The sequence below is a fragment of the Peromyscus maniculatus genome, chromosome 1, assembly GCF_049852395.1.
Source record: "Peromyscus maniculatus bairdii isolate BWxNUB_F1_BW_parent chromosome 1, HU_Pman_BW_mat_3.1, whole genome shotgun sequence".
NCBI classification, from domain to species: Eukaryota; Metazoa; Chordata; class Mammalia; order Rodentia; family Cricetidae; genus Peromyscus; species Peromyscus maniculatus.
The window spans coordinates 94127153-94271331 of NC_134852.1; the positions used below are offsets into that span (position 1 = coordinate 94127153).

Consider the following 144179-nt stretch of genomic DNA (forward strand, 5'->3'; position numbering starts at 1 on the left):
TTTCTGAAAGAAGAAAAAAAAAATGACCCAAAACGGTGTGCAGTGCTAAGAGTGGGCAGTGGCGGGGGAGGTTTCCCCTGGGGCATCAGTGATGGCTTGGTGAGGGAGGTGGTGTGACTGTGAAGGGAGAAGTCATATGTGAGGAAAGATACAGCCCTCCTGGGGACCAGATCACAGAGAAGCCAGGTGTGGGCTGACACTTGTCAAAGTCTGGTACCGAGAGCAATGGCCTCCATATCACCTAGAGGTGCAAACTCTGCCCCTCAGCCCAGGCCCCCCAGAGTGATCCTGATGCACATGCCCTTTGGGGAGTGGTTGGGGTGCCAAGAGCAGTTTTGAGAGAAGAGCGGGACTAAGCGGCAAAGCTGGAAAGGCATTCCTGGCAGGGTGCAGAGCTGGGGAATTCCGACAGTGTCATCTCAGGTGACAGATGTGAATGGGTGTGTGTGTATGAACACCGCCTGGGTGTGGCTTGGCCGGGCATTCTGTTAGGAGGAAGGCCGGAAGTGAGTTGAGTTTGATTGTCAAGGAGCCGAGGCCTGGTGACAGGGGTTTTCTGCGTCAGCACTGTGGACATCTGGGCTGAGCGATTCTGTTATGGAACTGTGGTAAATTATAAAATATGTATCAGGCGCCCTGGTCTCTACCCACCAGGTGTGCCAACAACACTGTTTCCAGACCTTGTCACATACCCTGTAGGCAGCAGCTACGCCAAGACTTCTGTTTTGGTCACAACCATGGGACTGAGCACCTGTAAGCATGCCTATAAAATCAGCCATGCTTGGCGACTGACTGGATCAAAGGCCTGTCGCAGTCACAGGTGAAGGCTCATACCACAGCCAAATCCAGGATTTAATGGAAAATTGCTTTTTAGGAATTAAATATTGATCTTCCCGGGAAAACTGCTTTGGAGAACTCCCCTGAGCGGTTATTTGTCTGGGTGACACTGTTACCGAGGACTGCAACCTCAGAAGCGGTGCAGATGGCGAATGAGCCTGGATAAGGTGGGACACGGCTCTCTTCCCTGTCGTCTTGCTATCTGGTGTCTCGCGTCTTACCGGGGTCATCCCAACATTCTTTACTGTCATTGAAATGATGACACTTTGGGGCAATAAGGCCCCTGTGCCAGCTCCCTCCCTTCTCTGGGCACTCCCCTCAGGTGCCCAGAGCCAAAGACCATCGTTGCTTGCTGTATTAGTTACTCATCTGTTGCTGTGATAAAATGTCATAATCAAAAGCAACTCAGAGAAGAACAGGTTCTTTTTGACTTATGGTTCCAGAAAGATAGACTCCTACGTGGTGGGATAGGGGTGACAACAGATTAGATGGTGGCCAGAGCAGAAAGCTGGCTGGCTACATTTTCATCTGCACGCAGGAAATTCACAGAGAGAACAGGAAGCCAGGCAAGTCTATAAGCCCTCAAAGTCCATCCCCAGCAATGGGCTTCTTCAGCAAGGCTCCACCTCCTAAAGATTCCAAAGTCTCCCCCTCATTGTTAACTTTAGCAGCCAACTTGACACCAACCAAGAGTTACCTGGGAAGAAAGAAACTGAACTGAAGACTTGCCTGGTTCAGTCTGGTCTGACAGAGACATTTTTTTTTTTTTAAATTTCTAATTAGTGTAGGCGGGCCAGTCCACTGAGGGCAGTGTCAACCCTAGGCAGGCTGTCCTGGGCTGTATAAGAAAACTAGCTGAACAAGTGAGGGGAGCAAGCCAGGAAGCAGCATTTCTACATGGTGTTTGTTTGTTTGTTTGTTTGTTGTTTAATGCTCCTGTCTTGAGTTTCTGCTTTGGCTTCCCTGGACAATGGATTATAACCTGGTATGTAAGCCAAATAAACCCTTTTGTCCCCAAGTTGCTTTTGCCATGTGTGAGCGTAACAACAGAAAGCAAACTAAGACATTCCCCAAGCAGAGCCAGCAACTGGGGACCAAGGGCTGAAACACATGAGCCTGTGAGTGACATTTCTCATTCACACCAGCCACTTGATGTGTCTTCTAGAGCTGCCTTGACCCAGTTAGGCTTCCATAAGAAGACACGATGAGCTGATAGTCTGGATTAAGGATTTATCAGAGTTGAGACCAGAGAAGAGCTAAATTAACAGAACATCAAGTGTCAGTAGTGCTAGGAGGTAAGCCAAGAATGAGGACTCTTCCTTCCTTCTCCCTGGATTTCTACTCTCTTTAACAGAGTCCCGCTGCCTGTACTCTGCTCCTGCTGTCCACCCTGGATGTCATGCAATGGGGTAAGTTAGCCCAGGTAAGCTGCAGCAGGTGCAGGTGTTTGCTTTCACACACAGTGATGAGCTGCCATGGTCTCTTTAAGTCTGTGAAACAAGAAGTCCTGGGGATTTGTCCTCTCTGGGCAGTGGAAAAGGCATTTCATCTTAAGCCTCTTAGCTCTATGGGTTATAAAGGAAAACTGAAGCTCAGCTGAACATTTCCAAAGCAGAAATACCATTCCCCAGAAACTATTATCTTTCACTCCAGAGTGCTTAAGATAACATAATTATCCTAAGTATCTTCAGAAGGAAGGGGGAGCCCAACAGCCTGGTCATACTAGACATCTATAATGATCTCAGGACTGTAGGTGACACTTGGAAGCCATAGAGTGAGTCTAAGCTTCAAGAAGCACAGCGTGGCCGGGCCGTGGTAGGGCACGCCTTTAATTCCAGCACTCGGGAGGCAGAGGCAGGAGATCTCTGGAAGTTTGAGGCCAGCCTGGTCTACAGAGCGAGATCCAGGACAGGCACCAAAACTACACAGAGAAACCCTGTCTCAAAAAACAAAAACAAACAAACAAACAAACACAGAGTGAAAAAGGAATGTGGGATCTTGTGAGAAGCCTCATGTGAACATACATGAGCTCTGCTTTGGGCTATCACCAAGTAGACATCCAGTGTCTGTTTTCTCCTCTCTGTAACAGATTTGCACTCAACAGGACACCAAAGGTGGCAAAGGCATTTTGCAGAAGGACTTGCCCAATACCAAAATCCCCGACCAATGGGCAGAAGATGAAAAGTAGCTTCTGCGGCTCTTCAGGGTCACTGAGGAGCATCCACAGGGGCAGAGGGACCATGGGCCAGCAGCGGGCCTAGCCCCGCAGTGGCTTCAGCAGGAGGTGTTGCCAGTAGCTCCTAGAACATTGCCTGGCCCTTCCTCTTCTCATCAAGATATGAAATGGTGGCAGGGTCATCAGGAGTTTTGTTGTGGCTATTAAACAGTTCCAAATGGTTTTTATTCTCAATGTTGGTGGTCCTGGGTCCTTTCCCAAGTTATACATGGTTACATATTGGTCCCCGAGGTAACCTCTCTGTGGTGATGAATATACTCTTCATCCTGAAGGTCGCACGTGATTTTCTATGAATGTACATCACACGGTTGGAAAGGACTCAGGGTTTCTCACCGCAGTAGGCATAGCCGGAAGCCAGTGAGTGGCAGAGCCTGGTAAGACTCTGGATTCTAGGCACTTGGTCACATTGGTGTTTCTATAGGGCAGTGGCCCAGGGAGGAAGGCTTTGGAGGTTCAGGGTAGAGGCCATGCTTTGGACTGTGGGTACCATCTTTCTCCAGATTGATTCCTCTATTTTTCCAAATATCTCAAATATGAGTGTACAAGGATGACCAATTATGCAAAAGTTTACTGGATAAAATCCTGAAATAGAGAGACATTTGTTCAACCATGTTTTGTTTTGTTTTGTTTTTCCAGTTTGTGTCTGTGTGCACACATGCAACTTCTTATGTTCGAACGCAGGTGCACGCATCCCATGGTCTGTTACTGTTTGCTACTGTGTATACCAGGCTAGCTTGCCCAGGGGCTTCTGGGAATTCTGCTGTGTCTGCCTCCCATCTCCATGGAGCACTGGAATTGCAGGTGCACTACGTGGGTACCAGGGATTCAAACTCATGTCCTCACACTCATGCAGCAAGTGCTTTACCACTAGGCTACCTCCCCGCTCAAATAATGTTGTATAGAGGAGAAAGTGAAATCCAGAGTATGTAACCCAGCCAGCATCAACAGAGCAGGAGGTACTGAGTACTGCCTAGAGCCGGGTTGGTCGTCTGTTGCGCCACTAAGCAGGGAAGGGGAGACCGGGAGGAGATGGGAGGCAGAAAAGCAAGAACCTTGCCCTGAATGAGTTCCTGTTGTGTGCCAAGCACAGGCCAAGTATTTTCAAGGCTACTCCTAACTTTGACACTTACAAGTCCTTATTGACTTTGTTTAAAACCCCAAGCCCACAGACAGCAAACACACACGCAGGGATCTCAGGAATCTGTGTAGTATCACCATTGGGCAGATGTCTTTGCAGCTTGCAAATATGAGCTCCTCAAGATGACGACCGCCTCTGCACTCAGCCAGCCTACCTTTTAGCCTGCAAGACTGCAGGACCACAGACTCAGGCAGGCCACTGGGAGGGGCTGCCTAGCCAGCCCCCTTCCGCTTCTTTCTAAAGCCCTGTCTCTTCCCCCACAGCTCACTTTCAGGTGCCATGTCTGTTCTTCCTGTCCTCTTTTGCACGAATCCTGCTGATTTAGAGTCCCACTGAATATGAGACTCAGAAGCCCAAATTAAAGCAGCAAGACACCCGTGAGGAACAGCATGGGCCACGTGACGCCTAGCAGGCACTGAACATGGTGTCTCACTTCATCCTCCCCACAGCCTGTTTCCACCTCCTATGGTATATTTGAGAAAAGTGAAACACAGTGAGATTGACCCTCCCAAAGTCACCCAGCGCTGGTAGGAGTCACACCTGTCCAATTGCAGAGCATAGGCTTCTAACCATGAGCCATCCTGCTTTGGAGTCCTGCCCTAGAACTGGAAGATACACATGAAAAAGTAATTCAGTCAAAGAAGGAAAATGATATTTGGAAATTCAAGTTGAAGAAGAACAAAACTCTTCCCTCAAGGAAGAACCCAGCACCAATGTGTCAGCCAAGCAAGGAGAAACTAGCACCGATGTGCAAGGTGAGCAAGGAGAACTGAGCACAGATGTACAAGCTCAGGAAGAAGAACCTAGCACCAGTGTGCAAGCCAAGAAAGAACTGAGCACAGATGTGCAAGCTCAGGAAGAAGAACTGAGCACAGATGTGCAAGCTGAACAACAAGAACCTAGCACCAGTGTGCAAGCTGAGCAAGAACCAAGCACAGATGTGCAAGCCGAGCAAGAAGAACTGAGCACTGGTGTGCAAACTGAGCAAGAAGAATGGAGCACCAGTGTGCAAGATGAGCAAGAACCAAGCACAGATGTGCAAGTCGAGCAAGAAGAACTGAGCACCGGTGTGCAAGCTGAGCAAGAAGAACTGAGAACTGGTGTGCAAGCTGAGCAAGGAGAACCTAGCACTGATGTGCAAACTGAGCAAGAAGAACGGAGCACCAGTGTGCAAGATGAGCAACAACCAAGCACAGATGTGCAAGCTGAGCAAGAAGATCCGAGCACCGGTGTGCAAGCTTCTCGTAGGGTAGCAGCAGCCAGAACTGTGTATTAGAACCGAAGATTGGAATGCAACAGGAAAAACAAGCAAAGGACAGGAAGAGAGAAATCTGGAAGTTGCACAAATGACCAAACTATGCGGAAAAAAAGTCTAATTTTCTAACAGAAACACAAACAAAAGCAACGAAATCAATTAATTGCAGTTGGGGGTTGGGGCCATGGGTAGACAGGAGGTGAACGATTACCAGCATGCACTGCAGTAAGGCAGGTGAGGCCCAAGGAGACTTTTGAAAATAGGCCCCTTTAACTTCATGTTTTGCCCTAAAAACATGCCCATTGTCTATTAATTACAGCTCTGGAGTTTACCCAGGAAAAGACCTAGAGGAAAACTTGTCTGTGGGGGATGCTGGGGAGATGGCTCAGTCAGGCAAGTAATTCCTGGACACGCATGAGGACTTGGGTTTCAGTCTCCAGCTCCCACATGAAGAATCTACACTGAGGAAGAGGAGACATGAGGATTTCAGGGGCTGCTGGTGCAGTCAGACTAACTAAAAGATGAGCTCCAGAGTCCCTGAGAAATCCTGTCTCAAAAACAAGGTGAAGAGCAGTTGAGGAAGACAGTTGACATCAGACACACACACACACACACACACACACACACACACACACACACACACACACACACACACACCACACATACGCACGCACGCACGCACGCACGCACGCACGCGCTAATATTTAAAACATGGCAGATTTTCATAATTGGAAAAGAAATATCCAGTGCCATCCAAATTGACTTCAAGGTCTTACCTTAACATGAGTGTCGCCAATATTGGAACAAGTCTACTTCATACATGTGCTGATATTAGCACATCACTTTTGGGGGATTAGCATCCCCAAACTGTATAATCTGGATCTAATGACCAAGAAGCGACAGAGAGCCCTACTGGGGGAGGGGATTCCTATAAAGTCAAGGCCTCTAGTCTTTAAAATGCCAAGGGCATAGAACAAAAACTGAAAAACTGTTAGATAAAGGGAGGTGAAAGAGACCTGGAACAACGTGCGAAGTGCTTGGATTGGATGACAGTGACCCAGGAGAAACCCTCATTAGGACAGCTGGTGTCATTTAGGTCTGGACTGTGGATTGTGTGAGATGAATGCTAAATCTCTTGATTTTGATGTTGCTTCTTCAATTATAGATGAGAACTACCTGATTTTTAGAAAATTTACGTAAGATGATTTTTAAAATTTCTTCTTTTTTCTTCTGCTCCTTCTTCTTCTTTGTTATTATTGTTGTTGTTGTGTTTGTGTATGATGGGAGTACATGTGTGCCATCATGTGTGTTTGGAGGTCAGAGGACACCTTCATATAATCTATCCTCTCCTTCTACCTCTATGTGGGTTCTGAGGGTTGAACTTAGGTTGTTGGGCTTGGCACCCTTTACCCACTCAGCCATCCTGGCAGCTTGGCACAAGATGCTTCTAACTCCATCAGATAGTTCAGGAAGTATCTGTCTGTGTTAGTCAAATTACTACTTGAACATTTATAGTAGCATAATGTAATGTAACTATAATTATCTTCATATGCTTGTGTTTTATATCTGAAGGGGGCTGCTCATAGCATTCCTTAGCCACAAACTGGTTCCTGGAACCCTCCTTGGCATGGGGGCTTTGTGGGTCACAGCTGTCCCATGGGTGCCTTCCCACCACATTGTCTCTGCCTGCACACTGACCAGCATGATCATGGTCCAGCCATTGCCATCTTCTTTATGGGACTCTGTCTCCATTTTCTAGATCAGTCTTCCTAAGTGAGAAACAGAATACAGCATTTCCTGCTTAAGGTGCCTGTCATCTGTGCCCACAGATGTCATAACTCCTGAAGAGGCTGAGAAAGTCCCTTGAAAATATTCCTGTGTCCCACCATCTATGGACTGTGTCCTCCCCGAATGGAGAGGTTGACATCCTAACTTCTAGTGTGAGGATATTGAGAGATGAGGTCCCAGGAGATTAATAATGTGATGAGCCCTCATCAGTGGGATAAGTGCCATGAATGGGATGGATAAGGCTTGTGGAACCTAGATGGACACAGATGTGAGCACACAGAAAACAATGCACTCTGGGAACCAGAGAGCAAGCTTCACTAGATGCTGGATCTGCTGGTACCTTTGTCTCAAGTTTCCTGTCTCCAAATTTTTTAAGCAACTGTGTTTCTCATTCCCTCTGTATGTGGCATTGTTGTTATCATGCCCTTGATACAACATAGGCATCCAACCTCAGTCTCAGTTTCTATTAAACCAAATTCATTCCAGAGTATACACACATTGTAATCTGCAATTTCAGGCCTGTTCTTTCCTTCCCCAGCCCTCTAGAACATATGAGTTGCTCATGAGAAGCCCCTTTCAAAGTCCATCATCATCAATATTCCCACCCCCAGCTTAGCATCCTCTAAATCCTCTCAGAGAGAGGACTCTCTGTGTTGGGCAAGCTAAGGCCATTTTGGCCACTCCCCGTTCTGAGATTCAGCTTCTTCTAAATGGTGATTAGTGAGCAGAGGTGGATGGGTTTTTGTGTATGTGGAAGCGAATGCTCACACTGTTGAGGGTGTGTCTTAAAGAAAAATAGTTAACAAGTAAAAGTCTGAGCTAAGTTTGGAAGAGGCCTGGGCAAGCCCAGCCCTGGGGCTAGGTCGATGAACTCCTGACCATAGGCTGTTCTGGGGGCATCTATGTGGCTCATTATGGTGACTTCAGTGTTGCTGCTGCAGGAGGCCAGAGTTTGGCAGGATGTCATCTGGATCTTTCCTGAAATAAGTGGGAATCGTTCCCATCATTGTAAAGTTTCCCTGTCTGAAACAGCCTTAGAAATGAGTCACGGGGCAATCCCTGAGTTTGGTCTCTAGCTCTGGGAAGAGGACTGGGGAGAAGGTGGGCAGGAGGGAGGGAGGAAGAGAGGGAGAGAGGTAGCTTTGAGGTTTAAGGATCCACTTCATAAAGTGTCGTTTGACTTTTCTCCCCACACTTGGGGGAGATGCACTTGGCGGGTGCAGGGCTGCCGGGTGAGGAGGAGGAGGGCCTGAGTCTACAGGGTTCTGGTGGGAAGAAGCTGAAGGGTCAGAAAGACTCGAGAGGGGAGGAGACAGATGAAAATTCAGTTACCAGGTTCTTTTCCCTTCTGCTCTCCTGTGGCCTCAAAAAGTGAAATTCTGATGTTACCCTTTTGTGACTCTGTGTGCCTCTTTCTCTTGAGGGTCCCTTCCTTTGCCCCCAAAGGCTTATCATGTATCCTACCCCTAGGTCTTTCCTTTGTAGGGTCACCCTGACCTTCCTCTGACCACACAGCTTACCCAGGCCATCTGTGTCTTCCTGTTTTCCATTACTGTGACAAAATACCTCAGACAAGCAACTTAGAAGGAAGAAAGATTTATTTGCCATCAGCTTCGATCTGCGGTAGGTTGGCTGTGTTGCCGGTGGGCCCGGGACAGCACAGAACATGGTCCTGGGAACCATGGCTCAGGAGACTGCTTACCTCTAGACATCCAGGAGGCAGAGAGAGAGAGAGAGAGAGAAAAGACAATGTCGAGGCCCTGATGTTCTATGGAGGGCATGTTCTTAATGACCTAGCTTCTTCATCGTCTCTCCAATAGCACCCCAGGCTGGGGACCAAGCCTTTGACTCCCAAGCATTGAGGGGAAGGAGACATTCAGGATCCAAACTACAGCACTGCCCCAGCCAGCCCCTAAGCACACATCACTGCTGTTCATGAGTCGATGGAAAGGAGTTTGTTCTCTGGCACCTTAACTCTTGGGGAAATACACTTAAATTAACCTTTGCTATCCATCACATTAATACTTTTTGATTTTTATTTTATGTGTATAGATTTTTGCCTGTATACGTGACCAGTTACTTGTGCATGCTTGGTTCCTAGAAGGCATCTGATCCCCTGGAACTGGAGTTGTAGGTGGTTGTGATCCCACGCCCTAGGTCTTTCTCTCTCTACAAAAAAATGTGGGTGCTAGAAATCAAACCCAGGTCCTCTGGTTAAGAGCAGAAAGTGCTCTTAACCAGTGAGCCATTGCTCCAAGCCCTCATGCTAATTCTTAACTGGTGGAACACGAGAGTTCAAAAACAACACCACATCTGGCTTTTGTGGATGAAGAGATCAAAACGGGAACCTAAACCTTGCCAGGTAGAGATCTGCCTCCACAGCATCCGCCCTCCCTACAGGTCCGGCACTTGGGCCCTACACTGGCAAGTCTAGCCCAGGAGGGGCAGCAGGCATGGTATCAGGCTACTTGGCTGGGTCTCTGGCAATATGGTTGGTATGGTGAGTGAGGCATCAGAACTGTGGGGCGGAGAGAGCCAGAGGCTGTTCAACAGGTGTGGTTTGTTTGCTCATCGGGTGGATGCTGGACTGTTTGGAGCTGGCCCCGCAGACGAGGATGGAAAAGGACCCAGGGAAAGAGAATGCAGATAAAGGATCCACATGGTTGCTTCTTTATCTCAACCTAGGAAAGCTCCCAAATAAACCCATGTCCCTACCCACCCAAACAGTTGGGAGCATCCTGGGCCATAGCTGCAGCAGAACATGAGTGATGATGGCCGGACTCCAGGGAAGGTCGCACGGTGTGGCAAACCAGCTAAGCCCACATCATTGGTGCTCCTGTAGTAAAAGTCTTTCCAGAAACCAACCGGGAGAGCACTCACCAACAGAGTCCTCAGTCTTCTTGTTTTCTCTTCTCTTTCCACCTCTCCCTGACATCGCCTTTTAAAACGAGTGCTAGGCACATGTGAGTCTACGATAGGAACGGCATAGGACGGGAGATGCTTTTTCTGAACCACTGCTGAGAGCAAAGGCCCATTTTCCTTCTTTTCTGGCTTGAATGTACTGGACCCCAAATGAATGCCCACCTTGTATTTGAGCCTGTGGGATCAGATGGCTGACATGGGCTCCTTTCCCTGGCTCTCTCGTGGATTTTTTTCCCGTCTCCCTACAACCTTGGGCATGTATCACTACCCTGAATTTTTCGCTCACCTGAACCCTTCTCACGAATGCATTGATCTGCTCTCCCTCAGGTTAATTCTTTGAGGCACATCTATCTTCCCCTCCACCTATTTGTAATGGATTTTCTTTCATATTTTACTTTTTGAGAATAGTCTTAGATTTAAGGAAAAAATTGTGTGGCCAGCACAAAGAGCTAATGCCTTCTCCTTCATCCCCACAAACCTTCCCCTCATGAACGCCTCCTCCATGTCAGTGCCTCCCTCCCCTTGGCTAGGACAGCACAGTACTGGTGCATTATTGCTAACTGCACGGGCAGTTTGTTCATATTCCTCTGGTTTATTTGTACCTGGTGTTCCCCTTTTCTGGACGAGGACCTGGTGTAGAACACTACTGTTTATCTCTCCGCCCTCCTCAGGCTCCCCTTGGCTGTGGCAGTTTCTCAGACTCCCTTTGTTTGTGAGTGTGAGGAGCACTGCCCAGGTGCTTTGGGGTGCCTCTCTACTTGGGTTCTTCTGATGTTTTATTCATAATCGGTGGAGTTTTAGGCTTTTGTCGATGATGACAGGGGTGAGGTGGTACCTGCATCGAGTCACGTTGATGGAATTTGTGAGATCGATGACTGGACGATGACTTATGGCCTGGCTGAAGAGGAACTTGGCTTGTGGCAGAACTCGTCCTTTGCCCCTGTTCTCCACACTGTGCTCTCCGGGGAAGCCACTCCACCAGCCCCACGCTCTCCTTTCTCCAGATGCAGCAACCCTCTGCGTTACCTGGCATGGGGCATTTGTCTCTGCTGTTTATTTATCATTCCTTTTTATCTGCATAGACTTGTGGATATTGACTTCATGCTTTGTGTTAAAATTCAAAGCAATGCCACTTATTGCTCAACTTGTCTGTGGGGACTTTTAAAATTTGTCCCATTAATCTTTACCACAACCCATGTATGTGTACGTTTGTGTGTGGTGTGTGTGTGTGTGTGTGTATGTGTGTGTGTGTGTGTGTATGTGTGTGTATGTGTGTGTGTGTGTGTGTGTGTGTGTGTGTGTGTGTGTAAAATGCTTGTGGTCTACATCCCTGGTGTACGTGCATATGATTGTGTGTGTGTGTGTGTGATGTATGATATATGTGTTTGACGTATATGTATGTGATGTGTTTGTATGATGTGTGCATGTGATGTCTGCATGGGATATGTGTGTGTTTAGCACATGTAATGTGTACACGTGATATATATATATGCTACACACATGTGATATGTGATGGTGAGTGGTGTGTGTGTATATGCTGTGGGTGCATGTGATGTATGTAAATGGTATGCATGATCTGCACACATGTGAAATGTGATGGTGTGTGATTTGATATGAGTGCATGTGATATGTATGTGCTGTGTCCATGTGACATGGGATATGTATGATATGTGTGCATGTGATCTGTGTGTATGTACATGATATGTTTGTAAGTCCCCCATCACTTTCTTCCTTGGTGGCAGCAGGTGTCTTCATTACATGGCTGCCCCCAGCTTTTCTTGGACCTGTTCTGAAACCTCTTTTCACAGAGGGAAAACAAGTTCCCCCACTACAGGAGGGCCCAGTGCCGAGTCTTCTCTGAGGGTCACCCAGCGACAGTCGATGTTCTCACCTGCACAGCATGTTTTCACATGGCCACTTTAGCCTGCCTCTCAAGGGCCACCGAGAGTCTCATTTCAGAGATTCAAGGCATTAATGAACCAGGTGGGAGCCATAGAGGAAGTAGATGTAGGACAAGAACCCAGTCTTTGCTCTGGGGGGTGGGTGGAGACACCTGACAGTGTGGCTTTGGAGGAAACTCCCCATGCCTCTCTCAAGGACTTGCTTCTATGTCTGTCCCTTACCTCACTTATATGAAAGTCTCCCCAGGGCCCTTGATGGAGGATGGATAACTGGATACTTCTGCAGCACCACTATGCCTGTGTGCCCAGCTCTGCTATCCTGTAGCAGGGTAAAGAAAACCTGTCCATCAACAGGAGTGGTGTGAATAGTGTGAGTTCACTCCGCTGGCCTTGCAGAGGTTCTGGTGGATTTAAATGACATTCAAGGAGTAAAGAGGAAACAAAATGACCACAAGCTTAAGCTGTCCTATTTTCAGGAGAGAAGAAGCTCATTGATACATCAGTCTCATGTTTAAATGTTTCAACCGAATGTCTTTTTTCTTAAGGAATTATTTTTTTCCTCTTTATGTGAATTGAATTGAGATTTTTTTTTCTTATAAGAACACAGTTGCATCTAGACCTCAGAACTGAGGACTGTCTGGCTCAGCAACTGAGAGTACAAGGTTTTAAAAATGCCTATGAGGCACCAGAAATAGCACCCAAGGTGATAACGGAGAAGGGGCAGAGTTCATGTATGTGTACTCTTGTTCCCCGACCGCTGATCCAGACTGCAGACATGTGACAAGTGACATTCTGCTAGCCTTGGCCATAGCTCTACAGAAGGCAGAGCTGGGAATCCCCTCCTCTCTCCCTTGCCATGGTGGGGACCCTTCTGGCCTGCTGAGGCCCACACCCTGCCTGAGTCAGGGCTCTGATCTTCTGCCAGAGTCTGCCCAGTCTTGGGCTTGACTCCAAGGAGTCTGACCCCCGAAGGCATACTTTGTGCCAAGGGGAAGAGCTAGGCTGAGAAGCGGGAGCCAAGGCTCTAAGAACCAGGAGGACAGCTTGTATCTGCCCTAACAATCTCTGGCAGCCGCAGGAGGAGGGGCTCCACATTCTCCCTAGCCCCAAGGGTTGGTCAGGCTCTGGCATACATTCAGCTCCTGAGGGAGGCAGGCCTGGGCTTTACTGATGCTTGGAGGAATGACAATGGTCCCTCTGTCATTCCCTTCCCACGGATGGTCTAACCTCAGGCCACCACGTACTTCTAAACAGCGAGTGTCCCCGCCCCACCCTCACATCTGTTAAATGACTGCAGCAGCAAGAAGTGGCCCTGCAATGTGGGCAGTGTGAAGCTCACCACAGGCTGGCGTTATCTCACCAGAGCCCCGCAGCATCCCGATTTGCACATGTCAGAACTAGAGCTCCAAGAGGCTTGTAAGCGAGCGGTGGACTCAACCAGTGGGTTTTGACCCCTTTGGAGGGGTTGCTTATCAGATATTTACATTACAATTCATAACAGTGGCAAAATTACAGTTACGGAGTAGCACTGAAATAATTTTATGGTTGGGGGGCCACCACAACATTAGGTGTTGTGTTAAAGAATCAAAGAATTAGGAAGGTTGAAAACCACTGGCATAGAGCTGGCATTCTAGCCTTGATTCACCTGACCCCCAAGTCTTCATACTAACTTTTGGGCTCAACTCTATTGGATCCAGGTCAAGGATCAGAAGACCTGGAACCTTGCCCATCCTTCTCATTAACTGGCTGGGTGGACATGTTTCTTTCTGGTCCTGATTCATTTTGAGTCAAACAAAGGTAACATTAATACTTACCAGGAGATGTATTAATGTATTAATAATACATTAATAATTACCAGGAGATGCTGAAAATATGCATATGAAAATGATCAGCTAAGCTGGGTGTAGCTACACAGACCTGTACTACTACCATTTGGGAGGGCTGAGGTAGGGGATTGCAAGTTCAAAATCAACACGGACTATATTACATAGGGAAGCCTTGTTTCAAAACAAAACATTCCAAGTCTTTGTCCTGATTCGAGTGTGAAGAACCACTTCCGGAATTAATGCCACCACCCTCCTTTCAGGGACTGTCATTCTTAGGACATCTCATGCTCGTGAGGGGAAACTTACACACATTCATCAGCGATTTCAGCCACATTGATCTTCAAGGCCCAGCAGGAGACCTGGAATGAGGGCTTTGCACCTCTCCGGAACCTCAAGCCCTTGTCCTCAGAGCTGGAGAGAAGCAGGGTCCACCAGCTGTCCTGTAAGACTGCCCACCCCATGACTGAGCTTGACGTCTTTCCCACGAACGAGGCGAAGGTGGAATACACTCTCTCTGCCCCACGACAAGGAGTCCTCCCCACTTGCCATTTACCCCCCTGTTGCATGCCCACTTCCTCCAAAATGAAACATGCCAAGGGAGGCTCCCCGAACTCCGACAGAAAACTAAAGCTTAGGAAGCTCACAGCAGTCCTAAGAGTCGGGCTCAGAAGTGGTGAGATTGGAAATAACCACCCCAAGGCTCTGCGAATAAAGTCACGGGGAGGGACGACTTCATCTTCATTGGATTTGCCTGCTCCCTGGGCAGGCAGGCATGGGTAGTGGTGGTGTGGTGGTGTGGTGGTGGTGGTGTGGTGGTGTGGTGGTGGTGATGGTGTGGTGGTGGTGTGGTGGTGTGGTGGTGGTATGATGGTGTGGTGGTGGTGTGGTGGTGGTGATGGTGTGGTGGTGGTGTGGTGGTGGTGTGGTGGTGGTGGTGGTGGTGGTGGTGTGGTGTGGTGGTGATGTGGTGGTGTGGTGGTGGTGTGGTGTGGTGGTGGTGTGGTGGTATGGTGGTGGTGATGTGGTGGTGTGGTGGTGATGTGGTGGTAGTGTGGTGGTGGTGTGGTGGTGTGGTGGTGGCATGGTGGTGGCATGGTGGTGGTGGTGTGGTGGTGTGGTGGTGGTGTGGTGGTGTGGTGGTGGTGTGGTGGTGATGTGGTGGTGGTGGTGTGGTGGTGGTGGTGGTGTGGTGGTGGTGTGGTGGTGGTGGTGTGGTGGTGTGGTGGTGGTGGTGGTGTGGTGGTGGTGGTAGTGGTGATGTGGTGGTGGTGGTGGTGGTGGTGGTGGGGTAGTGGTGGTGGTGTGATGGTGTGGTGGTGGTGGTGGTGTGGTGGTGGTGGTGATGTGGTGGTGGTGATGTGGTGGTGGTGGTGGTGGTGGTGGGGTAGTGGTGGTGGTGTGATGGTGTGGTGGTGGTGGGGGTAGTGGTGGTGGTGTGATGGTGTGGTGGTGGTGTGATGGTGTGGTGGTGGTGTGGTGGTGTGGTGGTGGTGTGGTGGTGTGGTGTGTGGTGGTGGTGTGGTGGTGATGTGGTGGTGGTGGTGGTGGTGTGGTGATGTGATGGTGTGGTGGTGGTGGTGGTGATGTGGTGATGTGATGGTGTGGTGGTGGTGGTGGTGTCTAGAGATACAGATTTGTGAGTCATCATCACTGGTGCTAAGGTGGACTGCCTTTGAGTTGCCCTTGCTCTCTGGTGTTCTGGCTGCTCTGCCGTCAGTGCGCTATCCGGGGTGAATACATTTGTTTTTCTCTCTGTAGGAAGAGTCGCACCTCCCTGTACACCACCACTCTGCCGCCAGGGGTGCAGTCTCTCCTCTGACGCCATGACAAGACTGGGTTGGCTTGGGCTCTCCTTCCTGCACACCTGTGCTAGTGACTCTTCATCTGCTGCCCTCTGCCTCTTCCTCTGCTTGTGGTTTCCCAGCCTCAAGAGTCCCACACAGTAGAGTTTGGCCTGATGACTTTGAACCCATGTGTGGTGATAATCTAATTGTACTGAATTATTATTTTGATTGTATGTTAATAAATAAAGTTGTCTGGGAGTCAGAGCTATTAGAGCCATAGCAAGAGTGTGGCGGTGGTGGCACACGCCTTTAATCCCATAGATATCTGTGTGTTCAGGGTCAGAGCTATTAGAGCCATAGCAAGAGTGTGGCGGTGGTGGCACACGCCTTTAATCCCATAAGATCTCTGTGTGTTCAGGGATACAGCCAGCATTGGAGACATATGCCTTTAAGACCTAGGGGGCTGTACATTCAGACAGTGACGAGGCAGTCATGTGTTTGGGTTTACAACCAATGAGAAGGCAGAACAACATACTTTAAAAATACGAACCGACAGGAAGTAGGTCTCTTTTCGCGAAGCTGGGACAGCAGGAGGAAGGGTGAGATTTTAGCTCTGAGCTCTGACTTCTCGGCTTTCTCTTTTACATTGTTTCTGTGTTTCTTATTTAATAAGACGGTTGGTTACATCTACACCCATGGTCGTTCCCAGCCTGACTTTGAACCTGTGGTCATTCCCAGCCTGCCGTCTTGCCCGGTTTTACCTTCCTATGCCATGCCTGTCCAGATAAGCTAAAGTTCACATGGAAGAGCCCTGTGACCTTTGCTTCCATCTCTGCTTCCTGACCTGGACTTCAGAACCCAGTTCCCAAGATCTCTTTCAGGAGGTCACTGGACCAGTCAGAGGGAGGAGTCACCTGAACTCCTATGCAGCTCTCCTTGGCCCTGCTACTCCTCCCCCAGCCCACAGGGCCTCGCCTCATCCCTGGGCCACAGGGAATCATTCAAGAAAGAGCCAAGTAAACAAAGACCCACCAGCCTGCCTGCAATGATGGGAGACTAGTCCTCAGAACAAGCTGGAGGTCTGGAGGGGTCCTGTCCATTATTCCTGTGAGCCCCAGGCTCTGCTTCTCGTCAGATCCCCAGGGTAGTCTGTGCACTGTACCTTCCTGTCACCACTTCCGTCCAGTTGTGCAGGTGCCCCTGAGCAGTCGGGAAGAAGATGCAGAGGTGAGTGGCAGTGTTAGGACAGGAGGCAGGGGTGCGTGCACAGGGAGTTCCTATCAGGGAGGTGTCAACGCTGGTTGCTTCTATTCTTAATGGGGCGGGGCGGGGGGGGGGGGGGATTCTCACTGGTTAAGACAGAAATAAATCAGCTTGAAATCTCTCCCTCACCCAGAGACAGAGAGCATCCGAGTGCCTTAGACTCACATTGGGCAAGTAAACATCAGCTGTAATCTAAATGACAGAGGAAATGCATCTTTCACACATCTGGAGTCACAGCCACAGGCTGCCAGGTCAGAGGGTTCACAGCATCCCAGGGGACTCGTCTCTTATCATAATGAAACTGCGTCAAGGAAGAATGCAGCCGGTATTGTCCACAACCTAAACATGGCTGGGGTAAGTAGGGGGAGGGAGGAGCAGACGGGAGCAGAGAGGCCTCCAGCTGGGAAATAGGGTATTCGCTGGTAGTAAAACTTTCTTTTGTATCTCACCCTGGAGTTATGAGGAGCACGAGTGGGTGATGAAAGGGAACAGGGCCTGGGCGGGCTGCGTGGACAGAAATGTGATTCTTACGGAATTAAAACAAACAAAACCAACTCAACAAAAATCTCAGCAGCCAAGAGCCTCCTGGGAAAGTCCTGCCCCCAATGACTGAGTCACTTCATTGTGATGAAAGTTCTGTCTCAAGACACAGCGATGATTTTAGCCACTGTGGAAGGGAAGAGTTCTCACTGGAGCTGGAGGCTGGGCGGGCAGTGCTGCAGCGTCCTGGGATCCGGCTGGCCTGGCTGCCAACGTTGCTCCTCCTCCCTTAACGCCCAGAACCTCTGCATGGTTGGGGTTTGCAGTAAAACCTACGTTTCCTGTTCTTTGTGCACCTAGAGGGGACCTGGGCAATGGAAGCAACATCAGCGAATTGTGTCATTCCGGCAGTTAGAGGCGTGATTCAGATGAAAACTATGTCTTTCAGTCTTTTCCTTTTTCTCTTCGCTGACCGGAATCTAGAGCCGATGGCTTGTGTCTGACTTTGAAGACAGAAGCCTGTCATGGTTTGAATCTTAAATTTCCTCCACAGGTTTGTGTATAAAACATGTGGTCCCTGGCTGGCGCCATTGTTTCGGGAAATTGTGGAAACATGGGGTATATGTTCTAGAGTCCGCGGTGGTGGGCCTTGACAGTGACTCCCATTTCTAGTTCCAACCCTTAAGCTTTCTGCTTCCTGGGACTGTCAGGTCCCAAAGAAACCCTCAACAGGACTCAGACTCACTCAGTACCTGTGGCTTCTCCCCACACTTCTCACCCCACCCCCTACCCTAGAAGTCTCCAGCCTCCGGCTTCAAGGCTTCAATTCCCTTCCCCCAGCTTTCAATTCCTATACAAACCTGCCATTTCAGTCATGTGCTCTCTTGGTCCTTGGCTCCTCTCTTGGCCCACCTACCCTCTCTCCTCCTCTCTCTGTCTCTGTCTGTCTTTCTGTCTCTCTGTCTCTATCTCTGTCTCTGTCTCTCTGTCTCTGTCTCTCTCTGTCTCTCTCTGTCTCTCTGTCTCTGTCTCTGTCTCTCTCTCTCTCTCTCTCTCTCTCTCTCTCTCTCTCTCTCTCTCTCATCTCAAGGCCAGGTTCCGTCTGGACGCTCTCAGACACACCTCTGGCTGTTCTCTCCCTCCTGTCTACAATAAAACCCTTCTCTTCAGCCACACCTTGGAGCAGTCCTGTCCTCATTTTCATTCACTGTCCTTGCTCCATGTGAGCAAGCCATGCGGCAAACTCCGAACGCTGCAGGTTGAACCGCTCGATCTGCCGTGGTGGATCTTACATAACACAGATGAGTCCAAACAAACCTGTCCTCCCCCAAGTTTTTTCTGCTTGGAACTTTGCCATAGAAACAAGGAGAGTCACTAGTGCAGAGAATCAGTACCATTGTTCATGATGGATCCAACCCTGTGGCTCGCTGACCTTTGGAACGGGTTTGCAAGAGGAGTGTGGAATGTGGCAGTTAGACCCTGGATGCTGTAAGCAGAGCTTAATGGACCATCCTGATGGAAGCTGATAAGACCAGAATGCCATTAGAAATGTGGACAGGACTGTGCTCATGAGGTTTCAAAGAGGAACAGAAGCGATCAGTAACGGGCAAGAAGCCATTCCTGTCACATTCTGGCAAATGGCCAGGCTGTGTTCTGCCTGTGTCCTGAACATTTGAATGAGGTTGAATGAAAAAGTAATGGGCTAATTAATTCAGTAGAGAACACTTTATGACAGTGTAACATTCAGGCTACAGTGTGGTTGCTGCGAGCTGCTTTTAGCTGGGTTTGTGGTAGGAATTTAAAGCAAGAAGTGGAGCAGAAGGTTATGAAAAGCATGATTAATGCTGCAGATGAAGCAGCTGTGATTGTTAAGGAGGCTAGTACCATTGACAGGAAATGTCTCAGTTTGCACTGAGGTGGCAGGACAATTGCCTTGAGGGAAAAAAATCTCACCTATAAAAGGCAGGACATTTTCAAAGGTCTGTCCTACCTTGTCTTGGCAAAGTTCAGCAGTCAACTTCTTTTGTGTTCTGTTTGTCCAATTTGGACAGCATACTGTCAGGAGTCGAGGCAAGGGTGGTTTCTTGCTCAGTGGCTAACTTGGCCACAATGAAAGCAAAGTTCATATGGAGGTTTTTTGATATTCATCATCCTCTTTTGAAGTAAATTGGTGCTTCCAGGAGCAGATGTGTCTCACTGTCATGAAAAGCCTTATGTTATTAAAACATTTTAAATGCCATATTCTGTATGCCTCTGGAAGTGATTGAAGACCATCTGTTTACTTAAACCAGATCTCTGTTTGACCTTGAAAACATTTTTAACATGACTATAAGTTTGATTATTATTTAATAGATGACTAACTACTAACTTGTATTTCTTTATTATCCTAAATAGCTTTCAAGGACTAGAACTTTACATTACATTTTCAAATGAGCTGCATTAGAGCAATACCTTAAATAAGAATAGAAACATATATACAGTATAATGAAAATAACCTTAAATTTGTATAAATATACAAAAATCCATACCAATGTAAAATATTTGAGACTAGTTGTTGCCTTATAAGTTTAAAAGTAGATTCAATAATCTTTTTGTCTTATCATTCATATATCCCTCTTTTTCCTTTTCAGAATGAGATCCTTGAATCTAATTTCCTTTGCTTAGTTTCCTCCCTGACCATATCCAAAAACAATTTGTAACCAGCCCTCCTAAATGATGACAAACATTCACCAAATGACCAAAAACCACTCAACTCCACCTCTTGGGCATATGGGTATCATATTCTTAAAATTACTTCCTGTTGTCTGGGGGTGACAACATCTTTAGGAGACCCTAAGAGAACTGGGATAATGGTCAAGTCCCAGGAGAGCTAGCTATATTATTGTTTGTTTAATCTCTGTGTGATGGGAAAGTGAAATGCCTATTTGAAGCCCTGGCTGAAGTCATCTATGACGCTGGACCAGTTTTGCTAACTGCCTTGAAATTGTTCTGAGCAGTTTGTAGTCTAAAGCTGATCTTTGGGTGGTGTTTGTCAGCTTAGTCTTGTCACCACAACCCAGGTGGAATAATTGTTATGGGGCCCCATAATCCTTTTGGAGACTTCGAAGGTCACTGTTAGGAATGGTCATAGTTCACTGCAGAAAACTTAAACATTTCAAATGTCACATGCAGCAGACCTCAGAGAGCTTAAAAGACCATACTTTATTAAATACACTTGGGGTACAGAAACTTAGTTCCTAGTTACCTGCTTTAGACTCAAGCCTGAAATCACATACCAGAAGCTAGATGAAGCCTTCTTCTAGAATTAGTTAGTACTTTATATGACCATTAATATCACAACAGAAAGTTCAAATATATATATATACATATGCTAATCTTATAGACTTTGAGATAATATTTGTACCTTAAGAAAAGTTTTTAAAGAGTCAAAATAAAACCAAAGGATTGTAGGTGGACTTTTCTGTCCTGCCAGCCGAAATAACCACACAGATGCTATGAGATGTCTTTCTGTATGCTGTGAATATATGTTGCTCTGATTGGTTGATAAATAAAGCTGTTTGGCCAATGATGAGGCAGAATAAAGTTAGGCAGTACATTCCAACTGGAAAGAGAAGAAGAAAAGAGAATGCAGAGATGCTAGCACCACCAGGAGAAGCAAGATGTGAAATACCAGTAAGTCACATTCATGTGGCAACTTATAGATTAATAGAAATGGGTCAAGTCATGAGAGCTAGCTAGCAAGAAGCCTGCTATAGGCCATGCAATTGGTAATTAATATTAAGCCTCTGAATGATAATTTTATAAGTGGCTGTGGGACCTGGGGGCCAGGCGAGACTAGAGAAACCATCTGACTACACACAGAGACTTATTATTAATTATAAATGCTTAGCTGATAGCTCAGGCTTGTTACTAGCTAACTCTTACATTTTAAATTAAACCCATGTTCCTTATCTATGCTTTACCACATAACAATACCTTTTTTTCAACACAGCAAGTTCATCTTTACATCTTCTCATGACCTTCAGACTCCTCCTCCTTCTTCCCAGCATTCTCTGAGTCTGATTCTCTTGCCTAACCTTATCCTGCCTAGCTATAGACCAGTCAGCTTCTTTATTAAACCAATCACAGTGACATATATTCACAAAATGTAAAGGAATATTCCACATTTCCCCATTTTGGTCTAAATAAAAAAGATTTTAACTTTAAAATAGTAAAATTACATACAACAAAAACAGTTATCAAGTAAGAATTATAGTTACAATATCCAATCCATTTGTATTTGGCAAATTTAGAGAAAATACTATCTTATCTTTCGAGTCTAAACTTTTATACTTAATTCCCTTTTTATCATAACTAAGGAAAACTTTAAGTCTAATTATATAGTCTTTAACTCCATCAAAGACCCCAGAAGGATGTAATTTTACCTAATGACAGGGACAATTGGCTGCCTGGACAGTCACCCAGAGTTGTTCTGTAATGTTAGGGGCATTCAACTTTGGCCTCCAGGCCTAGTATATCTGACAGATATTTTTGAGAAGCAGGGAATCTGGAAGGACTGTCCTACCTTGTCTTGGCAAAGTTTAGCAGTTGCTTTAGTTTGCATCCTGCTGGACAGCATACTGTCAGCAACTGAGGCCAGGGAAGTTTCTTTGTCCAAGTGGCTAGCTTTTGCCATAAAGAAAGCAAACTCTACACAGAGATTTTTCAATCCTCATCATTCTCTTCTGAAGCAAATTGGTGGTATTAGGAGCAGACATGTCTCACTGTCATGAAAAGCCTTTGGTTATTAAGCATATTAAATGCCAAATGAGATCTTTGAAGTATTTGAAGACCATCTATATATCTAAATATATCTGTGTATGACCTTGAAAACATACCTAACATGACTGTAAATTTAACTATTATAAAAAGTTTAACTATTAAAAATGACTATTAATCTGTATTTCTTAATTATGCATTATATTTTTAATGAGCTGCATAAATACAATACCTTAAATAAGAGTATAAACATACATACAGTATAAGAAAATTACCTTTAAATTTCTATCAACAAATGAAAATCCATATCAATGCAAAATGTTTTAAGAATAGTAATTGTTTGTGGACTAAAGTAGATTCAATAATCTACCCTTTATTACTATACCATATCCCCCTTTTTTCCTTTAGAAAGATATCTTTAAATTTAATGCTTTTGCTTAGCTTTCTTTCTGACTATGACCAATAACAACTTGCAATCAACTCTCCTAAACAACGACAAGCATTCATAACCTATTGGATAACCAAAACCCACCTATACCCCCATACCCCATCTCATAGGAATATGGGCATTTTTTAGACTACTTCCTGTTATCTGTGGGCACTGGTATCTTTGGGGGAAGCTTTAAAAAAAGATAATTGTGAGGTCTTGGTTGGAGTATTCTTTGAAGCTGAATCATCTCAGCCAGCAGCATGTTTTGAATGCTGGATTACCTCGCCCATCCATTTTTTTTTTTTTTTTTTTTTTTTTTGGTTTTTTCGAGACAGGGTTTCTCTTGTGTAGCTTTGCGCCTTTCCTGGAGCTCACTTGGTAGCCCAGGCTGGCCTCGAACTCACAGAGATCCGCCTGCCTCTGCCTCCCAAGTGCTGGGATTAAAGGCGTGCGCCACCACGCCCGGCTTCGCCCATCCATTTTTATTGGTATCTGGTCCCCTTGCTCTGAAAATACATAAACTTTTAAAGATAACATACATATCTGTATTAATACAAGTATATTTGTACACAAGCCAGCCAAAGATGATTTTTTGTTTTATGTTTGAGCAAGTAAAATATAAACCACATATCTTGTAGTTCTTCCAGGTTTATATCTTTATGTCTGTAGCCAGGACTTTCAGGAGTCCTTCCCTGATCAAATCTGATCCATATGAACCTGGAATGAATCCACAGCCTCTCATTCCCCAAAGTAATGTATCTTTTGACTTCCATTTTGAAGTCAAAAATTTTAAAATATATAGGTTGGCTTAATCAGCAGTTTTCATATTCCAATGTGTCTTAGCACCTGTTGTTTCTTCATTAGCAATCAGAAAATCTAAAGACAACACAATAACATACAGGATCCAGACTGTGTGTATTTCCCATTTTTACTTGGCTTATTATTTTTTAATTTTTTTTACTTTACTCCTTTTTAAAGGATTTTACTTTATTATTTTTAAACTATTTTTTAATCTATGACTGTAGTTACCTTTTCTCTTCTCTCCCCCAAGCCTATGTGTATTTTTAAACACACTGTAACCTGTTAAGAGGGTTTTTTCTGTCTGGATCTGTCTTCATTGAGCATCTGTTTTGTTCTTTCTTTGATTGCATGAGATAAATCTTAAACTGGTATGTCATTGTTAAGCTTTGTGAATAGCGCTAGCACATGGCAGTTGGCAGCTGGCTCCATCCCACAGGCAGCTGCCAGAAGATGCCTCTCTGCATTGCAGTCAGCATGAGAGACACGAGACTAAGAAGCCATGTTTGGCTCTGTGCTTGTGTGTTTAGAACATTTTTTTTAAAGCTTTCTCAGGTTTTATGTGATCAACATTGCCCCACATTGGGTGCCATATGTAGGTAGACTTTTCTGTCCCACCAGCCAATTCCCAAATAGCCACACAGAGACTTATTATTAATTATAAATGCTCAGCCAATAGCTCAGGCTTGTTACTAGCAAACTCTTACATATTGAATTAACCCATATTTCTTATCTAAACTCTGCCATGTGGTGGTACCTTTTTTTCAACATGGCAAGTTCATCTTGCTTCTCTCCGTACCTCCTTGTGACCCTCAGACTCCTCCTTTTTTCCCAGCATTCTCTTAGTCTGGTTCTTCCACCCAACCTTATCCTGCTTAGCTATAGGCCAGTCAGCTTCTTTATTAAACCAATCACAGTGACATATATTCATACAGCATAAAGAAATATTCCACAAAGGGTTATGAGATTAGTAGCAATAGAACAGTCCTTTTATTTTGTATTTTTTTCTGTCCCATACCAGGTAGTTCTTCTCACATGAGACTGAGATTAAGATTTTGCTTTAACAAGCATGCTTGAATTAGAGAAGGAGAGAGCTGCACTCCAACTCCAAAGTCAGCTTTAATTTTTAATTGAATTGGGACTACATAAAGACCATTTGCCTTATATGTCTGTATAGAAGAGCATAACAAACATCTGGGAAGATTTATGGGATTTTACCCTATTGGAGTGTACTATATTTTTAGGCCAATTTACTCCTTTTCTTGGGACATTTTCTCTGGATGATTTTCCCTTCTTCTTCAGATGTCTCATTTGTCCAGCAGTCTTCAGATTCATTAGTTGTTTGCTTTTATTCTCCTGGAAAGGCAAAAGCAAAACCCAGCTCCAACCCTAACTTTGGGGAGTTTCTCTTTTTGGCAGGTTATATCTGATCAAATGAAAAGCATTTGCTAGCTCTATAAGTTATTTTAGTTTGAATGGCTACACTGTTAGATGAACTACTGCCTTTCACAATCAAGAGACATCTCCTGTTTGAAACTCATCTCTATCAAGTTTTGTGGTATCCATAGCTTTTCTTCCCCTGTGGAAACAAAAGCAAAACCTCTTCCCCAATGGAAAACATATCTTGGTTTCCATTCTGAGGTCAACATAGCCTTAATGTATACAGTCTGATTCAATTCAGCAGTTTTTTCCCCTACTATCAAATGTCTCTCTACAGCTGTCATTCCTTTCTCATTAGCATTAAAAAATTTTAAAGTTAATAAAAATTATATAATCTATCTCTGTAGGTCTTTATTACCCCTTTCTGTTTATTAAGCATATCTTTAAAAGTGTGATTGGATCTTTTTATAACTGCTTGTCCTGTAGGATTCTGTGGTATAGCTGTAATATGCTTTATGTTATAATATGCAAAAATTGTTTTATTTTACTAGAGACATATGCTGGAGAACTACCAGTCTTAATTTGTATAGGCATTCCCATAATGACCATAACTTTTAATAAATGTGTAATTACAGAATCAGTCTTTTTAGAACTGAAAGCGGTTGCCCATTAAAATCTTGAATATGTACCTATGTTATGGTGCACATACTTTAATTTTCCAAACTCTGCAAAATGAAACATATCCATATGCCAAATTTCATTTCTTTGAGTACCTTTTGTGTTACTTCCTGTAGATAATAGAATTTGATTATAGAAAGAACAAGTAGGACAGTTCCTTATAATTTTCTGGGCTTATCAAGTGATAGAAAAGATCTTTCTTCTCCAAACTTTGGTTATTAACATGGTGTTTCTTTTGAAATTTTGAGGCTTTTAGCACATTTATTACCAATATATGATCAATTTCATCATTACTTTGTGCTAGAGGGACTGCTAGACCCATATGGGATCTGATATGTGATATATATATTATATATATATATATATATATATATACATATATGTATAAATTAATCACTATAATTTTTATATTTATATATATGGGATGATTTCTATTTCTAATTACTTTTTGTAATTGGATAAATAACAAAGCTAATTCTGAATCATCTGGAATAAGTTCAGCAGTTTTAATATATAAAACAACTCTTTCTGTATATTGAGAGTACCTATATTAAGAGATTCAGGAAAATCTAACAATACCATGAGAATAGCATATAATTCCAACTTTTGAACAGAATTATAAAGGTTTTGAGTTACTTTACTTAAATTTTCTGATTTATAACCTACCTTTCCTGATTTATTTGCATCAGTGTAGAATGTAGGGGCTTTCAGAAATTGGTGTTACCCATACAATGTGAGGAAGGATCCAATTAGTTAGCTTTATAAATTGAAATATCTTGCTTTGGGGATATTTGTTGCCAATCTCTTTCAAAAAATTACTGTAAGCTCTTTGTCAATGCCCATTTTCTGTCCATAATGAGGCAATTTCAGCATTAGTAAAAGGGCACCACAATTTTTGTTGGATCTATTCCTGCTAATTGATGAAGTCCTAATTTTCCTTTCATAATCAATTTAGAAACCTTTTCTTCATAGGTCTTTAACTTTTTACTCTGTTTGTATGGTAAAAATATCCATTCTAAAATATTATCTTCCCTCTGCCTAAGAATTCTGGTGGGAGACTGCATAGAAGGTAAATAACTATAATACAATCAAATTCTGGGTCTAACAATCCACATGTACATCATGTAATTTCTTTCCTACCAAAGCCAATTCTGTCAATCTCAGTTGATAATTTTCTTTGACTATTTAAGTCCTTATCACCCAGTAAGGTTTGAAATAAATTACTTAGTTCTTGAGTTGTCAATCCAATTGTGGATTGTACTTAGTACTTCTTAAAAATCATTTGGAGTTCATAATTGATCTCTCCTGATTTATACATTTTGTATGTGAGTTTTCTACACACTTATCTTATATCCTAGGTAATTAATAGAATCTCCTCTGTAATTTTTTCAGGAGCAATTTATAATCCCCAATATGGCAAATTTTTCTTTATCTCTTAAAATATTTTTGTAAGATATCTGAGTCTGAGTCAGCTAGTAAGATATCATCCATATAATAGCAAATTATAGATTGAGGAAAGTGTTTATGAATTATTTCCAATGGATGTTGTATAAAATATTGACACAAGATGGGGCTGTTTAACATCCCTTGTGGAAAATCTTTCCACTGATAAGTAAGCACTATGAAGGCAAAATTTTCTCTATTCTGTTCTTGTAAAGTTATAGTAAAAAAATTAATCACTATAATAGACCATCCTTTAGGTAATAAAGAAGGAAAGAAAATTCCAGGCTGTAAAGAGCCCATTGGCTGGATCACCTTGTTAGTAGCTCTTAGATCTGTTGCTATTCTCCATTTTCCAGGTTTCTTTCTAATGACAAATATAAGAGAATTCCAAGGACTGGTCAATTCTTCAATATGTTGAGTATCTAGCTGCTCCTGTACCAGCTGTTCTAGTGCCTATAACTTTTCTGATGTTAAAGGCCATTGTTATACCCAGACAGCTTTGTCAGTTAACCATTTTAAATGTAGGAATGTTGGTACCTTTGAAAGATTAGCAGCTGTTGTGCTCTATTTATGTACAACCCAAATGGTTGGTGACTGTGCTTGATAATACCTTTTAACATTTTTTTTCAGAAGCATACTTTAGTTTATGATTTGTTTTTAAGATTGGATGACTGTTAATCTGGGTTTCCTTTGCTGCAACAATTCATGTCCCCATAAATTCATTGTTATGTTAGCTGCATATGGCTTCAATTTCCCTACCTGTCCTTCTGGCCTTATATACTTGACCTACCTTGTACTTTGTTTTACCTGAGATAAAGTTTCAATCCCTAGAAGCTGAATATTTAACCTCCTGAAGAGGCCAATCTAGATGCCAAAAATTTGGTGAAATTGTTACATCCACACCTATGTCTAGTAAACCTTCAATCACAATGTCATTCATTTGTATTTTTAGCTTTGGTCTTTGATAATTTATAGAAGCTTGTCAGAATACTTGTTTTATGATATCTCCTGAAAATGTTGTTTTTCCTAATGAAGTTATGTCATCCAAAGTAGTATGGCTTTTAACAACAGGCATTAAGTCTTTTAATTGCTCTGTGGAGGGGTTTCCCCAATGTGACAGGGAATGATTGAACCAAATTTCACACTGGGGCTTGCAAGAGGCCCCCTAAGGTGTTTCCTGATGGCAAAGGGTTACCTTTTCTGTTCCTTGTTGATCTGTATTCATTAGTGCAATGCTGGCCTTTGCCATACCTTCTGCTTATTACAGAAGGTTGGGGCCTTCTGTTTGGATCATCCCTAGAAAAAAGATTGTTTCTAGGGATGCCTTGCCTACAATTTCTTTTCAGATGACCTTTTTACCACAATTAAAATATCTGACCTTTTGATTTCTTTAGAAATCACTTCTCCTATCCAATTATCATCATAAGTGTGAGATCCAATATCAGCCATATTTCAGATCCATTCATCTATGCATGCTGATCTTGCCTTTAAAGGCCTAATTACCCTTTTGTATTTTGAATTAACATTTTCAAGAGCTAAAGATTCAAATAATATTTGTCTAATTTCTGAATCTGATATCATTCTATTCACATCTGAAATCCATCTTCATAAAAAATCAGTAAAGCCTTCTTTTGGGACATGTATAATTTTTGTCAATGACTTAGTCCTCTTTCCTGATTCTTCAACCCTGTCCCAAGCATTCAAAGCTGGTGTATGGCATGTGTGATGGTCAACTCTAAACTGTCTTTGCAAATCAGCATACTGGCCTTCATTGAGAAGCTGGTCTTAGGAAGTTACACTATCTCTAGCCCCACTTTGATAATCTATGACCCTAGCTTCTTCTCTCCACCATTTATTCCATTGCAACTGAGGACCAGCTTCCAATATTGCTGAGCTAAGTCTTTCTAGTCTTGGGGAATTATTCTGTTCTGATTTGTCCATGAATTTAACATCTGTTTCACAAAGGGTTAATGCATACCATATGGAATGACTGTTTCCTTAAGTCTCTTTAAATCTAACATTTCTATAGTATCCCAGCTAACGTTTGCATAGCCTTGGGAGAGTCTATCATTGGTGGTCATTCTTGTATGGTAACTGGATAAATGAAGGTTGGTTTTCTAATAACCTTGGGCTGTTCCTCTTCATTTTTATAATGCAATGGTGCAGTAGGTTCTACTCTAAATTTCTCTCTGTGTGAATGTTTTTCTTAGTTTCACTAGTAGGCCTTTCTAAAGATTATATCTTATTAGTTAATTTTTCATACTTTGCACTGATATCAAACCACTTTTTTAAGGATAAAACATGAATTACTAAACAAATAATGATTATAATCATTATGTCAATCCCAGATGAGTTGATTATCCCTTCATTTAATTTTTCCATTTTTAAACCATCCATTGTAGAACCATACAGAGACCTAACTCCCTGTATCATAATATTCACCATTCTTACCATGGGAAAGCAGTAGGGCTAGCTCCAGTCAGCCCAGGCACTTGCACCAGGCCTCAGCGGAACGGAGAGCAATGGACATTCCAGGAAGCCAGCTCAGGCATTTGTGCCAGGCTGTGCCCAGAAGAGGATGGAGAGGCCTGAGAAGCAGATGCAAGGTGAAAACAGGCAGGAGAAGCCCATATGGTAGAGAAATGGCAGCTGTAAAAGCTGCCCCATGATCTCATCAGGTGTTGAATGTCAGATAAAGCATTTACCCTAATTATTCCCAACAAAAACTTGGGAGTCAAAAATTGAGATTAAAAACCTGACAAATCCAAAGAATAATGAAGGAATGATCAGCTGACCCCATTCTCCATGTCTTCCCCATCAAAAAGCCCAGCAAATCTTTTTTAAGCCCCTCTTTCCACCTACCTAGGTCTGTCTTTTTCTCCTCTATGGTTTGTTCTGGCCAGCTGAATGTGGACTCACCCTTGAAATTAAGGTTTAATTTTATTGGCAGTTTCAGAGTAGCAGTGTGAATAATTCTTCTGTGACAGCAAAGTTAGGAATGAGCTACACTTTTCTGATTTTCCCTTTGCTTCCATGTGCATTCTGGGTTCAGGCTTCCAGAACCTGAGGATGTATGAAACTTGTGGAGAAGGAATGGAGCAGATATTTTATTTTTAAAATTCATTTTTGAGATTGCAATTTGATTTCAACATACCTCCCTTCCCTTTCTGCCCCCACCCCCAGCCCTCTTATGCTCTAACCCCTCTTTGCTCTCTTTCAAACTCATGGCTTCTTTTTAAAAATCAATTGTTAATGCATGCATATATGTTTTTGGCTATGCATATATATTTCTAAGTATAACCTGTTGAGTGTATATAATGCTACTTATATGTATGTTCAGGGCTGACCATTTGGCCCTGGACCACTAATTGGTGTATTCTTCCCTGCGGAGGACACACCTCTCATTCCCAGCTTTACTCAGTTGCCTGAAGTCCTTTGTGGAGGGTTGAGGTTTGTGAGATTTTCCCCGGTCCGGTTTTGATTTTATTTTGAGACAGACAAGGGGACTCACATTTCTTTGGAACACTGGACATAGATATTAAGGGTTGTTTAACTCACTATTCGTGTCAATGAAACACTCTAAAGCTCTTGTTATGGGGCTGGAGAGATGGCAGAGTGGTTAGGAGTGCTTGCTGCTCTTCCAGGGGACCTGAGTTAGGTTCCCAGCATCTACTTTGGGCATCTCACAACTTCCTGTAACTCCTAGTCCCAAAGATCTGAGGACCTCTGCTGGCCTCCAAGGGCCACCACACACATATGCACACACATAAAATAAAAGATCTCGTAAGCACCCCTGCTGATGTCCATTTTCCTATGAATAAACAGACTTTTTTTAGGAGTAAGGTAATTTAACTCCCTAATTTGTAGGTGATGGACTCTCCTTTATTCCCCTGGCTGCTTTGAGTAGGGGTCAAACAGCAGGCTGGAACACACTTTTTAAACATTCCATGGAGTCTCAGCTACTTTTCCACTGCTATGATAAAACACCCATGACCAAGGCAACTTATAGAGTGAAGGGTTTATGTGGTTCCAGGGTATCTATAAGAGCACAGAAGGCATGGCAGCTGGCAGCTGGAGCAGGAAACTTGGAAAGCACATCTTCAATGACAAATGTGAAGCACTGGGGGTGAACCAGAAGTGGGGTGAAGCTATAAATTCCCCCAAACTCACCCCTACACCCTCTCAAACAGACCACCAACTGGGGACCAAGTGTTCAAATGCCCGAGCTATTGGAAATAGTTTTCATTCAAACCTACCATATATGCCCCTTGTACTGGCTGGTTTGTGTGTCAACTTGACACAAGCTAGAGTCATCAGAGAGAAAGGAGCCTCAGTAAAGGAAATGCCTTCATGAGACCCAGCTGTAAGACATTTTCTCAGTTAGTGATAATTGAGGATGGGCCCAGCTCATGGTGGGTGGTAGCATCCCTGGGCTGGTGGTCCTGGGTTCTAAAGAAATCAGGTTGAGCAAACCATGATGAACAAACCAGCAAGCAGCTCCCCTCCATGGCCTCTGCAACAGCCTCCTGCCTCCAGGTTCCAGCCCTGCGTATATTGGTGAAATTATTAAGGCCACTCCACGTAGTTAAAAGGGAGGTTTATTTAGTGCTATAACTTACAAATGAAGGAAGAGGTAGGTTGCAGGGTCTGGGAAAGATGTAGCGCAGTCCGGCGGTGTTCTCTGGAGAACTCGGCTTGGTCTACCTCCAGTGTCCAGGGTCCAGGAATCAAGAGAGGCGGTGCATCCGGATCTCGGGTCTTCAGGGTCCTCTCTTAGCCCCACCTTGTAGGCATGACAGTTACTGAAGCCTCAATGGGGGTTGGAATTTCCAGATCAAAGCTGGAATGGCTACCCACTACATGCTTGAGTTCCTGTTCTGACTTCCTTCAGTGATGGACTACGATGTGGAAGTGTAAGCCAAATAAACTGTTTCCTCCCTAACTTGCTTTTTTGGGTATGGTGTTTCATCACAGCAATAAAAACCCTAACTAAAGTACTCCCCCGCTTGAAAACTACACAGCAACTGCATCTGGCTGCTTTGGCTCCTGAAGGTGCAGCCTTGACCAGGGCTGTTTCAAGAGGTTTGTAGCATATCACAAGCTTTTTTGCTATCACAAGCCTTGGTGAACAGTGCCTGACCCTGCTGCTATTTCCCCCAGAGTGTTGCATTTATCTAATTATTCTTTATCAATAAAAAATCAGGAGTCAGATATCGGGGTAAGAACCTGAATGATCAGAGAAGAGGAGGAGAAACAACCAGTGACTTCCTATCTCTTCTATTCCTGCATCCAAAAGAGCTGAAGTCCTCTCTAAGCCCAGCCCTACTACTTCCTGCCTTTCTGTCTTCAGTCCTCCAAAACCTCTATGGTTAATTGTGGTCAGTGAGTAGCTGGCTCTGCCCTCTGATTCAAAGCAAACTTTATTGTCAGAATGTGATAAAAATATCACACACCACCAGTGGCTTACAGAAAGACTGCTGTTACTGACTGGTGCAAAGACAAATCTGCATTTGTAGGCTGGATGTGCTGTGATTGGTGCAAATGCAAACCTTCATTTACATGTGAGGTACATTGCGATTTTTTTTTGAACACCCTTTCTCTGGGTATATGGGCTGGCTTTTCGGGCTTCATTGTTCCTTTAGCTGGGAGACATGCTCCTGGACCACTTTTCCTGGTGTTATGTTAAACACAATAAAAGGTTTCTCTCTAGGGGTCATTTCTTGTTTAGATTTAGTAATGTGAGTTGAGTGATAACATGAAGAAGAAGAAGAAGAAGAAGAAGAAGAAGAAGAAGAAGAAGAAGAAGAAGAAGAAGAAGAAGAAGAAGAAGAAGAAGAAGAAGAAGAAGAAGAAGAAGAAGGGGGGCCAGTGAAGCAGCCGTGGCTGTGACAGCTGAGCAGCCACAGGGTAAGCTGCACAAGTGGTCAGGCAGCCGGCTCCTAGCAGCTGACAGAGAGGAGGAGCTGCTGAAGAAGAGGCAGCTGGACAGAAGGGCAGCTGGGGCCAGAGAGAGAGAGAGGAGTGACGACAGAAGAGGAGAGATGAAAGAGCTGAGGCTGGAGAAGGAGAGAACTTTGCAAAGAGCCAGAGAAGAGAAACTGCAGCCCTGGTCACTGGCAGCGTCCCAGAGAGCTCTGAAGCTCCCTGAAGCCTGGGGGGCCATAACACTGGTTACTACCAAGGGCTGGGAATTTCCGTACAGACGCCAGCCAGAAGCGGAGCTGCAGGGTCTGCCGCTGCCGCCGCCGGGATGAGGAATCCTGACCTAGGCCCGCTAAGGAGCTTCAGTACATCAGGGATGCCGGATGCTGGAGAGCGATAACAGTAGACGCTCTGCTTGCTGCTCCTGTCTGAGCTGTCAAACGCTGAGGGACACCAGAGCTGCCCAAACCAGCACATGGGAGCATCTGATGTCCCAAGATTTCTGTCCAAGTAGAGTCCAGGAATCTCAGCCAGCTGGTTGGTGACAGTTCTGCTTGATTTAATTTCAGATCAGTATCTCCCTTTTACTAGCTTTAAAGTTATCATTATTACTAAAGTTTGTTGTGGGGGATAGAGAGACGGCTCAGTGGGTAAGGGTCCTTGCTGCTTTGACAGAAAATGCAGGCTTGGTTCCCAGCACCTATGATGGACAGATCACAATTTCCTATAGCTCCAATTCCAGGACCTATATAACTTCTCCTGACCTCTGAGGCACGTGCGCGCACACACACACACACACACACACACACACACACACACACACACCACGAAAAGAATTATTTAAAAATTTATTGCCCAGGTAATGAAGCAGAAGAGCATATAACAAGCAGCAACCTCTATCCAACACTCAACTTTCTCCAGACACAGTCTTTCATTTTTGACAAGCTCTTTTGGAGATATGGTTCTGGGTAAACCCACACATAGTCAGCACGAGGCTTGTTCCATAGAGTATCAATCTACAACTTGCAAAAAAAAGAACATAAAATGCGCTGTCTGTTCACCCAGTGTATACATATTTAGCTCATTCCTTCTCTGTCACTCTACTACAGACCATTGTATGTATTTGAAAATTTGACAATTTTTCACAGGAAAGATTCACACTGTCTCTAGTGTTCTTGATTATGGGAAATCATGCTGAATGCATGTGAGCAGTCTCAGAAGTGATTACTCATATATAACTGTTCAACAGTGAATGCCAACCTCCATCCCAAAGTCTCAATGAGTTCATCATAATAAACATGCATGGTAAATAACAAACATGAGTGTCTTAGTTACTTTCCTGTTGCTGTGATAAGACATCATGACCAAGGCAACTTATAATAGAAAGCATTTGATTTGGGGCTCATGGTTCGAGTCCATGGTGAGGGGCATGGCAGTCGCAGTGGATAAGTAGACACAGCAATGGAGTAGTAGTAGTGGAGCATTTACATCTTGACCCACAAGCTGGAGGTAGAGAATGCAAACTGGGAATGACATGGGTTTTGAAACCTCAAAGTCCACCCCCAGTGACACCACCTCCCAATCCTTCCCAAACTGTTCCACCAGGTATGGACCAAACATTCAAGTATAAGAGCATATGGAGCATTCTCATTCAAACCACTACAATGAGTGACAGGATCATGGGTTGAATGCTCATCACTTCTTCCTCAGCTATGCTGGGTATTAGCTGACTTAGCTGACAGTTTGATCCTTGTGTTTGGTTTGTTTGGGATGAGGTCTAGCTATGTTGGCTATTCTCCCTTGAACTCCTAAGGCTCAAGAGATCTTCCTGTCTCACCCTCCTATGTTAATCTTCATGACTGACTCCAAGTGTCACCCCATGGGTGTTGGTGTCTCTGAGATGTATAGATGCTGGCAGTCCAAATGACCCTGCTTACAATGAGAAGTGCTTGGATGCCCTTTAAGATTGCCTTCCCTCTGACTCCTATAGAACACAGTCGTTGACATCTCCATAGACCCTGACTCCTCCTCTCTAGAGTTCCCATTGCAAGATACCTAAAATTATTTGGTGACATGTCTGTTTTTTCACTCCCAGTAGGCTGTGCATTCCTGAAAGGGCTGAATCACTTTTATAATCCAGTCACCATTACTTGGCATTTTTTTGTTTATTTTTCATGTTAATTTTTTTTCTTCTTCCCTTTCTCCTCCCATCTCCACCTCTCTCTCTCTCTCTCTCTCTCTCTCTCTCTCTCTCTCTCTTACACACACACACACACACACACACACACACACACACACACACACACACCTGTCTCTCTTTTCATAATACAAGACACACCTGTCTCTCTTTTCATAATACAGGATCTCACTATTCAGTACAGGCTAGCCTTGAACTTAAGACTTTTCTTCTTCAAACCCTCAAGAGCTGGGTTTGCAGTCCTGTGCCACCAGACCTGGTCAAACATTTTTAGTGTTTGGATTATTCTCTTGCCTTCTGATAGTCATGTAGGCATCTGAAAGCCTGAGGCATTTGGTTTTACTAACACCATTTCTGGAATGCAGGAGCTGCAATCCACCTGCTAGTTTCTGCTTGTTTGGACTTGCCTTGCACCTTGCACTCTGCCTGGAGCAAGCTCAGTTGAGACGCTGAAATGGCCGGAAGATGATGGCTCATGATGATGTCTTGTAATTCCCTCTGACACGTCCTCCCTCCAAGCCCCACCAGAGTGTTGCTCCCATCTCCACAAGGTGGGCTTTCTTTCCAGTGCTGAGCCCCTTCTAGTGTGGCTGTTTTCTTGCATTTGTTTGGCCTAGGACTGTGACCACGCTGGGTTCACGACATTTGTTCTTGAGTACAATTCAGAGATCTTTCTCCAGCAAAAATCTTCCATTCATAGAAGCCGCTGACTGAAAGATCATGGGCCAACTTGAATTTTTATTAAGAACCAGTTCTTGCCCGGGGGCATTCTGATCCTACACACTCCACAGAATAACCATGGCTTATTGTTTCCAAAAGGGGCCGGCAGGGTTTGTCAGGGACTGAGTGGACTTGCAGCTGGCTAAAAAGGCTGTCATCTCTGCGGTCATGTGTCTCCTCTGGAAAAGTGGAACTCTGGAGAGTGATAGATGAGTACAGCTTAAGATCAAGCCTTGGGGACAAAAAAACACAACACATTGGAAAATGTCTGGCAAACACTGTCCCACAAAGAATGTTCTGGAATGGGCAGGTCCGCATATGCTCTGCAAGGGCCCTCCTGGCAGCCATCTGTGGTTAACAAGCATGCTTCTCACTGACCGTCTGCTTTTGGCTCCTTTTCAGCCTTAAATAAATAAAGATGATTTATCATGTGAGACCAGGGAGTCTGCCTTTGTAAAATGTAAGTTTAGCACACTGGAAATCCAATGAGTGAGGGGGTGTCTGGAAAGCGAAGCGAGTCCTGCCTGCCATCATTGTCAGAGAGTCTCCTCTTGTACTTTGTTCTCCAACAGGTCTCTGGAAACAAAGGCCTCCCTTCCACTTCCTCTGAAACGCTGCTGAGAGCAGGGTTGTTCTGCATACATGGTGATGGTTAAGCCCGAGCTGTTGGAATGCAGTGACTCTTCTTGCAATGACCCCTGTCTTGTGTGTGTGTGTGTGTGTGTGTGTGTGTGTGTGTGTGTGTGTGTGTGTGTGTGTATTGTGTGTGTGTGCCTGTGTGATGAAGTCCCCTGTCTTTTGTGTGTGTGTGTGTGTGTGTGTAGTGTGTATGTGCCTGTGTGATGAAGACCCCTGTCTTGTGTGTGTGTGTATTGCATATTGTGTGTTTATTGTGTGTGTGTGTGCCTGTGTGATGAAGATAAGAGTTTCCTCTGAGCCAGCCCTATCCAAAAGCACCTGCCACCACTTCACTTCAGTGAAAGAAACAGTCTATAATATGTCCTATCCAATACTGTAGCCACCACCACCATGCTATTGGGCCCTTGATATGTGGCTCATGTGGTAGAGGGAGTGACTTTTATCTACATTGAAATTCTGTGAGTTGTAACAGAAGTAGCCACATGTGGCAGTGGCTGTTGTGTGGACAACGCCACTATAGACCATTCTGCTGTTTGTGGTTTCTCTGTCTTCATTGCCCACACATGCTCTCTTCTCTATTCAACCAAAGTTCCCCAGGCAGCCTCAATGTATGCTGAAAAGCTTACAGTTACCAAAATTACAGAGTCACATTGCCCAGAGCTTAACAGTCTTGTAGAGCAAATGAGGGTTCTGGTGCAGTGTGGAAGTTCAGTAATGAGCTCATGCAAAGGAATATTCTAGAAATTAGGTCAAGTCCTATGTCCCAAGGGCATCTGTAATGGCTTCCAAAAGAGGTGAGATTTAGTGATGTTTTCTGAAATTCTGGACCTTTATCTATTTTTCAGAAGAGACTAGACTTGGGCCTCAAGCTCGAGTGAGCCCCAGCTTTCCTCACTGATGTGACTTTTCACCAGGTCTTGGCAACAACCTAAGAAAGATCTGTCTCTGCTTTGGTATCATTAAACATCCATTAATCAGCCAATCACCAGGCAATAGATCAGTTAATCAAATCAAGCCAACAGAAAATATGTTTACAAGGATATATCAACATGCCCACACACCCACGACAGTCATCTAGTCCAATGACTTTTTAAGGGAACTAAGACATAGAGCAAAGCAGTGCAGGTGAGTTTGCAGCCCAGCCCCCCTCCCTCAGGAGGCTGTGAGCAAAAGAGTCAAAGATTGGAAACAAGCGCTGCCTGAAGACAGTTCTAACGAAATTTGAATTAGATTTATCCATGTTTTATTGTGTGTGCCGGTGTTTGTCTGCATGCATGTATGTGCTCCACTTGCACATCTGTCACCCTCAGATGTCAGAAAAGGGTTCCGGACACCCCGGAACTGGAATTACAGAAGGCTGTGAGCCACCAAATGGGTGCTGGCATTTGACCCAAGCCCTTTGGATGAGCAGTTGGTGCTCTTAACTGCTGAGGTATCTCTCCAGCCTCAAGACAAATTTTTTGTCTCTCCTTCTTGATTTGAACTGTATTTAAAAAGCACAGCTTAAAACAATAGGCATCTGGGCTGCCAAGGTTAGAGAGTGTTTGGTACAGACATTAAATGTGGGATTGTGTTTGTGTATTACCAGGGGTTCACATTTTCCAGGGAAGACAGACATTGTTGCCCAAACTGGTATCGACTTAACAGTTAAGGCTATCGAGCGCTTCAGTTGAAGCAGAAGAGAGGGTTCCTGTCACCCCTCAACCTTCATCCAGGAACACCTCCCTTCTGCACCATCATCAGCCAAGGATCCATGGAATCTCAGCTCCCTCTTTGCCTTCTACTAATCTTAGAGCATATGCTCATCAGAACCTCTACTTTCGCTCGCCTTATCTTAGATAACTCTAGTGATTCCAGCAGTGGATAATAAATAATGGAATAAACAAAATGGAATAAAGAATGCAAAAAGGACTAGAAGGCCATCATTCTTAGAGGACACAATAGCAGACCGTAACAGATACCAGATAAACACATGCAAAGAGAGTCATGAAATCCTATAAGGAAAAACTGGGAGGAAATAAAAAAAAAGAGTACCATATATTTTTGTTTTTTTTTGTGAAATATCTTAAATAGACACTTGACTATATATAATATATTAAGAAGATACAAAACAAAATAATGAGGAAACTCAGCTTAAGAAATACAGAATCTGCTTGGAAGGCAGAGGCAGATGGATCTCTGAGTTTGAGGGCAGCCTCATTTATAGAGGGAGTTCCAGAACAGCTGGGACTGCACAGTAAAACCCTGTCTTGAACCCCCACCCCAAAGGAGGAGGAGAAGAGAAGAGAAATACAGAATCTTTAGAAAGAAAACAATATAAATAAACATTTATATTTTCGTTTGGTTTCTGCTGCTGTGATAAACACCACCACCTAAAGCGATGGGGAGGAAAAGGTTTATTTACTTCATCATACACTTCCAGGTAACAGTTCATCACAGCTGGAAGTGAAGCAGAAACTGAAGCAGAGACCAGGAATGCAATGCTACTCACTGGCTTCTTCCTTCTGGCTTATTCAGATGCCTTGGTTATATAACCCAGGTCCATTTGCCTGTGTATAGAACCCTCTTACGTCAATTAACAGTTAAGAAAATGCCCTATGGGCATGCCCACAGGCCAGTCTGGTAGAGACAATTCCTCAGTTGAGATTCCTTCTTCCTAGATATGTATGTCTAGCTCAGTGCCAAGTTGACAGTCATATGACAAATATAAACATCTCATGCCTTATATTTGAAAGCTAAAAGTTATTGTAAGACAACTATTCTCTGCAAAGCATGGTATAGAATCACTATGGTCACAATAAAAAATGAGTTATCTTTTTTAAAATATTAAAAATAATTCAACATTTTATTTTAAAAAACAAAAAAGAAGCATTTACAATAAAGCTTTTAAAAATTTAATATCTATAATATGTTTAGGAATGTTCAAAAAAAAAGTATAGTTCTTTAAAATAGAAAGAAAAGCCCAGAAATAGACTCAGTTAAATATAGAGTGCAATATTTCACATGGTACCAAGAAAACAATATTAATGGTTTGGTAAGTGTTGCCAGGATACCTAGAGAGGAGAAGTGGACAAGCCCATTCATGCAATGCTCTGTCTGCTCCTGACACCACGACCACAGGGCTTTGACGTATGTGTATCTCTTCATGGCTCACCATTGTGGATAGGAGAGACAGGCCCAAGGACTACATTCACAGTGTGAAATCATGGGTGCTGTAGTGGGAGCTCTAAGGACACTTAGGAGAGGACTCATGCCAGGCTAGGGGGGTCAGGAGGAGAAAGGACTCAGATAAGGAGAGCCCTGGGCTGACACAGCAAAGTACTTCCTAGTTTCTAAATTTCTGATGAATGTCGAGGTTTCCTTCATACTTGATTATATCATTTTTAATTTTTTAACATTTATTTATTTTGTGTGTTGGGTGTTGTGGGATATTTGCACGCTGTGTGAAGATGTATTGCTCTGATTGTTGTAATAAAAAGCTGAGTGATCGATAGCTAGGCAGGAGGTATAGGCAGCACTTCTGGGCAGAGAGAGGAAGTAGGAGGAGATAATCAAGGTGTGCAGGAGATGCCAGGATACACAAAAAAGAACAGGAGGCACAAGATGGAAGAGAAGTAATGCCATGTGATAGAACATAGATTAATAAAATGGGTTAATTTAAGTTATAAGAGCTAGTTGCGACAAGCCTAAGCTAAAGACTGGCTTTAATAATTAATAAGAAGTCATTATTTGGGAGCTGGCTGGAGGGACAGAAAAGGATTCGTTACATATGGCATCCAATGTGGAGGCTTGAATATCCAGACATAGGGCCTGAGAAAGCTAAGGGAGTTTTGGACAGGAGCCAGATGTGGCTTCCTAGTCTTGCAGTCTCTCAGGTGGGCTGGTGCTCAGCATACAGTCTGCCTGTGGACTTGAGCCAGCTGCCAGTGCCATGCGCTTAGCTGAGGTGTGTGGCAGCTGACATGGCAGTTTAAACTTTGTTTCACACAGCCAAAGAATGCTACAGGTGCTTAGTGAAGCCAGGTCCTGACACAGAAAACCTCTAAAGAAGGATAGCATGTTTAAAAATGTGCAGTGGTGGTGCACACCTTTAATCCCAGCACTTGGGAGGCAGAAGCAGGTGGATCTCTGTGAGTTTGAGACAGCCTGGTCTACAAAGTGAGTTACAGGACAGCTAGGACTGTTACACAGAAAAACCCTGTCTTGAAAAAAAAAAAATGTACTTAGACGTTGAAGAAAGAAAAGGAAATGGGCATAGTCATAGGAAAAGATAGTTTAAAAATAATAAAGTGAAGTCTTTAAAGAAAGAGTAAAGTAACACACACACACACACACACACACACACACACACACACACACACACATATATGCCACATAATGATGGGAAATACACAGTATGTCTGGATCCTATATGGTATTTTGTTGACTTTGAAGTTTTTAAATGTTAATGTACAAAAAACTGCTGCTGAGAGACATTGGATTATGAAAACTACTAAACTAATTTAACCTACGTAGTTTAAGAATGTCTTAACTTAAAAAATGGAAGTCAGAAAATATGTTGTGTTAGTGCAGAGGTTATTTCTTTGTTTCCACAGGAAACAAAAAGTTATAGTTCTCTTCAAAATTAATAAAGATCAGATTTGATTGGGGGAGACTTCCTGAAAATCTTATCTGCAGACATAAAAAAAGAAATCAAGAAAGACTACAGGACAGGTGATGTATATGCTTATCCCTCTACAATGGGAATAACGCTGAGGCTGGATGAGTATTACATGTCATCCTTTCATATGGCAAAAGCAGAGGTTTGGTTATACAGTTCTAACAGACTATAAAGTTAACAAATTCATTTTACCTTTTCAAATATAAAACAAAAAATCATCTTTAGCTGACTTGTACACACTGCACATTCCATACTTCTGTTAATACAGATATATATGTTACCTTTAAAAGTTGGTGTGTTTTCAGAAAAAAAGGACCAGATATCAGTGAAGACAAGCAGCCCAGGTGATCCAGCCTCTCAGAATGCCTCGTTGAATTTTCCTCAAAATTTTGCATCCAAAACAACTTCAAGGCTGTTAGCTGAGATGGTCCAGCCTCACCGACTATCCAGTCAAGACTTCAGATAATGTCTACACTTTCCCATTATACAGAGACTAAAGAAAAAATAATACACTTAGCTCTCCCAGGACTTGACCATATCTCAATTTTGTCAGTGTCCCCTAAAGATGCTGTCAGCCACAGATAGCAAGAAGTATTTTTAGAATATGATGCCCATATTCCCAAGAGGTAGAGTGTGTGTTTTTGGTCATTCAATGGGTTGTGTATGCTTGTCATTGTTTAGGGGGGTTGGTTACATGTTGTTATTGGTAATAGTCAGGAAAAAACCTGAACAAAGGAGATTAGATTTAGGGATCTAGTTGTAAAAAGAACAAGGAGGCATATAGAAATGATAGGATAAAAGGACAGATTATTTTTGAATCTACTTTAAAACTAAAAAAGAAACAACTAGTAGTTTCAAATATTTTACATTGGTATGGATTTTTGTACACTGATACAAATTTATGGTTATTTTTGTTATATACTGAATATATGTTTCTATTCTTGTTTAAGGTATTGCACCTATGCAGCTCATTTAAAAATGTAATATAAAGTTCTAGTCCTTGAAAGCTATTTAGGATAATTAAGAAATATAGGTTAGCAGTTAGTTATCTATAATAATCAACCTTGTAGTCATGTTAGATATGTTTTCAGGGTCAAACAGGAATATATTTTAAATAGATAGATGGTCTTCAAACACTTCAAAGACCTACAGAATATGGCATTTAAAATGTTTTAATAACATAAGGCTTTTCATGATAGTGAGACATGTCTACTCCTGGCAGCATCAATTTACCTCAAAAAAGGCTGATGAGCATCAAAGAACCCCCATATGGAGTTTGCTTTCACTATGGCAAAGGTAGCCAACTGGGCAAGAAACTACCCTTGCCTTGACTGCTGACAGTATGCTGTCCAAATTGGATAAGCAGAACACAAAAGAAGGTGACAATTGAATTTTGCTAAGAAAAGGTATGACAGTCCTCCAAAATTTTTCTGCTTCACAAAAATGTCTGTCAGATATTCTAGGCCTTAGGACAAAGACAGATGCCCCAATGTTGCAGAGCAACCTTGGGGTGACTGTCCAGGTAACCTGATATCTCTGTCATTTCTATAGTTTTGGAAGTTGTTTATTCTGCACTTCCTGTTTACTCAGGTAATATTATATCCTTCTTAGGTCTTTGATGGGGTTGAAGACTAGATAGTTATAGTTACAGCTTTCCTTGTTACTAAATTTTTAGAAAACAAGGAGGTATAAAGTGGCGGGGCAATGGTGGTGCACATCTTTATTCCTAGCGCTTGGGAGGCAGAGCCAGGCGGATCTCTGTGAGTTTGAGACCAGCCTGGTCTACAGAGCGAGATCCAGGACAGGCACCAAAACTACACAGAGAAACCTTGTCTTGAAAAACAAAAAACAAAAAAAGAGGTATAAAGTGTACAGGCTTGGGAAACATAAACATTTAAATCATTTATCTAAAAAGTATTTTGAGTTCTAAAACAATAGTTTTAGGATGGTAATACAATTTATGATAGAAAATGGTTTAGATATAAGATAAGATAGATAATAGAGTATTTTCTCTGAATATTCCAAATACAAATGGACTGGACATTGTGAATGTAATTCTTACCTAATAATTGTTCTTTATTGTATATAGTTTTACTGTTAGAGTTAAAAACCTTTCCTTTTTATTTAGACACAAGAGGGAAACGTTGTGGGATATTGTACCCTCTGTGAAGATATATTGCTGTGATAATTTAAAAAAAGAGCTGAATGGCCAATAGCTAGGCAGGATCTATAGGTGGGACTTCTGGGCAGAGAGAGGAAGCTGGAGGAGATAACTGAGACATGCAGGAGATGCCAGGATACACAGAGAAGAAACAGGAGGGGCAAGATGGAAGAGAGGTAACACCCCTTGATAGAACATAGATTAATATAAATGGGTTAATTTAAGTTGCAAGAGCTAGTTAGGAACGAGCCTAAGCTATAGGCCAAGCTTTCATAATTAAGAAGGAGTCTTTGCATCATTATTTGGGAGCTGGCTGGTGGGGCAGAGAAAGACTCATAACAGAGTATTTTGCTTGCAAGTATGGATGTTCACCACTTGCATGCCTATAGTGCCTATAGAGGTCAGCAAAGGACATTGGATCTCCAGGAAGAAGAATTACAGATGGCTGTGAGCCATCATGTGGGTCCTGGGAACCAAAAGGGTTCTCTTCTGGAGCATCAAGTGCTCTTAACTGCTGAGCCATCTCTCCAACCCCACAGCAAGGATCTTTAAGGAGCTGTACTCTTGCTCTCCCTTGGGCACCAGAGACCAAAGAAGACAGCAAACACATCCTGATAAAGGGGAGCCACTGTCCAGGATTTGACTCCTGGGATGACTGACATTTGTGGGGACATAAAGAGCAGAAGGAGTAGAGTCAGAGGCTGGGACACACTGAACAGTAGATTTGGGGAGCATATCATGACTACAGGAGATCTACATTCTGTGTAATGAGCCAATAAAGTGTAGAGAAATCCAACTGTGAAGGCTAGTCTGAGGCACAACCTGATTGGACTGAGAAATACCTGGGAGATCAGCAAAACACAGCTCTGGATGCATCTGTGAGGGTGTTTCCAGCTAAGGAAGGAAAGTATGGGCCGGGGCCCTGGATAGAATAAATGAGGGAAGAGGGAGGCAGCAGAGCAAATGTTCATACTCTAGCGTGAAGTCAGCCCTTTTGCTCTGCCTTCTGAAATCTCTGGAAACGTGAGCTAAAATAAATTCTGTTTTGGTAAGTGATGTTACAGTGGTGAAAAATGAACTCACCAATTCTTAAGAGGAATATGTAAGTCTTTTTATATGTAGAAGAAAGAAGGTATATTACAGAGCAATATGAAACACATGTGGAATGAGAGTGGTGTCTGAGAGAACCTTGTTATAACAAGGAATATCATGTGACCCAACTATGTCCCTCCTGGGTATATGTCTGAAAGACTCTAAGTCAATGTGACACAAAGATACCCGCATGCTCACGCTTATTGCTATGTTATTCACAATGGGCGGGACTTGGGGTTAGCCCAGATGTCCATCAAGAGATAAATAGATAAGGAAAATGTACAATGTACCCATCACTGTGGCTGCGTCCCACTATAGCTCTTTTTCTGCTGACTGATTTCCTTTTATTTCCTTTGGACAGATTCTAAGAATGGACTTGAAGTAGCAGTGTGCTCAGGTCAGCCAATACATGTTTTACAGCTTTCCACTTAGAATATGGGATTCTTTTAAAAAATTTATTGAGAGAGGGCTTTATGTAGTTCAGGCTGGCCTCAAACTTACTACATAGCTGATGATGGCTATGAATTTCTGATCCTCTCTCCTCCCTTTCCCGAGTGATGGGATCACAGGTGTGCACCATGGCACCCCGTTTATGCAGTTCTGGGGATCAAACCCAGGGTTTCATGTATGTGGTGCAAACACTCTATCAACTGAACTACACCCTCAATCCCAGAATATTACATTCTTAATGGTAAAGAACGAAGATAGTAAAAAATCTCTTCATTAAAATCTAAGTGAGCTCTACTAGAGATTATATTATAAAGGTATTGACAAGTGGGCAGATGGTTCAGCAATAAAGGCAGCTGAGACCCAAATGGTGGAAAAAGAGAGGAAACTCATAAAAGTTGTTTTCTTCCCTCCACACGTGTGCTATGGTACACACACACACACACACACACACACACACACACAGAGAGAGAGAGAGAGAGAGAGAGAGAGACAGAGACAGAGAGACAGAGAGAGAGACAGAGAGACAGAGAGACAGAGAGAGACAGAGACAGAGAGAGATACACACATAGACATACGCACACATGCACACACACAGATATACACATACAGTGATATACACACATGCACACATACACAGATACAGACACATAGAGATACACACACATACACTTAGACACAGAGAGATACACACACATAGATACACACACACAGATACACATACATGCACACACACACACACACACACACATTCACACCCACACTATAATTTAAAAAATTTTTGCAAGCATTGAATAATTTTGTTGATAGTTTTTTTCAGGATGTTAACAATTGGCATCAAACAGGAGGTGCATTTAGGAAGTATATTCATGTGTATATTACCATTACAAATACAGTACCATTACAAATCTCAGAGTTTGGACAAACCTGGCTTCCAGCCCTTTGAGTGCCTATCGCTGATGGCCATGTGGAAAATCATTTTTCCTTCTTTTCCCAGGGTCTTCGTGGGTTTCAGGAAGTTCCTGGGAGAAGCAAAGAGTAAGTAGAGACAAAATGCTTCATCCCAGTGCTTGGCACACGGTAAAGGCTCAAGGAAGGTAACTTGCCCTGTCATTCTTGCAATCGATCAAGAAACCCAGATGGTGGTGGCGGCAGGGCACTTCACACCTACTAAGTCAGGCACAACCATGCCCCTCAGTGTCCCAGAGTCTGGGAACAGCAGTACAAGACCAACCCCAGTGTCTGGAAAAATATCAAAGAACCATAGATGCGGCAGGAGACTATAGAAGCACCACACCCTTTAACCTGGACCTCCCTTTAACATCCAGGGGTCCAGGCACAGGCTTAAGTGGAGTATCATTACCATATGGTGTCTAAATAGTTGAAAGTTACATGTTAGGTTACTGCCTGTTCAGTAAGAATATGCTCAACCCTCCTGTCTTGACCAGTGTACCCTCAGATCCACCTGGAAGGTTGAGTTCATATTTAACATTCCTATGTTGGAGCTGCTAGTTCCAAGACCATTCTCTTCAGAGGCCCTAGGTCTTCCTTGCCCTGGGAACACTTGTCCACATGTCCAAACACTGAAGGTCAAGGAACAGCTGTTCCAGTTCTCGGGTCAAGTGTGCCCACTCCTAGTGCAATTGGATCTCAGGAGAGGAGACCCTGAGAGCAAAGCTGTGCAAGCTTGGAGACTAGCATTGAGTCACTGGGCAAGGACTCCTAGAGGTATGAGGTATCTGGAGAGTAGTCTGAAGAGAGGTGGTGAGTATGGAGTGTACATGTTCCTCTGGCCTGGGGGCTCCTCTTCAGGAGGGTGTTATCCAGGCTGAAGATGGCCACGTGAGCTTTTCTTGACTGACCTGAGCACATTGCTGTCCCAAGTCTCTTCTTAGAAACTGTCCAAAGGAAATGAATGGAAGTCAGTCAGCAGAATAAAGGAGCTAGAGTGGGACCCAGCCCCGGTAATTGGTACATTGCACATTTTCCTTATCCATTTATCTCCTGGTGGACATCTGGGCTAATCCCATGTCTCACCTATTGTGAACAATGTAGCAATAAGCATGAGCATGTGGGTATCTCTGTGTCACGTTGACTTAGAGTCCTCCAGATACATAGCCAGGAGGGACATAGTTGGGTCACACAGTACTTCTAGTTTTAGTCTTTTGAGAAACCTCCACACTGATTTCCACAGTGACTAGACTAATTTACATACCAGCTCAGTGGAGGATTATTGGGCCAGAAGGGTGAATCAAATCTTGTCATTTTTCATGATAATAGATGGAACTGGAGATCATGTTAAAGGAAAGGAGCCAGACTCAGAGAACACACACTGTGCACATTTCCTCCCATAGGAAAATCAAGATTAAAAAAAAAAAAAAACATAAGAAGAAGAAAAGAAGGGAAATTAGAAGGGGGCTATTTGAGAAGAGACGGGGCCAACAAGTGGGGGGAAGGGAGAAGAGAAAATAATACAGATGGTGATTCTGATCAAAATACTTTATATACATATATAAATGTCATAATTAACCTATTTAAAACTTTAATTTAGATTTAATTATTTATTTAAGGGGGCACATTGCCATGGCAAAACTATGAGGCAGTCAGAGGACAACTTGCTGTCGCTAGTTCCCTCCTTCCACCATGGAGGCCCTGGGAACTGAACTCAGGCCGTTACTTGGGGGCATGCATCTTTACCTGCTGAACCATCTCTAAGGCCCAAACCCCATTATCTTGTATAATTACTAATGGGCAATGAAAACTAGAAAAATTAACCCCTACACATTAGAAAAAGACAGCTGTCCTTTGGAATGGAGTAAAAAACGATATGAGGAGCATCACAAACATTCGGCCATGTGTTTCACGGTAACAACTCTTCATAGCTGTATAGTCTAGCAAGACTCTGAAAAGCAGACGACAGTCAATGAATAACATGTAAATGATCTTAAGAATAAAGGAAGCCGTCCATGTATTTAGTTATACAACAACGGCTGCCTAGCTTTGGACGAGGCATCGAAGATAGTGATGGTGGCGTTCTATCTGGCACCGGAAAGACCAACCTAGTGTTGGACAATATGGGCAAGCTACTCATCACTCGGGTTGATGAGTCTAACAGGCACAAAGCAGCATGGGGCACGTGTATGTGCACTTAACTTTAAGTGAACATCGACAGCCACGTGAGCCGGCTACAGGTGAGACTTGGATGGCAGACTGCCAAAGGGAGGAAGAACGGCTGGAGCAAGAGAGTGAGGCTAGCCCAGACTGCCTTCCCAAACTGTCTCCTTCTCGGGACCGAGGAGAGAGGCCGGGACTGGAGCAGCCAGCAGTACGTGGTTAGACTAGGGGGGTTGCATTTGCTTTGGGTGCTCTGGACATCTCTGCTGCATTTATTGAACATCTATGATACACTGGGCATGGTGTGTACCTAAACACAATGTTTTAATGAGCCCTCACGATGGCCTGGGTAGGGAGATGCAGCTTTCCTGAGGAGACCCTCCGGAACCTGGCCACTCTATTGAGGAGCAAAGAAATAAACCTAAGCACCCTCACCAACAACCAAAGGCCAATACATCTCTCTTTTCCCCTCGACTGTTTCCAGCGTCCATACCTTCAGGAGACCCCAATTAAAACACTATTTCCGTAGATGTGAGAGAATGGTGGCGTTTGATAGAGGTCCTGGGTGTGGCAAAGCCCCTGACAACAGAGAAAGGGAGGAGGCAGACCACAGCCTGTGAGCCAAGTCCACCGGCCGCTCGTTTTCATACAGCCCACAGTCCAAGACGTGTGACAGTTTTAAATGGCCGGGGAGAAATGTGAAAACGAGCTGAGATGCCAACTGTCAGGCCTCTGATTCAACTCACTTGGCCCACACTGTTGTCACTCAAGTGTGAATTGTCTCTGGCCACTTGTACACCCCGTAACAGCAAAGGCAGGTGGCCGCAACAGACGCCACATGGCCGGCAAAGTAGAAAATGCTCGTGCTCTAGGTTTTTAACGAAAGATTCTATTGATCCTTGACACAGGAGAAGACCACATGTCTGGCTATTTACTGTTAATGGAACCCAGCACTCATTCTGTGAACATCTCTGCCTTAGCTCCTGTTGCTAGGCCTCGCTTACATAGATTACTGCAAAGCCTACAAAACACACATTATTGATTCCCTAAGAAAACTGGATGAAGCCTTAAGCTCAAATTCTTTTTTAAAAATTTTATTTCATCTTTCACAACTTCATATAATCTATTCTGAGCATAGTAACCCCATTATTCTGTCTTATCTCCTCCCCTCCCACTGAACCCTTTCTTTTTCCAAATAAGAAGCCCTCCTTCTTCCATGTCTGTAGCATGAATCTTAAAAGGTAATTATTAATAAAAGCAAACCCAGGGCCTGGCATTGGGGTGAATGCTGGAAGATCAGAGAGACAGAACAAGCCACAGCTTCCTCACCCCGCCAGTTCCTCAGCTGATCCTGTTTCCTCAGACTGGATGCCTCTCAGCTGAACTGTGCTGCTCAAAAGCCTAAAAGCTTAACCAGTACTAGTTCCTGGTCCTCATGCCTCATATACCTTTCTGCAGATTAAAGGTTCACTTCCTGGGATTAAAGGCATGAGTCACCAAGTCTGGCTATTTCCAGTGTGGCCTTGAACTCACAGAGATCCATGCCTCCAGAAGGCTAGGATTAAAGGTGTGAGTGCCACCATTTTCTAGCCTCTGTATCTAGTGGCTGTTCTGTTCTCTGACACCAGATAAGTTTATTAGGGTGCACAATATTTTGGGGAACACAATACCACCACACATGTCCTTTTTGCACCCCACTTAATTTAATTGTGGTGATTTACATGAGCTCAAATTCTTTTTTTTAATTAAACAAATGGGGAGGTGGTATTGGAGGGATGGCTCAGTGGTTATGAACACTTGCTGCATTTTCAGAAGATGGGTGGGGGTTCAGTTCCTAGCACCCACATGTTGGGGAGTCTGATGTCCAGGCCTGCATATGGTGCACACACATACATGCAGGCAAAAAAAATGAATACACATATAAATACATTTCTAAAGAACGTTGGTTGTGGGACAGGATCTCACTACATAGCCAGGGCTTTTCTTGAACTTACTATGTAACCCAGGGTGGCCTTCTGCCAATCCTGCCTCATCCTCCTGAGCACTAGGAATACAGGTATGAATCCTCACACCCTGCTAAAATCAAACTCTTCTCTCTATTTCCTAACATGGAAGCAGGCAAGCCCCTTCAGAAATATAAGCTCTAACTAAGGAAGAATAGATTTATGGGATCCAGGGAAAGTATGATATTCTGTCTTCAACCTCCCCACTCCCTGATCTACAATTCAAACAGCACCAGGCCCGCCAAAAGTGGAGTAAAAGCGAGCTCAGCACACTTCTGGTCTCTCCTGGAGGAAAGCACAGTGCTTTCCTAAACAGCGCTGCTCTAGGGGCTAAGGACCTCTGAGTGTCCCCGCTCCAGCCACTCACTCTGTTTCCTGTGTGGTTAACTTGAAATGCTGTCTGGAATCTAGTGACCTTGCCAAGTGTGGCAAGCAGGAGGACCGGGCAGCCCACATGGTCACAGTCACCTGGACTGCCAAGACGGCTCAGGGCTCTCTTCTGTTTACCAGGAACAAGAGGTCCTTTCCTACTCACGAAAGGTCAGTATATTTACCCGAAAAGCCCGAACTCTCTAGACTTCCCAGCCTCTGTGTCTCTCAAGGCCAGGTTCATGCTCAGAGACATTCCTTAGAGGAAGGGGAAAAAGAAGCCCACACGCCCGATCTTGTTCTAGATTCCAGGCCACCTTGTACACTAGAGAGCAGAACTGGTGTCCCTCTCAATTCCACTTTAAAAAAAAAACCATGCCATTTTGAGCAATTCATGGGGTGGCCCTGAGACTCAGTTTCCACATCTATGAACCTATGTAGAATCATGAATGACATCAGCCTGCTTGAGCCTTACAGTGTTTGAAAATGCTGCCTCTTCCTCTTCCCTTCCGGTTACCCCTCCTTCTTGAAGGTTGTTCAATATACACTCTGCTTCTCTCCGTTTCTGTGTTATGTAAGCATCCAGATGAACTCCAAGTGTCTAATCAGAAGAGAAGCGCAAGAGACAGAGACACCTGGCTCGGTCAGGAAGCCATATCTTGTGTCAGGCAAACAATTCAGAGCCTCGTCAGCTCCTTGCTCTGCTTGTCTGCAGAGCTAGAGAGGTAGAAAGGGCTGGGCTAGGAGACTGAGCTGAGAGGGTGCCTGTCACCTGGAGATTAGGCAATGTCAGACTCACCTGTCCCCAGGGAACTCCAGAAGGATGAAACCAGGAAAGGCAAGGCTGGTCCGCTCCCCCACGGTGACTCCCTGGGAGTTCCTGGCCTCCTCACATCCGCCTCTCACACCACTGGCTTCCCTCTGGTTGCTGCTCTGGCCCTCCCTTCTCCTTTGCCAGCCCTTTCCTGCCCCAGGCTCTGAAGGTGGGGATCCTCTGGTTCTTGGCCGCTTACCCTTTCTCTTTCAGGGTTTCATTCTTATGAGATCATCCAGGCTCTTGCTTTTCATGCCGCTCCCAGATTTCTCACTCCAGCTGTGACACTTTTCCTATATGGCACAGAGGAACTTGGGAGCAAATGTAGGGAGAAAGGGAGTCACAAACGGAAAGAGAGAAAGTGTGCACCTATGTGTGCACATGTGTAGCTTTCAAATATTAAAATAAAATAAAAACAAAAAAAGGACAATGTCTTGGAGAGAAAAACCTGCTGTAAATAAGAAAGACCAAGAGGTGACATCTTATATATATATACAGCCCTCATAAAAGTAGATCTGGAAAGCACACTAAGGCACTGAGAATTAATTAAGAGGCAAGAAATGATCAGAAAACTCACCACAGAGAAAACACAATTAGAATACCAGCACAGCCAAATGTTCAGCTCAGTGGGAACTAATGGCTTTTAGAACTGGGGGAGGCAAGTTCAACCAGAGGTAAAGTAAGGTTTCTGTTAAGGAGAGAGTGGCTGTGTGGAAGAGCCGGGGACCTGTCCTGGTGTCCCAGCATGGCCAGAGTCTGTAAGATCAGATTCCTGATGTAACAGCTGTGCCCTTGATCGAGCTAAGCTGCCTGCTCCCAGCCACCGCCCTGGACCGGGCCCTTTCTGCTGGACATTTTGAAAGGGATGTGAATTGATATGAGATAGACGATCAAGGCCTTCATGCCTGCTTTCTGGGAACTGACTGGATGACCATAGCCCTGGGGACCACTTATATGCCACGAAGAAGATGCACTCAGAGGCCTCTAAATGGTCTTGGCAACCCAGCATGTTCTACATTTATCAGACTTGGAGAAATCATTTGTCCAACGGTAAAAGCTGTATCTTCAAATGCAGATGTCTGAGAGCTTCCAAGTCCATTTATTTGATTCCACAGGTCCTTCAGACAATGTCCATCTTTCCCCAAAAAGATGTCATTTCTTCCAGTAACAACCCTAAGACACAAGTCCATGCTAAAAAGCTGTGAGTGCCAGCACTGACCCTACAGAGTCTGAGCGAGAGACTCACGAACACAATTTCCCCTTTCCAAATACTTGGAGAAATCAGGAAGTAAATGAGTTAGTTGCAGGACTGGGTGACAGTGGTGTCCAGGGCCAAACCAGGGTCACTCTTATTAAAGTGGCCTTCTAATGCAAGAGTGTCCTCTTCGCTGATGGGTCCACAAGGAACCTCATCTTTTAGTAAGAGACACAATCAACTGTGCTGCGACACTTTTCCCACAGTCCAGTAGCCCTTTATTTAATCAGACAGTAAAGCCACATCTGAAATGGTCTATGCAAGTTCAGAACATGGGAATTCAGGTCAATGAAAGCTATCCATAACAGGCCAGAAGCCAGTTCATGTATTGGAGCTGCAAATCAAACTCCTGTCTCCTACGTATGACATTAGCCTAGAACTTGCCTTTAGACCTGAGCAAGAGGGACCTGTGCTCATTAGTTTTTGTCAACTGGACACAAACCCAGACATACTGAGGAAGGGGAAACTCACCTGAGGAATGCTTCCCTCATATTGGCCTGTGAGCATGTCTGGGCGACATTTTCTTGATTGGTAGCTGGTGTTGGAGGGCCAAGACGCTACAGGCTGTGGCGCCATGGGCAGGTGGACCCGGGCTCTAGAAGAAGGGTAGCTGAGCAAGCCAAGGGAATAAGCCAGTAAGCTATGTTCCTCCATGGTCTCGGCTTCAGTTTCTGCCTGCAGGTTGCTGTCTTTGGTTCTTGCCTTGGCTCCCCTTGGTGAAGCCAGATAAACTCTTTCCTCCCCAGGTTGCTTTTGGTCAGGTTTCCTCAGAGCAACATAGAAGTGAGTAGACTAGAACCCTTCCCAGGCTTCTCTTTTCTGAGCGTGTATACATATACATATACATATACATATACATATACATATACATATACATATACATATACATATACATATACATATACATATATGCACGTGCATGTTTCACTTTTGTGTGGGTGTGGATGTACCTGTAGTTGTGTGTGCACATATAACTATGAACGTGAAGGCCAGAGGTCAACCTTAAATGTTGTCTCTCATGTACCATTGCTCCCCCTCCAATTTTTGAGACAGGGTCTCTCACTTGGCCTGAAACTTGCCCAGTAAGCTAGGCTGTCAGACAGCGAGTCCCGGATATCTGCCTGCCTCTGTCTCTCCATGTTGGAATTACAAGTGTATGCCACCATGCTGTTCTTTAAAAGTAGCTTCTGGGGATTGAACTCAGGCCTTAGTGCTGGCAAAGCAAGTACTTTCCCAGCTGAGCTATCTCCCCAGCCCTCCAGGCTTCTTCTGTAAGAAGGTGTTCTGGCTCTGCTGTGGCCCTGGCTCTCCTCTCTGGGAAAGTTAACTGTAAGGTCGAAGAAGGCATTGCTCAAGGCCTGTGCCTCCACATTTTTGGATCGCCCTCATTTTGGGTCCCTGGGATTCTAGAATTCTCTGAGCAGAGCTCCAGGCCTATTCCTGGGACCTCCTCAGGCTTCTTTGCAGTGATGGACTTCCAGAGGACAGACTAACCGGAAGGCTGAGGGGTGGGGCTAGAGCAGCTTTGTATGTGGGGAGAGGGCTAGCCGAGCTCAGCGGCTGAGTGGCTCAGCTGTGTACCTTTGTACCTGTGAGAATTCTGGAAGAAAACGGAGATGGTAAGGCGTTGTGGAATGTTAGTTGAAGATGTCCTACATTCTTTTATGCTGTGGAATATTTGTTTAATGATGCAAAGATGTGTTCTTTTATGTTGCGTTTGTTTAATTACTTTGCCTGTCTAAAACACCTGACTGGTCTAATAAAGAGATAAATGGCCAATAGCTAGGCAGGAAGGAGAAATAGGTGCAGCTGGTATGCAGAGAGGATAAATAGGAGGAGAAGAGGAGGGAGGAGTGAAAAAAGGAGAGGGGGATGCCGGGGCCAGCCACCATCTACTCAGCCACCCAGCCACCCAGCCACACAGCCACCAGCCACACAGCCACCAGTTACCCAGCCACCCAGCCACACAGCCACCAGCCACACAGCCACACAGCCACCAACCACCCAGCCACACAGCCAGCCATGGAGTAAGAAGGAAAGAAAGGTATATAGAATAGAGAAAAGTAAAAGCCAGAGGCAAAGGGTAGACAGGATAATTTAAGAAAAGCTAGTAAGAAATAAACCAAACTAAGGCCAGGCATTCATAAGTAAAAATAAGTCTCTGTGTATGTATTTGGAAACTGGGTGGTGAGCCCCCAAAGAGAAAAAAAAAGCTACAGTAAGGTGAGAAGGGAAAAGAGATGGGACCTTGTCTTTTCTCATTGCTCTAAGCGACGGTATAGAATTCTAAGAGGCCTAAGGAACTAGATTTGGATCTTGCCATCTAAGTAAGAAACAAATGTGTACCTATCAAGGGATGAGACATTTGGTTTGTAAAACTTGGTTAGTATCACTAGCAAAGCTTAAATACTTTGATGTGTAGCATCCGGCCTCCACTGGAATCTTTTTATTTTGTGGTTTTTGTTTTGTTTTGAAACAGGGTCTTACTCTATTTACATACTCACTGTGGAGCCCAAACTGGCCTCATAGTTGCAGCAATCCTCCTGCCTCTGCCTCCAGAGTGCTGAGATTACAGGGTGGACTTCCACACTAGCATTCACTTCAGTAATTGCCCAAAGCAGATCTCAGCCTTCAGATCCGAATCTCCTCCAGTTCTGAAGCCTGGACTCCCTGGTCACTGCAGTTTGGGGGAGCTCTTTCTTTCTCTGTGTGGTAATGGGGAGGTTGAAATGGTAAGAGTGTAACTTCTGAGCTGGAGAGAGGCCTCTGCCACCACGAGTGTGCTGTTCTAACAGAGGACCTGAGTTCAGGTCTCGGCACCTACATCAGAGGGCTCACAAGCACCCGTATCTCCAACTCCAAAAGATCCGACACCCCTGGTCTTTGGGGACACCTGCATTCACATACCCACACAGAGGCACATATGCATATACATTATTAAAAGAAAAGAAAAAATGTATAATTTCTTCCCACAGAAATTTTCAGTGGGATTCTTTTTGGGTACAAGGACAAAAACCAACTCACATTGCCTTCAGGGAAAAATTAAAACATAGAAATCAAACTTTTGAACACAGTAAAGGAACTGTTGTTAGGTAGACATCTGACAAACGATTAATATCCCAAATACAAAGTGTAAGAGATGGGTATTGCCTCAGGACCCCCAAGACCAAGTTCTCAGCACAAAGGAGATTGATTTGCCCCAGCAGGACAGAGGGCAGGGGACAAGAAACAAATACAGGAGATAGAGGAGCAGGGAGAAGGGGGAGGGAGCAGGGATATTTGTCCTGGAGGGACAAAGGACCGCCTTTGGATAGAGGGGGGACAGATGTGGCCCATGGGCAAATGGCACTTTATAAAGTAAAGGGGGAAACCCTGTGTTAGGATGGGGTGTTTAATTTTAATTACTGGAGGAAGCAGCTCACAGGAGGCAGGCCTCGAGGAGTCACAGACCAACCCCGCTGCCTGTCTGCTCTCTGCATTCTTATTACCACTGACACAATGTGCCCAATGCCTCACACTTCTGCTGCCACGCTTTCCCTAAGCCGTGAGCCAAAATAAGCTCTTCCTCCCTTAAGTTGCTTCTTGGTCACAGTAAGGAGAAGAGTGACTGACACAGATGCTCTGAAGGAAAGCGGGAGTAAGACAATGCAGTGGAGAGACGCACCTGTCCCCAACCACACTGAGCGGAAATGGGGGCTGGTCTACCCATCCCTTGGCTATCGCTAATGGGACCCAATCTTGTTATAACAATAAATGTAGTCATTGTGACTCTGGGGTTCTAGAAATCTCTGGCAGGTATTTGGATTGGTGAACTACACAGAGATAAACAAAGAACAGTGATTTGTGAAGGAATGAGGCAGAAACACAAAAGACACCGGGACTAGTCAGCCCCAGAATGGCAAAGATGGAGTGAGCCATTACCCTTCTTCCAGTCAGGGCCCCCAGCTCCGTAGGAAGCTCATATGTATTTCTTGTACTTGAGTGTGACTCCTGGGCCTCCTAACATGTTTTCTCAGTGTGTGTGTATGTTAAAGCTGGATTTGTATCTGATGAACCACAAATAGAACAACACTTAGAACACAAAGGCAGGGCTGGGGAGATGGATCAGTGGAACAGATGCTTGTGGTACAAGAATGAGGACCTGAGTTTGAGCCCCAGCCCCCATGACAGCCAGGCACAGCAGCTCATTCTCAGAATCCCAGCACTGCGGAGGCAAAGACGTGTCCCTGGGCCTCATTGGCCATCCCAGACTAGCACTGGCAAGTATCAGGTCCCATTGAGAGACCCTGTCCAAAAACCAAGATGGATGTCTCCTGAGGAACACTTCTCAGTTGTTGTCTTGTGTCTACACACTTGTGCACCTACACACAGACACACCCGCACTTACACACACACCTGCACTTATTTACACACACATGTGCACCTTCATACACATGTATGCACACACACACATACAAAAAAAAAAGCAAAAAAAAATGGGTTTTTCTTAAGGAGTTAGTGAATTACTTTTCAAACATGTCTTGACTTTTACCCTCATTTTCTATGAGCATCCAGAAAAAAGGCAATGAGTGTGTGTGTGTGTGTGTGTGTGTGTGTGTGTGTGTGTGTGTGTGAAATAGCAAGGCCCTGATGAGATTGAGGTGGGACTGGGGGCATGTGTGGATTGTTAGTGTCCCCATCCCAGCTTCGATGTTGGAAAAAGGTGGACTGATCCGTCTCAGTTCCAGTGTGGGGAAGTTTGGACATGGGCTTTGCTTCCAGCAGTGGGGCGTCTCCTGGTGTGTAAACTATACTTAAAACTATGATGTGGACCGATGCCTCTAACCAGAGCCTGATCATCAATGATTTGGGGGAACGTAGCCTTCTTGGGAGGAGAGAAGATGTATTAAAGAGAGACCCCCGCGCCTCTCCCTTTGGTTATCTGACTGTGGAAACAGTGGTCTGTAGCTAGAGTTTTCCTGCCTTGCCCACAGTTAGGATAAATCTCTGTCACCCGCCAGTCCCACAGCCGCTCAGACCCAACCAAGTAAACACAGACACTTATATTGCTTACAAACTGTATGGCTGTGGCAGGCTTCTTGCTAACTGTTCTTATAGCTTAAATTAATCCATTTCCATAAATCTATACCTTGCCATGTGGCTGGTGGCTTACCGGCGTCTTCACATGCTGCTGGTCATGGCGGTGGCTGGCAGTGTCTCCCTGCCTCAGCCTTCCTTCCGCTTCCCAGAATTCTCCTCTCTCCTTGTCCCACCTACTTCCTGCCTGGCCACTGACCAATCAATGTTTTATTTATTGACCAATCAGAGCAATTTGACATACAGACCATCCCACAGCAGTGGTCCACAAAGAGTTAAAACCTCACCAGGAATCCCATGCTAGGCAGAGATTTCACACAGTTCTGAGAACTTATCTGACCACCTTACAGAAGAGCTGGGCAGTGATGGCTGAAGGATGGACGGGACCACACTCTGACCAGAACTACTCGGCTGTCACCTCTAGCTCTCTCTATGCAAATCCAAATCTTATGTACCCTGAATATGGACTTGGGGTTACTGGACCCCTTTATTTGTCCTCTTTCCGATGTGGTCATATTGAATAAATCTCTCTGCTTCCACCATGTCTTGTCTCTTTTTAAAATTATTATTTCTTTATTGCAATGTACGTATGCATAGGCACGACACAGGTATGAGAGCCAGGGGACAACTTATGCGTCCTGGGGATCGAACTCAGGTCATCGAGTTTGGTGGCAAGTGCCTTTACCTGTTGAGTCATCTTGACAGCCCTCACTGAGTCTTTAATACATGTATTGGTGATGCGTGGCCAAGGCTAGTGTTTTGAGACAATCAGAACCTAACCTTAGTCCCTTAAATGTCCGATAACAGAAATGTCACTCTTACATTCCTCTTAAAATCTATTTGCAAAGTGATGCAAAACCCCTTACTTAACACTGGCATACAGCAATATTTTAAAAATCAGAAAAAGACACACACCCCCCAAAAAAGAAGAAGACTCTTTCCTGTGTGAGTAAACCGAAGGAGCCACATTTCTGCTCTGTGAAATCTTCCCTAATGGCCACCACAGCCAAATCGAAGCCCAATTGTGGAGTTCTGCTTCGGCTCCCTCAACCAATCTGTCACTGGAAGAAAAGGAGCCAGCACTTATGTCTGAGAGGAAGGCATTTCCAGAGCGCCAGGGGACCGTCTATTCAAAGAACAATGGGGTGAGTAGAGCGCTAATGAGGGGATTCCAGCTCTGGGGCTTCTGGCAGAACTGTTTCCCTCTGGGGCCCCTTCTGCTGGATGTCAAGCAAGCAAATACAGCCTGTGATGGAAAGGTTCGTCTCCACGGCTCATCGGTCTCACCTGGGGAACTGGAGCGCATGCACTGGACCCAGGCCTGACGTGACTGATGAGCAAAACGGTGGGCCTGTGAGCTAGCAAGTCCCCCAAGTGATGCTGTGATGAGCTTCGTGACGGGAACCAAACCTGAAGGGCCTTATTTAAAAGCTCTAGACTTTGTATTCTCTCTCTTTCTCCAGTCAAGTATGGACTCCTCTGTGGTGTCACCGTAGGTGCTAGAGTGCCGTGGCACACAAGAGGTCAGTGGACCTTGGGTGTCTGTCCTTGCCATCCATATTCCTTGAGATAGGGTCTTGAGCTTGCCACTATGTATACCAGCCTAGCTGACCCCCAAATTTCTCCCATCTGCATGCCATCCGATTTTAGGAGTACTGAGATTACAGATACACACGAACCCGCCTGACATGACATGCGTTCTGAGCATTCAAACCCGTGTCCTCACGGTTGTGCAATGAGTACTTCACCCACTGAACCAAAAGTCCCTGGTTTTTAACCATCAACTGTAGACAGATTTCTAAGCAGTCTTACTAAATAAAAAACACGGAGCCAAATATAGGGGTGAAAGCCTTAGAGATCAGGGAAATAGGCATAGCCACCAGCTAACCTTCCCTCACCATGCCGCAGCTTCCAAAAGTGCCACGACTTCCTGTCTACCCAGGCTTGTATTGCCTTGCTGTTCTGCCCTCGCATTGGCTCTTAGCCCAGCTACCTCACTTCCTTGTCACTGCCTATCTGTACAGACCTCCAGGTCTCTATGGTTGGTACTGGGATTAAAGGTGTGTGTCACCACGCTTGGCTCTGTTCCCTAGCGTGGCCTTGAACATACAGAGATTCTGCCTACTAAGTGATAGGATTAAGGGCATGTGCTACCACTGCCTGACTTTTGTGTTTACTTAAAATGGCTTGCTATTTCCTCTGATCTCCAGGCAAACTTTATTTATTAACATACAAATAAAACATCACCACATTTCAGCACAAATAAAATATCACCACAATCAACAAGATGCAACACTTTAAAACTGGGTCACCTTTAGGGAACCAGCAATGGCACATGCCGTGGTTCTTCTTCCTGGAAAGAAAAGGCAGCCAGGATCAGGCCTGAGACGAGGTGCAGGGACCATTTGCAGGGCGCTGATTGTTCCTCAATCATGGGATGCAGAGTCCGAGGGGGAAGGCCGCAGGGAGTTAAACGACTTAATGTTCTGCTAACCAACCCTTCAATTAACTTGACATGTGAGATAATGAGGCTATTAAGAAGTGAGCACTTCTTAATTGAGAGTGGGAAAATTTGTTTTATATTTTCAAAATCATCTGTAATGAGCATTATTAATTTTACAATCAGGAAAAAAAAATCTTGCAAAAGCGTTTGGCTGTTTTGAGCCATCCAGAGAGTCGGATCCGCCCACAGGAGTTTAGCCAGCGCTTTCTCACCTACCTGGAAGCTTGGAGTGTGACCGTGCATACCTGACAAAGGTAGCTGGTTTTGCTTGTACTGTTGGGGTCCTGCTAGTCTTCCTGCTTCATCTGCTACTGCCCTATACTTCAGCTCAGAGCCTAACTACGAGCAACTCGTTTGCAGTCTCTCGGTCATTCCTGCTTCCATATGCAATCCCGTGCAGCTTTCTTTGCATAGACTACGGAATACCCTCCTCTTTCTTTCCTTCAGCTTCTGGACTCTGCCCAGTGAGCTTGCGTCACCTTTCAAAAATCCCTTCAAATGCCTCCTCTGAAGACATCTCAGACTCCATCTCCTGGGGTCCGCTGGCCAGGCTCTCTGCACTGCCGTCAGAGCAGTAGGAAGACTGTACTGTGAGTATGTGTCCCTCAGGTGATGGTTGCCAGTCCTGCCTCAATCACCTTCTCACTTGGTCCCCAAAGTAGCTTCTCCATTGCAGGTAGCCCTTGATTTACGTTGCTTGCGCTTCTTAACTTTGATTTCCTGATGAGGTCAAAGTGACATGCACTCATTAGAAGCCCTCCTTTCAAAATCTTGCTCTTTCTCCAGCTCTTTCAATGCTGGGTAGCAGCGAACAGTGGCCAGGAGATCACGAGAGAAAGCAACCAGCATTCCAGAATGTTCTGCGTGGCTAAGTTACCTGGTTTTAGAGGTCAAGCGTCTCTAATCAGAAATCTGAAACTGAAGTGCTCTGAACTTGGAAAGTTTCTTGAGTGCTGAAATGACACTCAAGTGGAAGATCCCATACGTGGCCTCATGTGACAGGCTGCATTCAAAATGCAGGGGCACGAAAATAGTGCATAAAATTACCTTTAGGCTGTGCGTGTAAAGTGTATATGAAACACAAGCACATGTCATGTTTAAGATGTGTGACTCCTCTCCCCAGGATATCTCATTATACATATGCAAATACTTCCAGAGCTAGAGAAATCTGAAGCACCGCACGGGCCATTTCACAAAAGGGATACTCAACCTGCATATGCATTTTGAACTTAGAATATTTTCAACTTAGGGGATTTGGGGCGACGTAACCCCATCCTAAGTCAAGGAGCATCTGCAGGTGAGGAAACAGACTTAGGCATAGTAACTTGGCCAAATCTCCCAGCAATGTGTGTGGGGGGGGGGGGGGGGGGCTGTCAGGGGTTCAGCTGTGTGGTACAATCCGGGTTGGGCTCACTGCCAGATCTGTTCTCAGTTGCCACATTGGCAAGTGTGGATCAGAGACTTTCCTTTCGCGCTGGTCTTTGGTGTCCAGCCTAGTGAGATGCTTCCTGAATAACTGTTGAAGTTGTGGATTTACCTGCTCCGGGCTTGGCGGGTTCCACCCCAGTGAACCATGCCTGAGGCTGGCCTTACCCGGTGGGCTCCCTTGCTTAACACTTGGGACTCCAGCTGCCAGTCGCATGACAGACACTGGACTCTCATGTTGTGTTTGACAACAGGAATAGAATAATGAAAGGACACATCCATGTTTTAATTCAGTGATAAAGCTAAGGGTTTTTAAATCTCTATGATTTTATATAATATTGTAGTTAAACTTTTTTTTTTTTTTTTTTTTTGAGACAGAGCCTCAGGGCACAGCCCAGGCTGTTCTTGAATTCTCCATGTTCCTGCCTCAGCCTCCCAAGTGTTGAGATTACAGGTGTGAGCTACCAGTAGGCTCAATTCAATGTAGTTGAGATTGCCATACACATTCTTCTAATTTGAAAGAGAATTTACAAAGCTCTGACCTTATGGACAGTTTGGAACCGGGCAGATTTTATAAAATTCTGTCAGGGTTGAGTTTTCCAAAGTGGGTCCCTGGAGCATGGTTTTGTAAGAGAATACCTTAATTTTTGAAAAGGGGTACTGAAGAATTCCAGGTTCTCAGATGTTTCAGGAAGTAAGAGTGTGTGTGTGTGTGTGTGTGTAGGGGGTACGGGGGTGGGGGGAGGAAAGAAGAAGGAGGAAAGACACACCAGTGGAAAAGTCAATGGGAGAAATAGCTGATGCTAACAACCCCAGCAGCAACATACGAATCTGAATAGATGGGTGTTCTTTGTATTATTTTTATACTTTTACAAATTTTCTATAAGTTTGAATTGTGTCTCAGTAAAGTGTTAAAAAAAAAAAAAACAACAACAACAAAAAAAAAAAAAACCAAAAACAAAAACTAAAGCTTCAGTGTGAACAACGTCATCATTCCAAGAGGAGGTGTAACAGGTGGTTTGCTTTGCAGCACCTGCCGAACCCGAGCCCGGAGGCTGTGGAGCCTGGAGGCTGTGGAGCCCGGAGGCTGTGTGAGTCTGCGGTTGGACCAGCACGGCCACTGTTCTGGACCTATTCACGGGTCCTGAATGTGCTCACAGTTCAGCTGGCCCAGTTCTCCCAGAGGCAAAGGGTTTCCCTGCAGATGTGATGCCAGGAGCACAGTCACGTCTGTGCTCCCAGGAGCCCCCATCCCATTCCGTGCCAGAGACACAGATGGTGGCTGGATTCCAGCCACAGATGCAGCTCCCTCAGGAACAGTGAAGCCTCCGAGTGGAGTATGCCCCCTCTGGGTCACAGGCCCGAGGGGACAGTAGCATCTGTGTGACCGAAGACTCACCCTCTGTGAGTGGAACAGTTAAGGCTATCTGTGGCCTCGCATCTGCTGGTCCCATTCACTATGGCAAGGCTGTGCACATTCATCTTCAGACCTTCTCACCCAGCGCCTGAACTCAGCATGGAAATGTCAGCTGCTCAGGCCTGGACTGTCTTTCTGCATTAGAATCAGTCTACAAGCATCTTCAGAACATCTTATCTGTGAGATTACTTCCTCTAGCCTAGGGTCTTGTAGCTATTTCCTCTGGTGGCAACACTCCTTCCTGGAGATGCTAAACTCACAATCAAGTTATGAGAGTTCTAACATTACAAGACTCATAAGGCCCCAGCCCCCATGAGGTCCCTCCTTGAGGTTACATAAGCTTAAACAATTACTGGGGAGAGAAGAATCTCTCCCGTGGAGTTGCTTGCAAGTTATTCAGGGAGTTTCAGGGATGCACGTCTCATGAGACTGTCCCCGCTGGGGGCGGGGAGGTTCAGCAATGCAGCTGCCCGAGTCACCTGTGTTCCTGTAAGTGACCCTAATATAAACGCATTGGTTCACCAAGTTAAACTTGGGTGAAATGGTTTCCTTTGCCTGTTGTTTGTTGTAGAATATTATTTTAAGGTGTGTTACTTTTGTGTAGGTTACATTTGTTTTAGCTCTGTGAACCTGTCTTACTTTGCCTGTCCAAATCACCTGACTGGTCTAATAAAGAACTGAATGGCCAATAGCAAGGCAGGAAAGAGAAATAGGCAGGGCTGGCAGGCAGAGAGAATATGTAATATGTAGAAGGAGAAGTCTGGGAGGAGAAGGGGGAAAAGATGGAGGGGTGAAAGGAAGTGGTAGCCAGAGACATCAGGGGCCAGCCACCCAGCTACACAGCAAGCCATGGAATAAGAGTAAGATTTACAGAAGTAAGAGAATGGGAAAAGCCCAGCGGCAAAAGGTAGATGGGATAATTTAAGGTAAGGACAGCTGGCAAAAAATAAGCCAAACTAAGGCTGAGCATTGATAGTTAAGAATATTCTTAAAGCCTCCGTGTGTGATTTATTTGGGAGCTAGGTGGCCAGGCCCCCAAAAGAGAAAAAAAAAAAAAACAAAAAAACAAACAATTGTTGGTGTCCTATCTAGGGTCCACGGACATTTGTTCACATCTCTAGCAGGACCATACAGAGAATTTATATGTAAATTATTCTTTTGTTCTCGGGCTAACTCCATTGAATATGGTATAATGAATATCCTCACACTCCCCAAACTGGAAACTGAGACACAAAGGTTAGAGAGCTGCTTACGTAGCCCAGAGAAAGAGAAGTCGAGATTTCCCATTTGTCAGGGGAAGTGGGAAGATCTGCAGGGAGTCCATATCAGGTTAGGGAAAAGAGATTCCCAGCTCCTGGTGAGAGATGAAGGCAGTGTGTGCGAGGTGTGTGTGTGTGTGTGTGTGTGTGTGTGTGTGTGTGTGTGTGTGTGTAGATAGATATCAAGGCAAGTAGCATTTACATGAGTACTAACCCAGTAAAAACTATCAGATGAAAATAATTTAAAACAAGGACACTCCGGACGGAGTCCCGCATGTGAGCAGTGTGATGTCACTCAGGACGGAGTCCCACGTGTGAGCAGTGCAATGTGCTGGTGCAAAAACAAAATGCAAGTTGAAGTCCTCATAACTAGTGGTGGCCGAGTCCTTTCTGGGAGCTAAGTGCCTTGCCACATGTTGGAAGAATGAAAAAATTTGAAACAAGTGCTTTCAGAAGTGAGCGATAACCTTCCTGATTCTACAAATGAGTAAATGGAGGTACCCCTGAAGGACCTGTGCAGCTGGTGTAACAGAGTCCATAAAGCTTCAACTTCTTCATGATAGCTGGTAAATGAAGAGGAAGAAGAAAAGGGGGTGGGGAGGTGGAGGGGGGGAAGAGGAGGAGAGGGAGATGAAGGCTGGGGTCAGTTCTGGAACATTTCAGGGCAGTTTGATTTCTATCCCACTCAGCCTTAACTTTGTCCAAGATGACTACGTCATCAGTACTCACAGCTGGCCAGGAGACACTTGAGAGGTGTATTTTTTTTTTAAAACAAAAAATTACACACTTTTAAGATAAAAGATGCTGTGGAGATAGCCTTCCCGGTCACTTCCTCAGCCTTTTCTCAGCTCTAATTCTGATGTGTGGTGTTTCCCCAAATCCTGCAAAGACAGATGAAACCCTTATTCAGTGTGCAATGTGTAGGCAGATAGAGGAAAGGCACTCCAGGTAGCTAAGCAGAAAGGAGGGAAGTGAAGGTGGGTAGGGCTGTGGAGTAGACACCACGTTCATGAGTGAGGCCAGCTCTTCTCACTGCCCGTGGCACAGCCTTAGATCAGCAACCAACCTGCATCAGGTCACTCTAGTTCGGGGAGGTCACTCAGTCCAGGGCAGGCCGCTTCCTACATTGCCTCCTAGCCCAGGACTTGTGCAAGGAAGGTGTAGGAAAGCATATGTGAGCAAGAGTGTGTGTGTGTGTGTGTGTGTGTGTGTGTGTGAGAGAGAGAGAGAGAGAGAGAGAGAGAGAGAGAGAGAGAGAGAGAGAGAGAGAGAGAGAGAACTAGACAGAACTTTAAAATTAAGAGTTTCTTCTGCTAGAACATCGAGTGCCAGGAGAGACACTCTCCAGGGAATGTTTACCTAATTGTAGAGATGTAATCGTTCTTTTCTCAGGGCACATTTCCTGGGGATTTAATCCTTACTAGAAGCAATGAAAGCTATTAGTGAAAATACATGGTCAATTGGCAATCAAAAATCCAGGTTGCCAATGTTAACAGCATACGTGGATTTGCTTTCTAAGGTTCTGCCCCTCAATGCAAAGCTATTTTAACATAAAATGATATCTATTTCCTCTATGTAGATGCACATGGATTTAATGTTAGCAACTGTATGACATTTCATGCAACTGGTTATGGCTGCAAGGAGCTGGCACCAACCCAATTCTTCCTGGGTTTTGTTTTGTTTTGTTTGGTTTGGTTTGGTTTGGTTTGTTTGTTTTCAGACTCAGGCACCCCTCAAAATTTTAGTCTTGTTTTAAAGTGAGGACTCATTCACTAGGAATGGTCTGGTGTGATGCAATCTGGAAGCAAAAGCAGTGACATGGGAAGTGTCACCCATCACACCCGTCTACCCTGCCTCTCCTACTTTGTGGCTCAGGGCTGTCAGAAGGGACAAGGAGCAGCGTCTCTCTGCCATGAAGCACATTCTCCACTTTCTCCATTCCCATAGAACCCGGCACCATGGTCTTCAGGACAATCGGTTTTGTAACACTGCAGGAATTTGGGTCACGGAAGTTTTTGGTTAGCTTTTACTGCAGTAATAAAGTAGTAGCATCGATTTAATCACAGTGGCTCCTGTGCTTGTGGGAAGCACTCGCCAGTTCTGGCTAGCTGTCAGAAATGCACCCACAGGGAGGAGTGTGTGAAAATATGTAAGGCCCTTGGCTTCAAGAGAAAGGCAGATTTACACCCCTCCCCTTCACAGCAGGAAGCCTGAAATCAAAGGCAACTAACAGATCAACACATGCTTATCTGTCCCTGCCTTTATCCAGGGTGTAATTGGTGTAATTGTGCATTTATTTGTGTGTCATCAAGGCTGGCCTGCTCTCTCTGGTCCCTAAATTCTTCCCGGCTTTCTGTCTTGATTGCTCTGGACTCTGATGCACAAGAAGCATCTTCTAAATATCTGTGTGTGAGAGGGAAGAAGATGCAAAGGAAAGGGAGGATAAAAAGGGAGGGAAGGAGGGAGGGAGAAAGGAAGGAAGGAAGAAATCAGTGGGAGACTCTACATGTGGAAAGATTCTCAACATCTGTGGCATCCTAAGCTTCCCAAGTCAACTTGCACCTTTTTTTGTATGGAGAGAATATGAACACATATCTCAGTAGTTACTGTCTAGCTATTTGGTGGGTTAGGTTGTGCTAGTTAGGAGAGACCCCTATCCTGGACAGGCTTTCTGCTTTTAGAGGGTCTTGCTCTCCATGAAGCCCCAGCAGCCCATGGAGTTCTTTTTAGAGCTTTCTACTCAAGTGAAGAAGAGATGCCTAATTTTGTTGCAGGGGAGAATTTGAAGTTGAGCGAGCTTGAAGCAGAGTTGGAGTTTTTTAAGAAGAAAGTTTATCATAGGCGTTAGCACAGGGGTGAAGAGAAAGAACAAGACTCAAGTGTGGGTGTAGGCATCTCAGGGGAGAACCAGGCTCAACTGTTTTAGCAGGAGCTATACATACAATTTTGGTGCCTCTCGGGGTACAGCCCAAAGGGTGGCTAAGCCCCGACCCCTCTGTCTTTACAAATGAGATGGATGACAGGACAGTCCCGGAACTGCTTTGAATAAGACTGGGATAGAATAATATAAAACCTTGGGTCCCAGTGGTTACACAAAGGTGCTAAGGTCTGCCTTTACCTTTAATGGGGTTCCTCTTGAGAGTTCTAGAAAAATCACACATTCACATTTGAGAAAGGAGAAAGGCCTCATCCACTCAGGACCTTGTGTGTATCATTGCTGTTTAATCATTTTTATTTAAAGCATCTAATCTACAAAAGCAGTGTTGTGTCATTGTGGGCAATACTTCACAGGATATGTTAACTGTGTTGGCATTCTTGACCCTTGGCTGCTGAGAGACCTCAATGGAGTGAGTGACTGCTTTCTTCCCCATGTCCCCGTAACTTTCTGTCCTGCCACTTAAGCTGTCCAGAAGGCCCTGATGTGTGTCTACGTGGCTCTCTCTCTCTCTCTGACAGTTCATCCGGAGCCTTCACTGTAAGTGTGTATACCCAGGGCTCAGAGGTATCTAAGGGTTGATTGCTTTGGGGGAAAGCTCCAGTGTGTGCATGCAGCTGTGTGTGATGTGAACTTGGGACCCTTTAGTGGTATGGGTGGGTCTTGGGGTGAAGAGAAGCAAAAGAAGAGAGGTGAGAGTTGTGGCGAGTTCCCTGAGTGACCAGAGTCCAAAGCAGGAGATGAAGAGTTCTGTAGCTAGAGAGTTCTCCAGTCCTGCCTGGCCCATGGTCAGGACAAATCTCTCTCACCCCCCAGTCCCGCAGCCACTCAGACCCAACCAAGTAAACACACAGAGACTTATATTGCTTACAAACTGGCCGTGGCAGGCTTCTTGTTATCTAGTTCTTCTATCTTAAATTAACCCATTTCTATAAATCTATACCTTGCTATGTGGCTTTACATCCTGCTCCTCATATTGGCGGCTGACAGCATCTCATAGACTCCGCCTTCCTGTTCCCCCAATTCTCCTCTCTGCTAGTCCCGCCTATACTTCCTGCCTGGCTACTGGCCAATCAGCATTTTATTTATCAATCAATCATAGCAATGCATTCACAGCATAGAGAACATCCCACAGCAGAGTTCTAAATTCCAATCCAGAGTTTCAGTTCCTTGAGTTCTGTCAACCACCTATAAGAATCCTCTTTGGCAGTTACTAACTCCATCCATAACTTTTGACTATTTAAATGTATAATGTGTGGATTATTGGTGGGAATATGTATATGTATGTATGTACGTGTGTGTGTGTGTGTGTGTGTGTGTGTGTGTGTGTGTGTGTGTGTGTGTGTTCATGCATGAATGCTGTCCATCTTCTATACTGTAGGCAGAACCCAGGTCTCCCTTTGGATCACTTCTTATTCTAAGGTGCCAGTCCAGCGCCCCCAGGATAGACCCTCTAAGCATTTGTGGAAAGAATGAGCAGGTCCCCAGGCAACCCTTGCCTGATCCTTCTACTCCATGGCATTGCTACCACTTCTCATTTGTTCTGTGGCATAGGATAGGTTGAGAGGATTACATGAAATTCCAAGTATAAATGATTTTTTAAAGAATTAGCCTTATTAGAATGTCATCTTTTCTCCAGCTTCTGTGTCAAATCACTAGCTATTTGTACATTCTATCTATCTATCTATCTATCTATCTATCTATCTATCTATCTATCTATCTATCATCTATCTGTCCATCCATTCATCTACTCATCTATCCATCCATTCATCTATCTGCCTAATCTGAGAGCCAGCTGTAACATTATTTGTCTAATGTTTTAGTTCAAGTTCATATATTAAAAAAAAAAAAGAAAACCACATTACTACTTCTTATGTTCCCCCACTGGTACATCTGGGGTTATGTAGGTTACACATGGGGAATCCTTCTATATGGTACTATATACATACAGTTTTTAAGTTCGCTTTGGTAGGAATTCACCTAAATTGTTCACACCATTAGAATCACGCCAAAAAAAAAAAAAAAAAAAAAAAAAAAAGCCCTTCCCTTACTACAAAATTATGGAAGCAGCGGTGTTCATTTCTGTTAGTTCTTTTTACAACTGAATGATTTTAAACCGAACTCCCAAATCACCTGGAATTTATTTGAGTATATTCTGTGAGGACAGTGGTGGAGTACCTATCTGACACCTGAGCACTTAACTTCAGTTCCCACCACTGAAACACACATACACACACACACACATACACACACACACACACACACACACACACACACACACACACACACACACACACACACAACAACCCACAACTACTGTATTCTTAAAAGCCAATTTCTCTCTTTGTTATGTAGTAAATTTCTCTCTTTGTTATGTAGTAAATTCATTTCATTTCAGATTTGTTTCCAAAGCTTTACATCTGCTTTGATGTCAGAATGTTCTGTTTTAATTTTTGCAGCTATATAACATAGTTAAATACATCTTCTTTTTTTTTTTTTTTTTTTTTTTTTTTTTTTTTTTTTTTTTTTTTTTTTTTTTGAGACAGGGTTTCTCTGTGTAGCTTTGCGCCTTTCCTGGAACTCACTTTGTAGACTAGGCTGGCCTCGAACTCACAGAGATCCGCCTGGCTCTGCCTCCTGAGTGCTGGGATTAAAGGCGTGCGCCACCACTGCCCGGCTAAATACATCTTCTTTTGTAGAATTCTTATCAATGATACATGTCACCACTCTAATCAACAAGTGTCATTTCTGCGGTCAGCAAAGCCTGATGCTCTAAAGCCCTGCTTCACCCGTGAGAAAGCTGAGTGCTGGAAGAGAAGCCAGAGGGTCAAGGCCACAACTTCTAGGTCTTGGAGGAACTGTCAGATCTGTCCATCTCCTGAGACCCTGACCTTAGCTTTACAAAATGCATCAGATCCAACCTGACCAGTGTCTTCTTCAAGGGTGAGCGCATTCCCCTTCTGGCCAGAGTTATTGACTTGTTGCTATTCGATGCCCTTGTTTGCTTTTTTTTTTTTTTGTCCTCCAATATATTATGTACCCTAATAAAACTTATCTGGGGTCAGAGGACAGAACAGCCACTAGATTAGACACAGGGGCCAGACAGTGGCGGCACACATGCCTTTAATCCTAGCATTCTGGAGGCAGAGATCCATCTGGATCTCCGTGAGTTCAGGGACACACTAGGAACAGGGCCAGGTGTGGTGGCACACACCTTTAATCCCAGCACTTGAGATCTCAAGTCTTGCTTGGAAAAGACACATGCCTTTAATACCAGGAAGTGCCGATAGGAAGCAGAAAGGTATATAAGGCGTGAGGACCAGGAACTAAAGGCTTTTAAGCTTTTAGGCCTTTTAGCAGCAGTTTAGCTGAGATCCATTCAGGTGAGGACTCAGAGGCTTCTAGTCTGAGGAAACAGGATCGGCTGCAGAGTCAGCAAGGTAAGGTTGGCTGTGGCTTGTACTGTCTCTCTGATCTTTCAGAATTCACCCCAATACCTGGCGCTGGGTTTTTATTAATAAGACTTTTATGATCCGTGTTACAGGGTCTCTTTACATAGTCCTGGCTATTCTGGAACTCTGTAGACCAGGCTGGCCTCCAACTCAGAGACCTACCTGCCTCAGACTCTCGAGGCCTGGGATTAAAGGTGTGTGCCACCACTGTTTGATGACTTTGATGATGGTATTGAAATTGTTTGATGACTTTTATTTTGCTTTGTTTTATACTGTTAATTTATAAATCTTATTAAAATTTCCTGGCTAGAGACCATTTCCATTCCAAGAAACTGAACCTTGGTAGTGTATATGTTAATGGTTTGGTTGGGTATAGTAGCAATTGTGCTAACTTGAAAGCATTGGTTTTTTTGTTTGCTCTTTTTTTTGGAGACAGGCTCTCATGTAGTCCAGGTTAGCTCTGAACTAGCTCTGTAGCTGGTGATAATCTTGAACTCTTGATCTCCTACCTCTCAAGTGTTGGGATTAAACTCGTATGCCACTATACCCAGCTGAAGTTAAAATTTTAATAGCACTATTGCCATAATTTTTATTGTTTTTACTGATGTGATGAGAAAGAAATAATTTTACCTCAGGATGATTGATGTCAATATCATGGCTGTATTGCATTATTAACTAACATCTTGACTTTTGGTCAACATACATTTAATACAGACACAAAAGCTCTCTAGGCTGTAAGAGTATTTCTTATTTAAAAAAAAAGTTAAGAGAACAAAGCTGGATGTGGTGATGCATTCTCTAATGCCAGTACTGTGGGGCTAAAGCATGCTGGAGGATCAATGCCAGTCTGGGTACATAGTGAGACCCAATACCAACCAAACAGCCAGCCAGCCAGCCAGTCAGCCAACCAAAACTGTATGTTGCAAGAACAAAGAACCTATCATCATACAGTTAAAGCAGTAAAATGGAGATGAAAGGGTTTTCGCCTTCCTGTCAATGGGATGCAGAAAGCCCTCATCCCAGCAGACTGTATCCACATCCTGCTGACAGAAAGGCCTAAGTGAGCACCAGGACTCCTACTTCACAGATGAGAAATCCAAAGCCCAGGACCTGAACAACCAGCTGAAAGTCAACAAGTGAAAGAAAAACACCTTCAAAATTGACAAAATTCACCTGCGTACACAATCCACATCCAGACCTTTCCTAGGTGTATGTGCCCATGGGCATGCCTGTGCATCAGCCGTGAAGGAGGCCACCCACCTGCAGACGACTCTTGGCTTAAGGAAATTTTTTTATCCCAGTGTTACCTTCCAAGAATATCTACCCTTGTTCTGTCCTGTAGAGTTTCTAGATATTCTTCTCAAATAGTTCTTTTTCCTTTAATGAAGTTTAATTCAAATAGTTCTTTAGACATGGCGAAGCGCTCCGCGCCTCCCATTGTTTGCTGTCCCTTCCCAGTTTTCTTGTTTGAGGGCTGTTTACTAAGCATGATGAGACACACACTCTCTCATTCTGTTCATTTATTTTTATACCACTTGACATCTCACTGACATCCATATCGCTGAGGAATCTCCTCAGCTGCCTGTCTGAGGAGTGAGTGCTATTTCATTATTTCCACTATTACGGTTTTGAGTCTTCACAATTTTCACTGTATTTTCCTGGACATAGCTTATTTCAGAAAGCAGCTGGAGTCTAGATGCTGGAATTCTAGCCTTAACTATTCCTAGAAATGTGGACTTGGGAAAGTTTGTTTATAGAGTAAAAATAATAATAATAATAATAATATCTATCTTGTGGATTCCATGAGAGTCAATAATGAAGTGTTTTCTTGGAATCAAATGCTGATATAAATTGCTTATTTTATTTCTTCTGACCTTCATGGAAAGAACAGCTGGTGCCACCATGATGATGTTTGTTCCACCACAGAGTCTGCAAGCAGGGGATGTAGTCCCTGGGGACATTTTCTTCATCCAGAGGCAATCAGGAGCCACAGAGGGAAGGCAGGATGGGAGGAAGCCCCGGATGCTGCTTTTGCATGTCCTACAAGACCCTTCCTTTCTTATTTTCCACTCCCTAGATCCAGGAGCAATTCCTTCAGCAACCACCTCGGTTAGATTCCAGAAACATTGACCATGAAGCTATCTCCGTGTCAAGTAAGGGACAGGGGAGATGTTTACTAGACCATATTTCCTTGAACAATAAAGCAAGAGAACCTCACTGAGAGCCTCGGATTCTGGCTTTGTGCTCTGGCCCCACAATTAACAAGCCTTCGGCTTAAGACTGACAGTGTCCTACACTGGCTTTGAGTGTGCTTCCTGTCAAAAGAGAACTCTGGACATCCCAAGTCTGCCCTCCCACGGATTTCATCAGGTTTACAGGTAAGGCTCCAACAGGAGACTTTGGGAAAGGCAGTATTTAACTGTTGCAAATGCTGGAATTCTGTAGTTCTATCTGTCTTAGCTCTGCTTAGGAATAAGAACGCCATACCTCTTTGTTGAGGACTGTGAGCTTCCATTCCTGGAATCCTGGTCTCTCTGACAGATCTTTCCTTTCTGGCAACTGCAGAATGCTGATCGCTGACTATTAGCTGATACTAAATTTTAGAAGTCAAGCTGTGTTATTATAGGCTGATTTAATAAATGTTCTGAAAATTTTGCCCTGTCTACTCTCATAATTCCAACAGCTTTAAGAAATGGGCTTTAGATAGTTCCTTTTTTTAAAAAAAAAAAATTGAAAATAGATTCTTCTCTCATACAATACATCCTAACCTCAGTTTACCCTCTCTCCACTCTCCCAGCTCTCCCCCAACTCCCCCAGATCCACTCTCCTTCTGTCTCCCTTCAGAAAAGCGCAGGCCTCCAAGAGACAACAAACACAGCAAAACAAAATACAGTCAGACAAGGCAAAGCCCTCACTCTGAAGCTGGACAAGGCAGCCCAGTAGGAGGAAGAGTCCCCATAGGAAAAAGAGTATCAGAGACACACCTGCTCCCACTGTTAGGAGTCCCATAAAAACACCAAGACACAGAGGACGTGGTGTGGCCCTACGCGGGCCCCATGGTTGCTGCTTCAGTCTCTGTGAGCCTACGTGTGCCCTGAATAGTTGATTCAGTGGACCATGTTCTGGTGTCCTCCATTCCCCCCGACTCTTACAATCTTTCTGCTCCCTCGTCCCTGGGATTTCCCCAAGCTCCAGGTGTGTGGAGGGGTTGCTGATGGAGACCTCCAGTTTAGACTCTCTCTCTGCATAATGTCTGGCTGTTGGCCTCTACACCCACTCCCATCGACTGCTGGTGGAAGCCTCTCTGATGATGACTGGACAAGGCACAGCTCTCTGAGTACAGCAGAATATCAGGAAGACTAATTTCATTGATTTTGTTTATTTTTTCTGTCGTGTTTGGTTGTACCCTTAGTCTCTCGGGCATGGGCTCCTTCTCGTGGAGTGGGCCTCAAGATAAATCAGACACTGCCTGGCCACTCCTACAAGTTCTGTGCCATCACTGCCCCGGTACATCTAGTGGGGAGGACAGATTGTAGGTCAAAGGACTCGGGGTGGGGGTGGGGTCCAGGTTTCTCTTTTGGTAGTCTGCGGTGTACCTTCCCACACCAAAGAGACTAGAATTTAGGGGTGAAGGCTCCACAAAGGCACCAGCTTGATCTCTCTATGTTCAATGAGCTGGGTGGATGTTGTCCTTTGGAATGGAGTCCCACTGTGAGTTTGGGGAGAACAGTTGTGTAGGGCCCCAAAAATCATTCCCTGTGGCAAGGACAGGGAATTTTTTTTGGTTTGCTTCTTAGCACTATTTAAAAGTTAAAACTAAGTGAATGTTATAACTTGAGTGTGTGTATATGTGTGTGTGTGTGTGTGTGTGTGTGTGGTAAGCACTTGTCTGTGTGTGCCCGTGGAAGCCAGAGGTCAGCACTGGGTGTCCTTTATCAATCACACTCCACTTTATTTTTATCTTTTGAGAGAGGGTCTCTCACTGAACCTGGAGCTTGCCACTCATGCTGGTTCCTAAGTAGATGCTACACACCGCAAAGCTCTGGTCTCCATAAATTCTTGCATCTCCTTCACTGATCCCTTGGGTCTGCCTGTCTCTGCCCTCAATGTGCTTTTTGCAATGTACTACCAAGCCATGTTTGTGGTGTGGCCGCTATGGATCTGAACTCCTCCAGTCCTCATGGTTGAACCAACAGCACTTTATTCAACGAGCTTCTCTACAGATCCTAGATATTACCTGGAAAAGTGAATTGACTAAAGATGTATGTTCAGGTCTTAAGACACACAGAAAGTGAAAGAAAAATTGTTTCAGTAAAAAAGTTAAGATTTTGATGCATTTGTATTGTTTACTTTGTTCCTAAGACTTACTGCTCACACACATAGTTGAACACATGCACACATGCACACAGACACACATTCCTTGTTATTCATGCTCAGTCAGCATATGGAGAGGATTTTCTACATTATTAAAACATTTCAGCAAATAGATGCGGGTTGCAGGAACTCCTTGTCACTGACATGTTAACAATCCAGAGACAATGGAAAACCAGAAGAACAACAAAGAACTTTCAAATCCCTTCCCACGTGTGCTCTTTACAACCCTGTGTAGGATGTAGGGTGTAAATATTTCCAACTACTGAGGACCCAGGGCTCAGAGACAGGAAGGAACTTAGAAGCTTGGTCAAGATCACAGGATCTGATGCCACTTACCAGCCATGTGGCCTTGGGGGCAGTTTTTTTTAAGATTTGTTGATACTGAATCTTACTTCATCTTAGGAGTTCTCCTTAAAAAATTGAACGACAACAAAAAAAAAAAAAAACATCATTGTTGACAATGTTACTAAAACACATGACCCTGTAAAGAAGGTGCTAGGACTTCTCTCTGTATCTTGGGGAGGTACTGTTAGGTGAAAGTCCTTACAGTAAAGCTTCATGGACTCGAAGGAAATCTGGCTCTGTTGGGATAAGGTACTCAGCTAATTTTCATCTGTAAAATGGGTACATGGGCAGTCTTTGACTCAGGGAAATTTTAAGAATTAAATCTCACACTACATTGGAAAGCATTTATAAGCTGCCTGGCACATCATACGTGTGTAATAAATATTATCTGTGATTACTAAACATTGCCCAAAGTCATGTTGTTGTGGCTGGAGTCATTTGGACTGTTTCCTAGAGACTGAATTATTCATGTATGTACTTAAGGAAATTATGCCTTCAAGGCTCTTCTGCCTGGCTCACTCATTCATCTAATAAGCAGGCTTTGGGTTCCTAAGTAGATGCTACACACCGCAAAGCTCTGGTCTCTATAAATTCTTGCATCTCCTTCACGGAAGCACAACACACTTATCCCCTCCTCCATGAAGTCCTCTCAGGACCCAAGGTGGAGTCACTACTTCGCTCATCTGGATCCTCTCTGTGCCCAGTTTGCACAAGAAAAATGACCCAGGGAAGAGTCCTTTCCCCAGGATCTTGCTCATTTTTGTACCAACACTTTTCTCATGCCCAGTCACACTGACTGAAGTGAGCTTGCATCCGTTCATATGGAGACTTGAACTCCTCTGGCCATCTCCTCAGTTTGCAAGATGTGTGTAAAGCAGCCTTTGACACCTCTGGAAACGGAGGCAGCCTGTCTTACTGCTACTTTTGTTTGCTTGCAGGAGATGGCTTGAACCTTTCATATTTTATAGCAGCTGAAATGCTCAATGCCAGCTCATACCTGCAACACTTTTCTCTTGTGGTAATAAAAAACATAATATAGCCACATGAAGAAGTCCTTGGGGAATGTCCTGAACCAGGAAAAGTAGTTAAGCGCTGGGGTCCAACAGGAGCCTGGAAAATCTAACAGAAACTATGGGATTAGGGTGTGTGCTTAAAACCAGAAGTAGGCCCTGCATGATGTACTGATGTCTTGACTTATAAGACATCAGTTGAAAATGAAATTTTCTGAGTTATTTCTATAAAAATATCCAAGGGTCTGAAAACACTCCAGCGCCCAGTACATTGTATTGCATGCAAGCAGAGAGGGGTGGAGGAAAGGTACCAGCTAGTATCTTGTCACCCACAATGAGTTTCCTGCCTCCTGTTCTCTGTTTGCTTAAGACTGCAAGCTGGATACTGGTCTTTTCATAGTCCACACGGAAGTCCAGCTAGGGGTGGAGACTGGACTTTTCAGAGGTTATCATTGCTATCACATCAGTCACCCTGTAATGCTCTCAGGAACCTCTTCAATGCCGCTGTGTCTCCAGAACACTGATCTTCACAGGCCTCACCAAACAGGCCCCAGTCTGGACTACCTGGTCCTATCAAGAGGGGTCATGAATTCCTAAGGTCAGAGTTTCCACTTTGCTTTCATGTGGGGGAAAAAAAAGTGTGATTTCATCCACCTTTCACAGTTATAAGCAAGTGCGGCTCCCGCTTTCATCCAGCAGGGAAGAGTGACATTAAACATGTCACCTTGGTGAAGCATTGCATTCACCTTCCTGCTAATGAGCCAGAGTCCCTGGGGACTTCTGTGAAGAGCCAAATCCTCCAAATTTTCAGAAGTAACTCATCTGAAATCTTATTACGAGCAGGTTCCAGGGGAATAGAGTTATGGCAGACCAGCAAAAATCTATGGGCAAGCTCCCTACTGCAAGTATCCTGAGGGACCTTCCACCCCGCTCACAGGCACATCATCATAATCTGCTTTCTTCTCTCTCTGTCTCTCTCTCTCTGTCTCTCTCTCTCTGTCTCTCTCTCTGTCTCTGTCTCTCTCTCTCTCTGTCTCTCTCTCTCTCTCTCTTCTTTTTAAAGGAATCTCAGTAGGCCCCAAACAGATGCTAATGTGTTGTGCTGGCAAGGTGAAAATGGTCTTTCCCTAACGGACAAAAGCCCCTCTTTGTCGACTTTTACAAACCAGGGTCTCACACTGTAGCCCAGAATGGCCCAGAACCCACTAACATAGCCCAGGCTGGCCAGGAACTGGTCGAAATTCTCCTGCTTCAGCCTCTCTAGTGCTGGGATGACAGGCTCTTTTGCTTCTTGCTCTCCCCTCTCCCGTCACTCTTTCTAGGCAGGGCGATTTTGCTCCAGTACTCAGTCGAGGCAAGAGCTCTCAAGGGCACTCCTTCCTTATTCCCAAACCAATTTGACTCTGAGTTCATAAGCAAGAATTCCCTACTGAAGCCCCAGGTCCGCGGATTCTACACCACCATCTTCTTACACGCCCTCCCCCGCCGCCCCCACTCCCACCCCTACTCCCGCGCGCTCCCCTCGCAGAACGGCTTCTTTGAAGAAAAACACAGCCCGCTTGGGGGAAGCTGACATAAACATCCTGAGGAAATAGCCACAGTAAAGCGGCTCTTCAGCCTCATTTCCCTAAGGAAACAATCAGCACCTCAGCCCCGAGACAGCTCCAGGTGAGCCCGTAGTAAGCTCAGGTCACCTTCGCGCGCTGCAAAGTACCTACAGGCGCTTGCAGAACTGGCTGCTCCCAACTGCGCAGCCATCTATTGTCACGATTAGTGTTCAAAACCACCCAGGCATTGGGCAGGGGAGGTATCGTGGATAAAAGCCGGAGTCCGGGGGTCCCGCTTCCCTTGTCTGGGTCCCTCAGATCCGCCCTGGGTCCCCAGGGTCGCCCTCAACGGGAGGAGAGGGGACTCTCCAGTAAGCGGGTCTGTGGCGTAGACATGTGGCCTTGGGGTTCTCGCAGGCGTCCAGGAGAACCAGGCGAACCTTGGCAGGACTAGGGAAACCCCGGAGTACTGGCCAAACAGCCTGAGACAGGGCTCAGGGGCGCGGATAAACAGGCGGGCTCCCGGAACAAAGAAGGGAGAAGCGGACGCGCGCTGAGCTCGAAGGGGCGTCCCCCCCCGGCCCCCCCCCCCCGGAGGAAGGAGATGCGCCCAGGCCCGAACCCCGCCCCGGCCCGCCCCTCAAAACCGCCTTCCTCCTCTCTTGCGCCTGGAGGCTGTCGGTGGAGGAGCCGGGAGGGGGCGCAGTTCGCCGCGGCCTCCCGCTCGTCCCGTTTTACCCTTCCTCCGCCGCCGCCACCCCCAGCCCGAGAAGCGCACAAAGAGCGCCGGGCCCGAGCACACACCTCCCGGCGGGGCCCGGCCGGGCGGAGGGCGGGGCCCGCGCGCTCGAGGCTCCTCGCAAGGCACTGCGCATGCCCGGGTGAGGGGCGGGGCGGGACCGGGAGCGGCGGGCGCGCACGCCCGTACCATCCGCCCGGCTCTGTAAGGTTGGCGTCCGGGCAGTGGCCGCGCCGCGCTCGTGCGCGTGTGTGGGAGCCCGCGGGGTCTCAGTTCGCGCGCCAGGCGTGTGCGGAACCCCGGGGTCGGGGGGCAGAGCATTCTCGAGGTCACCGGTGGCGGTGCGGGTCAGGCCCGCCCGTGCCGCCGCCGGCTTCTGGTTTGGGCATCCCCCCCACCTCCTTCAGGGCCACTTGGGGGGGAAAGTGCTATCCAAGGGGACAGAAAATGTTGGGCGAGCGCGCGCGCGCGAGTGGCAGTGTGGGCGGGCGTGTCTTTTGTGTCGCGTGCGTTCCCGCGCAGGTGGGCAGCTCGCGCCCAGCAGTCACTGTACCGTGGGGCCCAGGACCTCGAGCTCTGCTTTCCGCGTCCCAGTGTCGGGCCGCCCTCTTGTACCGATAGCATACCGTCCACCTAGTGGTAGCATCGGCTCCAGGGATGCTTTATTGGGGGGCAGTAACGGGACTTTTCGAAGGACCGCTCTTTGGAGCCTGGCCGCTGGCATCACAGCTGGGCGCCTTTTCTTCTCAACCCGGAGAGGGAAAAGACTTAGGGACAGTGGTTGTCCTCGTCTGATAGGTACAGAGAAATGTCCCAAGCCAGCCAGTCCCGCATTAGACAACAAAGAGAGGCGTTCGCCGCGGCGGCGGCGGCGGCGGGGGAGGGGCGCGGCCGGGAGGAGGCCGGGGCGGGCTGCGGCGAGCTCGGTGGGGGTGGCGCTGGCTCTTCGCTCGCTCAGCCCCGGCCTCCGCCCGCCCCCGGCCTGGCGCGCGCCAATCGCCTCCCCCAGCGATAGTGTCAGTAGCATTGTAGTGTCAGCTCCCGCCGGTGACGTTGCGCCTCCCTCGTCCCCCTCCGGAGCCGTCTGGCTGCAGAGGCTCAGTCAAGAGGCGGGTAGGAGAGGAGGAAAAAGCGCTGAGTGAGGGCGGGAGGGAGGGAGGGAGGGAGGGAGTGGAGGAGCCGGGGAGGGGCTCCTTAAAGAAACGCTGCTGTCGCTCGCCTGCTCGCTTTGCGCTCGGCATTGTGGCCAGCCAGCCGGGCACTCGGGGGGCACGCGCGGCCGCCGCTCGAGCTCTGCCCCCACCCCAACCGCCAGCAGATCTGGGGTGGGGACCCAGGCGGGGGCTCTTGCAGCCACTGCCCGGTGCGGACTGCACGCAGAGACCCACTCCTCCCGGAACCGAGAAAGGAGCCACGGAGCCCTCCGCAGCCGACCGGCCTCCCCGCCCCTGACCACCGTCTTCCCGGCTGCCTTTGTGGCTGCAGCTTCTGGCTGCCGAGCGGAGAGCCGGCTGGGGCGCGGCGTGCACGGCGGAGCAATGCCCAGCTCGCTGTTTGCAGACCTGGAGCGCAACGGCAGCGGCGGCGGCGGGGGAGGCGGCGGCGGGGGAGGCAGCGGTGGCAGCGGCGGGGGAGAGACTCTGGATGACCAAAGAGCCCTGCAGCTTGCGCTCGATCAGCTCTCTCTGTTGGGGCTGGACAGTGACGAGGGTGCCTCTCTGTACGACAGCGAGCCGCGCAAGAAGAGCGTGAACATGACCGAGTGCGTGCCGGTACCCAGTTCCGAACACGTCGCTGAGATCGTAGGGCGGCAAGGTGGGTCCGGCAGGGATGGGAACCGGAGGGGTGTGTAGGATCTCGGGCCGCCGCCTCACTGTGAGGGCGGGTGCAAGATCGCGAGCTGTGGCGCGGGGGAGCCTTGAGGAGGGAGGAAGAGCCGCGCGATGGGGCCAGCGCACCAGACAAAGAAAGTGCAGGCAGGCTGTCCTCCACAGCGGCGCCAGTGCCGCGGCGGGATGCACTTTCTCCTGCTAAAATCACTGCCTTCTCCTCTAACGCTCCAGACTTAGTCCACCCTAGGAAAGATAATTTAAATCTAAGATACTGGGGGAGGGGGGTCTCTGGTGGTCCTTTGGGAAGGGGGAGGAGGGGGGAGCGTCCGATGGGTGGAGGATTCAGGATTTCTGCAAAGGGGAAGGGAATGGAGTCCAGGGAAGGAACAATGGGTCCCAGGACTACCATCCCCTCAACCCCACCCCAAGCGCTCCAGCGCTTAGGAATTGCGGCTTCCAGGGAACCCCTTGGTGTCTTCAAGGCAGTCAGCGCGCCCATTTGGATCCCAGAGGCATCTCCCCAGATGACTTTTCTGGGGTTCTGGGGCTTAGCTTGGGACGACTGCAGTCACCGGGGGAGGGCCAAGCATCCAATGGGCTGTTTCTCGAGCGTTGCGCGGGTAGAACCCGCGGTCCAGCTCCTGGCGCGGTTCGGGGTCAGTGAGGGAGACGCCCCCTTTCTCCTGTCGCATGTTCTGCTGTCCAGCTGCCTTGGGCGCGGGCTGTCCCAGGTCTCCGCGGTTACCCCGGGATAATGGGCGTGTCTCTCTCTCTCTCTCTCTCTCTCTCTCTCTCTCTCTCTCTCTCTCTCTCTCTCTCTCTCTCTCTCTCTCTCTCTCTCTCTCTCTCTCTTTTGTATCCTGGCTCCCAGGTTGTAAAATCAAAGCTTTGAGGGCGAAGACCAACACTTACATCAAGACCCCAGTTCGTGGGGAGGAGCCTGTCTTTGTTGTGACGGGCAGGAAGGAGGATGTGGCCATGGCTCGGAGGGAGATCATCTCCGCCGCGGAGCACTTCTCCATGATCCGAGCCTCTCGTAACAAGAACACAGCCCTCAACGGCGCTGTTCCTGGGCCGCCCAACCTGCCGGGACAGACCACTATCCAAGTGAGGGTGCCATATCGCGTGGTGGGGCTCGTGGTGGGACCGAAGGGCGCCACGATCAAGCGCATTCAACAGCAGACACACACATATATTGTGACACCCAGCCGGGACAAGGAGCCAGTGTTCGAGGTGACCGGGATGCCAGAAAACGTGGATCGCGCTCGAGAGGAGATCGAGGCTCACATTGCCCTGCGCACCGGTGGCATCATCGAGCTGACAGACGAGAACGACTTCCATGCCAATGGCACAGACGTGGGCTTTGATCTGCATCACGGGTCCGGCGGGTCCGGGCCCGGCAGCCTCTGGAGCAAACCCACCCCAAGCATCACTCCTACCCCTGGCCGCAAGCCCTTCTCCAGCTATCGCAATGACAGCTCCAGCTCGCTTGGCAGCGCGTCGACAGACTCTTACTTCGGCGGTGGGACCAGCGGCAGCACAGCTGCCACTTCACGCCTGGCGGACTACAGCCCTCCCAGCCCCGCGCTCAGCTTTGCCCACAATGGAAACAACAACAATAACGGCAATGGGTACACCTACACAGCGGGGGAAGCCTCGGTGCCTTCCCCGGATGGTGGTCCTGAGCTGCAGCCTACTTTCGACCCAGCTCCCGCCCCACCACCTGGGACACCCCTTCTCTGGGCCCAGTTCGAGCGATCGCCGGGAGGTGGGTCTGCAGCCCCAGCATCCTCTTCCTGCTCTTCCTCGGCATCCTCATCTGCCTCGTCGTCCTCGGTGGTCTTTCCCGGCGGCGGCGCCAACAGCACACCCTCCAATGCCAACCTGGGGCTGCTAGTGCACCGCCGGCTGCACCCGGGCACCAGCTGCCCGCGCCTGTCTCCGCCCTTACACATGGCCCCAGGGGCGGGCGAGCACCACCTGGCTCGGCGGGTTCGCAGCGACCCCGGCGGTGGAGGTCTGGCCTATGCGGCCTATGCTAATGGGCTGGGGGCCCAGCTCCCGGGTCTGCCTTCGTCGGACACTTCGGGCTCCTCCTCGTCCTCCAGCTCCTCCTCCAGCTCTTCCTCCTCTTCCTCTGGGCTGCGGCGCAAGGGCAGCCGCGACTGCTCTGTGTGCTTCGAGAGCGAAGTGATCGCCGCGCTGGTGCCCTGTGGCCACAACCTCTTCTGCATGGAGTGTGCCAACCGCATCTGTGAGAAGAGTGAGCCCGAGTGTCCCGTCTGCCACACCGCGGTCACTCAGGCCATCCGCATCTTTTCCTGAAGGCAGTGCGCGCGTTCGTGCACTGTGCAGGGAAGGAGGGTCCCCTCCCTAGACCCTCATTCCCTAGGGCCTACCTGCCCAGACGCCTCTGGTGCCCTCCTCTTTCCACCTCTCCCTCCTCACTCTCAGAGATCCCAGAGGAGCTTGGAAAGCTGTAGTATCCGCTCATTTTTAAAATGTCATTTTTAAACAAAGGAACTTGCCAGGATCTCTGCATCAGGAGTACTGTAGCCTGGGAAGCCTCTGACCACCTGAATTGCATGCTCTATAAATAATAGGAACGGCGACATTCTAGTATCGATAGTTTTTACACTGTACTTAATAGGAAGCTTCCAAAAGAAGAAAACCCCACAAGTTTTCCATTTTCTTGAAGTAGGAGAAAAATGAACAGTAATTATGAAGATGATTAATAATTGTGCTATGGGATGTGTGGACTGTTTCGTGTGTTTCCCTTTGTGGGTGGGTTCCTACAGCGCTCGTTCGTTCTAGACACAAGTGGATCCTTTTTGAATGTTCATGGAAGGGCCAGGAGTTCTGGACAACCAGGACCCTGCAGCTTTATTAAAGTTAAAACTGTAACATATCTCTTATATATTAAAAAAAAAAACCTTTAAAAGTTTTAAAGAGAAATTGCATTAATACAGATTGAAGTATTTTATTCTTTTTTTGACTTGAAAAATTATATTTCATATTGCAAAGATGTTTACAAGTATTTTAATTTAAGTTCAGTGAACTTTTTTGTAGCTGGGTTAAATCTTTTTATTTTTAGTATGGCCTTATGGCAAAGAACACTGTATTATTTTAATAATCACACAATTGTGACGGATTACAAACCATAAAATGTATAACGTTTTGAGCAGTATTCTGTTGGGATGGAGATTTTATAGGTTCAGACAAAATCTTCTAGATCTGCTTCACCCAGCATATTTTCTATTCAGTGATATAAAGCATATTTTATTCTATATTATTACAAAAACGGAAATGTATAAACATGTCAAAAGGAACCGTTGACGCTTTCTAACATTTGTATAAATAGAATTCAGTGCAAATTACAGAAATTCTGTTGCACCGCTATAGTTTTAGTGTTTCTATTTTAATACATTTGTTTACCACTTGTTTATGTATATGTAGGTGACGTTACTTGAGCTTAAATGTACTTTACTGAGCAAAGTTTAAAAAACAAAGTATATTTTATTTTATGATAAAGGGCCTTTAACCTCATGGTCAAATACTAATATTATATTTGCTGAGACAAGATTTGAAATTGTATCAAGAGTTTTATTTTTCTGACATTTAAAGTTCTACATAATAAAGGTAAACTTAAGTAATGGTGCTACTTCATTTTTTAAGTATTTCTATATAAATAAAACATTGAAGAAAAATCAGTGTTGTATGGTGACTTGATTTTTTTTTTTTTTTAAGCCTCTTGGGGTGTAACGTTGGAAAGAAGCATTTTTAAGTGATAGGTTGAAATGCAGAGCTTCCAAATATATCATATAGTTTGTCTATAGAGCAGACTCCTGAGAGGGGAAGGATTTGGTTGGACGGATGGTCACAGGTAACAAGGTTTTTTTGTTGTTTTGTTTTTTAATTGCAAACAATTTACTAAACCAAGATCAATTTCTCCATTAGACATGGCTGACATTGCTTAGGAACTATGGCATTTTGGGGGTCCCCAGAACAGGGTTAGTTTTCTTTTGTCTTGTTTTTTTAATTAGGAGACAAAAAGAAAAAGAAGTATTCAAAAGAAACATTTGTACTTTCAGCCCACACAAACCTGTTACATTTACCCAAGAGTATTAAAAACTTAAAAGACGAACGTGGCAATCAATTTGAATGTTGATATTACAGATAAAGGACCCGGGGCTTAGAGAAGTAATAGCTCAACTTTAGGTAGGGGCTGGCTGGCTGGTGGGTGGGGTGGGGTGGGGTGGTGGTGGTGGTGGAGGTGGTGGTGGTGGTGGAGGTGGTGGAGGTGGTAATGGTTGGTGGCTCAGGGACCCTGACCTGCTGGCTTACCTGAAGAAGTAAGTCCCACTGAGGGCCTTCTCTCTGAGAAGGAAGGGGTAGAAGCTCTGCGTGCTAAGGGCCTCCCTGGATTTGAGCTTGGGTCTTATCAGGCTTCCTTGGGGTCAGGCTAATTGGTGTTGACAAGCAGCAAGTGTTAACTGTTTGTTGTTGCCTGAGGGAAGTTCCTGTGTGCTTCTGGCAGCAGCTCCGCCTCACCCCTAGCCACGGGCCTCTGTCAGGGGAGGGGCAGCTACTTTTACTTGACCTGAACTTTCTTTAGTAAAGCATACTGAGGAATGACCGGGCCTTGCCATGGAATTTCCAGCCAACTTCCTGACTGGGCGGCCGACCTCTGGAAAACAGTCTGGGGCAGGAGTGGGTGGTGGGCGCTAAGCTTAGCCGGTGGCTCTGAAGAGAAAGCTGTGACGTATAGATTGTTCCTCTTGGCCCCTGGGCGTTCACATTTTGTTGTTAGGAAACGGAGCCCCTGCTTCCACAGTTCCTGGTCTATTAGTTCTAAAGGATGAGCTGGACATGCCTTCCGGGGAAAGGAGAGAAAGGAGTGGCCTGCTTAGAGAACTGCTGGCATTATCTTCAGCTCTGGGAACTTCCGGGCTCTGTTTACCTCCTTTGCTTCTCCCTCAGGACAGGACTTAACCTAGACCCGGCAGGGAGAGATATTGTCAGGTCTGAGTCTCCTCCCTTCATTTAGCTTTCTGGGAATGCCTAGAACAGAACCGAAATTCTTTATGCATCTGTGTTCTTTAGTATTGTAACTTTGGGTTTCTGCTTTAGCACAATGAGTTCAGATGATACAAGGGAGAAAAAGCAGCAGCAGAAGTCTCGAGTGCCACCCACCCCCAGCCGATGGACTATTTATTTACTTAGGCCTCTTTTATTGACATTATAAACTTTATTGTACAAGACTTAGAAATAAACAAAAATATCATGCACCCAAATTAACTGGCCCTCACGTCTATACATGTCAAGGGACTTCTATATAGTTGGAATACGCATTAGGGGCAGAAATAAAACAACGAGCTAAATCTGAGGCTCTCTACTTGGGTGGCATGCATGTCTTCTTTCTTTGCGTTTCTGGTGTGTGTGTGTATGGGTGCACGTGTGTGGTGTGTGTGTATGTGTGTGTATGGGTACATGTGTATACATATACATGCAGATCCTAGGTGTCTTTCTAAAACCCTCTCTACCTTAGTTTTTTTTTTTTTTTTTTTTTTCTGATTCAAGGTCTCACTGAATCTGGGGGCCAAAGAAAGATCCCACTATGTGGGCTGCCCCTCAAGCCCCAGAGATTTCAAGGTCTCTGCCTCTCCAGCACTGGGGTTATGTTACTGCCATGCCTGGCATTTAATGTGGATGCCGAGATCCGAACTCAGGTCCTCTCTTGTACAGCAAGCACGTTGCTGACTGAGCCCTCTTCCTGGCCCCGGCCTGCGCTTCTCTGCGGTGAGAGGAGGACCGCTTTGTTGACGGGAATTTGGGAGATATTTTAGTACAGTGTGGCTTCTCATGGCTCTCTAACATGGGTTTTTCCTGTCACCAGCAGGGAATACAGACACATTCTAGTGATCTTGCAGGACACTGGCTTGTGGTACACATGAAGCCTTTTACTCCATCCTCCAGGTGACTATTGTGGACCACTAACTACAGGGATGACAGTCTTCCAGCTGGAGACAGGGTGCCACATTTATATTCTCCAAGCCTCACCAGCTTCCCTTTCTACCTCCACACTCTGAAATCTATAGTTCCACAGCAACAAAAGACCGCGTCGCAAACACCGCTCCCTCTAATGACTATCTATGGAGAATACTGGCTCTCAACAAGGCTGGGTTTGCGTGCCTTTTCGATACACACACACACACACACACACACACACACCACACACACACACACACACACACACACACACACACACACACACACCAATTTGGCATTCACTCAGCACATTTTTGGTTATGATATAAAGTTGCAATTGTGTCTTAGTAAATAGAAGCTAGAAATACTGCTAACACCCACAGTGTTCAGGATAGCCCCGTAACAAAGAAAGCCTCAGCAGTGGGTCTTCCATAATGCCCCTTCCCTGCTCTGTGGCTTGGCCCCAAGACATAGGGGCCTCCAGGCTGAATTGTGGGTATTTTGGAATCACCTACTACCCCATGCAGCTGGAGTTATAACTGGATCCCCTGGTGGAGCAGATCAAAGCAAATAGCCTATCACAGGTCACAGTCAAGGGCTTCTTTTTACTCATCAAAGGAAGAGTTGTAGATGGAACCTAGTTAGAAGCAATGATTCAAATTGGTGGCTCAAAACTCTTAAAAAAATAGTATTTCTGTTTCATTTAAATATTTTGTGTTTTTGAGAATTTCATACATGAGTACTATATTTACGACATTTTCACCCCTGCCTCCCTCTCCCCCTCAGACTCTTCTGTACCTCTACTCAAATTCATAACCTCTTATTATTTTTATTATTGTACATATGTACACACACACAAACACACACACACAACACACACACATACACACACACACACACACATACACACACCCTACTAGGTCCCTTTGCTCGTATGCACATGTGTTTAGAGATGACTGGTTGGGATTAGATAGTCTATCAGGGTGTGTGTGTGTGTGTGTGTGTGTGTGTGTGTGTGTGTGTGTGTGCCGTTTATGAGTGCCTGAGGAGGCCAGAAGAGGGCATCAGATCCCCTGGAGCTAGAGTTGCAGGCAGTTGTGAGCTGCCCAGTGTGGAGGTGCTGGGAATTGAACTTGGGTTTTCTGGAAGCGCATCAAGCTCTCTAAATCACTGTGGCATCTTTCCAGCCTATAAATTACTTAGTTTTTTGATTAAATTTATTCTTGATCTGGGTGTGGTGGGCACATGCCTTTAATCCTAGATCTTGGGAGGCAGAGACAAGTGGATCTCTGTGAATTTGAGGCCAGCTTGGTCTACAGGAAGTTCCAGGACAGCTAGAGTAACATAGTAGAGGGACCCTGTCTCAAAACAACAACAACAACAACAACAACAAAAGGTGTGTGTGTGTGTGTGTGTGTGTGTGTGTGTGTGTGTGTGTGTGTGTATTGTGTATGTGTGGGCTCACTTGCCATGGTCTGTGTGGTAGTTAGATGGCAACTTTGTGAGGCGCTAAGGACCAGACTCAGGTCACTAGGCTGTTGTGGCAAGTACCTTTCCCACTGAGCCATGCCCCTGGCCCCCAACACACTTTGACTCACCTTTCTCCTGTGATCAGCCAGGGTGGGTGGCCTTGGGACTCCAGTGTGCTCTTCCTCAGTGAGATACAAGTCGTCCACTCACAGTGTCCCAAGCAGACCCAACCTGAGTTTTCAGCTGTAGGCGAACGCTCCTTGTTGTCACGTTCCCTGTGGCCAGTGACAAAATAAAGAGAAAAATGTCACACTGCTCCTGGTGTTCGCTGAAAACTTTTCCTTTTCTGTATTTCGTGAGTTCCCCTTATTTCACCAATATTTGTTCTTGGGGAAACTGCCAATATCTGTAGTGAACTTTAGTCATCAACTGATGTAGAAATTTTATCACAAAGTCTCATCTTCTCAAGAAATAGGGACAAATTTACCCTTCCTAAGGAGTTTCAAGTCTGCTAACCAGGCGGGCTAGAGTAGTCGCCTTGAAAACTCCATGGGTTTAAGGTAATTTGGGAAAAGATGGAAAGTATGCTGGGTACAGTCACCTACCCACCCCGCACCTACCCAGAGAGAGGCAGAGTCTCACTGCGTAGCTCGGGCTGGTCTCCAACTCACTGCACTGTCTTAGTCTCCCAAGTCCTGGGAATGCACGCCTAGGTTGGCATGCCTGGTATACACTCCTCCTCCTTAAGAGGTAAGGTGATGGCAGGCATGAGGACTTCAATTCATTCCCCAGAACTCACTTCAAAGTGCTGGGTGGACATGGTGGGACCCTTGGAATTCCATGACTGGAGACCTGGAGACAGATAGATCCTTGGGGTTCACCGGCCAGCCAGCCTGGCCTACTCTGTGAGTTCCAGGCCAGTGAGAGACTTGTCTCAGAGGAGGTGAGAGTATTCTTAAGGATGACACTTGAGATTGTCATCTGGCCTTACATATATGGGCATGCATGTGTCTGTGTGGACATGTATATGCACATACACATTAAAAAAAAGAGGGTCCTTCTGTTAGGAAATACAGGCCCTTCTAACGTTAACTCTGTCCCTGTTTTCATCCTCCTCTTTTTTTTTTCATGACCTTGCCTACTAGTTTTTAAAATGTTGGATACTTGTATTCCCCTGGGAGAGCCAAACATGCTTTTTAAAAATTGGATACTCTAGGAAGGTTAAGCATCCCTTCATTGGCCCAGTGGGTGTTGATGACTTCCACCATTTATTAAGCTCCTCCCTCTGATGCATGCTCTGTAGGGGGTTGAGGAGGCTGATGTAGATGTCAGCTGTCTGGCTTATCTAAGGCTACACGGACAACATCAGAACTAAGACACCATCCATGGGTCCCTCTAAATCCAAAGCTCCCATCTTTAGCAGCTTAAAAAACTAGCTTTAGCCAGGCGGCAGTGGCACACACCTTTAATCCCAGCACTCGGGAGGCAGAGCCAGGTGGATCTCTGTGAGTTCGAGACCAGCCTGGTCTATAGAGCAAGATCCAGGACAGGCACCAAAACTACGCAGAGAAACCTTGTCTCGAAAACAAACAAATAAACAAACAAACTAGCTTTAGTGAGTGGCATTTTCAGAAGAAGTGAGTGCTCATTTGTAACAGAACAGCCAAGTGGTGCTCCCATCTAACGGATAATGCCAACTGAAGCAGCAGGGACCCAGCTGCTATAATGCCTCCAGGTCACAAGAACTCTAAGAGCATCATGCTTCCAGGGGGCTTTCTGAGCCCTGACAGTTCTATCCACCTTTTGGTGATCAATTGAAAAATTAGTGTTAAGCTCATTCTGTAATATATTCTTTAAGGATTAAAAAAAAAGTCACTGGAAAAAAATAAAATGAATAGAGAATTCACTTAAAAAAAAAAAAAGAAAGCCATGGACTAATTTAGATAGAAAATAAAAGATGCCAAGCTAGTGACTGAAAAGAGAAACGTGGTTAGTTGTTTAGACTAGAATAGCGAACTCTTGGCTGGGTTGTTCCCCTCTCCCATGGAGTCCATTGTTTTGTGCATTTATAGAATTGTAGGATGTAGGCCTGTTCTAAAAATGGCAAGATGGGCTCAGTGTGTTCATCTGTGGAAACAGAGGTGGGGTCTCTGCTAGTTCCTTCTTCTCCTCACTGTGACGGAGGGATGAGGCTGTGTCGAGAAGAGAGCTAAGGAAGTGCTTGTCTGTCTCCTGGTTGAGACAGGTTGGTACGGAATCGAGAAAGAGCTATCAATCTGTCAATCCTGTGCGTGTCCGGCCGGCCGGAGGGCCTGGAGGGCCTGGAGGCAGGCGCTCACACCTGGGATGTCAGGAAGTAGAGAAAAGACTGGAGACTCTGAGGAGCTTAAGGCCCATCCCCCACCATGACCCACTTCCTCCGGCTAGGCCCCACCTCCAAAAGGTTCAGCTACCTCCTCAAACAGGGCTACCAGCAGAGATCAAGGTTTCAAACACAGGAAACTTTGGGGACATTTGGTATTCAAGCCGCCACAGTACCCTGAGTTCTGGATGTAGCACATTTGCCCAGGCCCTCTTTGGGGCTTACAGGGTACCTCGTGCCCTGTTGCCAAGGCCTGTTACAGTTGCAAATTTCCTGGCCTTTTCTCCCCACCAGGCTGAGAAGGCTTTGAGAGCAGAGGTCTTACCCTTCCATCTCCAGACAGCCTGGCTACAGTGATGATTGGCATTTAGTGAAAAGCATGTAAGCCTCCATGCCCATCAACAGGGGACAGACTCATGAAGCTATGGAATCTGCACAATACAACTTGCTTAGCTAGTACAGTAAATGAGGTGCCACTGAAGGCAAAACGCAAAGGAAATCATGTTTGTTGTTGTTTAAAAACACTTGGATAGATGCATAGAAAAATTCTAGAAGGTGATGACGGTAGTCTTTATGATGGCTCTCAGTGATCTCATCCCCTCTGGGAAGCCACTCCCCTTGAAAGTAGGTAGTACTTAGTGACTTGATTTTAATGAGCAGAATATGCCCTCAGTGATTAGATGCCACTTTTGAAATGAAGGTTGATATCTCCTCTCCCCTCTCCTCCTCTCTCCTCCCACATCTCCTCTCCTTCCCTCCCCTCCTCCCCTTCTCTCCTCTCTCCCCTCCCCTCCTCCCTCCTCTCCCCTTCCCTCCTCCTCTCCCCTCCCCTCCCCTCCTCTCCCCTTCTCTCCCCTCCCCTCCTCTCCCCTTCTCTCCCCTCCCCTCCTCCCTCCTCTTCCCTCCCCTCCCCTCCTCTCCTCCCATCTCCTCTCCTCCTCTCTCCCCATCTCCTTTCCTCCTCTCCCCTCCCCTCTTCTCCCCTCTCCTCCTCTCCCCTCCCTTCTCCTCTCCTCCCCCATCTCCTTCCCTCCCCTGCCCTCCCCTTCTCTCCTCCCTCCCCTCCCCTCCTCTCCCCCCATCTCCTTTCCTCCTCTCTCCCCCCATCTCCTCCCCTCCCCTCCCCTCCTTTCCCTTCCCCTCCTTTCCCCTCCCCTCCTCTTCCCTCCCCTCCTCTCCTCCACTCCCCTCCCCTCTCTTCTTCTGTTCCCTCTTTCTCGTGCTTTCAATAAGGCAACCTTGAAGAAGTCCATGCAGTGAGAGTGGGGGTGCCTTTACCTCAGGCCATCAGGATTTGAGGGTCTAGGAAGAGTTGAAACTAACAACTCTGCCGGTGACCTTGTAGCAGACCACTCCCATGCTGCACCTCCAGATACAGCTGCACTCCGGATCGTCATCATGGCTGCACCTCTCTGACAGTCCTTCAGTCAGAGCCTGGAAGTTAGGCTACACTCTGATTCTGAGAGCTAACACAAGCTTATTGTTCAAGCCTCTAAATTTTGGGCAATTTTTAAATGCAGAAATAGAAAACTCATGCACATGTGCAATTAACTGCCAAGCGAAGTCATCTTTGGATACTATAATCATACTAATATTTGGGGACAATGCTAGAATACTGGAGCTATCATTAGTAAGTATGTACTGTGAGAGTTAGTAAGGCTTAAGTTGATGCTTCCGTTTTCTCTGCTATGAAATGGGAGAGAGCACTGGTGAGGTTCCTTTTAAAGGGTGGTTCCGAAGAACATTTAGAATTATTCAAGGCATATGGTAAATGTTATGTATCTCTATAAATCCATGCATATACTATGATTTTACCACTTTATGTCTCTAAGACCTCTTGGGCTTTTTTTTATGGTGAGATTATAGGTCAAAAAGAATTTTGGAATTTGAAAAGGAAGATGTATGAACAGTATTGGCCAATTTGACCTGAGCCAAATCTTCAACATCAAAGCATTTTGATGGGCAACATGTGTTTTGTATGTGTGCTTAAATGAAACTCGAGGGGTCCGTGCCCCGAGGCAACAAAACTCCAGAAGTAACAAAGCAGTATTATTTGATTTTGAATAGGATCCATTATACTTTCTAGGATGCCTTTATATAAACAATCACACACAAATCCTGGAAGATGAAGAGCCCTATAGAGTCCTTTTCCTCAACTGGATGCCACAACACCCCGCTTTCATGTCATATCCTGTGCAGAGTCACCCTTAAAGGTATCTGGAGCCGAGACCTCTCTAGACCGTGCCCTGTGCACACAAGAACACTCCAGGCTCTTCAAAACAGCAAGAAGTGACTCCGCTGAGTTCCGAGAATATTTTGATATGCTGCTTTCTGAAAACATCCAAACTTACCACCCATGGATTTAGAGCCTAGTAAAACACACTGCTCATTAAAACATGCTGGTGTCCCCTTTTGTCCCTCTGATGACTCAGAAGGCACTTGAGTTCCTCCGGGCCAATACCACAGACAGTGCTGAAAAGAAAATGCTCGCTTGAAATCTCCGGGTAAATTGAATTACGATCTTTGGGGCTACTTATCACAGTCGCGTCTTTGATGGCACATACCATAACCGAGTAAATTCAAGCATAACTCCTGTTTAGGGACCCCCTATTGCCCTCTTCGCTCTGCCCCTGAGTTCTTCGCTGTGAGACTTTGGAAGAAATTGCTTTGTAGATTTCAGCCCCAGATTTTTCAGCTGGAAAATTAAAAGGATGGACTGGTTTTTTTTATTGCTTTGTAAAGGAGTCCATGACAGGTAACCCAGAGAAAATGGAAGAATATGTTCCTGGGTCTACTATCTCCCCCCACCCCTTGAAATTCTCATTGAGTGATTTCTAACAATGAGGCCTGGAAATCAGCAATTGAAAAAAAAAAAAGCTCCATGGCAGCTGGGGTTGATTAAAGATACCATTTCAGGCTCTTCAGGCTGCTGTGAAAACAGATGAAGCAGGGCTGGAGTGATGACCCAGCAGTTAAGAGCACTGGGTGCTCTTGCAGAGGTCCTGGGTTTGATTCCCAGCATCCACATGGCAGCTCACCACGGTCATGTAACCACAGTTCCAGCCTATCTAATGCCCTCTTTTGTCTGCCTCAGGACCAGTCATGTGTGTGGTGCACAGACATACATGTAGGTAAAACACCCATACACATAAAGAAGAATGAAGCAGCTTAATTTACACTGATAGTAACTTACATAGATGTTGAAGAATCTTCGATATCTACTATTTGGAGGAAAAACAAAGTTCACTGTGGTGTGTATTCTGTGCTATGTTTGTGTTAGAATTGTATATGGAGGGAATGCAAGGACGCACGTCAGCTTTTCATGACTGTGACCAAAGTACCCGACATAAACACCTTAGGGAGGGCAGTAGCCATCTGTTCACAGTTCTAGAGAGAGAGCAGTCTACTCCGGCAGGGAGGACCTGACAGAACAGTGCAGCTCATATCACGATGGCCAGAAGCATAGAGAAAGGGGAAACAAAAAGAAACCAAGGGGCTGGAGAATCAACTCAGTGCTCTTCCAGAGAACCTGGATCCTGTTCCCAGCACCGGCATGGAGGTGTGTGGTCATTTGTTAACTCCTGTCCTAGGGCTCTGACACCCTCTTCTGGCCTCTACAGGACATTGAACACACATGGTACACAAATACATACAGGCAAAATACTCGTATTTATGAAGTAAAACCAAAGGAAAAAGTGGTGTTTTTGTTTTGTTTTTTTTTTTTTACTTTTATTTTTATGTATACCAGTTTTTTGTCCACATGTATATCTGTGTGACAGTGTTGGAGTCCTTGGAACTGGAGTTACAATTTCGAGCTGCCACGTGGGTGCTGGGAATTGAACTCAAGACCTCTGGAAGAACAGTCAGTGCTCTTAACTGCTGAGCCATTTCTCCAGCCCGTTTTCATTGTGTGTGTGTGTGTGTGTGTGTGTGTGTGTGTGTGTGTTTTGCCTGTGTGTATATCTGTGTACCAAGAACATGTAATGCCCATGAAGACCAAAAGAGGGCGATAGATCCCCTTGAACTGCAGTTAGTAGACAGTTGTGAGATGCTATGTGGATGCTGTGAACTGAACCTGGGTCCTCTAAAAGAGCTACTGCTCTTAACCACTGAGCCATCTCTCCAACCCCAGAATTCTTTAAAAAATAATTCAAGACAAAATACAGTTACAGCCTCCAGTCACTTATTTCCCTCAAGCAGACCCCATACCATTTACCTTCCAATAACGCCACTGTTTTATATGGATCTATCAAAGGACAAATACAACAATTAGGCTGGAGCTATCACGCTCACTATTTCTGGAAACACCATCATAGATACTCCCATAGGGGTGCTTCACTGGTCTCCTAGGCACATCTCCCTCCAATCAAATTGACAAGATTATTCACTACAGTACCTTGAAACGTATTGGTTTCAACTGTGAAATTGCTTTCCGGTCCATTTTGACCTTTAGTGACCTCACAGAGTTAGCATTGTGAGGTGGCACAGGAAAACTCTTGGACAGAGAAATCTGGTCATTCAGAACCTTGCTGGTTTTGGAAACAGCACTGAGGACACCTGAGGTGATGATGACATGGGCCATCAGGAATTTTAGACCTAGATGGAAGTCACAGAGGACGTGCTTCTGATTTCTTAAATGCATCTGGTGCCTTTCCCTGAAACTTTCCTTCTCTGCCTAGGAAATGTGTTGATTGAAAAAAAAAAAGAAAGAAAGAAAGAAATAGTGATAATAAAGACTCAAGTGGTGGCCTGGTGGGTGGAGACATCTACACAAAGCAGAGTTTGTGAGCTTATTGGGGTGGGTGGGGTGCTGGGTGCTTGTTGAGGACTGGAGAGGCAGAGGGAAGCCTTTGATAAGGCTGCAAATGGGTGCTTGAACAGAGGAGTCTTGAGAAAGGTGCTATTGTAGGAAAACAAAACTGTTTTTGTTTTTTTGCAGGACCCCTTTCTTGCAAAAGGGGCCAGGGCCCTAAGGTTGAAGAGCTGAGGCCCTTAGACCAGAAGAGGGAGCAGCTGGCCTGGGAGGAAGCGGGATGAAATGAGATGCTTCTTCATGACTTCTCAGAATCTCAGGCCAGCAGTTCAAAGAGCCCCTCAGCTAATGCTAAACAGCTTCCTTGATTGACCACCTTCTTAGCGAATGTTGGGGATGTGCAAGCCATGGTTCTTGTACCTTTTGACAGATCTACAGCAGTTTGCCTGACTTCCTTGCCAGAGTCAGAGCTGAAACTTTATCCAGTCCCTTGACTCGGTGCATCAAGTCAAAGTTCCTTTTACTCTGATAACCCTTTAGACTCTGAAGTTTAGAGACTTGAAGACACCAACAAGGAGACTCGGAGTCTTCCTGCTTCCCTTCCACCCAGACTGAGGATTTTAACTTCTGTAAATAATGTACTTGGCGGCCAATTGCCTTTCTGAATGTGTTCACTTCTGTGGGTTCCCGTGGCCCACAGCTTCCCTGTTCTCAATTTCCTTCTCCTTTTTCCGTGACCCACTTGGTATTTTTTTGGTGATGTCCAGTACAAAATTGAGAGCATGCCCAATCTGCTTTCTATTACTGTAATAAAGACCACAATCAAAAGCAACTTGGAGAGGAAAGGGATTTTTAACATACACACCCCAATCACTGCTGATCATTAAGGGAAGTCAGGCCAGAAACTCAAGGCAGGAACGTGGAGACAGGAATGGAAGCAGAGGCCATGGAAGAATAGCTGCTCACTGGCTTGTTCTCCACAGCTTGCTTGCTTATAACACACAGAATAATCTGCTCAGAGATGGCACTGCCTATAGTGGGCTTGGACCTCACACATCAATAATTAATCAAGAAAATGCCCCACAGACTTGCCTACCGGCAATCTGATGGGGGCAATCCCTCAGTTAAGGTACTTTTTCCTAGATGGCTCCAGATTGTGTCAACTTGACAAAAGAAACCAAATCAACCAGCCAAACAAACAAAAAACTCTCACAGCTGCATCCCAAGGAAGGGACTAAGTGTCTCTAATGGTCATGTGACATCTTAGTCAGGGAGCCTGCATTCAATATATTGTAGGGGAATTATAGAGTCCAAGTTCTCTCTGAATCTACAGATCATTTTTCCAGTGTGGACAGCTCCTCATTGGATAATATCTAGATGTTAATTTAGTCAGCATGACCCCCTCTTTTTCAGGGTTTCACTTCCCAAAGAAAATAGTGATAAAATAGTAGAAGGTTCTCAAGAGAGACAGCCAGTAGTATACTTAGAGGAGTATATAGGATGTGTAGAGAGATCTAGAAAAGGGGAGAGAGGATTCTCTCTGTTACGAGAATTGGCTCATGTGCTTATGGCAGGTAAGACCTCCTGCAGTGTGCCACCTGTGGATTGGCAACTTGGGAAAGCAATTCAATCGGAAGCAGAAGATCCAATAGCAAAGAGAGTCAATGGTGTAGCTCTTAGTTCAAGGATAAAGGCCTGTGAATCAGGCAAGCTTATGGTTTAGGTCTCAGTTCAAGGTTGAAGGCTCAAGAAGCTCGAGTTCTCATGTTCAAGGGCAGGAGAGGATGGGTGTCATAGCCGCGGAAGAAGGAGAGTTTATTCTTCTTTGCCCTTCGCTTCTGTGGGGGCCTTCGGTGGGTTGGTGGCCCGCCTTGGTAAGGGTGAATCTTCTTCATTCAGTCTCCAGTTCAGGAAACACCACAGAGACATACAGGGATGTTTTACTTGTTATCTGAGTTTCCTTTGGCCCATTCAAATTGACACCTGAAATAACAGAGGTAGCACAAAACTGACCGTTTGAACCGTTTGGGGGTTCACAGTCCCATGGCATTAGTTACATTTCTATGGTTCGATAGCTGTCCCTCTGTCTGGCTGTGAACTTTCCCGTCATTTCAGACTGAAACCGCCTCAGCAGGATATCTGAGAGGAGTTTCGGTGAGGGTCCAGTGATGACCACTGTGCCAGAGGCCTTGAAACAGACCAGAGACTCACTGCAATGACCGTTTTGCAGGCGGGGCTCATCAGCTCCCGATGCCACTAGGATGAATGAAGAGGTGTTGGGAAGACGGAGGAGCGCTGTGAGTTTGTTTGTTTGTTTGTTTGTAATTAATTTTTGGGGAGGCATCCTGCAGGGGTGAGGAGCTGATACAGAGGGGCTGGAAGGTGAGTGGGATTGGGGTGAAATGAAATTCCCAAAGGATCAGTAAAGAATTACGTTTAAGAATTAAATTCTTTGAAGTCACATTCCTCTTTAACCTTCTTGTTTCTCTCCCAGCTGAGAAGCAGGAAGAAGCTGCTGGGGTAGATTCTGTGCACACACCTAGTCTAGAGTCTGTGCTCAATTGTCCCCCAAGCCCCTGGGTATGAAGGGTTTGGTCCTTGGGTTGGTGCTGCTGGAAGGTGATGTGGCCCTTAGAGGTCAGGTCTAGCCAGAGGTTGAAGGGGACTGGAGGATTCACTCTTTTCTCTTTGCCTCCTGGCTGTTGCCCTGTGATTTCCCACCTCACCACAGGTCCTAAAGCAGCAGGGCCACGTGTCTACAGACTGAAAGCCCTGCCACCATGGACACAGACACCCCTTACAATCTCATTGTGTAGGGCATTTGCTACACAGAGCGGGCACCAGCATACCTGCTGCTGTTCTAAGCATGCTAAGAGATCAAATCGTGCTTCCCACTCCCTGAAGGCACTCGCTGAGAGCGGTGTGGAGAACCTCTCTCCTCCCATATGCCTCAAGCGAGAGTCCTTGGATTAGTAAATATGCTGCGAATAACTTCAGGCCCAGGGAGAAGCTAGGCATGCACCAGCCAAGGAGAGAGGCCTGGGGCAGACATTTCCTGTCTTCTCAGCCCTCCCAGGGAACCGAGGATCATGATTCCTTGCTATATGTCTTCCAGAATGGAGGGACAATCTATTTCTTTGACTGGAGACCTCAGTCTCTGGCATCCCGGCAGTCCTTGCTGATGAATAGAGGAAGGTTTCCTGTTCCATATCCCCGTTACATACAGTATGATACAACTATGCTGTCACCAGCCTGGCTTCCTCCCTTCCACCCAGCCTAATGTGGTCTCAGTGACCATCGAATATAAGCCGAACTTTGGAAAACGTCTCAGTAATTTCAGACAACCATTCAGTGAGCTCATGGGGAGAGCCACTCAAATCCTATTTAAGCCTAATGAGCCTTTAAGAACACAGAACAGCCCAAAGGTTCTCCTGAATTTTACTTCAGAGTTCTTTGCAAGGAGCAAGGAAGGGTTTAGCTCCTCCCTCACGAACTGGGAGCCCATTTCTTCCTTTGTGGCTTGGATTTGCATATAGGATCGCTCATGGCCAGGGCTTTCTAGCCAGAACTCCAAAAGATGGCACCCCACAACGATGCTTCTCGGCATCCTTTGGGCGGCACTTACACCATCCTGCACTCTAAATGCTACGGACTTTGCTTTTGTGAGCAGCCTCTCTGCTTGATTGATTAGTTCTGGAGATTGGCTGGATGCAAGTGCTTCAGGATTCTAAGCATTAGAGGAATTAATTAGGCTATTCCAGAAGGGACTTCATTCTGGCTTCCAAAAGTGATATGTGGTCTCCTATGAAGAACTCAAGAACTCAAGGAAGCTGGCAGTGAGCTTGGCAATCTCAGCCTTAATGAAAAGAGGGAACCGTCTTCAGGCAGTAAATTCAAAGCCCATCCTGCCCACCATGTGCTCAGCTGTCCCAACTTCTCATACATTTTCAAGAGCTATTTGAGAAGCTATTCTTCCTACAAGGGTTGGGGGGGGGTTGCATAGAGTAGAGGTTTTCATTCATTTTCATCTCTTCTTTGGAGTGGCATCAGTGGAATATGACTGGCATTGAGCCCAAAATATTTATTAATGGACCCTGAGCTATTGAAGTGAAACTCTTCTGGCAATAACACATTGGTGTGTGACTTAAATAAAAGGGCACATATATTTAAAATACTATTGCTGATAAAATATTAATATCATGAGCTCATCTGAGCAACTGATTGTTTTCCATATGCACAAATACAGGCTGAGTCCAGGTTATGACAGGCTAATTAATATATTCTAGTAGTTGTTAATGAAATTACATACTTATGTTACCATTAGCAAATGTCTTGAGGGGCCTCTTGCAGGCCCCCATGTCAAATTCAGTTCAGTTATTTTTTTGTCATCATGGAGGAAATTCCTTCGAGAGCAATTAAAGAACGTAATGCCTATTGTAAGAAACCATACTGCTCTGGATGATAGAATAGCTATAGAAGAGAGAACAAAAAACTTCAGGAAAAACCATAGATCAAAATTGATAAAGATTAGATTTGAACAAGAGAGACTTCTTGATTAGAAGAGGTGGCAGGTCATCAAACAGCATGCCCATCCAATCTAAACTAACTTACAGGACTAACAAATGCTTTTCATTTGATCAGATATAACTTGCTGTAAGGGAACGCAAGAATATATTATAGAGATTCAGCTATGTATTAAAGCTATACTTTGACTGGCCAAGGGTCTGTCAAAAGGCAAGCCATTTATTATGAATATTTAGTGCTATCCAGCCTTTAATATTTCAGCTGTCTTCGGCTATGAAATTCTTGAGTGCCCAAATATTTCTGGACCTGCCGAAGGTCTAGGTTACTGACCCCCTCTGAGCCTAGGAGACAAGCTGGCTGGAGACACAGCTTTGCTTCTTGTGCTAATGAAGCTCAGACCTCCTCCTTGCCTTGAGGCCCCGTGACTCTTCCAGAGCAACTGACTGAAAACAAAAGAGGTTTTTACATATCAAGGTGGAAGGTAGGGTGGAGGAACATTCCCGAGGAAGCAGAGAAAGGCGAGCCTGGAGAGAGAAGACTGACAGTTTTCTGTAGAGAGACAGTATAGAGTGGCAAGAGAAAAAGAGAGGAAGACAAGGCTGAGGTTCTGTAGAGGGTAAGCAGATCTCATTTTCTGAGTGCCAGGAGTAGAGAGTAATGGCCATGGAGAATGAGGAAATGGAGGATGAAGATGAGGCTGGAAGCATAGGAGTTTAGTCATTAGTAAGACTATGGGCTAGGGAACTGGGCGGAACTGATGCTACATAGACAGGATTTCACCCCAGAGAAATGAAGTAGACAGATAAAGAGCTTAGTGTAACTATATTTATTCTCGTCCTGAATGCCTGACGGAACTATAGCTGTGTCAGATAGAATTTTGTCTTAGAGGAATAAAGTTAACAGACATAAGAGCATAGTGTACATAGATTTTTTTTCCCTCAGATATCCCATGCTGGACATAGCAAAATCCCCGGGACCCTGGGTATTCCATAAGGAACCTCCCCAAAATTAGGGTTGGGGGAGGGACACTTAGTCATCTCTGCCAAGTCATTTCCGGGTTATATGTCCTGCGTGGCCCATGCCCCATGGTTACACCATCCCGTAGTCATGAGGACATGACCATGTGATCTCTGCTAGTGAGCTTGGGTGTGCAGGTGTGTCCTGGCCTTTATAAGGTGGCGCCATGTTCCCCCGGTCCCCCTCTCTCTGTGCCTCTCTTTCTGTGTTTCCTCTCTGCCAGGCCTGGCGCTCTCTCTCTCTCTCTCTCTCTCTCTCTCTCTCTCTCTCTCTCTCTCTCTCTCTCTCTCCTTTTCCTCCTAATAAAGCTCTAAAAGGTACCACTGGGTTCTTTTGTGATCATGACCTTTCCATGCGGTAACCAGTGCCATTATCCTTTCATAAATATTATCTCAAAATTTGTAAGATTAATATATATTTTAAACTTTTTGTCATGATATTAATAGTCATACAGAGTACTAACTAATTCTAGAAAAAAGGCTTCACCTAGCTTCTTGTACAAGATTTCAGGTTTGAGTCTCTATCAGGTAACTAGGAATTAAGTTTTTGTATTCTGGATGTACATAACAAATATTGATCCTTTAGCCTCTTTGAGATTTGCTGCATATGACATTTAAAATGTTTAGTTTTCTGCAGTGAACCATGACCACGCCTAACAGCAAGCAGCCTTTGAAGTCTCCAAAAGGAGGATGGGGCCCCACAACGATGATTCCACATGCACTGTGATAACACCACTAAGCTGACAAACACCACCTAAAGATTAGCTTTGGATGACAACCTGCTTGGGACAATTTCAAGATGGCTAGCTGAGATGATCCAGCCTCACAGACTACTCTAGCCAGTATTGAGACAGGTCCTGTACTTTCCCATTATATAGAAGCTGGACAACAAATGATATGGCTACCTCTCTCAGGACTTGACAATTATCTCAAAATTTCCTCTTCAGGAGCCCCTAAAGATGCCATCACTCCCAGACAGCAGGAAGTAATTTTAAGAATACGATGCCCGCATTCCCAGGAGGTAGGGTGGGTGGTTTGTGGCCTTTCAATATGTTATGGATATCTGTCATTGTTTAGGGTAGTTGATTATAGTTGTTATTGGTAATGGTCATTGAAAAAGCTCAACAAAGGAGATTAGATTCAGGTTTTTTGTTTTGGAAAAAAAAAGAAAAAAGGGGGATATAGAAATGATAGAATAAAAGGGTAGATTATTGAATCTACTTTGAAAAGAAAAAAGGGGGATATAGATATGATAGGATAAAAGGGTAAATTATTGAATCTACTTTTATTTTGTTTTGTTTTGTTTTTTGAGACAGGGTTTCTCTATGTAGTTTTGGTGCCTGTCCTAGATCTCATGCTGTAGACCAGGCTGTCCTCGAACTCACAGAGATCCTCCTGGCTCTGCCTCCTGAGTGCTGGGATTAAAGGCGTATGCCACCACCGCCCGGCTTGAATCTACTTTTAAAAAGCAACTACTTGTTTTAAATATTTTGCATTGATATGGATTTTTTGTCTATTGACATAAATTTGAGGTTATTTTTGTTAGAACATCCTGCATATATATTTCTACCCTTGTTCAAGATATTGTACCAATACAACTCATTTAACAATGTAATGCAAGTGTTTAGTACTTAAAAGCTATTATTATCAACTATTTAGGATAATAAGAAAATACAAGTTAGTAGTTATTCACCTATTACAAGGGAACTTGTCATGTTAGGTATGTTTTCAAAGTCAAGCAGAGATATTTTAGATAGTCTTCAAACACTTCAGAGATCTGCAGAATATGGCATTTAAGATGTTTTAATAACATAGGTTCTTTTTTTTTTTTTTTTTTATGACAATGAGACATGTCTGCTCCTGGCAGCACCAATCTACTTCAGAGAAGATGATGGATATCAAAGAAACTCCACATGGAGTTTACTTTCTTTGTGGCAAAAATTAACCACTGTGCAAGAAAGTGCCCTTGCCTCAACAGCTGACAGTATGCTGTCCAAAGAAACTGGCAGGACACAAAAGAAAGTGACTGTTGAACTTTCCCAAGACAAGGTAGGACAGACCTTTAGAATATTCTGCTTCACAGAAAAGTCTGTCAGATATGCTAGGCCTATAGGCTGAAGATGGATGTCCCATCATTGCCGAGGGACCTTGGGTGATTGTCCAGGCAGCCAGCTGTTTCTATCATTTTTTACATTTTTTGGAAGTCTCTGACTTGCACTTTCTACTTACTCAGTAAATATTATTTCCTTCTTGGGTCTCTGATGGAGTTGAAGACTTTATAGTTATAGGTATAGTTTCCTTGTTACCAGATTCAGAAAAGAAATTCACTGAAGAAGTGTAAAGTGTATAGGGTTGAGAGACATTAAAAGATAGTTTTGGTAATGCAAATTAGAATAGAAAGTGAATTAGGTACAACATTTTGGACTCACCAAGATAGGATAGATAATGGAGTATTTTATCTGAATGTGTCAAATGTTTATGGACTAGACATTGTTGATATATTTATTGCCTGTATATATTGTATATAGTCATTGTATTTATTGTACATAGTTTTTCTTATATTAGTTATAATATTTTTTTATTTTAGACAAAGAGGGGGAAATGTGATATTTTGTTTGTGCACTAACAAATAAAGCTAGCCTGAAGATCAGAGGGTGGAGCTAGCCATTAGTTGACCATAGAGGTCTGTAGGTTTGTATAGACAGGAGACAGGAAGTGATATGGGTGGATGGAGAGAGGAATAATATAAGGCAGGCAGAGACATGAGCTGGGCCTCCCTTATGGTCTGAGGAGTTGTGGAGTTAAGAGGTGACTTTGGCTGCTCCTTTACTTCTCTGATCTTTTAGCATTTATCCCAACATCTGACTCTGGGTTTTTATTAGTAAGACCAATTAGAATTTGCACCACATGTACGAATGTTTTCCTGCATGGATGTATACACCCCATAAGTACCTGGTGCCCTCAGAGGCCAGAAGAGAGCATCAAATCCCTTGGAACTGGAGTGAGAGGTGTTTGTGAGGCACCACATGGGTGGTGGGATCTAAACTGGGGTCTTCTGCAAGAGCAGCAATTACTCTTACCTGCTGAGCCACCTCTCCAGCCCTACTGAATTGTTTTCTTCTTAAGATAAACAACCATTGAGTCTGGGAGGGCCAATTACATGTCCCAGTACATGTGTGTTACTGCTTACTGTGGTACTACATGTGTTCTCTTCAGGGTTGGGCTTCCTATCAATGTTTTTTGCTTGTGTTTCTTTTTACATATTACTTAAAAACATTTTTTCTTGATTTTTTTTTTTTTTAATTAAAATTTTTGAAACAAGGTCTCATGTAGCCCAAGCTGGCCTTGAATGTACTATGGAGCTGGGAATGACTACTCTATGTAACTATGACCTTGAACTCTGACCCTCCCACTCCATCTCCTGTGTGCTGGAATCACAGGCGTATGTCATCACACCCAGTTTTATGTGGACCTGGGCATATAACTGAGAGCCTCCTATGTATTAGGCCAGCATCCAAACAACTGAGCTACATCTCCAATCTGGAATTTTTTTTGTCGTTGTTGTATTTTCCACAGCATCTCAGGGAGCTGGGGCTAACCTTGCACTTCCTATGTAGTTGAAATTGACCATAGACTCCTGATCTTCCTTCCTACACCTTCCTAGTCCTGGGATTACAGGTGTGTGGCACCATGCCCAGCATAAGTGGATCTTACAATGCAGAAAGTGTCTCAAACACACTGTGTAAATGAAGGTTCTTCATAAGGCAACATTTTGAGCATTTATGTGATGTGTTTTAAGCTGTTCCCGGTGTCTGTATTTCAGTGTTCATTACTAGATATATTTTCTTTTTTTATGTACTTATTCGTAGTTGCTGCTTGTTGGTTATTTATATTATATACATCTATTTACAAACATTTATGGTTTTGGAATAGTGTCTCACGTATTCCTAGCTGGCTTGGAACTTTCTATGCAGCCAAGGATGACCTTGATCCTCCTACTTCTACCTTGGTGATATAGAGACTGTAAGTGTGCCCTGCCCTCCATGGTGTATGCAGAGCTGGGCATTGAACTCGGGGCTTCCTGGATGGTAGATCAGCACTCTGCTTACTGAGCTACACTATACTCCTACATTTATTTGTTTAGTCCATGTTCCTAGTGACAAACGCTTAAGCTTATTTCTAAACTTAATTTTGAAAAAGATTAACTAAGTGAACTTTCAGAAATGTATTCACTTTTAGAAAGAGAGATTATAAACCTATCTGATCTTAGTATTGATGTGTGTAAAACCAATAGTGGACAGTTTTAGTTAATCTTTCTAAATGTACATTGGTTGACTGAAATGACGATGAGGAAATCAGATGCAGAAGAAGGCTGGAAGACCTGTTTACAGTACACATGTGCACACCCACCCACACCATTTTGAAATAAACAAGTGTATTGAGGCCCTTTCATGATAATTCAATTCTTCTTCATAGACCTATGTTGAGTTTGCTCCTAAATGCGTAATTTACCTAAAGGCATGGAAACGGATCTCAATGCACACAATCAAGATAAACCAAACCCAAATACTTTCAAGTTGTATATAGTCCTACTGAAGACCAAGTCTTCAGCTTGGAGAATCCAGTTCACAATAGACAGTTGTGGATACACAGTCATTTATGAAGTTCATTGTACTCATGTATGTGTGTGTGTGTGTGTGTGTGTGTGTGTGTGTGTGTGTGTGTGTGTGTGTGTTTGTGTAATCACAGTGCTCCTATGGTGAGATGGGAGGTGGAAAGTGTGCAGATGAGGCAGCCTGGTGAACAACAAAAGTCCTTGTCACAAACAAAGGGACAGGTGAGAAGGGTCAGTCAAGGTTGTTCTCTGACCTCCACATGAGCATCATGGCACATGTGCACTTGAACTTACGTGTAAGAATATGTACAAACATCACAAACACAGAAGTTTAAAACACAAACAAACAAATAATCCAGTCCTTTGTAAGGTCTTTACCCACAACCACTCCCAACCTGCAGAAGACAGGCATCCCTGAATTGCTGGTGCCCTTCATTCCCTATGGCCCAAACACAATTCTCCGGGGAAAGTTCCAGCTTCTTTAATATATGCATCTTGTGTACCCACTTCCCTGAGCCTTTTCTCCTCTTCCTCTGCTGTTTGTCAAAGTGACTCAGATGTGTCCTTCCTGCTCTGCATGAGCCATCTCTTTCTATAAGTTTCTAAAAGCCCCGGAGCAGCAGGAGAGTGCTGAGGGGATGTCTCCCCACTGTGACAGTCTTCTCAGGAAAACACCTGTGAATATTTAGCAATCAGGCAGCTGCTGTGCACCAGTGAGTACACCCAGGGTGGAAATAATTTTTTTTCTGCCTTTCCAGTGGGTCATCTAGTCCAGGACCATGTTTTGGACTGCTCTGGTTTGGGTTTGTTTGGACTCTATAAGAAGCATAAGTCGAGACGGAATGAGACACACAAACTATTTCTTGGAGAAAAGCCCCATGGAGGATCAAGAGAAGAGGATGCAGAAGCAAGGGGCGAGCCAGCGGGTTGAGGCCCGCCTGACACCTGGGAAAGGAGGGAGGGGAAGAGAGGGAGGCTGATAAAGCTTCTGGAGCAAGGATTTCCCTCTAGAGGGCTCTGGTGGAGGCAGGGGCACCTGGGGTGTCCACCTCACCTGGGCTTGTGTACAGCCTGGGCATGGCCCGAGGAGAGAACGGACTTGGCGTAAGTGCTGCAGAAGACAGTCAAGTATGGTAGCTGGGTGCTGAAGGACAATGAGCACATGACTGCTCCTGGGCACGGTGGAGGAGAAGGCTTTATTATAGATACGAGGGAGAGTTCAGCCGGAGGCATCTGGAAGGGTCCAGACTGGATGTAGCCAGCAGAATAGATCAGGCCATGAAAGGAGAGAGTGATGGGGGGAGAGAGAGGGGAAGAAAAGAGACAGGAAAGAGGGCATGTGGATCAAGAGAGGAGCCAAGGACCAAGAAGAGAGAACCGAGAGACCAAGAGTGGAGGCCAAGAGGCCGAGAAGGAGAGAAGAACCAAGAAAGCACGTGGCCAAAATGGCTGGTTTATACAGGAACCAGAAGCTGGGGGGAAGGGAAGCGATGCCCAGCCCCTGGGCTGGAGAGGTTTAGGGTAGGGGATGGGGTGAGAAGTACCGGGAGGAGCCACCAGTACTGAAGGAGACTTGTCCTGGCTTTCTTTGGGACCTGACAGATGCCACCTGCATTAATACTTGTCATGTAGCTATGTACCAATGAGCATCTTAAAGTAAAATTGCTGGGATGGTCTAGAAGACCTTGGCAATGAAATGAACAGAACGTTACACCCTCTTGTAGAAGAGGAGAGGGACATGAGACCATCATCTGAGATTCCAGCTACCCTGCTCTTCTGCCACTGCCTCCCCGGCTGCATGTAGTTGTGTGTGTGTGTGTGTGTGTGTGTGTGTGTGTGTGTGTGTGTGTGTGTGTGTGTGCTGCTGATGTATAAGAGGTAGAAAGTTACTTGAGAGTTTTTGAAGGAGAGCCTTCATGACCCAGTCAGATCCCCAAGGCCCCACCCTTTAATGCCATCCTGTCTCCCTTCCCTCCGCCAAAGGATTTTGTTCAGATGTGAACAGAAAGTACAAACCTGGTACACTGCAAGGGAGGGGTAGACACAGAATCTCCTGTACAAACTCTGGAGGATAGAGCATTCAGACGTTAGCAGTCCCTAATCTGTACTAGGGAAGCCTACCTGCCTAAGTCTCCCCACTCAGCCAAACGCTGATCTCACCACGAGTCCTCCCTCACAAATACTCAGAAACAGCATTTAGTCTGTGTGTCATGTGTCCCGGGCAGGTTGACAGATATGGTTAACCACCTCAGGAGGGCCTGGGGAAGGGGCTGGACCCTCAAAAGAATGGGACAAAGGAAGCATGAAGGGATGGTGAGGAGGTTTGCTGTGCCCCATATATGTGTGGCCATACAAAAGCACATTGTATGGCACGTGAGAGGTAATTAACATGGCTGTGGAGACTTGAATTAGATGTCCCCCATAGGTCTGGGGCATACTTGAACCCTGGTTGCTGGCTGGCAGTTTGGGAAGGATTAGGGAGTCGGGTCTTGATGGAGGAGGTGTGTCACTGGGGATGGGCGGAGCCTCTGAGGTTTCAAGACTTATCATTTTGAAGTTTGAGGTATGAGCTTGTAGCTGTTCTGCCAGCTAACATGCCCGTTGACTGCGGCCATGTTGCCCTGTCAAGATGAGTTCTGAACTTCCTGGAACCCTGAGCCCAATTAGATGCTTCCTTTCATAAGTTGCCCTGTTCATGATGTTTTATCATGGCATTAGAAAGGTAACAAGCTGGGCAGTGGTGGAACACACCTTTAATCCCAGTACTTGGGAGGTGGAGGCAGGCAGATCTCTGTGCATTCAAGGCTGGCATGGTCTACATAGTGAGTTCCGGGAAAGTTAGGGTTATGTGGAGATGCTGTTTCAAAAAGAAACAGACAGACAGACAAAGGTAACTAATAGCACAATCCTATAATGCTGATGCACAGTGAAGAAATGATTCCTTCTGTGAGTGGAAGATGAGACTTTGAATTAGCAGGGACTGGGTCTTTCTGGGTCTCTTTAGTCAGTACACTTACAGTGGCCAAGTGTGTCTCACAAAACGTCAGGCGGGACCACTAACTACAGACCCAACCCTGATCTCTGCTGATTAGACTCTAAAACCTGTGTTCTCCTTCATAGTTCTCTCCTGCAGGTCAGAGAGGCAGAACGAGACTCTGTGACCAAATATTGAAATGAGGAAATATGATCCTAAACTCATAAAGACATTTCTGCCTTAATGTGTCAGAGAAGAGCGAAGGGTAGGAGCACCAGCCTCCTTGAGAGAGAGGCGGTTGGGGCTGATGGACCCCCCTCATTCTTCAGCCTCTCATCTCCCCCCTACCCCCTGCCCAGGCAGGGTCTCATCATGCAGCCCTGGAACTTGCTATGGAGACCAGACCAGCTTTGAACTCACAGAGATTTGCCTGCCATTTCCCGCTAAGCGCTGAGATTAAAGGTGTGTACCGCTATGCCTGGCAGGGAACCCTCTTTCCTGGGGAGGGGCAGTTTATTATACTATAAATTATTATATTTATTTATATAGCTTACAGTCAGTCATTGGGGGAAGCAAGGACAGGAGTTTAAAGCAGGAACCTGGAGGCAGGAACCGAAGCAGAGACCATGGGGGAACGCTGCCACTGGCTTGCTATCCATTGCTTGCTCAGCCTGCTTTCTTATTCAATGCAGGACCACCTGCCCAGGGATGGCATGGCCCGCAGTGGGTCGGACCTTCCTACATCAATCATTTATTAAGAAAATGCTCCTCAGACATGCCCATGGGCCAATCTAATGGAGACAATTGAGGTTAGGAATCTCTTCTTAAGGGTGCATTCTCATATGGATTCTGCAGCCCAACGGAAACCCCTCAAGGTGCCAAGAAAATCAGAAAATAATGATTCAGAGGCTTATGGGACCTATGCTCTACCTCTCTGTAAGAGAATGCTTGGGGAGGCAGAGATTGAGTGTTCCTGAGAAAAGTGTCTAGAATAAATAAGGAAAACCGCAGAAGCTGAAAGTTGGGGTCTGTGTTGGGGCTGGACAAACAGACTGTCCTGCAATCCCATATGAAGAAGAGCTTGAGGGGATAGATGGATCTGAGCTCAAGGTGAGTTTGAAAGGGGGTGGCCTGGGGCAAAAGTGCACAGCATCCCAAAGAAGATACACTCTCCAGGTTAGCGAGATGGCCCAGTGGATAAGGTGCTACAGTGCAAGCATGGGGGCCCGAGGATCAGTCTCCAGCATGCACGTGAAAAGCTGAGCATGGCGGTGTCCCTCATAATGCCAGCCCAGAAACAGATAGGAGGCCCCCAGGGACTCACTGGCCAGTCAGTCTAGCCAGTTGGTAAACTCAAGCTTCAGTGAGAGGCCCTGTCTCAAAAAATAAGGTGGAGAGCAATAGTCAGACAACGTCAGCAAGGTCAGACAACTGACATTGACCTCTGGCCTCTACATGTACACACAAGCACGCATGCACCTGCACATACATGTGCACACATGGGCATGCACACATACCTATAGAAGAAAATAATATGATGTTTTTGAGAAAATGGTCCTAGCACTGTTATATTAGTGATGGATTCGGGTCAAGTAACGTGTTTGGAAAGCCTACCAACCACCATGGTCCCTTGCCTTTCCATCTGTCTCTCATCTTCTGCTGTATGGAGAGAGAGTTCAACACAATTGGATGCCTGAGCAGTGCCAATCTAGTGCTGATGGCATGGAGACTTTCTGGAGGGCTACTGATCTTCAGTCCAAAGCTGGCTTCTGACATTAGAGACGGGATGAAACAGCAGCAGCAGCGGCAGTGATATAGTAGATGAAATCGCCAGCAAGACTTGGAAGACAATGGGGCAAAATGCAAGGTTTCCCCTCTTGCTGCTCTTTATTGGGCTGCCACGGGACAATGCAACCATACTTAGCATGTATCCTTCTACTTCCTACTTCCAATAATGCGATTAAGGTATGCCTGATGGCTTGATCCTAGTAGGTTCCAGATCTGGTTAAGTTGAAAATTAAAATTAGTCACCAGCCTGCTTGTGGTGATATTTTGTTTGTGTTCTAACAAATAAAGCTGGCCTGGAGTTCAGAGTGCAGAGTTAGCCACTAGGCCAGGCAATGTTAGCACACACCTTTAATCATGACACGGGAGGAGGAAGCCAGAAGATCAGGAGTTCAAGGCCACCCTGTTCTACACAAGATTGATCCAGTCTAAAAAAGAAACAGAGCCAGGCGGTGGAAGCTCACGCTTTTAATCCCAGCACTAGGGAGGTGGAGACAGTAATGTAAGGTAGAAGGAGACAGGAACTGGGTCCCCCTTCAGGCTAAGGTGTTGGCGAGGTCAGAGGTGGCTGTGACTTGCTCCTTTGTCTCTCTGATCTTTCAGCATCTATCCCGATATCTGGCTTCGGTTTTTTTATTATTAAGACCAATTAGGATTCTCGCTACACCTGTTCGCCATGCTTTCCTTCTGTACCTGACCCTCCATGTCCTGTCCCCTCTCCCACGCCTCATCTAGAGCTCTGCTTCCAGACTTGTCCTTTGTTCTTCTAGCTGTCTCCTTTTTTCCCTTCTTCTCCTCTTGATAGACACTTATCACCCCCTGCTGCTTCCCCTCCCCCCCCCCCACCTCAGCCTGTGCGGGAAGGCGCCACAGCCACGCGCACACACTTTCACAGTGCAGTTCTCTTGAGTTTCCTGGGCCCCGTGTTGGACCGACACACTGGCTGTTGACATCAAAGTCTTCAGATGAGATAGATGCCAGTGATTTGACTGCACTCGAGAGGTTAATCGGAACCACAGAACTTTGACTTGGGAGGAACATGCTCAGAGAGAGGCAATTTCAGCATCTTCAAGTCTACAGATAAGCCTGCTCTAACCCAGCCAGGGGAATGCCGCTACCCCGGGAGACCCAGGAAAAGATTCAACAGGAGGATAAGATTCACTCTTGTTCTTTAAATCAGTTTGTGGATGTAAGACGCCACTTAGAACGGGTTACTATTTCCTCTGCCTAAACTGCGTTGCTAAGGAGACCTGCGTAGTTCTCCATTAAGATAAGGCTGCCTGATGAAGGGTTAGTCAAATAGCATTGCTCTAAGTGCTGAAGGACAGTTTCATCCACATCCATCAAACATGAAAATTGAACAATTCGAGCTGACAACCACTCTACACACACAACATGCGGCAACATAAGCAAGGTGTGCACTTCTTAAGATGGGCAAAATGTTGCTGCTGGTTATTATTTCATTCATCCGTGTGAGACTGTAGACATTCCCTTCAATTCCTTGGGGTCTAGAACTTGAAATAGGAAAAGGGTAAGCGGGAGAGTGGGCAGAAGTTGATGGGATCTCATGGACTGCCAAGATGGAAATGACTTCATAGATCATTGGGACCAAAACCTTTTAATGAGCCAGGCATAGTGGAACATGCCTTTAATCCCAGCACTTGAGAGGCAGAGACAGGCAGATTTCTGTGAGTTCAAGGCCAGCCTGGTCTGCAGAGTGAGTTCCAGCCAGAGGAAGGGAAAAAAACAAAACAAAACAAAACAAAAAGCCAAATTGCTGTGGAATATTCCTTTACACTGTGTGAAGATGTGTCACTGTGATTGGTTTAATAAAAAGCTAAATGGCCAACAGCTGGGCAGGAGTTACAGCAGAGACTTCTGGACATAGAGAGTTCTGGGAAGAAGAAAGGCAGTCACCAGCTGGATACAAAGAGAGCAAGACAGGCAGGAGGAGAGTTAAGAACCACAAGTCACATGCAACATGTGGATAAGTAGAAATGGGTTAATTTAAGTTATAAAAGCCAGTAGGACAAGCCTAAGCTATAAGCTGAGCTTTCATAATTAATAGTAAGTCTCCATGTCATTTTTTTGTGAGCTGGTGGCCCAAAGAAAAATCCATCTACAACAAACAAACAAAAAAACCTTTAATGACAGATGTCCCAGCCTCTCCACTGTGGGTAATTCTTGGCTCAGGGGCTACTCTGTGCATCGTGGGATGCTTAGCAGCATGTGTGGCCTCTACCTACTAGCTGCCAGCAACATCCTGTCTGTCCTGCGTGACAAGCAAGAACATGTCCTCTGGATACTGGCAGACGTTCTCTGGATGGCAAATGACTCCTGGCTTGGAATCTCCCTTAGGTTGTCGACCAGGAAGGAGATACAGAGAGCTCTTGGGATTTCTGTTTAGTAGAAGAGGAAGAATATTCTTGTTTGGCTCCTCCAAACAAACTCCCCAGGCCCCAAGATGCTCAGTGAACAGCTGAGGAGGGACCTCCCTGTAGGTCAGCAAGCAGCACCTGTGGGAGATCAGGGAAGTGGGTGGAGAATCCTATGGTGAGGTGAAATGGAGGTAGAGCCATGCTTGCCCACGGAAGAAGCCGTTTCCCATTCCACACCACTGCTCTTTCAGGGGGCAGTGACATTTGCTCTCTAGCCAGCAAATCTCACAAGAGGCCCTGGCCAGTGGCAATGAGATTTTGAACATGAGACAGAATCTGAAAGAGACAAGTTCGCTGCTGATGGAGAGGACGAGCCCTGGGCAGTGACCCTGGCTGGAAGGGCACATTTCTGTTGGTAGCTTCTTTGGCTAGGCCTTCTGCCAAGGGAGACAAGCCTGCAAAGGAAATAAAAAACATGTTGAGTCCTGCAAAGAGCAGTTGGAGGAGCGGAGACAGCAGCTGCATGGGCTGGCAACAGCTGGACATCCTCCCAACAACCAGGCTTGAAGGAGGAAAAGCAGAGGAATTCTGGACTCTCCAGACGAGAGGAAATACGCCTTCCAACCCAGGGGAAGGCTCTTCAAGTGTGAAAGGGAAATCACTTGGGGGATATTAATCTTCTTTTCAAGGATCCCTCTCAGAAGCCATTGAATCCGTTAGGCACCCTCCCTCCTGACCGGCCAGTAAGACTGTTCTTAGGAGCTGGTGTTCTGGGAGGAGTCTCAGAACAAGTGGCCTCAGAGGGGGACCCTTGAGAGACCACTTATGTCCAGAAGAAGAGCCAGTGGAACCAGGGCCCTGCCTGGAAAGCAAAGCCATCAATCCCCAGAGCAAGAGCCTGAGTGTTACAGTGGGGAGGAGGGATTTGGGTGGAAAATGGGCATAAGAGAGAGACCTTGGGAACATCAGGAGTGCGTGTGTGTGTGTGTGTGTGTGTGTGTGTGTGTGTGCACGTGTGTGTTTGTGCATGTTTGCACATGTATGTGTGCTTATATGTATGCACATATATGTGTACAGGTGTGCATATGTGTCCTTCTGTGTACATATCTGTGCAGGTGTTTGTGTGTGTGTGCAGGTGAGTGCATACATGTATGCCTGCATGTGTGCACATGTATGTATAGGCAGCAATGTCCACTACTATGTTTTACAGTGTGAAGACCCAGAAAAGAAAACCTTACTGGGTAGGAGGAATGGGATTCTATCCCTTCACCCGGATGGTACTATGTTCTCCTTCTCCACAACCCACCATCAGGGAGCAGAGTTTGTCTCTACACAGATCTCCTGGTTTATGAAGAAATGTGAGGTCATAGAGTCCAAGGCTGTTTCTTTCCCTGAAAGGCATTTATTTCTTATTGAGCTCCCTTGACCATTCCTATAGGAGAAGAAATATCCATTAAGATTTTGATCTCTGACTGGTTGCCCAATGGCCTGTAACAAGGACCTGCTGACTGTGAGCAAGGGACTGCTCTGGAATAGAGCAGGAGACTCGGGTAGGAACATTCCCTGGGTTGAGGTCTGGAAGGAGGGGGTGTGTGAATCATCCTGTTCTCATTGCCCAGCACAGAGAATGGCAGAGAGAGCATCAGCATATGCTTGTAGATTGATCAGATGAATTAGTTAATTAATTAGAGGCTCGAACGCCTCTCCACACACTGGAACCCTGCTGGGTTCCGTCAGTGTTCTCTGCAGTGGCTTCCACAGCAGCTGGATGCATCTCACAGGCAAATGCTGGGCTGGAATGCTGGGCAGGGCTGAGTCCTTTGCTTACAGCTCTGACTCTGGTCAATCTTTGGTCACTGAGACCAAGTGTCCAGAGTAAAGAGTAGCTTAAAGGCCAAGGTCAGATGCAGAGGTGTGTGGATGGGCCTGGCCAGTCACTGAGGAGAGCCAGGAGGTGGTACTTGCCTTTAATTTCAGCACTCAAGAGGCAGAGGCAGAGGCAGGCAGATCTTTGAGTTTTGAGGCCAGCCTGGTCTACAGAGCGAGTTCCAGGACAGCTAGGACTGTTACACAGAGAAATTCTGTTTTGAAAAAAACCAAGCAACCAAGCAACCAACCAATGAACCAAGCAAGCCAAGGGAGGGTGTGTGTGGAACGGGAGCAAAGGGAGTACGTCCTTCTAAGGATACTGCCTTTAGAACACGGTCCATCAGTTCATGTGGGATCCACTTCAACAAAGGCACCCAAGGAGCTTCTGAGATTGGAAGGGTCCTGAAGGACTTAAAACATGTTGTCTGGTGGAGAGGGCGCTTGAACTAGCTTTCCCCTGCACTCAGATTGGTGTCTACCCTAATTGTCTTCATAGAACCTACATCCAGTGACTGATGGAAGCAGATGCAGAGACCCACAGCCAAGCACTTGGCCAAGATCCTGGAGTTCAGTTGAAGAGAGGGAGAAAGGGTTGTAAGAGCGAGGGGGATCAGAATTACGATGGGAAAAACCACAGAAATAGCAGACCCAAGCTCAAGGACTTGGGACTGACAGCTGGGGAGCCGGCATGGGACCGAGTTAGGCCCTTTCAATGTGGGTGAAAGTTATGTGGCTTGATGTGTTTGTGGGTCCCCTGGTAATGGGACCAGGGCTTTTCCTGGTACATGAACTGGCTTTAGACCCCATTCCCTATGGTGAAATGCCATACTCAGCCTTGATGCAGAGAGGAGGGGCTGGGTCTGTCCCCAACATGGTATGACAGCCTGTGTTGACGGCCCAAAGGAGGCCTTACCCTATATGAGGAGGGGATGGAGGTGGGATGGGGGTAGTTCAGGGTCGGGGCAGAGGGGGGGAACAGGAGAAGAGGAGGGAGGGGGAACAGGGGCTGGTGTGTAAAAGGAAAGAAGTTTTTTCAAATAAAAATTTATATATATATGTCAATTTGTCTGGCTTTGAACATAAAACTGGTCATATTTGAGGTTTCCTTTATTCATTTGGAATAGCTTAACTCCTTTTGAGATGTGCTGTGGAGGACAGTTCAAGCTGTGCCTGAACGAACAGGAGGTAAGGGAGGGTGTTTGGTTATTGGGGCGAGGCAGCCATTTGGCTCTTAGAGAAGGCAGTAATAGTGACATGTATTCCTTTCAGCTGGATCTGGTCTCACAGGCAGGCAGGGGATGCCCAGATAAGAGCTACCAAAAGCACTAAAATATCGAAAACCTTCAGCATCAGTGCCCGGGGAGTAGGTTGGGTCAGGGATGGCATTATGGGTGTCTGTTGGTTTCTAGAGAGGCCAGAGGTCGTGAGCACAGGGTAACTGTACACGTAGACATCTGCTGCTGTCAAACTTGAACTTGTTGACACGGGAGAGAGGAGGGTCAGTAAGGAATGTCTGGATGCCTCCTAGCACAGAGAGACATTTCTGGGATGAACAGATGTTCCCTTGAGACAGAGACTGTCTAAGGAGCGTGTAGTCAGAACACTCATCTTTCCCTCCACTGAAAGTTTCCAATCAAAACCAAGTGCTTCCGTCTCCTATCCTAAATAAAAGCCAGGGCCCAGCACACTGGGGAACAAGGCAGGAGAAGAAGGCAAAGTTGTTACAGAGACCCTAACACTGCCCCCTTTGTTCAGATTTCACACCTTGAGCAGCAGGCTCATTTACACACGGCAAATGCTTAATACACCCTTAAGGGGAAATGGTCTCAAATGGTCTTTAAGGATTTTGGCTGGTTGGGAACTGGAGGTGTTCTGCACTGCTTAGTGTGCGTATTTCCTCTTCTTTTGGGAATGCAGTTAGATCACGTTTCCCAGTCTCTTTTATAAAGAATGTGATCACATGGTTGATTTGCAACCCATGACATGGGAGTGAAAGTGTTTTGTTTTGGTCTTGCCTCCTGTATATTCTTTGTGAATGTGTGCTCCAGGTTTGAAGCTGGTGGAGCTCTTCTGTTGTGGAGGGATTCTGAGCCCCTCAGCTGTCTCTGGGGGAAGAGCAGTTTGCTCAAGAAATACTTGTTTTAGATTCACATGATAGAGAAAGGCACCACAGTGGAGTGTCCTTTACTCCAGATGCTTGGGAGTAGAAAATCTCAGAGAAAGTCTCAGTGGTGGAGACACTTGTGTGTACTACATGAGATGGCTTGAAGCGGGCTGGGTCCTGAGTCTCAATATAAAATTTACTCATTTTTCTTGTACTTCTGACACACATAGCCTGAAGGAATTTTACACAGCAGCTTTATCACACCTGTGTTTTGACTGCAACCCATCACATGAGGCCACGTGTGGATTTTTACCCTCTTGGCATCTTGTTGGCACTCAGGTTTGAATTCTGGAGTAGTTTGGATTTTAGATATTTAGGTAAGGGAATGTCCAACTGTATTTTGCTATACTGCCAAGATCTCATGGTTTATCTGTTATGTCACAGCTAGTACCTAACTAATTCAGAGACTGGTACCTGGTAACTTCCAGCAAGATGTGTCTAAAAGAAGATCCTTAAATACTGTGTACCACATTCCATTACCTCCTTAAAGAAGTCACGAGAAAATAATGGCTGCTGGATGCTGGAAAGAGGAAGAAGACCTGTGTTAAACAGTGGCAAGGCACTTAATGAACTGTGAGCTTTGATCATTTCAAAGGAGCCACCCATCTGATGAACTGTGGGCCTGCTAAAGATGCTCTGGCTTTTTGTTTTTCTTCATGTCTTATGAGAAATAGAAATACTCATAAAATGATGGTAGACCAGCTTCCAAGCATAAATGAAAGAGAATACTATAGAGAAAAGTTGAGGCTTTAGACCAGTGGTTCTCAATCTGTGGGTCAAGTCCCCTTTGGGGGGAGGGGTTGAACAACCTTTTCACAGGGGTCGAATATCAGACATCCTGAGTATCAGATATTTACCTATTCATAACAGTAGCAAAATCACAGTAATGAAGTAGCAATTAAATAATTTTACAGTTGAGGCTCACCATAACATGAGGAACTAGATCTAAAGCATCAGAAAGGTTAGAACCAGTGCTCTAGACAAAGGGCTGGGAAGGGTTAGCTGTAAAGCACCATGTAATCCTGGGGTCAGGAGCAGAGTACCCATGGGACCCCACTACCTCAAGTAGAGAGATGGAGCGGAGCTGAGGAGCTGGGGAAAAAAGAGACTTGAGAATTAGACCCAGGAAAGACTTTTAGACCATGGTACCAACTGGGAGAAAGTATTTCAGGAAGCTGTTATGTTTTGAAAGAATCTAATTGCCAAGGAAATCAGTAGCAGATGTTTTAAGTTTCTGACTGAGGCCTAAAACAATGTCTGCCCCTCAAGCACTGCACAAGTGAGAGGAAGCCTTCAAAGAAAGGCGTCTTCACCCGTGTCCATTCAACGGTGACATGGAGGGTGATGGTCATGTTGGTGACCATGAGTACAATGATCACACGATTCCCCTAAATGACAGGGTTCTAGGGAGGGGGCTTTCTCTTGGGGTCATGAGGGGATGAATTTCATCATCGCTTTGGATCCGTGATGCTGGGGCGGGGTTTGGAGGGGACGCAACACAGAGCTACCCACACCAGAAAGGAAATCATGACAGCTTGAAGCAATGTGTCTACTTAATGTCCAATGTGGTGAACCAATAGAGTTTTTGTTGGGGATACCGACAGGAGTATGGGGGAAGGGTTATATATAAGGAGCAGGGATGACTCAAGAGCAGCTGCATCCCAGAGAAGCCCTCCCCCGCAGGGGTGACAACTCAGGAGAGCTGAGGCCGATGGACTGTCTCGACTCTCTTCTCTGCAGCTGGACTGGTCAGTCCCCCCAATCCCCAGCAGTTATTTAACCCCTTGTATTCTGCTGGGGAGGGGTGGTGGAGAATCTTTAAAGTTCCTGTTCTCCCAGACATGTGACCTTTTGTTTATCCCCTGGTCTCATTAGCTTCCCCCTCCTTCTTGGAGAAAATATTTCTCATTGGAGGGAACGGCCATATAACATAGGGGCCTCCAGTTCTTCTCCTTTATGAATGAGATCCTTATTGGTGGTTTCATCCCTGCCTCATTAGTGTGCACAGAGTGGATAATCTTCCCTTCTCAGTTCACTGGTCTCCAAATCCCTTCACCGGCCCCCACGCCCCTGCATCCAGATGCTGTGGCTAGCATGGGGTTTTATGCAACACAATAGGAGGATGATTTGATGTCCAGCGGGCCTTGGTACACACTTCGTACCTCCCTTTTCTCTGGACATCATGTTGCCCAGCATGCCCTGCACACAAATGTATCTGAGGTTAGGAGACTTGAAGGTCAGTCACAGGTACCAGAGCAAACTCCTCTGCCCCAAGTCCTCTCTTCCCCTTTTCATGTTTTTCTTAGAAAGCACATGATGAAGAAGGCAGAGTTCCAGGGTGGAAGGTCCTCGAAAGGCACCCGGAAGAATGCTATCCAATGTCCTGAGCATTCTTGGAGACTTCATATGAGAAATAATTATCTATTTGTTTCTGCACTGGGATGAAGGGTTCATCTGACTCAGCTCCTTGTCATTTCAGCTAATGGAGCTTGAGGGGGTCCATGTATGTTGTTGCTTGTTCCTGGGTGAGTGTGTTCCACCAGAGGCAGCGTCATTATATTTACAAAATCTGTCTTAATTGTATTTATTTGAGTATGCACATGTGTGTGTGTGTGTGAGCGTGCGTGCATGTGCGTGTGCGTGTGTGTGTGTGTGTGTGTGTGTGTGTGTGTGTGTGTTGTGTGCATGTGCATGTGCTCAACATGATGTGCATGTATATAGCAGCCAGAGGTCCACTTTCAGGAGTCTGTTCTCTTTCTGCATCATTTGGTTCCCAGGATCAAACTCAGGTCATTAGGCTTGGTGGCAGCAAGTGCCTTTACCTGCTCAGCCATCCTGTCAGCCCAGAAGCACTGTCCCTTTCATTCACAAGCAGATCCTGCCCCTTTCTATTAACTTGAAGAAAACTCAAACTCACTTGTCAGAGCATCGAGAGAATTGGCTGGAGCAACTGCTGTGGAATTTTTTTCTTGGCTGTGACTTGTAGCTCAGTTTATTCATTTGTCACATTAGAGTGTTAATAAGTGACCTGACTGTTTTACTAGGTAAGTGTTTAAAGCAGATAAAGGAACACCTGCCAAGCTGTGTTCAGACTTTAAAAGCACTGTATAATTCTTCAGGCTTCTTTTCGTTAGTAATGAGGGTGTATGTGTGTGTGTGTGTGTGTGTGTGTGTGTGTGTGTGTGTGTGTGTGTACCTGTAGAGGTGCACATGTACGTGTGGTGACTGTGGAGGTCAGAAGTCAATCTTGGATGTCTTCCTTAATCACCGTGCACAGAGTCTCTCACTGAACATGGAGTTTACAAATTTAGCCAGGCTGGCTGGCAAGTGAGTCTTGGGGATCCTCCTGCTTCTACCTCCCCAGTTCTGGGATTGCAGGAGCATGCTGCTTAACTTAAAAAGCTTTTCATTAGATTTTGTTTTCATACAACATATTTTGATTATCTTCTTCTCCCTTTCCCAAGTCCTCCAGGGTCTCCCCAACTTCCCTACTTACCCGACTTAGTGCTCTCTCACCCCTGCGCTTGAAAGTCCCACAAAACAAAACAAAAACTAAGGCCAATATAAACAAAGAAACAACAACAAAAACAGTCAGACAGCTCTCTCTCAGACACATGTACACAAAGCACTCACACAGCACACACACACACACACACACACACACACACACACACACACACACACACACACACACGCAGGGCACATACACCCCGAAGGTTCCTGGGATTGAACACATGTCCTCCTTCTTTCACGGCCAGTACTTTACCGATTGATCCATCTGCTCAGCTCCAGGAATGAGGACTTTTAGGGACATACAAATGTCACTTTATGTTTGAGTATGAACAAAAATAATCTCCTTTAGACTTAACTTTCCTCATCCATGACTGAGAGATGAGTTCATTCCTTCTCCCCACCCCCACCCCATCTCTCTGTTGCTCCCTCTCTTCCTCTCTCTCAGGAGGCAGATTACATTACGCGGGTTCAATGCGGCAACACAGACAATGTGTCTAGCAGCAGCCTGACCAATAATAGCTGCAATAGTTTGGGGACACTCCATATTTCCCTGTCCTGCTCTCCATTGATGCTTCTGGCGCCTGCTTATGTGTGACGAGAAGACCAGACCTCTTTCTTCATCAAAGCCAGGTGGATCTGGAAGGGAGCACTGGGGTCCCCTTCTTCCCTGTTGCCTTTACCTCCTCCTGCTCCAGCAGCCCCTGGTCCTCACATACCTCTTTCCTTTTGCTGTTGTTCCATTCCCCACCCCTCCCCGCCCCCTCCTACTCCTGTTTTCCTTTCTCTGACCGGTGCAGCCTCTCCCTACCTCATCCACTCTCCCCTTCTCACCCAGCTCCCACCTCCCCGCCTTTCCTGCTCCCACATTTCTCCTTCCTCACTCTTACCTTGTGCTTCTGGAGCACAAGCCCATCTCTTTGAAATACTCCTCTCCTTGGTGAGCTCAGCATGCTGTTGGTTACCATGTAGATTCACTTCTGGATTTTCCAAAAAACACCCATGTGCTTCAATGGAAGACTCAGCCTGATTGACGTGGGGGCCAGCAAAAGTGCTTAGAGATGCAGTTTTTTTTAATTTTTAAAAATTATTATTAAGAGATTTTCTATTCATTCTACATACCAACCACAGATTCCCTTCTCCTCCCTCCTCCCACCTCCAGCCCCCCCCGCAACCCACCCCCCATTCCCACCTCTTCCAAGGCAAGATCTTCCATCGGGAGTCAGTAGAGTTGGGGCAGGTCCAAATCCCTCCTCCCTGCACCAAGGCTGTGCAAGGTGTCCCACCATAGGCACTATGCTCCAAAAAGCCTGTTCATGCATCAGGGACAGATCCCGATCCCACTGCCTGGGGGTCCCCTAAACAGTTCAAGCTAAACAACTGTCTCACCAATCCAGAGGTCCTAGTCCAGTACCATGGGAGCTCCTCAGCTACTGGCCCCCAGTTCATGCATTTCCATTAGTTTGGCTGGCTGATAGAGATGCAGTTTTATCTGTGGTGGGTTAACAGGGGACTAGGAACAAAGGGACTTGACAGAGGGAGAGAGACAATGCCCTTAATGATCAATTTTTCTAAGAACCTTAAGAAAAGCATCACTTGGGTTTAAATACAGACCTGGTAGGATGAAGCTGTCCCTTGAGGAGAGCTTCACGTTGGGACAGAAGGGAAAAAGAAAAAAAAAAAACCCAAAGTAAAACAGAACGCTTACACTAATTAATAAAAGGAAAAGTCCATTTTTTCATTCTCAGAGATAATTCTTTCTGTGTCCTGTTATGGATAATTAGACACCACCACCAATGGCCCAGTCGCTTGAAGACAAGGGTGGATGGGGTAAAGCCTTTGTCCTCAGCAACTCACCATCTGTTTTATGAATTTGATTGCAATTAAATTGAATTACCAGAGTGCCTTGGTGTCACACTTTATTCTGCACAGAGAAATTAAGAAGTTTTCTCCCATTTGTTTTGCGTTTCAGGGAAGTCTGGTCATCAGGAAAGGAAGCCATGCCCCGTTTCTCATTCTGCTCTCAAGGAGCGGTTAACTTCCTATCTTTTCTTTCTCTGAGTGCATGGAGATTCCTAGTGAAACAGCAGCTTTATCACACACACTGGGTGACTCTGTCCACTCCACTCCACTCCTGGTCCATTTTCAAGGAAAATCCCAAACTCGGAAAATGGTGGGAGTCTACCTCTGGGAAGAGGTCACCCGAGAGCGGTGGTCACGGACGGAGTTTCGGCCAAGTACAGCACAGGGTGGATTAGGTGAGGGCGGCCGAGGACCAGGTTGGGAAAGATACGGATGAAGAAACCCTGGTCCAGAAGGCAGGAGGGGGAAGAGCAGGGCAGAAGTGGAAAGCCACCCTTGGCACTCCTTTCCCAATTGGAGTGTCAGCAGCTGAGTGCTGCCGAGTCACATGTTGCCTCACCGGAGCTGCGGCCCTGGGATGGAGCCCCAGCTCAGCTCTGCTGAGTGTTTGGAAGGGAGACAGGGCTTTTAACAGAGCTAGTTTCCTGTGGCTAGACCGTGGGCTACGTGCAGGAGTGGTTGGAACCTATCACCACCATGTTGTCTGTGTCTTGCCTGCGACATAATATAGACACACAATGGGCACTTATGGACTTGGCATGAGATCACTGCATTTACAATGTATGTTTATATAACAATGTGTGTTATAGCAACAATTCCCACTGTCCTTTCTCTCAGCCTGTCACGTGACTGTCACAAATGGTCACTTGCTTCTTGCTCTACTGGGTTGGAGCTGCTGTTTTCTGGGCTTTAGCTCACCACCAGTCAGTTCTCTGCACTTCTAAGGATGCTGTGCCATCAAGTAAACACACATCCCTTGTCGTACACCACCCAGCATCACTGACGGAAACCTTGCCTCCAGTGTCTGACTCCCATCCAGGTGATCTAGTGTGGCTGTTGGAATGAGAATGTCCCCCAGAGGCCCACAATTGGGAATACTTGGTCTCCATCTGGTGGTGCTGTTTTGGGAAGGCGAGAAGCCGTGGCCTTGTGGAGGAAGTGTGCCGCTGGAGGCAGGATTGAGAGTTTATAGACTCTCACGAATCCCAGTTGTTCTCTCTGCTTCCTGTTTGAGATTCAAGATGTGAGTTCTCATCTTCCTGTGACTCTCACCATGCCTGTCACTTGTCACCATGCCTCACCTCCACCATCATGTGTTGTGGGTATTTGTTCCACCAATAGCTTTGGAGTATCAGTCTTAGGGTGTGGCCTCTTGGCGGGTTATGTGACTGCTTAAAACCGAGGAGAGAGGCATGCATGCTCTCTCTTGTGGTGCTCAGAGATCTAACTGCTGGTTCCACTCACTCCCAGTCAGAATGGAGAACCACAGTGGCTGTTTACTTTGGTCTGTATCCATGAGGGCATTTTCTCCACATTTTAATAGATCTTTGATACCCTTTTAACAGATTCTCATTGATTCACTAACAATAATGGACTCTTGTTCCCCCAGAAATGTGAGCCAAAATCAACTCTCTATTCCTTAAGTTGTTTCTGGTCTTCGTGTTTCATCAGGCCAGCAGAAAAGCTACTGGTTATTTTGCTTTCTGAACTGTCATGGTGATGTGTTGGGGTGAGGGTCACTTCTCAGTCATCTTACCTCAGCACTTTGTGGGGACTTTAGGTCTGAAGGGTGATGTTTCCCTCTGGTCGGGGAGGGGGAACTTTCTTCTACCTTTGAAAGGGTGTCTCCTTTGTTCTAAAATAACTTTCTGGAATCTACACTGTGAGTGTTTGATTTTTCCAGGCTTGGACCATAAAGCAGTGAGAGTATCTCACTTACTTTTCCTATCCTTTTGTTGGAAATTCAAAATGAGTTTTGGCAGTCATGTGTTTGATATGCTGAAGTTTGCTGTTTGTTGATTGGTTGCTGTTTTGTGTCAACTCAACCAGAGTAGAGAAGAATGGCAGGAATTTATGGTGCTTGCCCTTATTAAGGAAGGGGATAAAAGGACCTTGGGAACTTGCTTGTCAGCACAGAATGTAGCTTCTGCTGCATGCTCAGCTGCTACTCAACTTTCCCACCCTGGAGACTATTCTGGAACATATTGGTGTGGGGTTAAGGACAGGTTCAGCTGCTGAGTTTTATGCAAGGAGGAGTGGAAGTTAAGGCTCTATATCTCAGAACCTTGTAACCAAAGCAAAAGAAAAAATTTTGGAGATGTGGTAGCATCAAGTGTCAGCCAAGCTGAGGAAACTGGATGCCAAAAAAGATATAATAAGAAAGTAGGCCAATATGGTTGCTGAGGCCAGTGCAAGATCATCCTTATTGGAGACAATGTTTAAAGGAAATATAGCCATACTCTTCTACCCAATACAGCAAGCATTTAAAGAAAAATTACTTACTTGGTGGGGGACAGTGTGACAGGTCACCTGGAACTTGAATTACAGGCAGTTGTGAGCTGCCTGTTTTGAGTGCTGAGAATTGATCTCAGGTCCTTGGCAAGAACAATATGTGCTCTTAGTATTGAGCCATCTCTCCAACCTGTGCCCCCAGGTCTCTGCCTTCTTACTTTCTTTGTTTTTGAGACAGGGTCTTGAAGCAAGCTTTCTAGTGTGACCTCCAGCCTGTATGACACTAGAGGCTGGCTCCAGCCCACAGGCAGTGGCTAGTAGCCATGCTTGTGTACACCACACACCAGCCTGCTTGAGAGACCATAGTACTAGGGAGCCTTGTCCAGAACTTTTGCTAGCTTTGCCAGGCCCTATGCTTGAATATTCAAGCCCCATGTTGGGTGCCATAGGAAGCAAGCTTTCTCCTTGGGACTGCCAGTCTGCAAATAAAACAAAGACACTTTTTTTTTTATTAATTATGAAAGTTTGGCCTTTATCTTAGGCTTGTCTCAACTAGCTCTTATAACTTAAATTAATCCATTTATATTAATCTACATTCTGCCATATAGCATTACCTCTCTTCCATCTTACACCATCTGTTTCCTCTCTGTGTCTGGCTGGCGACTCTGCCTTTCTTCTCCCCAGAGTTCTTTCTTTGCAGAAGTCACACCTTTACCTCCTGCCTAGCTATTGGCCATTCAGTTTTTTATTACACCAATCACAGCAATACATATTCACACAGTGTACAAATATCCTACAACAGGGTCTCTCTACATAGCCCTGGCTGTACTAGAATTCACTCTGTAGACCAGGCTGGCCTCACAGAGATCCTTCTGTCTGTGTCTCCTGAGTGCTGTGATTGAAGGTATGTGTCACAAGACACTGCACAATCAAGGCATTTTATTGCATCAGATGGCACGAATAGAGTAAGGCTTGGGAGGAGGTGTTTTGGGAAAGACATAGTAGTTGACCTCAGAGTCCAGGATGAGCCCAGAGAGATATTGCATCCCTCAAGAAAGGAGAAGAGCCAACCCTCACCCATGTGCTGAAATCATTGGGAACTCTAGGTTGAACTACTTTGTGAACTGGGAGATAGAGGATAATCCTTATTCATAAAAGGATCTGGAAGAGGCTCAGGAAATAAGCCAAGCTTGTCTGGGTCAGGTTTGGTAAAGTATGGGACCCAGCTTTAGTGCAGGGTGAGGAGTCAGAGAGGACAGAGGGCATAGGGAAATTTGAAGGAGCAGCAACAAGTCATTTCTCTCTTTCCAGGTACTTTCATGACCTCTTTCTTCTTCCATTAAGAAAAGATTTCTAATCATAAAAAAGGAAAGGCCCACAGGATGATCTTCAATTTGTAAAGGGACAAGACACTGCTCTTTCAACAATGAAAATTTTTGTGGATTATGTTAATGAATCATAGTTAATGCTTTGAGGAGACAAAGATCATAAAGTGTAGAAATGGCAATGTTCTAGAGAGATGGATGGTAGGAAAATATGCTTGTGCAGTTTTGTAAGCGATTACAGTCATTAGGAAGTTAAAACCAGGAGCGGGAGAGGTGACTCAGCAGTTGAGCGCTGGCTGCTCTTTCAGAGGATCTGGACTCCTTTCCCAGCACCCTCACAGTACTTCACAACTACCTGTAACTCCAGTTTCAGGGATCGGATGACCTCTTCTGGCCTCAGTGGGCACTAGGCATTCATGTAGTACACAGACATCCTTGCAGGCAAAAGGCCCATACTTATAAGACAAAAATAAATCCTTTTAAAAGGAAAGGTTAATGATAAAAAAAAGATGGTAAAGAAATTGATATGGGTAACAACAGAAGACTAGAGGAATAATGTGTATTAGTTCACAATGATGCTGTAGGAAATGTCACAAAGTACCCTAAGAGAACAGAAACTTACTATCTTGTAAGTGGGGAGGTCAGAAACTTTGAAATGGTTGTTTGTTGTTGTTGTTGTTGTTTTGAGACAGGTGTAGCCTTGGATGGCCTGGAATTCACCAGGTAGACCAGGCTGACCTCAAATTCATAGAGATCCACCTGGTTCTGCTGAGATAAAAATCATTCACCACCATGCCCATCTCTGAAAATCAATTCTGATGGGGCAAAAATTATGGCAATGGCAGGTCTGTGTTCCTGCTGAGGCTCTGGGGGAGAGCTCCCTCTTCCTTCTGTAGTCCACAGCTCATGGCTTTCTTCTGGTTCTTAGTCACTCTGACCCGTCCTTCCGTTGGCCCAATTCTTTCTCTTATCCTGACTCTCTTGCTCTGTCTTACAGAACCCTTATGATTGCATTCACCTCTTCCAGACCATTCAGTTTTCTCTCCCCTCTGCCTGGTCCCCGATGTATTCACTTTGGCAAAGTCCCCTTTGGCACACTGAATACCAGATTCACAGATCGCAAAGTGGACTCACCTAGAGGCCACTGTTCTGTTTACCACAGCCCCAAGAGTAGGAGCCATAAAAGAATAGAAGAACAAGAATTGTGTTATTGAAGGGCAAGTATCAGGGGAGAGGGGGGGATTTCGGATCTAGGGCAGGCAAAGCCGGCAAAGATCAGTGTAGGAAGAGATGGTTTAGATGTTGTACATTTGTTCTCTGACCTTCACGGGATGGAAGTTGGTCCCCAGTGGGGAAGTGTAGGAAGATGGTGTGGCACCTGCTGGAGTGCCTCAGACTAAGGAGAGCATGTCACCAGAGGGGTTAAGGGGTCCTCATGGGACTCCTGGGTAGTTCTTCTGACCTCCACCTGCTTTCCTGGCTTTCTAGCTTGCAGTTTGCTTCTTCCTCTCCATGCAAGGTACCTTCTATTGTAAAGGCTCTGATGCTGAGTGCAATGTGGTTGGAAGGGGGAAAAAGTGGGGAGCAAAAAAATCTGGTCAGAGCTTCTCATCGGGGCCAGAAGGTGACATGATTGGTTTGAGCTCTCATCTCCTGCTCACCAGCATTCCTTCCTCAACTTGTCTCCTCTTCTCCAGCTCCATGAAGAATATTAGCTACCCACCTAGCTACAGATGACATTATTATTAGCCCCCTCCATCTTCCCTTCTTTCTCTTCCCCTCCTCCTCTTTTTCCTCCTCTTCCCTTCTTCTTCTTTCTCTTCTTCTTCCTCCTCCTTCAAAACAAGATCTTACGTAACTCAGGTTGGCCTGGAATTCACCATGTAGCTGAGAATGACATCGAAATCCTTATCTTTTTGCTTCTGCCTCCCAAGTTCTCCACATCCTGCTTAGAAAATCATGAATTATCCGAATCTCAGGAGTGGGTCAGGGATCTGTGGCCTTTGGGTATGGTTCTGGCTTGAAGGGCATGGGTGTGTTGGGGGGAGGTTAAGACACTGCTGTGGGGATAGAGCTAACACTCTGGGAGGTTCTGGGATCACTGAGCTAGTAGCCACTTTGCGCTGGATGAGACAGGTGTCCTAGGAAAGCTGTAGGGGGCCATGGTTGGACTGCGTGTGATGATGGGAGTCAGGACTTCTGAAACAGGACTTATTACTTTGACAACTGGATTTAAAGATGCTAATTTTGGCAGGAGAAGGAAGGAAGGAAGAATAGAGGCTTTGGAGAAGAGGCCATGTTGGTTGAAGTTATACTCCAGAGCCCAGGGTTTTGTAGTGTTGGCTTGGGGCTCCCAGCAGGGACTGTGGCCATTTCATTTCATACATTGTTTTCCCTACAAGGCTAGTTAATTCATTAATATGGTCTGCTTTTTACCTTGAAATCGGGAGGAAGAATCAAGAATTTTAATTAATTAAAAATTTAAGCAAAGGCTGTTCTGGACAGAACTCGCTAAAGACATTTGTTGTTATTATTCCTACCATGTGACATCTTATATTCTGCCTCACTGCCCCCTGCCTCCAGGTATTGATGGCATTGCTGGAGGCTTAGTAAGACCATACAATTAGTTTTGGTAATTGAGAGTTGTTGAAGGTACAGAACTTTTTATATTCCAGGGGCCAAAAGCTATACTCATCATGTAGTGCCTATCTCCCAGGACACGCAGAAGTCTGGAGAGTAGGGGGAGGGGCATTTGGAACCAGGCTTCAGGAGCCCAGCAGGGTTTCGAACAAAGCCAGCCTCCTTTCCGTTTGTCTTCATGTATGGTCCCTCACCTCTCACCTCTGCATGTCCTGGTAGAGAGGCCCCTTCACTGTCACCCTCAAAGGATAGCATTAGCCCAAGGGCTCTGAGCTCCAGGGGCTTTTGATCTCCCACTCTCTGGCCACACAACTTTCAATAACCACTGCTTTGATCTTCAGCGTCTTCATTTCTGAAGTGTGAATAGTCTCAGTGCCTCCTTTGCCTCTCTGTCTGGTCACCCTGGGAAACGAGGTAGCATGACCCTACTGCAATGGCCGTCCACACAGTGGGCAGGCTGAGGGGAGGGGGCCATGGTGGAGCAGAGTGGCAGTCCTGGACAGGGAAACGCACTTCAAGGATGCCATGCCAGCAAGTGCAGGCTTTGGAGCTGGGGCTGGCGTGGCTCAGTGGAGAAAGTGCTTGCCGAGCCCACATGAGGAACTACATCCGGGATGCAGGTAACATAAAACCCAGGGGTGGCAGTTCACACTTGTAATCCCAGCACTGAGGAGACAAAAAAAAAAAAAAAAAAAAAAGGAGCCTAAGTCAGCCCCGCTAGGCTACTTGATAAGTTTCAGAGCACTTGAAGAACCTGTCACACCACGTGAAGAATCCGTCTCACGAAATGAGGTGGACAGTGCCTGAGGTACCATATCTGAGGTCGACCTTGGCACGTGCACTTTCTCCTGCACAAGTTAAACAAAGGATTGTGGACTTCGGCACACACGCTGAGAGGAAGAGACCGCAGCCCAGGCGAGCATAGGGAGTAGAACCCAAGGAGAACGGTATCATGTCTGTCCTGGGATTCAAGGGCAAACCATTGGTAAAGCCACACTCTCCTGGCGACCCGCTGCTTTTAACAACCTCCAGTAGTGAGAGCTGCTGAGGTGAGGAGATCTGCGTTGAGGTTGCAGGTCTGTGAGGGCTGGTCTTGCTTGTCAACTTGACTGGATTGAAAAATGCAAAGGAAACTAGTAAAGCATGTTTCTGGGTGTCTCTCTAAGTCCTTCCAGAGAAAACTAGAGTGGGCCAGTGAACTCAGTAGGGAAGGACCCTCTATGTGGGCAACATAATCCAGATGTTGGGGAACAGAAAGGAATGGCAAGTAGACCAGGGAAGCTGGCATCACTCATGCCTCAGCAGACGCAAATCTTGAGGCTGTCTGTGGGTGTCTGACCCCAGAATCTCTACCTCTTGAATGTGTACTTGCACCAGATGCTCTCTGGGGCCTTTTAGGCCCACAGCCCTGGTCTTGGATGACATCATTGCCCTTTCTTGCTCTCAGGCTTCTATCTTTATGGATTGAGAAGCTAATGTGTGCCCAGATCTCCATCTGGCAGATAGCCATTGTGAGAATAGTCAGCCTCTGATAGTGTAAGCTAACCCAATAAATCCCCAAATATAGATGTGTATATCCACATACATATTCCATGTGTTTCGTAATTCTTTGGAAAATGTCAATTAATGTCAGTTCTTTTTCCTATGTTTTGGGAACTTAGTTGTCTACACCACTAGACATGTATGTAGTTTCCTCACCTGTGAACCATGGGTCATAATTATACTTTGCTCAGGAAGTAGCACATGTGGCATTTTAAAATAAATTGCGGGGGGTGGGGCAGATGTTAAGAAGACGTTGTCCAGGAGTTTTCCTGAGATTTCTTGAACCTATGCACTTACGCAGCTGATGTAAACATTCTCTGAGATTGACTTGAATTTTACAAGCAATGAGGAAGGCTCCCCATGGCCTCTTAGGCTGTAGTAAAAAACATCTGCATCGAGTAACTGTGTTAGCCCACATATAAGGGGTGTATCCACAATCTACTTGCATACAAGCCATTAGAGACTGCCCATAAATTCATTGTTAACATAACCAATTGTCAATCATCGATTTCTATAGAGAGAAGGTTCTAGAAAAGATGGGAAGACGAAGAGAGGGACCTCAGTGGAGTAGGTGAGTGGGTGCTCAACTCAGAAAGAATGTGTCTGGAGATGAGATTTGATGTAATTATTACCTGATTTATTTATAATTCCAGTCAATAGTTTAAATCTAAAGAAGGTAGATTTTGTTCCTTAGAGGATCTTCCAGGAGGCAGTGTCTTTGAAGTCCAGCATTACGGGTAGGGTTCATCTATAGCTGTACTGAGGTATAGGCATACTGACCTTCATTTAGGATGCCTGTGGTGGGTGCTGATTTCCATACTAGAACAATCAATGTTCCAGATGTAAGATTTTAACTTCTAATTAGACACTGGGCTTTGGAAGCCTCATCATCAACTACGGATTCAAGGTGTTTAGAAACTTGGGCTTTTACTCACTAATTTCCTACCAGAAAAATGATAGTCACAGTTTCTCTGTGGTAGTTAGCTTCCCAAGTCCTTAGACTAAAATGTTTCCCCTCTTTCTTTCTACATGATCATTAATGCCTAACACACGAGAGACAGTAGGCGAGAGAAAAGCATTCCAACCACGCAGGGGAGACGACTGCCGCTCTCAGTGGTTAGATCTCCTAGATGTACCCATAAAAGACACATGTCTCTTCCAAAGAGACACATGCTATATTCTACATTAAAATGAGGGCCCAGGGGCTGGAGTAGTGGCTCAGTGGTTAGGAATATTTGCTGCTCTTGCAGTGGACCTGGGTTCTGTTCCCCAAACCCACATGGCAGCTCCCAACCATCTGTAACTCCAGTTTCAGGGGCTCCCATGTCCTCTTCTGACCTTTGTGGGCTCCAGGCACACACTTGTTTTGTATACATACATGTAGATAAAACTCTCATGTACAGGAAATAAATAAATATATATATTTTTAAAACGAGGACCCAAGTTCAATCCCCAGCACCCACATAAAATAATGTGGGTATGGTGACACTCACTTGTCATCCCAGAGTTTGAGAGACACCAAGAGCAGCATCCCTAGGACATGATGGCCACCCAGCCTAGCCAAACCTGTGAGCTCCAGGTTCTTTGAGAGATTCTGTCTCAACAATACAAAGTGGATCACACACGAGGAGAGAACACTTAAAAGTTAACCTCTGTATTACACACAAACACAAGTGTATATTCACACACATGCACACATATAGCTACTCACTGCAGAAGTCACTGCTTTAAGACTTTCTCATCAGGTCCAGTTAGGTCACAAAGGAAAAACAACACTGAATCAGCAGCTTATGAAAGCGCTAACAGCTCCCTATCAAATGGTCTGTCTCAGGAAATGTCAAACTAGCTTAGTTTTGTGGGTTCACCCTGTAGCCCACATGCTGCATATGTCCCAAGAGAGCTATGAATGCAGCCCCAAAACAACACTGAAAACTTCTTCAATAATTATAAGGCGTGTGTGTGTGTGTGTGTGTGTGTGTGTGTGTGTTGTAATTCGACTGCCTAGTATGGCATGCATATTTTCCTTGTAGATGACAATGCCATGTTGCAAAGTCAAGAGGTTAGATGTGTCTGTGAGAAACAGAAAACCACAGGATCACTTCAATAGCTGCAGGAAAAACCTTGCGAAAACTTAGACGTGGGCTCCTGGTAAGCATTTAAGTAACTGGGAATAGAAGGAGACTTTCTTAATGTGTTAAAGATTATGAATAAAACACTAACTGCAAGGATGAATAAGATATGATTCTTATTCTCACAAAGCTCAATCTGGAGACAGAGACAGAAGCAGGAATAGCTATGAGCCATAACATTATTTTAAAAGTCCTCTTAGCAGAGAAGAAAATATGGCAAACATTGGTGAAGTCAGTCACCACATGCTAATTTCCCTTTATATAATAATATAGCTCAAATATTCTTTTCCCTAATCCAACAAAGCCACCTTCTGCTCTTGCTGTCCCATTTTATCTGTAATTCTATCTTGCAGGAGAGTTTCTAATTGCCCTGTTAAAATCAAAGTTTTGCTCTGAGTATGCCACTTCCTACTCTTTGTGGCATTTAGACTCAGATTTTAAAACAATCTGAGGACATTTTGACAAGACATTAAACTTTATAAATTCTTTTTTATTAATAAGTATAATGCATGTAGGTATACCAGACCATTGTTTTAAACATTGCAAAACTTCAAGGAAGATAGAAGTTCGTGAATAAGGAGAGAAGTGAAGTTAAAGTCATAAATGGAGGGAGAGGAAATTCAAGATGAAGGCAGGAGGAAGAGGACATCTAACATACATTCATCAGTGAAAATCAAGGTAGGTGGTCACTCTTCACTGTAGCTTGACTGGATTTGGAAATCACCTAGGAGACACACCTCTGGGAATAACTGTGACGCTGTCCTCAGAGAGGATTAATTAAGAGGGAAGACTTATTCCATGTACTGGTGTCCAGGACTGAATTAAAGAGATGGAAAAGATGAGTTGGGTGCCAGCATCCATCTTTCTCTTCCCAACTGAAGATGCAACAGGACCAGCTGCTTCACATTCCAACCACAGCTGACTTACTCCCCTCCCACAACGGACTGTGTCCTCAATCCATGAGTCAAACTAAATTTCTTAAGTTGCTTCTGTCAGATACTCACTCCCAGCAACAATAAATTAATTAGTATAGCAGCTTGATTTTATTTTAATTAAGTTGATAAAGACAGATGCCAGAATTTCCATCATGTTTCCCAGACTTGGTTTCATTCTCTGGTGTACTATCCTCAGGGGTGTGCGTGAGGTTTACAGACAGGTCTCTCTAGTCCATTTCTTGAAAACAACACATGAAAGTTATCTGAACATCTTAAAGTTTTACAGTTTGAGTTAAATAATCTCATTATATTTTCAAAAGTATCAACACAAGTTAAGGGAGCTGAGAAAATTCAGAAAATTGTCTTCACAAAACATTCTTTTCCAAAAGAAGGCTCCCAAAAGCATTAGAATGGACAGGGAGAATAAGATGTTTGTAACACGGGTGACTGACAATGTCCCAGTATCTAAAATACATTACAAAAAAATACCTTATTCAAATCAACTAGAGATATGAAAGAAATACTAATACCTTGTATACAGCTTAAAAAGTCTTCCACCTCGTTAGTCATGGGGAAATAAAAATGACAACCACAATGAAAACCACACACAGTCACCAGAGTGGCAGAAGCGGAAAAACTTCACAGTCTTAATGATGGTATGGAAACTCAAACGTTTGCTGCTCATGGGGGTGAGAACGTGTTGAACTACTGGGGAGAACATGTTGCCAGTATTTAGCAAAGCTGTACATGTGCGGACTGTGTAACTCCCAAGGACCCAACAGAAATGCGGCACATATGTGAACCAAATGACATGTGTGGGGTGTTCATGGAGTCATTCTTTATAGGATCCCTGGATGAAAAGTGCAGATGCCCATCAGCAGTGGAATAAATAAATAAACAGTGCCTGTTGTCACACAACGCGACATCCTAGAAGTATTTTCAAAATGTGGACCCGGAACTGGAAGCACCATGCCACCTATGCTCTTGTCAGAGATGCAAATGTCTGAGTCTTTTCAGATCCATGAATCAGAAACTGTGTAGATGGGGCTTAGCAACATTTTAAAGTATGTCAAAGATTGAGAACAGAATTTCTCAATGAATTAGAGCTTCCGCCAACAACACGAATGAACTTCCCAAATGTCAGTGGACTGACACTAATATGAATTTTGAAGTGCCCCGTGGTGGGATGGTTCACAGTCAGCTCTACCTTGGGGCCAAAGTGTCATGGTGGGAGCACTCTAGGTAGACACAGATGTCACTAAAGGAGTCTGGGAATGAGTGGTGCTCTTCGGCCTATCCTAACAGACTTGACATGAATTTCATGGTCAAGGATGACCTGAGGTTTCCAATCAATCCATCATCAGTGTGCTCCTAAGCTCTGCTACAGTTGAAGAGAGTACATTTTGGCTTTTGAAAGTTTCCAAGGGTCTGCAGGTCTATGGAGACCAGATAGCGCTATTAAGAGACAGAGATGGCATTTCTAGGGCCTGTGCTTGGCTTATCCTTGGCTCCACATCTCTTTGTACTCTTTGTACCCAGCCATAGTAGTAGTTGCTATTTCAAGACCATTTGGCCTAAGTCACACTGGAATTTGCATAACTCTGGCCTTCTGTGATAGACTGTGTGTCCTGATGTCCCTACAAAGGCCATGTGAATTCCTGGGGTTCTTGTTCCCTTATCTCTAGCTAATTTTGGCTTCTTTGCAATTTTTTTTTAATAATAAAGTTTAAAATAAAAGACTATATATAAAACTTAAAATGTTCTGATGTGTAAAAGCAATCTGATTAAGGCACTATGGACACCTGTGAATCTCAACCAACGAGACGATCATGACTTATAACACAGCTTTCGCCAAACCCGTCCATGCCCGTGTATCTCTGAACACCATTGACCCCTGGCTCTCTCTTAGTCCCAGATGCATTGTCCACCTGATTCTTCAACCTTATTATGGATCTGTTCTCAATCTGTTGGCTTTCTCAGCTCATCCACTGGACAAAAATGCCGTTCTTGAGTTCCCTGTCTCAGGTACGGGCCCCACCATTCACCTCAGACCTGAGGTGAAAGAACTCCCTGGTCCCTCTGTTTTAAATATATTCTGTCTCCCAACTCCTCCTAGGTTCTCCCCATTCACTCCCACTCAACTCCACACATTTCCTCTCTCTTAAGAAAACAAAATAGGCCCCCTCCTCCCCAAAAGCAAACAAACCCTTAAAAACACAAAACCAGAAATCATAGTATATAAGCAAACAACCAGTAAGAAAAAAAAAATAAGGCCGAACCAGTGGTATGAAACAAAATGTACAAAAACATAAAATATCATTGAGTTCACTCTGTATTGGCTGGACATGGGGCCTGGCCTTAAGTGTGGTTAATGTACACAGTGAGACTCCGTTGGAGAAAATTGTTTCCTCTGCAAGTGGGTGACAATTGCAAATAGTTTCTTGGTTAGGGGTGAGGGCTGTGTCCATTTCCCCCTCTTAGCACTGGGGCACCATCAGCCTTGAACCTGCTGCAGGCACCGGGCACGCTGCCACTGTCTTTGTGAGTTCATATGTGTGCTAGGTCTGTCGTGTCTGGAGGACACTGCTTCCTTGGAGTCCTCCATCCCCTCTGGCTCTTACATCTTTCTGCCTCCTCTTCTGCGTAGCTCCCTGAGCTCTGGGGGAAGGGGTCCGTGTGTTCCAAAGTCTCTCACTTTGCATTTTGTCCAGTTGTGAGTCTCTGTGTTAGTTCCCATCTACTCTAGAGGAAGCTTCTCTGAGGGTGGCCGAACAAGCACTGAGCTATGGGCAAAGCCGAATGTCATTACTCATATTTCTGTCTTCCCTTTTTCTACTGCTTTTTTAAAATCTTTCATTTGATCTTTATTTTTAATCCACCTACTTCTTAGTGCCCCTATTCTTTTTTCCTAAGAACAATCTGAAACATCTTTATCTTAAATTAGTCTTTCATTTATCTGAAGCTCATCAATTACAACAGGTTGGCCGGCCAGCAAGCGCCAGGATCCCTTGTTCTAGAGATCAAACTCAGGTCCTTGTATTCGCAAGGCAAGAGAGTTCTGTTGACCAAACCATTCCCGCAGCCCTCTCTCCTAAGTGAACTCTCCATCAGATTTTGGTCTACTCTTATAGAATCCAACAATTTCTGAAGACTGATTTTGAAGCATGTAATTCAGATGGCTTCAATCTGTTCTCTAGAACCATGTTATTGCACTTGGATAGGATCATCCTTTTTTTTTCTTTCTTCCAGACAAGGCTTTCTGTAGCCTAGACTGATCTGAACTATGTAGCCAAGGATGACCTAGAATTCCTTACCCCAAAGTGCTTGAATTTCAGAGGATCCATACATCTTGATACATATACAAGGGTACAGTCTTGGTGCTATTTTCTTCTGAAATGTAGTCTGCTGGGTTTCTTCCCCTGATTCAAGGCCCAAGCTCAGCTGGCTTCTTGCTTCCTCTAGCAGGACACACCTGTTCCTATCTTGGCTTATTTCCCCAGATGACTACACATTTCTCTCCTTATTATTTGTGCTTCTTCTCATATGTCACCCCCTTGACGATGTTATTGGCTAATTTATCTTAACTAGTACCTCCTCTCAACATTTGCCTCAGTTTCCTTTTTAGATGTTACTTTCTTCCTAGCAGGCACCGTATGAATTTTCATCATCACATTTCTGAGTGTCTAGATGACAGATGATGAAGACATTTGGCAGGAATATGAAGCAAGGGAAGAAACACACGCAATAGAAAAGTTGGCTGAATCCTACCCCTCCAACAAAACATTCCCAAGTCAACTCTGAGTCAGGAACTGCACCAGAGGCCAGGGTTGGAAAAATGGCCTTGATCTCATGAATCAGGGTCTAGTGAGATGATAGATACTTTCAGTAACTCATGAAAACATAGGAAATGGGAGACACAGAGGACAACAGAAAGGATTTCAAAGTTGGAGGGGTTACATTTGGGAAAGAGACGTGGATATTCTGGAGCTGACATCTAGGTTCTGAGCTGGGAGAACTGAAGAGTTTAAGGTGGAGGATCAGAGGGAGAAAGAGAGAGTGTCTGTTACCTTCTCATGCCTTCAGAAGCTTCCAGGTCTGAATCACTGATGGTCAAAAGCCAACATCATTTATGACCAGGACATGGAAAGTGATCAGGAAATATGAGTAGGGTATGGATGTTTGCAGCAGAACATGTGATCACAATGGGCTTGGATGAGGGAAGGAACCCGAAACAGTCTCCCAGGAAGGACTGCCTGCTGGTCAGAGCTTCCTGGATCTCAGCTCAATGTTTTCCAGGTCACTTGTGTCCCTTGTCTATCTGTATCAGCAGTGACACAAGAACCCATTCTACTCCCCATAAAGTCTAAGAGTTGCTGCTAGGCAACTGCGGAAACATCCTGCAACCTATGCCATAGAGCAGTGGTTCTCGACCTTCCTCATGCTGTGACCCTTTAATACAGTTCCTCATGTTGTGGTGACCCCCAGCCATAAAATTATTTCATTGCTACTTCATGGCTCAATTTTGCTGCTGTTATGAATCATAATATAAATAAATGATATGCAGAATATTGATATGTGACCCCTATGGGGGCTCTCAACCACAGGTTGAGAACTGCTGTCAGATCTTCACTTATCCTTCTCAAGTTGGGCTTGTCTTCTTTTGTTTAATTGTTATACTTTCTATCATTTAGCTTCAGGAAACCAATGGACCTTGTATACATAGGATTCTACTCAAGGAAGAAAAAACGGACCATTTCTCCACTACACACATGGTACTGGGTATGCACACAGAGTTGGAATCCACCATGACCCTGGGTTTCTAATGTTTCTATCCATGGCAACCTGTGATGGCTAATTTTGGTTGTCAAGTTGACTACATCTGGAATCAACTAAAACCTGAGCAGCTGGGCACATCTGTGTGGGATTTTTCTTGATTGGATCATTTGAGATAGGAAGACCCACCCTAAATGATGGCAGCCCACATCAAAGGACATGGAAGAAGAAACTTTTGCTTTTGGACTGTTTCCTTAGTCTCTCTGGCAAGTTCATCCACCCTGAAGCTGAGGTAGTCCTCGGCTGGTATTAGAACCCACTTCTTTGGGATTCTAACACAGACTGAAGAGTAGCTGAAACAGCCAGCCTCATGGACTGACCAACTACAGGATTCTTGATCTTTCTGTCAGGAGCTAGCCATGGTTGGACTACGTGAACCACAGCCTGTAAGCCCCTCTAATAAACCCTCCCTTAATATATACACATTCATCCTCTCAGTTCTGTTCCACTAGAAAACCCTGACTAATACACAACCTTATGGAAGCATTAAGGGAAACCAGCCTATGATGAAAATTTTAACTCTGGGGTCCTGGCCAGCTCCAAGTTTCACATAGAATTTTTAATGAAAGCAGGCAAACTGGATGAACGACTTTAATAGATAATTAAGGCTTAATTTTGCATCTCTGTCTGCAAACAATCACATTGGTCATCATTGGTGATGATTTGGAGCTAAAGTTTTTCATACATGTGACCAGAACCCTTCATGCCTTAAGCAAAATATTTGAGTATGTATGTCAATTAAGCAAAAAATTCATGAGAGAGACATTTTTATTTTATCCAAACATTTGTATCCACATCACTTTGTAGTGTTGTTTCATAAAGAAAAAAATATGTTCACCACCTGCTCAAGAGGTGTACAACCTGGCTTCTCAGTGCTGTTGTTAAATAGTGCACTAAGACAGCTCAGCATTTCCAGGGCCTCGTTGGGGGACTGTTGTACCCTCAGTCATGTCTATATTTTAGCCCAAACACAGATCATGCTAGATGTTTCCTTCCAGTGCCAATTAAGACTTGGTTTACCATCCTTGCTTATCCACTCGTAAGGGATGGTAAAGATCGTGAGGTAGGTTCAGCTTTCATGTGAAACTATGACACACAGAGCATACGTTTTTCTAAATACCTTTTGTTTGGGAGAGGACCATTTGTAGACTAAAGGTTCTGTTAAGAGAGTGGCTTGAGAGCTAAAGATGTTCTAACTGGGGTTTACAAATGAGATATACAAGGCCTAGGGTTCTGGAAGATGCCCCAAGGAAGAGATAAGGGATTAGATGCCTGTTGGCAAGAAGAAGAGGGTGGATGGCGGGACAGCCATAAGGACGTGTTTTAATCTACGGTGTACTATTCCACTAGGGGAAGGAGCCTAGAGTGAACTGCAATTCCTGTTTGTTACGAGATGGCTGGGTAGGGCTGGGGTACACTATGGGAGCTCAGCAGAATCAAGGAAGTAAAAAAAACAAAAAGCAGGAAGTGGGGTTAGGGCAAGTCCACAGGAAACCCATCCACGGTTGGTTGTTAACTGGTGTTTAGGGGAGTTTGGTTCCTTGGCTTCCAGAGGCTAGGGGCCAGGGCTCTGTCTTCAAGATGATGACTGCTACAAACAGTAAATTCTTTCAGCTGCCTTGAGCTTTCTCAGGTGAGCACTGTAGGTCATCATAGGATGTGCCCTTGAGATGTTAGAAAGTGTTTAAGTCTTTACAGGCTGGAAGGGGCTTGAGAAGAAGATGGCTAGAATTTGGTCAAGGAGAGAATCTTCGTGTTGGGTCCTGTCAGTTGTAACTGGGTGGAGATGAAGTTAGGGATATGCAGTGTCAGTATCAGGAGATGGGGACACATGGCCCTGGGACATGTTCCTCTGGTCTCTAATTGCCTCTTCTGCCCCAAAGTACATCTCCATGAACCTCAATTTACCTCCCCTCCTTTAGTCCCTGATCACCCCAGGCAAGAAAAAACAGAAAAGGGGAATGATGTAACTTAGGGTAAATCTTTGTTCTTCCCTACCTGATATTCCAAAATAGAAATGGGAGAGGCTGGATTTATATCACAGGTGAGGATACTTTGATTTAGATGAAACTGCATTTGAATGAGTAATTCTGCTTCTCTGGTGACATTTTAGAGGAATGTCCTCCAATCCTTTCTTCCACCCACACTCAAGCAGTGGGCTACTGTGTCTTGTCAGTGATTCCATCACAAGTACATGGTGGCCACCACCTCCCTCCTTCTCTGAATCCCTTGTCCATCCCCATTGCCTTGGGTGGATGCTTGGGTCTCCTGGGCCCTCACAGTGCTTTTCATATTCTTTAACCATATCTTGATTAAAACAGAAGACATCTTATGTGCATCGTGGTCACTGCAGGACCTACTAGACTGTCCTGCATGTTATGGGTGCTTTATTTTTTTCTTGTTTGCAAAATTAATTACAAGGAACTAAAAATATTTCTGTTTAAAGGGAATATTTATGCTCTGAATACTATTCTTCAGGAATGATATTACTCATTACTGTATGCAGAAATTTTAACAAAACTATCTTAATTTAAGTGGTTTTTTTAAAACAAAAATTAGCAAACCCTGAACAATAACTGGTGAAGATTTTCTTTTCCATTCTAATGTTCTTGTTTCATAGGAGGGGATGATGTATGATTGAGACCAGTTGCCTCTCTCTGATGTCTGGACATGAGTAACTGAAAATTACATCACAGTTCTCTTGAATTCATCTGTCCATTTACTTCTCTCTGAAAACCTCTAAAATTCAGACTTTCCATATGATCCATAGACTGCTTGTTCTATAAAAATACCAATCCGGGTTCAATTCCCAGCACCCACATGGCAGCTGACAACCGTCCGTAAGTCTGGTCGGTTCCAGGGGACCCAGCAACCTCTTCCAGCCTCTGCAGGCACCAGGCTCACACGTGGTGCTGAGAGACACATGCTGCCCACACACTCATACACACAAAAGAAAAATGAAGTCTTAGAAAACGAAAGCCATTCCTGTTTGACTATGTGCCTCCAGTTACTATGTAATACTGTATTAGGCTAGAAAAGGATTAGTCTTAGTTTTTATCTGTAGTATGTCTTCAATTAGAATAATTTGAGAAATAATTTTGACTTAAGTAAAAAATAGATTTTATTATTTTTTTTCAAAGTCCGTTTACCAAAAGCTGGAAATGACTTCCCTCCATGATGATGACGGCGAAGCTTTAATGGGAAACAGGTTAGCAGATGTACCCTGCATGCTCAGCATATGTGGACAGCGAGCATGCTTTTCCAATGTGATTTGAGGCTGTGGTACCAGAGAACAATGCATAATTCATCGCCATCACCCTTTCCACTGAGCAGAGTCTCCGGAGCTTTTCCTTGGGCTCAGGGCTGTCTTGGCTGCTTCAGAATTTTGGTGAGCAGATTGAGTGATAATTTTAGGCTTCTAAAATCAGTCTGTGTCCCCTCAGTCACATGATGTCATAAGCAGCTGGTGTTGCCTTGGCAACTTTACAGAATAAAAGTGCTGCTTTTGGTAAAACTTTTGAGTCATGTGATCTAGCTCTGTAGCTGGGGGAGACGACATAAAATTATTACTTACATACTTCTCCACCAAAACAAACCCAGATCCGCAGAAGAGAGAAATAAACCGGAACTCGAAGTCCTGTGTGAATTAATTACCAGCCTGCCATCTTCTGAAAGCCAAGTTGGTTTAACTTTGTAATTTCAGCATGTTCCACACTGTCTGCGATAGCCTCAGACATGTTTTCTTTTCCTCCAGGTGTCTTCTGTTCTGGGAAAATGCTTTAATATCTGAGAAGCCAGTGAGGCCTGGAATGGAGTGTAGAATCAACCCTTCTACCCAGACTCCCACCCCGTGCTCTCTGTGGACCCTGGATGCAGATCCACCCACTGTCCCATTACTGTGTGATTTGAGAGGGTCTGCTGTGTCTTCTGGTTAGGCCCCAAGGATCTTACCGTGAGGTACTCAGGCTGTGACTTATCAAGGTTATAAGCCATCTGTGGAGTGTAAGTACCCACAGCAGTCATCCAGACTGCTGCTTTACACAGCACTGACAGTGTGCTGTGTTTGTGTTTGTGATTAAAGGTGACTTTAAAGAGAATATTTGAAACAAAAATATCAAGCCGAATAAACAGTATCATCCTGTTTAGAGGCCATCGTTGACTATTTTGGAAATATTTCTTTTATGTTTAGATATTTCCATGAAAAAAAAAACTGTGACATATATATTTATATACAAGCAAATGATCACACACACACAAATTCAAACAGCACACACACACATATAGGTACACACATTGCTCATCTACATACAGGTCATCTCTTCATGGCATTCATAAGTGTGTGTACCTTTCTTTCTCTACCTTAAAAAATCAATAATTTAAGGTGTCTTAGACTCTTTTAATGATTAGATTTTTTAATGATTAGACTTTAGATGATTAACTTAGACTTTTTAATGATTCTTATTGTAAACGATTTCCACATTACTTGACTTTTCTATCAGAGGTTATCCGTTTGTTTTTTTTCTCTCTTCTATTTTTTTTTAAAAGATGGGATCTCCCTGTGTAGCCCTGGCTGACCTGAAACTTATGAGATAGACTAGGCTGACCTCAAACTCACAGAGATCTTTTTGCCTCTGCCTCTCAACTACTAGGATTAAAAGTTTATTTGGCTTTTCTGGTTTTGTGCTATTAGGAGACAGTGTCAGATGTGAGAATATGACATCAAATCTGGATTAAAAATTTAAGACTCCACACACACTGCCACATTGCTTTCTAGAAACAACATACCACTTACTCTTTCACTAGAAATGGGCATAAATGCCAGTTTTAACACATATTTGTCAGCAATAAATCACACCAGTTTTTAAAAGGTAATTTAATATGTCATGTCTGCATCCTAGTTTCTAACACAATTCTCCAAGTAAAGACACCAGTACCCCTTGGAGATAGTGCTGATGCTGAGTCTGGGGCAGGAGAAAGATAAAATGAGGCCCATCAATCTTAGAGTGACACAAAATAAGAACATTTTCAGTTCCTTTACTAAAAAGTGTGTGGGGTGTGGGGTGTGGGGTGTGGGGTGTGGGGTGTGGGGTGTGGGGTGTGGGGTGTGGGGTGTGGGGTGTGGGGTATGTTCCACAAGGCTATTACCCAACTGAATGAGCTCCCCATAGTGAAGCTGGAACAATAAATACAAGGGAAAAATAAGGTGGCTTTAGACTGTAACCAAGAGAATCTGATGAATGCTAGTGAACTCACACTGGCAAAAAGGATGGCCGAATGACGAAGTCAAGTGGAAAACAATAGATAAATCGCAAATAATTCCAATTTTGTATGCACGCTTCACCTTCAAGGAGGCGGAGCCCAGCTTCACACTCCACAGTTACACACCATGGGGGTGACCCGCCCTCACGCTGTGATATGGAAATGGGGAAATGTGAGAAAAAGAAAGCTGGAGGAACTCTGCCATAGTGAGGTGATGAAGGTTGATTTGGATACTACTGTACCATGTTTCTAGATGTCAGAACATGGTAAGATCGGACAAAGGTGCCATTGTTTCTATTACTTCTACTCAAAATACTGTAACTGCAGTGTATTAAGGAAAATATTAAAGAAATCCAAATTAGGGGCTATTCTGCAAAATAGTAACTATGTGACTTTTCTTCAATGCCATCTGCTAGGATTTCCTTGATGACACTGACTCTCAGTTCTGTGTTCATCAGGGATATCATTCTGTAGCTTTCTTTTACTGTCCTTACCTGGCCTTGCAAAGTGAGTGCTGCAATATGCCCCCTTCTTCAGTTTGTGGAAGCTTGGAGAAGGATCGGTGCTGATAATTATTGAAATGCATTACAAAATTCCTTCCGTGGAACCTATTCTTCCTGTGTTTCTCCAGTTTCCCTTCAGTCTCAGGACCCTTTTCATTCATTAAAATGATTTTAGGGCCAGCAAGGTACATCTTCATCACCTTTTTTTCTTTTTTTTTGTTTAGATTTATTTCTATTTTTAATTATGTGTACATGTGTGCGTCTGTATGTGGGTATATGCATGTGAGTGCAGCTACCCTCAGAGGCCTCCAGGTCCTCTGGAGCTGGAGTTACCGGAGGTTCTGGGTTGCTCCACGTGGGTGCTGGGAACTGAACCCTGGTCCTGTACAAGAACAGTGCCTGATCTCAGCAGCCGGAGCGTCTCTCCAGCCCCTTTCATCATCACCTTGAGGTCTAAATTATGTCCCACTTCTTGGATGATGTGGAATGACTTTGTAAAAACCCACATCTGATTTGTACCCCAGTGGGTCTAAAACGGTCAGAAGGATGCCTTTTGCATTTGGAACACATGTACTGTCATGTCCATTTTCTAATAGTAATGTTCTGAAAATTAGATTTATAGGTCCTACGCATTGTAAATACTCGGTCTGTTTTCAAATTTTATCTGTGGGTACTTAGTTAGTGTGCTATACCATGGCCACAGAAACTCTTATAAAAGAAAGCATTTCATTGGGGATTGCTTACAGTTTCAGAGGTTTAATCCATTATAATCATGGCAGGAAGCATGATGGCAGACAGACAGGGTACTGCAGAGTAGCTGAGAGTTCTACATCTGGATCTGCAGGCAGCAGGAAGAGAGAGACACTAGGCTTGGCTTGAGCATTTGAAAACCCAAATCCCACCCCCGAGTGATACACTTTCCCCCAAAAGGCCACATCTACTTCAACAAGGACATACCTCCTAATAGTGCCACTCCCTAATGACCAAGAAATCAAATATATGATCTCATGGGGCCCATTTCTACTCAAAATACTACAGTTCTCTTTTTTATCATGAGAAATCTTAAG

At 45.3% G+C, this 144179-nt stretch overlaps 1 protein-coding gene and 1 long non-coding RNA gene across 5 annotated transcripts; one reads left to right on the top strand and one right to left on the bottom strand.

The window, feature by feature from the left end:
• Positions 1-34994: 34994 nt before the first annotated feature.
• Positions 34995-94502, bottom strand: LOC121829992 (uncharacterized). 3 transcript variants are annotated; one of them, XR_013042926.1, is made up of 6 exons: positions 94441-94502; positions 87811-87957; positions 51255-51366; positions 50717-50842; positions 45683-45777; positions 34995-35988 (listed from the first exon to the last, which is right to left on the bottom strand). It is a non-coding gene; the product is annotated as an uncharacterized LOC121829992 (long non-coding RNA). The 3 variants fall into 3 exon arrangements; XR_013042924.1 differs by having other exon boundaries at positions 45683-46653; XR_013042927.1 differs by lacking the exon at positions 94441-94502 and adding an exon at positions 94261-94427 and having other exon boundaries at positions 45683-46653.
• Mex3b (mex-3 RNA binding family member B) lies at positions 79297-83179 on the top strand. Of its 2 annotated transcripts, XM_076546364.1 has the most exons (3): positions 79297-79505; positions 80122-80207; positions 81096-83179. In XM_076546364.1, exons 2-3 carry the CDS (start codon positions 80147-80149, stop codon positions 82547-82549), a joined length of 1515 nt encoding a protein of 504 aa, XP_076402479.1. In that variant the 5' UTR covers positions 79297-79505; positions 80122-80146; the 3' UTR covers positions 82550-83179. The 2 variants fall into 2 exon arrangements, with proteins under 2 accessions (XP_076402479.1, XP_006994611.1); XM_006994549.4 differs by lacking the exon at positions 79297-79505 and having other exon boundaries at positions 79569-80207.
• Positions 94503-144179: the final 49677 nt, after the last annotated feature.

Bases quoted from the DNA above. Each gene is read 5' to 3' on its own strand.
- Mex3b (XM_006994549.4), top strand. From the start codon at position 79,931: ATGCCCAGCTCGCTGTTTGCAGACCTGGAGCGCAACGGCAGCGGCGGC. The intron at 80,208-81,095 runs GTGGGTCCGGCA...CCTGGCTCCCAG, and splicing joins TGAGATCGTAGGGCGGCAAG to GTTGTAAAATCAAAGCTTTG.